General features: G+C 38.9%; 6 protein-coding genes and 3 long non-coding RNA genes across 12 annotated transcripts in view; 5 read left to right on the top strand and 4 right to left on the bottom strand.

The window, feature by feature from the left end:
• Window positions 1-8,384, top strand: part of Parp1 (Poly-(ADP-ribose) polymerase) — an 8,454-nt gene extending 70 nt beyond the window's left edge. The window contains exons 1-6 of the mRNA XM_033382714.1: window positions 1-144; window positions 209-350; window positions 644-977; window positions 4,195-4,725; window positions 5,050-5,619; window positions 7,032-8,384. The exon at window positions 1-144 is cut by the window's left edge and continues 70 nt beyond it. Of these exons, the coding sequence (XP_033238605.1) occupies window positions 31-144; window positions 209-350; window positions 644-977; window positions 4,195-4,725; window positions 5,050-5,619; window positions 7,032-8,322 (2,982 nt within the window). The 5' untranslated portion in view covers window positions 1-30 and the 3' untranslated portion in view covers window positions 8,323-8,384. The remainder of the gene's footprint in view (window positions 145-208; window positions 351-643; window positions 978-4,194; window positions 4,726-5,049; window positions 5,620-7,031) is intronic.
• Window positions 8,385-23,936: 15,552 nt separating this feature from the next.
• LOC117185622 (uncharacterized) lies at window positions 23,937-26,593 on the bottom strand. The gene is made up of 3 exons (XR_004471101.1): window positions 26,367-26,593; window positions 24,703-24,922; window positions 23,937-24,593 (listed from the first exon to the last, which is right to left on the bottom strand). It is a non-coding gene; the product is annotated as an uncharacterized lncRNA (long non-coding RNA).
• Window positions 26,594-26,861: 268 nt separating this feature from the next.
• Window positions 26,862-42,991, top strand: scro (scarecrow). 2 transcript variants are annotated; one of them, XM_033385762.1, is made up of 7 exons: window positions 26,867-27,175; window positions 30,082-30,553; window positions 31,770-31,981; window positions 34,080-34,231; window positions 35,503-35,598; window positions 40,876-40,962; window positions 42,460-42,991. In XM_033385762.1, the coding sequence occupies exons 2-7, from the start codon at window positions 30,129-30,131 to the stop codon at window positions 42,889-42,891; spliced, it is 1,404 nt and encodes a 467-aa protein (XP_033241653.1). In that variant the 5' UTR covers window positions 26,867-27,175; window positions 30,082-30,128; the 3' UTR covers window positions 42,892-42,991. The 2 variants fall into 2 exon arrangements, with proteins under 2 accessions (XP_033241654.1, XP_033241653.1); XM_033385763.1 differs by lacking the exon at window positions 40,876-40,962 and having other exon boundaries at window positions 26,862-27,175.
• A 7,275-nt stretch (window positions 42,992-50,266) lies between these two features.
• Window positions 50,267-74,748, top strand: Pzl (Piezo-like). 2 transcript variants are annotated; one of them, XM_033385906.1, is made up of 24 exons: window positions 50,267-50,400; window positions 50,453-50,714; window positions 50,767-50,990; window positions 51,050-51,176; window positions 51,236-51,355; window positions 51,407-51,773; window positions 53,073-53,270; window positions 55,431-55,978; window positions 56,035-56,590; window positions 56,644-57,127; window positions 57,185-57,995; window positions 60,795-60,925; window positions 69,773-70,083; window positions 70,146-70,438; window positions 70,499-71,010; window positions 71,061-71,121; window positions 71,168-71,329; window positions 71,381-71,528; window positions 72,122-72,498; window positions 72,556-72,604; window positions 72,665-73,109; window positions 73,161-73,397; window positions 74,007-74,208; window positions 74,262-74,748. In XM_033385906.1, exons 1-24 carry the CDS (start codon window positions 50,340-50,342, stop codon window positions 74,617-74,619), a joined length of 7,044 nt encoding a protein of 2,347 aa, XP_033241797.1. In that variant the 5' UTR covers window positions 50,267-50,339; the 3' UTR covers window positions 74,620-74,748. The 2 variants fall into 2 exon arrangements, with proteins under 2 accessions (XP_033241797.1, XP_033241796.1); XM_033385905.1 differs by having other exon boundaries at window positions 50,268-50,400; window positions 72,556-73,109.
• A 4,598-nt stretch (window positions 74,749-79,346) lies between these two features.
• Window positions 79,347-80,316, bottom strand: LOC26533191 (uncharacterized). Of its 2 annotated transcripts, XM_033376461.1 has the most exons (5): window positions 80,160-80,315; window positions 79,879-80,095; window positions 79,750-79,768; window positions 79,679-79,691; window positions 79,347-79,633 (listed from the first exon to the last, which is right to left on the bottom strand). In XM_033376461.1, the coding sequence occupies exons 1-5, from the start codon at window positions 80,248-80,250 to the stop codon at window positions 79,506-79,508; spliced, it is 468 nt and encodes a 155-aa protein (XP_033232352.1). In that variant the 5' UTR covers window positions 80,251-80,315; the 3' UTR covers window positions 79,347-79,505. The 2 variants fall into 2 exon arrangements, with proteins under 2 accessions (XP_033232352.1, XP_033232353.1); XM_033376462.1 differs by lacking the exon at window positions 79,750-79,768 and having other exon boundaries at window positions 79,360-79,633; window positions 80,160-80,316.
• A 2,371-nt stretch (window positions 80,317-82,687) lies between these two features.
• Tim17b (Translocase of the inner mitochondrial membrane 17b) lies at window positions 82,688-87,551 on the bottom strand. Its single transcript, XM_002137876.3, has 3 exons — window positions 87,328-87,551; window positions 83,154-83,331; window positions 82,688-82,935 (listed from the first exon to the last, which is right to left on the bottom strand). The coding sequence occupies exons 1-3, from the start codon at window positions 87,469-87,471 to the stop codon at window positions 82,736-82,738; spliced, it is 522 nt and encodes a 173-aa protein (XP_002137912.1). The 5' UTR covers window positions 87,472-87,551; the 3' UTR covers window positions 82,688-82,735.
• A 1,639-nt stretch (window positions 87,552-89,190) lies between these two features.
• On the top strand, window positions 89,191-103,724 carry vtd (RAD21 cohesin complex component verthandi). The gene is made up of 8 exons (XM_033380689.1): window positions 89,191-89,564; window positions 89,644-89,934; window positions 95,809-95,932; window positions 97,837-98,001; window positions 98,070-98,325; window positions 98,381-99,128; window positions 99,205-99,366; window positions 103,576-103,724. Exons 1-8 carry the CDS (start codon window positions 89,307-89,309, stop codon window positions 103,699-103,701), a joined length of 2,130 nt encoding a protein of 709 aa, XP_033236580.1. The 5' UTR covers window positions 89,191-89,306; the 3' UTR covers window positions 103,702-103,724.
• Window positions 103,725-107,836: 4,112 nt separating this feature from the next.
• Window positions 107,837-109,364, bottom strand: LOC26533458 (uncharacterized). Its single transcript, XR_001451923.2, has 2 exons — window positions 109,046-109,364; window positions 107,837-108,955 (listed from the first exon to the last, which is right to left on the bottom strand). It is a non-coding gene; the product is annotated as an uncharacterized lncRNA (long non-coding RNA).
• Window positions 109,365-110,021: 657 nt separating this feature from the next.
• On the top strand, window positions 110,022-111,435 carry LOC117185677 (uncharacterized). Its single transcript, XR_004471159.1, has 2 exons — window positions 110,022-110,163; window positions 110,247-111,435. It is a non-coding gene; the product is annotated as an uncharacterized lncRNA (long non-coding RNA).
• The last annotated feature ends 14,535 nt before the right edge of the window (window positions 111,436-125,970 follow it).

A 125,970-nucleotide genomic window follows, 5' to 3' on the forward strand; every position in this document is an offset into this window, starting at 1 on the left:
TTATTTGAAATTGATTAACGTTTATTCAATATGGATGTGGAATTGCCGTACATGGCAGAATATGCCAAATCTGGTCGTGCTTCTTGTAAAGGTTGTAAGTCTGCTATTCCGATGAAAGAGCTACGAATTGCAGTAATGGTCCAAGTAAGTCTGCAAAAAAAAAACATTTTCATCACAGATTTAATATTACATATATATACCTAAATAGTCTGCTTTTCACGATGCCAAAGTACCTAACTGGTTCCATAAGAGATGTTTTTTCGAGAAACAACGTCCAACATCTGTAGGGGACATACAGAATTTCGAAAACTTACGTTTTGATGATCAAAAGGAACTGGAGACGCTTATTGGTATGTGCTTTCTGAATATGTACTTTGTAATCCTAGAGTAACGTTCTATAGTGTCTAAAAGTCTAAATATATTTTATACATATGGAGAGATACCTCATGTGTATGTACATTATGTACATATGTACACTTCAGAGCCAAAGTTAAATTTAATACCTTTTTCTCGGTGGAAGATTTGTCCAGACTGTTCGCGATTTTCGATTAAATCTTCTTTAAAATGCAAAAAACCAACCTTTCGACTATCACGTTTATAAAATCACGTAATAAATTTGATTTTATACATTCTATTTTTTAAGGAGCTGTAGCAGGAAGCGTAATTGCTAATACCGGAAAGAAACGTTCTAAGGCAGAAACCACAGCGCTGAAAGACTTTGGTATCGAGTATGCAAAATCCAGCCGATCATCCTGCCGGGGCTGCGATCAAAAAATAAGCAAAGATCAAATTCGTATACGAAAAACTGTATTTGATACTGAAGTTGGTATGAAGTATGGTGGTCAACCACTGTGGCATCATTTAGAATGCTTTGCACAATTGAGATCCGAGCTTGGTTGGTTCGATACTGGCGAAAATATTCCAGGTTACAAAAGCTTAAAAGCCGAGGACAAAGCTGAAGTGATAAGAGTGCTTCCGTGAGTATTTTTTATGTCTGTTACTACTCAATTTTCTCAGTCGATTTGAGATCTTCAAAAATAAATTGCTTTATTACACAGTTATCACAACATTTATTCGGAAAACCGTCTATTTCAACTTTCTTTATAAATAACTTGAAAAATATTTTGGTTTAACAAAAACCTTGAAAACATAAACAAGGGTTGGCCAATATAATAAGTACAGCAATTCTACAAAGCGAAAAACTAAAAGCGTATCAACATTTTTCCACATTTTTCTTATTATTTATAATCTTATACTACTATCCTGTATAGCCACACTTATTTTGGATGACTTTGGCGATTATTCTTGGCATACTAGCAAAAAGTTTGCGGCAAGTCTCCACTGGAATCTCATACCACATTTGTTGTACAAATTCTCCACAATTCTTTGGCTTTTCGAAAAGTATTTTTACCAATTCGACGTTTTAAATCACCCCATAGGATTTCAATTGAGTTTAAGTCAGGAGGCTGACTTGGCCAAGTTATAGCGTTTAAATTTGTTTCCGTAAAACAAGCCTTGACTAGCTTTGAGGTGTGCTTTGAGTAATTTTCCTCAAGGGCATGTTTTCCCCAGCATAAGGTTGCATAATGTCTGTCAATATGTTTTTATATGCGATGTACCGGTTCAACGCCATCCCAAGAATAACAGCCTCAAATACCTATGCATCAACCTCCGTTCTTAACCATTTTCTTTGTATACCGGAAGTCGAATTCTTTTCCTTTTCGTCGTTGTATAAATCTTCTGAAGTCATAATCAAAAAGATTTATTTTTGTTTTGTCTCTCAATAATATATTATTCCACTTTTAAGACCCATCGAACCCAAACCATGCCGACGACTTCTTGCTGCATCTTCAAATTTTTTACTCGGAGTAAGGGAACGTTTCGGACTATATGTCCTGTTAATTCTGTATATTGAAGTCTCCGACGAACCATCAGACCTGATTTTTCTTTGCCAATTTGAGCGTGGCCTTGGAAGACATGAACTGATCCTTATTTGCAAGACTGATGATGCGGGTGTCCGTTGTTTCTAAAGATTTCTTATTCCATCCTCGATTTTCAATAAGCACCTTAGATTTTAAAGCATTCTGAACAAAAAATACCAAGCGTCCACGACTTTTCGCAATTTCACAAAGAATTTTCCGTACTTTTTGAAGATTTATGAAAGACTTCTTATCTTCAGCATTACGGCCTATTTAAGGGATTTTCTTAACTTTCATATACTTAAATATTAAAGAACTCAATAAAAACTAACAAGCCTTTGAACAAATCCTTATCAAATCATTTATGATTTATTTTTGCTAGACCAAAAATGCACATCCAGCAAAAATTTAAGCATAGAATTTTATAAAGTGGGTCCCCACTTTAATATTTGGCAAGACTGTAATCTTTCCAAATATAAACAATTGGCATCCGTACATTTACAAAAATTCTAGCTATTCCATAACAATTCCATATTCCGAGTACGTGTGGATACATGTTTATCACTTTTCACTTTAAGCGCCTGTAAAATCTTTAAAAATCAATCAATCCTTGTGATATTTTTTTTTAAAGATTCATTAATTTATTGAGAATGAAAAAAGACAACAATTTCAATTCAAAGAGATCCTTTTCCTTAAGAGATTTTAGTTTGTTAAAAAAATGAGCATGTATCCACTTTTGAACGTTTCAAATTTTTTTACTTTAATATTTTTTTAAAAATATTTGTTCCAAAGGGCCTTAGCTTTTATCATATTCCGAATAAGTATTGGCATAATCTCGACTAAATTTAGTAGGTGCTGGCAAGGTATCATGCGCCACTCCGACCTCACGCGCTCTCAAAGACTCACCCAATCCCTTTGGTGCAGACTCGTACTTTTCCAATGTTTTTTAAACAGAGCCCATCGATTTTCAATGGGATTTAGATCTGGACTATTCAGCAGGCTCGGATATGGGGAAGTCACATTTCTCTATAAAATTTGACAAAATGGGTTCCTAAATACTAAGATAATATTCTTTCTTCATTATTCCAACGATTTTAACCAATTGGAGAACGTTCCACCAAGTGTAGCAGCCCTACACCGTCAGGCTTCCTCGTCCATGCTTTATTGTTTCCTTGACCTGATAGTAGTTTTCATTTCGATCAGACTTAAAACGGTTTATTTTGTTATATCTGACCCAATTACCTTCTTAAAATTTTTCCTGGTCCAGTTCCTATGCTCCTCGGTAAATATAAGATGCGCAGCCACTTTTTATGAGAGAGGGCAGGTTTTTTCTGGCTATCTGCCGGTGTCAGGCCGATCGTACGCAGAGCGTCCACTCATGTGGACGGTCAAGGTCCGATATCTCAGGAGTGTGGATACCAAATTTGGTAGCTCTGGCTCTTATGGGTTCTGAGATCCTTGAACTCATATTTTGCAATTGGCAAAACCGACCATGAATCCTGTGTGTTAGAGAGAGACAGAGCAAGAAAGAATGAAATTGTTTTCTTGATTCTGGCTATAATAATTATACGATCTGGTTCAGCTTTTGCACTCTAGAAGATATAGTCTTCTACGATTCTGCGTTTTTAGTTTTCTCGTATCGTCGAAATTGTGGATGCCACAGATTTTCGCCCTTTTTGGGGGCGGAAGTGGGCGGGGCAAAGTTTTGAAATATTCTTGTAGCAGTGACATATCACAGAAGTCTGGATCCAAAACATCGTTGTTCTAGCTCTTATAGTCTTTGATCACTAGGCGCTGAAGAGGACGGACAGACGGACAGACGGACGGACGGACAGACAGAGATGGCTCAATCGACTCGGCTATTGATGCTGATCAACAATATATATACTTTATGGGGTCGGAAACGATTCCTTCTGGACGTTACACACATCCACTTTTACCACAAATCTAATATACCCCAATACTCATTTTGAGTATCGGGTATAAAAACCAATAGAGATTATTTATTGTTTAACTCGATATAAACCTACATTTATCCTGTTTTAAAATAATTTAACAGCTTTAGTATATTCCGTTTCGCAGATTTATTGCATTTTACTAGGTTAAGCCAAAGTCGACTTCTATTTCGCGTACGTTCGCGACCACATGTTTATTGCTATCATTATGAAAACTAAAAAATGTATGATCACCATCTTTTAATTTACAATAGTCTTACACGTATTAGTTTATATTTATTACTTTTTTCAACGTATCTAATTGAATCATTATATAACAGGACCATCAAGTGTGAAGACACTCCGGATGCCAAAAAACAAAAAATTGAGCAAACTGATGATAAGGAAGAAAAGGAGAAAATAAAACAAATTAAAAAACAGAACGACACGTTTTTTAAATTCCGCGATGAACTAAAAAGTCAAATGAAAAAACAAGACATTGAGGATCTCCTAATATCGAATGGACAGCAGCCGGTAACGGGCGACTCTGAAAAGTTTTTTGATCAAGTTGCAGATATGTTAACATTTGGCGCTATTACGCCCTGCTCTGAATGCAAAAGTTCTCAGTTTATTTTCAATAAATCTGGATACAAATGCAATGGAAATATTTCCGAGTGGACCAAATGCGATAAGATTTACACTGAACCAAAGCGCACGGCTTGTAAAGTACCTAAGGCTATAAAATCCTCCTATCATTTTTTAGATGGGGTTAAAAAAAAACCAATAACACGAATTATTCAATATATTCCTCCAAGCGCCTCCATAATTTCTAAAAATATATTGCTGAAAAAGAATCCTGAGGAGTTAAATGGGTTAGTATACAAACATGTTTTATACCCCGGACTATATTTATATTTATATATAAATATAATAAGGACAAATATATAATATTATATACAAATATAGTACATATAAAAAAGTATACACCTAATTCTGTTTTTAAACGAATTTCCCTATATTTTTGCTACCTACAATTGCTCTGACCACTAAATTTGCTTGCAAGTCTGTAAAAATCAGAACTAGGTGTATATTTGTATAAATATTATGTATTATTATAATAACCCGAAAGGTATACTATAAAAGTATATTCTTGATGACACATATTCAATATTTTAAATGATATAATTTTATTTCAGACCGAAAGTTGTTCGTAAGAAGCCACCATTATATAATTTGAGATTTTCCATTATTGGAATTAAAGAAAAAGAAAAAGAGTTGAAAAAACGAATTGAAAAATTGGGCGGAAAATGCGAAACCAAAATATCCGAAAGGACTATAGCAATTATATCTACTGAAGAAGAAACTAAAAAAAAAAGCAACAGAATGGAGTCGGCAAAAACATTTGGCATTCAAATTGTGCCTGTTGAATACATCGATTCTGTTGAATCTGATCCTGATGGCGCCATTAATTATATAAGCAGTATGAGCATTTGCGACTGGGGTACAGACCCATCAGCTCGTGTTCCCCAAGAAGAAGCTAAGAGCTCAAAGTCAAAGAGTATATATACAAAATCTGTTCCTTCGTCAAAAACTCTAAAAGTAAAGGATGGTCTTGCTGTGGATCCTGATAGTGGTCTTGAAGACATCGCCCATGTCTATGTTCAGGGAAAAGACAAATACAATATTGTGCTTGGTTTGACTGATATTCAACGCAACAAAAATTCATACTATAAGCTACAGCTATTGGAAGCTGATAAAGGTTCAAGGTAAGTAATTGCTTCAATTTCGAACGTGTTCTTATTGAGGTACAAAAAAAATATATCAGTATCATTTATTATACCCGATACTCAAAACGAGTATTGGGGTATATTAGATTTGTGGTAAAAGTGGATGTGTGTAACGTCCAGAAGGAATCGTTTTCGACCCCATAAAGTATATATATCCTTGATCAGCATCAATAGCCGAGTCGATTTAGCCCTGTCTGTCTGTCCGTCCGTCCGTCCGTCCGTCCGTCCGTCCGTCCGTCCGTCCGTCCGTCCGTCCGTCCGTCTGTCGGTCCCTATCAGAGCCTAGTGGTCAAAGACTAAGAGCTAGAGCAACAACATTTTATATCCGGACTTCTGTGATATGTCACTGTTACAAGAATATTTCAAAACTTTGCCCCGCCTCCACAAAGGGCGAAAATCTGTGGCATCCACAATTTCAAAGATACGAGAAAACAGAAAACGCAAAATCGTAGAGTGCAAAAACAATTTCATTCTCTCTCGCTCTGTCTCTCTCTAATACACAGGTTTCATGGTCGGTTTTACCAATTGCAAAATGTGAGTTCAAGGATCTCAAAGAATATGAGAGCTATAGAACCAAATTTGGTATCCACACTGCAGTGATATCGGACCTTGAACGTTTCGTGCAAAATTTCGCCACACTCCCGTCCGCCCATGCAAAGGACGAAAATCTATGGCATCCACAAATCTCAGAATTTATTAGGGATAGAGCAACCAAATTGGTTATCCGCACTCCCGTTTGATCTTACTATAAAACGTATATCTCAAAATTTCGCCCCACCCCCTTCCGCCCCCACGAAAATCTGTGGCATCCATAACTATGAAGATACGAGAAATCAAAAACGTATAATCATAGAGAAAGACCGTATCTATGTGAGTGCTGAACCTGGTTCAGATCAGGTAATTTTTATAGCCAAAAGGAACAAATCTATTTGCAGCGGACTGATTTTCTGTCTTTCTCGCACGCACTCTATGTCGTGTCGTTTAATATTCGAGGCGTCTGCCGGAGGAGAGCCATACTGACTTAGTATCGGGTATAAATGTAGAGTTGCGGTCTCCGCAATATTCTCTATTTCTCTATTTTTATTTTATGTATCAATTTACTATTTGATGGACACTGGGGTAAATTTACGAGTACGAGTTAGGAGTAGTTGTTAGTTAGTACCGATTAGTTTCATGTTGACCGCAGCTTTATGTGTACAGATAGACGGACGGAGATAGATGGCTAATCAGCTCTGCCTTTGATGATCAGCAGAAATACTTTTTATAAGTATTTCCAAAAATGTTAAACAATTTCGAATTTGGATTAATGGTCATTTAACAACCGTCTACTCTTTAAAACGAACTAATATATACAAATTATTTTATTTTTATTCCCTCGTTTACTATTACAGGTATTGGATTTTTCGTTCATGGGGACGGATCGGCACGACCATTGGGAATTCTAAGGTTGAAGAGTGTGATACCATTTTGGAAGCGAAAGAAATTTTTAAAAAAGTATATGCTGATAAGTCCGGAAATGAATTTAAAGATCGAGAACATTTTGTCAAAATCCCAGACCGTATGTATCCGATCGACATTCAGTACGATGACGATTCAAAAATGTTAACGGATAACAAAAATGTAATTAGTTCCAAGCTTGAACCTTCCGTACAAAATTTAATCAAACTTATTTTTGATGTCGATTTTATGAAAAAAACAATGATGGAATTTCACATTGACATGGAGAAAATGCCTTTAGGTAAACTAAGTTTAAAGCAAATTCAGTCTGCGTATAATGTGGTAAAAGAAATGTATGAATTGATCGAGTCCGGTTCTAAAAATGCAGGACTTATTGATGCTTCTAATAGATTTTACACGTTGATTCCCCACAACTTTGGAGTCCAATCTCCACCATTGATTGAAACTTCTAAGCAAGTCGAAGATTTGCGACAAATGCTTGATTCGCTGGCTGAAATCGAGGTCGCCTATAACTTAATAAAGAACGAAGATACAATTGATAACATAAACCCATTAGACAAACATTACGAGCAATTGAAGACTCAATTGGTAACGCTAGATAAAAATAGTGATGAATTTTCAATTTTAAATAAGTATGTAAAGAATACCCATGCTGCTACCCACAGTGCCTATGAGCTTGAGGTGGTGGATGTGTTTAAAGTAGCTCGTCAAGGGGAGGCTAGACGTTTTAAACCTTTTAAAAAGCTACATAATCGAAAATTATTATGGCACGGTTCCCGTATAACGAATTTCGCTGGTATCTTATCTCATGGTTTGAAAATTGCTCCCCCTGAAGCGCCACCAACTGGTTATATGTTTGGAAAAGGCATTTATTTTGCTGACATGGTTTCAAAATCTGCTAATTATTGTTGCACAAGCCAACAAAACTCAACCGGATTGCTGCTTCTTTCTGAAGTAGCATTAGGAGATATGATGGAATGTACCGCAGCGAAATACGTTACGAAACTACCGAACGATAAGCACAGCTGCTATGGCCACGGTCGCACCATGCCAGATCCTAAAGAGACCTATATGCGAAGTGATGGTGTGGAAATACCACTTGGAAGGCCAGTCACTGATGCAAATTTGAAATCTTCATTATTATACAATGAGTATATAGTTTACGATATTGCCCAGGTAAATGTTCAATACTTGCTTCGAATGGAATTTAAGTATAAGTATTAAGATGTGGAAATTTGTTATAAAAATCACTTTGAATAAAATTACATATTACATATTTGGTTATACATCAACTTATTTAATTGGGTACACTGAAGGCCTAATCGTAAATTTAAGGTGCTAAGCTGAAATGACCATCACAAGAAGCAATAGTAGTGTTCGTCTACGCCTCACTGCTATCTGATTTTGAGTAAATTTTCGGGTTGCAGATTTAAATCGGGTGGCAAACCAGCCTCAACTTGGAAAGGTCGAGTACATTTTTACTTTTTGAGGTTTTTTACAGGTAAAGTAACCTGCAGACTTGAGCTATGTCGTAACACTCACATGGTATTGCACATCGTCTTGGATTCCAGTTCTTCTATTTGACACCGTCTTGAACCGACCCCTCGCGTCTTCAATCGAATCGATCGCGTTTGAATCGATCTAAGCGATCTGCTCTCGTGTTATCACATCCGCACAATTTTCGCTTTTTTATATATACATATTACAAACACACGATAAACATTAAATTGAAAGAATAAGAAAAAAGGAAAAAAAAAACAAAAAACTGTAAAAAGTTTGGATCTATATTTTGATTCGCCCCTCGTTTAATACAATATTGAAGTACAAATAACATAATCAGCCAGGCTCCATTTTTCACATTCACAAAAGTTTTCCGATTTAATTTTGGGGCTCCCGTTTTTGTATTCCGCAAGACTTATTCGTTTTCATTTTCGTTGACGAAATGAAAAGTAAACGGCTTTTTATACAACGAAACGAACCTTAATTGCAAAAGGAAAAAATATATGACCTATTGATGAATTAACATAAACTTGACACCTACATATATCAGGGTAATTTTACTTTAGCTTTCTTTATAAATAATTTTATTTTAACCCAACCTCAAATTTGGCTCGGAAAAAATTGGCAAGGGCAACAACAATTTTCGTTTTGGTACAAACAGCAGAAATATGTGAAAACTGGAGAACCTTAAAACGAAACGTTTTGGCTGAGCCTGCTTGAATGTAATAATAGGCATTCCATGGGGCTATGGCTATAAACTAAGACTCCATTCATGCAGGCTTTTAAATGCTTATCAAATGTATATCCTATTAGGTTAGTTTAAGTTTAGGCGATAGCCTGGGGGGAGCGATAAAACCCCCAAGCTCACTTGAACTTGTAACAAGGTCCGTTGTGATGTCGCATGGGCGTGTGCCCCTTCTCACTGCCTAAAACAGTTGCAAATTAAGGGCAGTCCCATCCGGAGCCTTGGATGAATTTAGACAAGGTCCCAGGTTTGATTTCGGAAAGGTCCGAAATGTGCGAGGAAAGGGGCCCCGAGAAACCGAAGACGGCGATTTCCGAGGGCCGGGCAATGACAGAAGAAGTGGGAGACCGATTCATTGTGAGTGATTGCAGTAGACTCCGCCACCCACGCGGCCGTCTAACTTTGAGTCATCAGCGTAAAAGTGAACCGCGTTTGCAGGTACCGATTCGCCTCCCAGTCCTCCCTAGTTGGGATTGATACCTGGAAAGGTACAGTAATCTAGCCTCTTTGGTAATTGCGGTAGTCTTGTCAGGATTCCCGACTGATCAAACGCGGATGCTTTCCATAGTTTGGCTTCCCTCATACCGTGAGCGGAAAGTGTTGCAACCTTCTTTCCCATGAGGCCTACGGGAAGGAGGTCCAGCATTGTATCGAGGGTTTTACTTGTGGTAGTGCGTAGCCCGACAGTTATGCATAACTCTACCATGCGTTGAACTCTGCTGAGTTTATTGAGCCATGTTCTTTTGTCTAAGGCTCGACACCATACCACCACTCCATAGAGCATGATCGGTCGTTTGATGGCGGTGTAAAGCCACCGGACTATATAGGGGGTCATTTCCCATTTTAGTCCGATGGCTTTCCTGCAAGTATAGAGGGCCACTGTGGCTTTCTTTACTCTGTCCTCTATGCTCAATTTCCAGTCGAGCTTTCTGTCGAGGATTAGGCCAAGATACTTGGCGTTGTTGCTGAAAACTAGCGCTTCCCCACATAGTCTAGGGGGAATCAGTACCGGAACTTTGTACTTCCTAGTGAAAAGCACCAGTTCCATTTTAGACGGGTTGACGCCTAACCCGCATTTGTCTGCCCATTTCGACGTTTTCGTGAGAGTACTTGTCATGCACTCACACAACGTCTGCGGAAATTTTCCGGAGAGTGCTATAGCAAAATCGTCCGCATACGCCAGTGTAACTATCAATGAAAATTTCATGATCATTGATAGAAGAGTTAAGCCAGGTTTGGGTAAAAGCGATGGCATCGAAATCAAAAGACGCACTATTAGTATGAATTTGACGCAATTTGCCCAACAAACTGCGAACGTTCTGTTAGTGCATAAAAAAATGGTACGTCAGTTTTTTGGAGTAGCAGGTTCGGTATTTCTGGGACTCGAGTTCGAATCTTTGAGATGGAACTCATGCATAATTGTATGCTCAGGCCATATTGACGGTTCTAGAGAATTGAATAGTAAAGAATCAGGGAGAAGAATTTTAAAGGATGATATTTTGCGCTTATGTTTTAATGTAAATTTAGCCACAACTATATCATCAGGCGAAGCGTTAAGTTTAGAGGAAAGATGTTGTTTAACGTCCTCCGTTGTAGCCTTAGGAAGAAGACGAGAAACAAATATTTCTCACCGAGGGACCTAAGTTGACCTAAGTTGCTCTAAGTTGAAGTCCCGAGCGCGATCGAGATGGTGGAGCCTCTCCTAAAAGAGATCTCGGTCCTGGGGCAGAAGAATTGGTAGAAACGGCTGGAGCAGGAGTTAGCAAGACATCACCAACACACCCGCACTAGGAGCACTCACCACGTCAGAAGTGATGTCAGCAGAAACTGCCTGGATGGGATTGATGCTGTTGGGAACTTGGATGCTCGAAGGAAGCACATTGCTCAGTGTAAAGAACACCGGAGCCACCGTTGGCGGATTTACAGATAACGGCGAGGCATGATCACACGGAGGCAGGCGTACCAATCGGATTAGGTTGCAAGAGATTGGTATCATTATGCGGAATCTTCTGTCTTGGCGATTCGCTCAAGCGTTTGAGCCCAAGAAACTACGATTCAAGGACAAGAAATTTCTCGTTGAGAGCCACAAATTGTTTCCGGACATCCAGAAACCCAGTTCGAGTCTGTCTCATAAATGTGCGCATTTCGGCCTCAATCTCCCGACACGCCAGACATGACCAAGGCAGGCCCATGCGTTTCGAGGTCAGATCATTTAGTCGGCCAAAATTTCCGCCACCAGCACATTTTATGTGGGCAAAATTGTCGCACAGCCAGCAGCTAAGGAATGAATCACCAATGATTACACCACCGAATTCACATTTCTTTGTACTGCAAACAATTGCCATTATTGACAGCAGTAGAATCACTGTGCACGAATAATAAAAGTCAAGAGTGAGAGCGCAGGTAAAATGGGAGAGCAGACAGCAGAGAGAGCCCAACAATCAGCTGCAGCGGCAATAATTCAGAGCAGATGATCCAACGAAGTGCAGGAAACGATCAGTAAACTCACCAAAGCAGAGACACAAAAGAAAATCCAGAGAGAGTGAGAGCAAAAATGCGAGCAGCAGGCCCGCTTATGCTCACGAGAGAGTGTGGGCGATGCAAACGTTGATGCGCGAGAACAGTGCACACCGAAGAAGCGATAACGAAAAGCAGACTGGGCAAAAAACAATAACAAATTGCCTGCACGAGTCCGATGCGTAACGTTGCGAATATTAAATTTATATTAAACACTTGTTTACAAACGAAAAACTGGTGCTTAACACAAAGTAAAATCAAATTAAAAAGATGCGATGATGTATCAAAACAAAGCCACAACAATCTTGTATGATATTTAAGTAAAGGGCGGAGAATGCAGGAGCAAGAAAAAAATACAACCGGCTTAAGCAAGAGCTAGAAGCGAATGAAGCGATGTTTCTTTCGTTAGACCGCGATCTCTCTAACCTCTAATCTCGAAGCCTCCTCCATTGTGTATGTTCCTCACTGCCAGCGCTAGGCGGAACATTTCGTCTTCTGAGTCACAGCATTGCTGTGCATACCATCTACAAAGGTGTTGCGAAGTATGGCCTCTACTTCCTCTCATTGATGAATCTTTCTGCGTTCCTATCTCTCACGTAGGTCGCTGCCGTTGGGGAACAAGAAGCACCAAAGGTCATTACGCTCATTACGTACCTATCCGGTTCTCGACTGGTGTCACCATATCTCCAGAGAAACTGCTGTGAGCTTTGATCCTCCGAACGTATCCTGATCTGGTGAAATATTTTTCTAATATCTCCGCAGATGCCAATGGACTTCTCTCGAAAGCGCGATATTACTCCTACCAGCGATGGCAATTGGTCGGGGCCTTTTAGTAGCATTGAATTAAGAGCGATGCCTTCCACTTGGCTGCAGCGTCCCATACGAGTCTTAATTTGATTTTTTCTGTCACGAATACGGGCAGATACCAGGAGCGTTTGCCTTCGACCATTTCATCTTTTTTGAGTTTTCGGACGTAGCCCATGTCTTCGTACCTCTTAATCTGTTCATTAATAAACTCTCTAGCACCTTATCGCGTGTTATACGAGATTCTAGGCATCGAAGTCGCCGCATTGCCATCTATCTAGAAGAAGGAAGTTCCACGTTGTCGTACCGCCAGAGAAGTCCTGTCTCCAATCTCTTCATTTCGCTGCTAAACCTCGTGGAATTGTCCAGTATTGTTTTTGCTCTTTCATCCTCTTTGGACCTGAGTGTGCTCTTCGCAATATTTATGTCAATCGCGTCTAGTGAGAAACTCTCTTTTACAAGAGTGTTCAGCTGTGGGTGTTTATCATATTCGCATACGTGCATTACCCGCGGACTCGCCGGCCCATCGCTCTTTCTGCGGCTATAAACAGACCACCCCAACCTGGACTTGGCGGCGATAAATTCGGAATCCTCGTGTTCTTTGACAGTCAGTGGCACTCCAAGTTTCACGTTGTCCAATCCGATGATCAATAACGCTCTCACGTTCTTGTAGCTGACTATCGGATGCGTTTCCAGGTGGGATGTTAGGATTGAGTCGTACAGCGTCTGCTTCGGCAGATCCAAGTTTTTTACTGTTGTCACGTTTTGAAGCGTTAATCTGCGAGCCATATTGTCCCTTGGAGAGATCGCTAGGCTTATCCATTTGGATTGAGATTCTCTCTGCGTGATGTCTCCAGTCCAGCGTAGGCATAGCTCGTCCGAGGGGCCATCGATACCTAGTTTTTCCGTTATCTCCGTCTCGATTAGGGTACAGGCGGATCCTTCGTCTATCAGTGCGAACACTTACATTTGGCCGTTCGGTCCATACAATGTTAAGAGGACATATCTAAACAACGCAGGTTCGTTCTGCATCGTGTGAAGTACCGTAGTGCTTTCCTTCGGCCTATTCTCTACCCTAGAACTTTGCTGGTCACTGTTGTGGAGGAAATGGTGCTTTCTCGAGCATCCGTCGACGGAGCATACTCTTGTTGACTTACAGTGCCTTATAAAGTGTTTGCCAAGGCACCTGCAGCATAGCCTATTTTCTTTGACGAACTGCTTACAGTCCTTTAATTTGTGGGCCCATTGCACCTACGGCAGGGCGGTTGTGCACTGCTATCATTGTGCACCATAAGCCGGACTCTTGGATTCGTCTCCTTCGTGCAGATTTCTTTCTCGGATGCTACTGTCATCACAGTGCTTACGCGCGATGCGGCTCGCAATAGCCAGTCGTCGAAAACAGCAATATTTACCCTCGGAAGTCCAGCGCTTTGTCTGGCCCAGTCCAGTTTTAAGTCGAATGGGAGTTTCTCCACAGGCTTTACTAGGCTTTCGATACTGCTCGATTTCACGGATGGCTCCATTCTTAGCTTCGTTTGTAGGGTGTGATATATAGCCTCTGGTCGGCCATATAGCACTCGAAGAGTCTCGATGGCTAGTCGAACTGTTGCGAGCATCATTAATTTGCCTCGTACTGCTTCCAAAGCGACACCTTCCAGGCACTTTTGCAGCCTCATGAGATTCTCTTGATCGCTGAGACCGCAGCGTTCTGTAGATTGCTCGAAGTTTACTATGCACATGGGCCATTCCTCGGGGATTCCAGAAAAGCATGGTAGATCCTTGTTGATGACTTATCTGGGATGCTGTCAAGCATCTCTCCACCCCCGCTGGCGCGACCGCTTGATTCCTCCTGTACGCGTACGGGTCCGAAATATTTCGACTCGTAATTGGGTAATGTGCAGTCGGGGCGCGAATGAAAGGGTTTTTCCATGCAGGTTGGTACCCGGCGCCGGTGCGGCCATTGGATACCACATAGCGCCGACTAGCATTGTCTCCTTCGGATTCAGCCCAGTAGGCATTCCAATCCGCGTTGCTTCCGTGGGTCCTGACATATTGTCTCTGGTCCAGTTGGGAACTGCTCTGTCCCAGCCTCCGTTGGTTACCGTGGAGCTCATTAGGCCTACTACTTGAGGCAGTCTGGAATGCGTCGGGATGGAGCGCATTCCCTCGAAGGCCGTGGCATACGTCGGCCTTCCTAATGCATCCGCTCTCTGCTGAGCGAACGTTTCCCAGTTATCTAAAGGGGTCGTTCTTGGTGAAAAGGCTTGATCCACCCCTCCTCCCTGGTTGGTATGCTCTGGTACTTGATGACTTCTCGGGCTGTGGTGGACACGTTAGGTGCGGCCGTTGTTGCCGCCGAGATCACATCTATATACGTATCCCAAACGTGGAGGGTTTCCCTTGCACCTCACTCAGACTCAGAACACGCACCAGGCATCTTTTTCGGATCATATAGTTCTTCTAATCCACACGGGTTCTCACCGCCAGATTCCGACTGCTGACCATTGACGCCGTCCATTTTACTCCGGTGTCTTTTTTCGTACAGTCCTGGTTTGTGGTTATACACGAACCTCGTGTCGCTCCAATGTAAGAGATTAGCCTTTCTGTCCAACTGTATGAGGATATCTCACCTGCAAACTCGAATCCCTCGTGACGCAGCTGGCTACGTCGCACGCCGATCTTCTTTCTGTCGGTCGTAATTATTCGTTTTTTGGAATATTTCCGCGCCGGGCAACGCCTCCAAATCTGGAGCCGTACGTTTGATAAGCCTCCCGCTTTCAATAGGCCTCCCGTGGTTTGTTATTTAAGTTGGTTTTATTCAGGTGTTTCGTTTGCAAATATTGGGGCAGGTTATTAAACTATGGGGAGCTAGAGCTAAACAACTTGTACCGCTTCAGTAAACTTTTTCCGCTGCCTTTCTTTTCGTTCTTCTTCTTCCTTGGTTATAGCTGCCATTAGCCCTGATTAACCCTTTGCTCAGCGCTGTTAATGTCTGTGCTGTTAACGTCTGCGCTGTTAATGTCTGTACTGTTAGGCGCAGTGATATTTAGAGCTGCCACTGCGGTTTCTGCCGTAACACTGGTCGATTAAAGGTTTCCAAGAATGGTTTTGCATACATTTTTGACAGATATGTTTCGGAGTCACAATTTCCTTTGCAGTATGCAAGTCGAAAAGTACTGCTTGCACAATTCTCTTGAACTCGTGCAGCTTGGGGGTGCGTAGTTGCTGTTGAATATGATTGCTTCTACTTTGGCTCAAACAAAGCTTTCATTATTAAAGCAAGCATCCCTGATTGAATCAGTGCGCGATCAGACCCGTGTCCGCGTATTGACTTGTATGGTTCGCTGCACTAAGTGGTCTTGTGCGGCTTCAAAATGCTTAAGGTTGTTTTTGGTTACTTTTATAGCGATTGGTTTTGATGCTCCCAATGATCCATTTCGCAGATCAAGTTCCTGCTTGATACTCAAAGTAGTAGTTGAGTTTTTTAGTAGATTTTCCCTCTTTTGTGTTCTTCGGACTTCATTTATCGCCTTATCCAGGAAATGGAGCTTCCTATTCGTCTTCGTCGACCTGTATAAACTTACTAAAAGAACTAAGCATGAATTCAAAATACAATCCCAATTATTAAATATGAAGATTTTTGTGAATATTAGTGTTCCGCCGAGCCGCCGATAAATCATCGTAGCCTAAAAACATTATAATTGCTGTTTGTCAGCATAATTAGTTTAAAGATTTATAAGCCAATAATGAACCTATGTACTGCAAACGCTGACATTCGGCAGTACTTCTGATCTCTTTCGTTTAAAGGGCGCATCCGCTTTAGCTTTGATCGGCTGTCGCCCACATTTAGTTCTATGCTTATCTCGCACCGAAATGGTTGCATATCGATCTCACGTATTAACATTTGTCTGGCCGGAGAAAAAAGCAGCAATCGGCTTCAGATAAGCCGACGGTATAAATAAACATTAAAACATTTAACCAAAATCGATTCATTGTAATTTTGAAAGAAATACTTGAAATAATACTTGGTGACCCCGACGTAATATATATACATTTCTTAATCGCGTTTCGCTTAAAAACATTAGTTTAACAATACTTTCGTTTCTGTATAGTTTAACTACCAGCAAATACAATTGGTGCACAATAAAGAAAAGTTTAATATGTAAATTCAGTAAGAGTACGGCCGTTGTTGCCGTCACAGTTGCCATCAGGGGAGTATTCTGTTCGTCTGCCGCTAAATAATAATACAGATCGCTTAGGAGAATCTTATGCTCACGCGTATCGACGTATCGACGCTGTAGAGCAGCGGCCATAGCTGCGACTCACAACGCTCCTCGTCTTTTTGTTTTTTTTGCAAAACGTCAAATAGTGTCTTTGCGAACAACGATACCAAACGACATATAAAATATTGAATAAGTTACATAAACAAGCTCACATACATATACTGACTGAGTACCGGGAATAAAAGTAGAGCCGCATCCTTTGTCATGATTCACAACGTTTTCCGACATTTGTTGTCTCTGGGTGTACATTAGGCTTGCGCTTATTTGTATGGGCAAAAAAAAAATTGTCGGAATCAAAAGTCTCAGGGTCTAAAAATGTTTCTTTTTTTATAAAACAATAAAAAAAAAGGTTTTAGCCCGATTCGACAACGGTTATAGGTGCCGTTGAAAAATACGATATTTGGCCAATGGTTGATACATTTATCGCTGTTGTTGTGATCTAGAATATTAAAATATAATCCATCCCCCAAATTCCGCTTAATTGGTTAACATTTAAGACAATAAATAGTTAACACTCAACTTTTCAGGCTAATGTGCTAGGAGGGTGTCCAACTGTGTCCAATTCTGGACAACTTAACGGCGTTACAATCCGCCTAGAGAAACTATAATATGCCAATGTACAACAGGCATTAGTGGTATTTATCTGATAAAAATATCGCACTTACTTTCATGGAAAAACGACAAAATGGCGAACCAACTCTGGGCACTTTTGTTGACCATGATGATGTCGAAACTTCTGCAAAATTAATAATTTGTAAAGAAAATGATTTTTCAACGCTTGTTACAAAAAAAGAAACAATCTAATTTTATGACACCTAATTTTGCTAAATTGATCGGTTTAATATTTCCAAACGTGTTTTAACTGAAGATTCTTCAGAATGACATAGTAGTAAAGATTTTAAAATGCGTTAAATATACTAAAACATTAAAAAGTGGTTAGTGATACAGCCGAAAGCGCTGTTAAACTTATGCAAGACTATAAATATAAATACTAACCAGAAAATAGATAAGTTTCAGAAGGTGCTAAACGTCGTGAAAGAATATGATAGTCAATATCCCCTGAATAATAAACATGCCTTAATATAATAACAAAGCTGCCGGTTAACTATTTAGTGTCAAAATTTAATATTAGAAAAAAAAATAGTCCGATCAAAGCGATATACTATAGTGTAGCTGCCATAGGAACCATTGGCCAAATGCAACCCAATGCATTGTGATCCCATTTAAAAAATTTCGAGTCATTCTCGCTCTGTGCAAGCTCTTCAATGTCTAGGAGTACATTTGTACTCCAAATCCACAATACATTAAGGCAAACTCATTTAATTTATCTCCTGTAGTATACATACATTTTCCTGTATTTTCCATAGAAAATTAAGTGCTGAGAATGATAAGCTATAGTCAAAGTACTTATAGGAAAGTACACGCGGTAGAACAAAACAATGAATACTGTTTATAAAACAGGTAACTCTCAGGAATGAAAGTACATAGAAAACATTGCGATGTTTTGTGTATTATGTGCATAATACTGTATACGTACTTTTTTTTTTAATAAAAGAGTACCCGCTGATGGCCACGCAGTCAAAGCTATAGGGTAGGGGCGACGACTTGAGCTTGGCCTTTGCAGTGGTATCTAATATTCTAATAGTTCAAGCATACTACACTACGGCATTTATAAAAGAGAGAGTCCAAACTTTCTGTAAACATATATTGTTGTTATGAAACAACAAGTCTCAAATTATATAACTCTGAAACAGGATTAAGCGATATGATTCAACTCGACTAATATATACAGAAAAATATAGGTTGAAAATATGTATAGAAAGGCTTATACCTTATAAATACCCCGGGAAAATTAAATCTTGTGAACCTCTAGAACCGTTTGATATATAAATATTAGCCCCTTAAAGGCTTTATACTCCCGATGCTATAAAGTAAGCTCTCAAATCACGGAGCAATTGATAAACTCGGAGCCAAACACAGCTTTGCTAACCCTGTAACGAATAAGATTGCCTCAAGGCATTCAGAGGTAAACTTTAAGCTGATAGAGTGGTATATGTTACTTTAGAACATAGCATTTTGTCAGAATTCAACTTTTACACTTATGTACATATTTTGGTATGCCCCCTGTACTCAAAGAGTATTGGGGTATAAATATTAGGTTCATGTACGTACGTAGAAATATATGCGAATGTATATATGCGAATTAGATTACAGAATTTGGATCTGGTCGGATAATTATTTTAGCAAGAATAAAGAAAACGATTTACCGTGTCTGATTCATCTGCATCGCGTCGCTCAGTATCTCTGGTGTGTCAAAGGTATTGTTAGACTAACTTAACTTTTTTGGATAACACCCATTTCGCCAATTTACCTATCAGATTTGTATACTCATGTTATATGCGACGGTAGCGATTTGCCCCGACTTGCTCCAACTCCTATTTGAATGGAATGTAACCATTCGTAATAATAAGGATTGGCTTTTTCGCAACATTGGACTTCCAAATTGTGAGCAAAGTCTAAAGATAAAAATAGTTTTAAAAAAATACAACAATAGTTCTTTCATTTTGTGTTGACGAGTTTAGTTGATGGTGTTCTGAGAACAGTTTGTTTCTTAAAGCATTTAAAGGCGTCAAAGGCGTCGGCTACCGAGGCTATAACTTCTTTTTTGTTTCTCTGGTTTTCGTCAGAAAGGAAAAAAGCCGTCGCAAAACTATGTGTCGTAGCCAACATTTCGTGAGATGAGACTCTTAAAAAAGTCATTATAATGGTACAATGAATGGCGATCAAATGAAACGTGGTTCCAATTTTCATTTAATTTCGTGCTTGAGAGTTTTGAGATTTATCATTGGACGGTAAATTCCAGCTTAGTTGAAATACAACAGATTATTTGGTAGTAAACTTGATCTTTTAAAAATGAGTTTCGTTGTGGTTTTCCTAAAATTGTAGCAACTTCTAATTCTGTTGACCAAGATCAAGAAAATCATTTGTTTTTTTTTCGTATTAAATTTATACAGAAAATTAACTTCATTGGGAAAACGGGGTACAAATTTTTCATAAAATTAACTTCATACAACTAAGAGTTGTCTATCGAACGAAAAAATTACCTTTGCAATTAGAAGAAATTCACATATTTCCATGTAGCATATGACAGTGTAAGGTAAGTTAAAAATTTGTCAATTTCTTAGTTGCTTGTGTTTGTTTATTATATTGAGCATTTTATATTTCCTTTGTAATATTGTCCGTAACTAATCAGCGATTAATTTAATCGTGGGCTTAACCTGAATTGTGTGCACGTGTCTTTCGCCACGTGCATCAATTTGGGGGTAAGTATATTTATTTAAGCGTAGCGTTGCCAACGCTTCTGATTTTAATACATACATTGTTGTTGCTGCCCAATCATTTTACCTAATGCTTAACGACACCACCAGACATCGAGAATAAATTTTACTGCAGGGGATGATAATGTGTGAAAAAATATTTGCTTAATAACTCGAATCACAGTTCAGAGCAATAGTCAAGAAAATCGGAAAAATGCACGTGCGCGTAAATCAATCTTTTACTAAAGGTGTGACAGACTAGACTGCCAGACTGCTTATAAATCCCAATCTTTCTAGAGGTGTGATTATACACATTTTTATCTCAAAATATTTTCTAAATTTTAGACTAATATATACACATGTACAATATAATTTTAATTCAATGTCTTGACTATTTCGATTATAATTGTGTTTTTGTAACTTTAATGAGTTTTGTATGCCCAAGTTGTTTAGAGTCTCATCTCTTAAAATTTTGTCTTCCACAATAGGCGCTCACGCTAATTGCTTAAGAACAAACGGTAAAAGCCAACTAGAAAACGTTAGCTGCGTCTGTTGCGACGGCTTTTTGCTTTCTGACGAAAACCAGAGAAACAAAAAAGATGTTATAGCCTCGGTAGCCGACGCTACCTCAAACTGTTCTCAGAATACCATCAACTAAACTCAAATTTCAACAGAAAATGAAAGAACTATTGTTGTATTCTCTAAAACTATTTTTATCTTTAGACTATGCTCACAATTTGGAAGTCCACTGTTGCGAAAAAACCAATCCTTATGATTATGAAAGGTTACATTCCATTCAAATAGGAGTTGGAGCAAGTTGGGGCAAATCGCTACCGTCGCATGAGTATACAAATCTGATAGATAAATTGGCGAAATGGGTGTTATCCAAAAAAGTTAAGTTAGTCTAACAATACCTTTGACACATCAGAGATACTGAGCGACGCGATGCAGATGAATCAGACACGTTAAATCGTTTTCTTTATTCTTGCTAAAATAATTATCCGACCAGATCCAAATTCTGTAATCTAATTATATATACATTCGCATATATATCAACGTACATCTACACGAACCTCATATTTATACCCCAATACTCTTTGAGTACAAAGTTTTATTCTGACAAAATGCTATGTTCTAAAGAAACAGATACCACTCTATCAGCTTAAACTTTACCTCTGAATGCCTTGAGGCAATCTTATTCGTTACAGGGTTAGCAAAGCTGTGTTTGGCTCCGAGTTTATCAATTGCTCCGTGATTTGAGAGCTTACTTTATAGCATCGGGAGTATAAAGCCTTTAAGGGGCTAATATTTATATATCAAACGGTTATTTATAAAGTATAAGCCTTTCTATACATATTATCAACCTATATTTTTCTGTCTATATTAGTCGAGTTGAATCATATCGCTTAATCCTATTTCCGAGTGATATAATTTGAGACTTGTTGTTTCATAACAACAATATATGTTTACAGAAAGTTTGGACTCTCTCTTTTATAAATGCCGTAGTGTAGTATGCTTGAACTATTAGAATATTAGATACCACTGCAAAGGCCAAGCTCAAGTCGCCGCCCCTACCCTATAGGTTTGACTGCGGCCATCAGCGGGTACTCTCTTATTAAAAAAAAGTACGTATATATACAGTATACATAATACACATACACATAGCAATGTTTTCTATGTACACTGAACCAATTTTCATTGTCACTCGGCTCATTTCTGTAAGTTACCTGTTTTGTTCTACTGCGTATACTTTCCTATAAGTACTTTGACTATAGCTTATCATTCTCAGCACTTAATTTTCTATGGAAAATACAGGAAAAAGTATGTATACAACAGGAGATAAATTAAATGAGTTTGCCTTAATGTATTGTGGATTTTTTTATTTGTCTATCCGAAAGTGCTGTTGAGTGCTAACTCCATCTCGCAAGTAATAATGCTGCAATTGCCTGTATGATTGTTGTTTGCTTGTTTGTAAATTTTGGCTTTATTTTTTTTTTATTTCGCAGCTGTTGTTCAGCGATTAAGTAATGTAAAAAGAAAGATAATGATCAGAAAAGCTAGCAGTTTATATTTTTTAAATGGGCTGTTAAACCCGTCACACACTAAGCCATGTATGTATATTTCGTTAATAAATACGACAACTATGTGATATAGAGTCTGATTCGGCTACTTCTGACGAGCGTTCTGATTAGCGTTTGAATGAAAAAAGACATGTTGTTGGTTCATTCTGATAAAAAATACAGAGTATAATGACTATACCTTATGAGATCTGATATTTTTTCTTTTTTGCGTTACAAAATTTCTACCGATTTTATGATACCACTTTCAAGAGAATAAAAATGCAGCTTCATGAAATTCATTAAAAAGTTATGTTTTGAATATGCAAAAGATTTTTTTTTTTTAGATTTAAAAAAGAATTTCTTCATAAATGATAATACACATCGAGATGAAAATAGTCCTTAGAAAGTTCCACTGCACGTGCATATTGATATATGTACATACATACATACATCGCCGCTTTTAAAGAAATAAATCCCCATTTGGTAGAGTTGGAAGTAACCAAAATATACTGATTAGGAAACAAATTGTATTACAACTTTTTATTTTTAAATAATTTGATTCAATATATGTATACCATAAAAGTTTGTTGTGGGATTGGTAGATTCCTATTAACAGAAAAAAATCATATTTCAAATCAAAAAATCGTAATTCTTATTTATGAAAATTCGTACTATTGGTTTCTATGGGCTATAAAGGTGGACTTGGTAAGATTAATTCGGAATTTTCCGGATTTCAACGATTTCATTAAAGGACCAGAATAGTTTGAATAGAAACAGAAGAATATCGCTAGATGGACTATATTTCTGATTCAGATCATGAATCTTCATGAAATCATCTCCCTTCTTCTGCTCGTTACAGACTTGTGCTTTTTGAATTGAATGCCATAATATGAGTACTAAACAATAATTTTAAAGTTACATAAAAATTTACATATGTATGAACAGACATATACACACGAAGCTGATGTACATATGTACGTGGAAACATATATGCCAGTGAGACTTATCTACCCACAGCCACAGCCAAACAGAAAATCATAGAAATCTGACTTCTTGACCTCAGCTGGGCTTCTGGATGACAAAAACAATTTTAGCCCCTAAGTTGGTACTCATAGAATTCGTGTATATAAAGTATATACATATATATACTTAGTATTCTTTGAAATGTATGCAATATTTTATATTTTACATCCAAAAGAAAGTATTTCCGATTCTATCTACATTTTTGGTCAGCATCAATAAGTCGATAGATTATTTTCCAAAATAATTCAATAATGTTGGAAAATGTTGTTTCATGTTAAGCTTTTGTGACATTCTCGTACATATTTATGTTCGATGGATCAATAAGGTTATTAAAAGCCTTGGCCCAAGACTTAAGGCTATACCCTATCTATGAATTGTAACGTATAACGTTATTAAACAAAAACTTCAAATATTTATTTTAATTCAATTTTAAAGCAAAAAAACTTTGTGTCAATACAACAAAACTTGGTTTCCGATGGTACTTATTCGTAATAAGGGATGAGATCCAATTTATATGATAGCTCAAAGCACAGATAATTTGGTTACCTTGTTTATAGGAATATTAAATAACTTAGATAATTCAGAAATATCTTGTCTATTATTTAATTTATCACACAGTGCCTCTAGTATACAATATAGATTATAGAAACAAAATAACAAACAAATGTATGACTATTCTTATTGAGGAGACCATGCTCTTACTGAAGAGACTGAATAGAATGGTAATGGTTTTTTATGTCCATTAGAAATGTATGTAGAAGCAACGGATTTTTATTTTTGTTTTAAGGCTATTCACTTCCCTGTAAAAAATTTGTTTTTGGTTTATTCCATAAATACACATAAATAAAGACTTGCGCGTTTTTATGTTCCTTACTAATATCCATATTATATTCTGATTAGCACATTTCCATTTCAGACCATCTGCTTGGTTCAAATGTAATAAATCATAAGAGGGCGTTACCCTTCGATAACCAATAGCATGGCACATTTTAGTACTCCACCGTCTTGCTCCTCCCACGGGCACATGAGCGCAACGCCCACATTCACATGTATGAATGTGTGTATTCTATGTGTGTTTGTCTGTATGTATTGTGTCAGTAAAAGCAATGAATGTAAGAATCTTACTTTTATTAGATGATTGTGAATTAAATGGACATTTAAAGCACTATTTGGCTGTCATTACAGAATGACAGAATCTTGTTTTTAGCCTAATTAATCTATTTTTAATTTAAATTATAGATGTGGTCTGGAATGTAAAATAATATAATTCAAGTATTTAAGAATTAAAAAGTAATATTATAATAGTACATAAGTATCCAGTAATATTGAACTGATCTACCAAATTTTGTACTTACTTGTAAAAAAATCATTCATATGATTTCGACCACTGAAATAACGCCAGAGATTTTATTTGTCAGATTGTTTTGTTTTGTCTGGTTTCCTTTCAGATCGAAGAATCCTATGCGCCACTGATTTTGCATGTCATCCGATCTGTATAAAAATCTTGGGTTTTGGATGGAATATTTTCAGAACCAAGGAATTTCTCATAGCGACCTGCTCTTCGAGTCATTGTTCCTATGATAGATAGATATACCGAAAAATTTACATATGTATGTATGCTCACACGGTAATTCATATATTACTGTGTTCGTACTATCCTTAAGCATATTTATGTAGTAGGAAATATATTATTATAATTTAATCTATTTATAAGCACATTTATTAGCATAATGACCAGTCAACATAAATTGTAAAAATTGGATCAATATGCTCTTAATAAGATTTTATTTGAATTATTATTAAATAATTTTTTTTTCGTCTTATGAAGTCGTCACCTCTTACTACTGATTGAAAAGCTAACAAAATACGTATGTGATTTGTAGCGAGGGTCATAAGTACATATGTACTTGTATACATACATATGTAGATTTATTGACATTTACCGGTCAAAAGATACCGGCCTTAAAACAGTTAAATACATTTTAGTCACTACTTAAAGTAAAGATTTTTATTTAAGCAAATATAATATGATAAGTAGTCCTCTTCAATTATTAATAAAGGAATTTATTTAAACTTAAATGTATTCCCTTTTGTGCATAGTAATGTTTTTATCAGCAACACTTCTCACTGTTTAAAGGAACGAAAATATTCCATGAGAAACAAGAGTGTGGTTGAATTACCGCTGTGGTTGCTACCCCATTAATAGATGGAATGCTACATTCTGATCCTCAGTATGTACGCAGCCGTCGGGACCCTCTAAATTAATTTTTCCCAGACGAAAATTTTTACATTTGTATACTATGTCCCACAGGCACGATAAAAACATAGTGAAACACCTTAAGGAAAATGGTGAAGTGGAGTATTCTCCAGGTGTACATATTACATATATTTTAAAATTGGTCAGACTATTGAAATTCACAGATGTCAGTCTTTAACGGAACGTTTTTTTGCAATTATCGGTTAAAGTTTTTCATTTTGTACTTCTTTAAGTAAAAGCCAAGCATTGTCACATGTTATATTTTGATTAGGGAAATGGATGAATGGATAAGCTCAGGTCTGTGATTGGGCGTGACTATATTCTTTATTTGTATTTCTAGCGCATCCTCCTGATCTGCCTCCTACGCTATTTTCGAGGTAAGCAAAAGCTGTATTATAGCTGACACCTCCCGACTATGAAAATCCGGAACGTTATTGGGGATTAAACAAATATAATGGCGTGTAAAATATATTTTAGTTCAATGCATTCCGGTACGTTCATTATTCACAACTATTAGGTTAAACCGTATTTGTCCTGGGATTAAAAAGTACATATAACTTAATAGATAAACTGAATCTTTTTATAAACTGCATTCGCATGCTCGAGTGTTTATTAAAATTTTGATTAATATCTAGATAATGGATAAATAGATCAAACTGTTTTCATTTAAGATATGTGAATGGTGCAGAGCCCGTCGAAAATTTGAGGCTGCTTCTTGAGAGTAAGAGTACGGGTCGGCATTGTTATATTGTGTGAAAATACCGGCTTAGCAAGAAGTTCCATTGTTAGCAGCAAATTCAGCAATTTGAGAAGAAGGAAATCTGCAGCATTCCTGAACTATTTTGAAATCCATAGGCTCAACTGGGGTTGAAACAACGTCTTTGTTGCTATTGGTGGACTGCTTTTGTCAGAATAACCATTCAAATGTATATGTACATACATTTAACGATATATGTGCAGTAGCCATCTCTTTCTGGTGTACTTAAACTGACATGCCATTGTTGGTGCGAGCGAAACGAAACGAGTAACGCGAAACGAAGGCAGATGCAGTAGGTAGAGAGCTGTTACAACGAGCAGCAGTAACCTCACAGCGAATTTGCTTCCAGCCCAGCCCTCAATATTTCTCGAGCTGGTATTGGCTGGCTAAAGAAAAATGAATAAGCAATATTTCATGTTTGTTTTGTTCAACGAAGTGTATAGCCAGTACCAAACACAGCACAAAGTCATCGTTAATAGGAAAAACTTATTCGAGGGCTATCCAGAAGCCATCTGAGGAGTACTCGTCAGTACTGTTCAGACCTCTTATTTCATTTGACGGAATCGTGTCGAGTGGATATTCATAATAAATTCACTGACGTGGGCTTATATGTGTTGAAATTTACATACATACTTATATTGTGCTGAAGAAACAAAAATCAGGTGTAACATATTCTAAGTGATTTGGCAGTAAACATTTTATCTTCAAAATCAAGCTTAAAATCACCAGCTAAAATAGTTCAACATCAAGTCTCTGTTTATCACTTTAATACATTCTGATATATACTCTGCTATATGTATATATACAAAATTGAGTGAGTTCAATTCATTTAATTATATTTTATCCGTGAAAACTGTGAACCCAATTACAAAGTACAAGTGTCTTCAACTACAAAAGATTTATACATATTTAATTAAACGCGACTTTGATTTTTTGAATCAAAGTATCCACATTGAGACTGTTAAGCTTGTAATCATCCATATGTACATACATATGTGCATAGGTAGCTGGAAGTTGTAGAAAATTGTTTCTTGGCTCGTGCTATGCAATTGAAAGTGTAAATAATTGTTACTGGTGTAGTTTCTGCAACAGTAAAAATAAACCAAATACATAAACTAATGGGACATTTTTGGAACCTATGTACATCCGACATATTAAAGTGTACATTTGCGATTCAAATGAATTTCAAATGTGTATTCGGAGAAGAAATTACATTTCGACTATTCAGACCAAATTAACAAATCACATGTTCTTTATAAAAAAATGCGTTGAATACATGTTTTATTCAATTGTAACATTACAATTATGGAAAACTGAAACTCATGCTCGAATGGTAATTTTATCTATTGTTTAATGGTGTTGATATGGTTCCATATTGAGTTTCATCATTTTAATCAAACTGTATAAATGGTTATTATTTCGTACAATTCGTTGGCCGATAAACCCATTCTTGCATAGAGTCCGTTCCCGTTCGAAAGCAATCAATCTGAATACCCTTTGGGGCGTGTCGTGAGATGGAAGCCGTCTCTTTGGTTTCAGTGAACAGTCATACATATGTACATACATGTACATACACATGCATATCCTTATATGCATGCCTGTGGAGTTGATACAAAAGAGAAAATTTTAATTTTAGCTTAAATTGATCTTCGCCGTTTCACATTTTAGAAAGCATTACTCGGATACAGAAGAAATAATTACATTTTTTACACAGTTTTTGCAATAATAATAGTATCATCGTTTTTAAATACTTTTATAGTAGGGATACCACATACCACCCTATTAAGAATATGCTTATTAATGATAAAGTACGTTAATTGTACACGCGAAGTGTTATTTTAGTGTTCCCGAGCTAGAATGTATACTCTTATTGTTGATATATACAATGTAAACAATATACACCATACACATACCAATTTAGAATAATTAAATAGCTTTAATTATAATTAAAACATGATTTGAAAACCATAAGACATATTGACATTTGGAAAAGATTAGTTGTAATGCACTGATTAAAGCATCCCTGACCCGATTTACATAGAATGTACTTCTTTTCATAGTATGTACATATGTAAGTATGACTGGAGTTCTCGGTCAATAATGACTCAATGACCAGGTTTATGTATATGAATATATGAGGCAACCGCCATTATGAAATACTATATATATATATATTTATATATACTATTTCTGTCACGTTTAAAGCAAAGTATGAATACATTTTTTTTATTAAATGATACACGAGCTAAATACAAAAATTATATCATGAATATGATTTATCAATAAGTTTAGCAAAGTAGTGATTAAATACATACAAAGCCCAAATAATTATAGATAGCGCCTCCAGTAAAGTAAATTTGATAGCTGAGCCTCTGTACATACATACATCCGATCCTATTATTTCCTATTCATTAGTCGAAAGCGGTCTAGTCTGAGCAACGAATATTTAATTCAACATTTTGGGTCAATCTAAACATTCTGACTAACAAAATAGTTTAACGATTAAAATTTGATTCTGGTATAAGTATATTTGAACCAATATTGAGCATTATATTATGGCTTCATGTACTCAAAATAGTTTCAATTGGAAAAATACATTATTATAAATTATAGCATAATAAAAGACATTGCGAAGTTTAAGCCAGATAGCTAAGAGACTATTTTTAAAGTTTTCATTTTTCAGATGGACGTACGGACATGGCTATACTCAGCCGGTCATTATGATTAATATAGTATTATGTACATCGGTACATATGTATATATATTTTATGAGTTTGAAGATGCTCAAAAAGTCATGTGCATTTCCGTGGAAATGTCAACCGAGCCCAAAAACTTAAATGTCAATAAAAACTCTTTTCCATATACTTTTGTCCCGTTATTATTTTCTAAATTGATCAAAACTCAGCTAACTTAACCAATTGGCATATAGTTTACTAAACTTTGATCTGAAAACCTATTTAAATATGCAAAAGTGAACTTTTTCGGTATTTTTGGTGTTTTATAGTCATGTTCTCTTTTACTATTTTTGTTATATGTTAGGAAAATATGAAGTGATTTAAGTGAAGTGAAGTAAAAAGCATATGAAAAAATGGGACGTTTATGACTGGTATTTAATTCAATTTTGAAAAACCAATTGAGATTATTTATAGCGTAAACATCCGATATAAGCTTACATTTATAGGCTTTTAAAAAAATTACCCGCCCTAGAATATTCCGTTTCGCAGATTTATTGCATTTTACTAGGTTAAGCCAAAGTCGACTTCTACGTTTCTTCTGCGTACGTTTGTGACCACATGATTATTGCTAACATTATGAAAACTAAATCTCGATCAACCCCATCGTTTGTACTTAGCATAGAAATAAGAACTTGTTTTCTATCTTTTTGTACGCCAAAAGCGTACGAAAGTATTTTCACGAACCGCGGAAATGCCCATATTAGAGTATAACAAGGTTACGATGTCAATAAATAGTTATTATAACTGAAAGAATGCTATGAAAAACTCGTTAACTTCGACGAATATTTAAAAAACATTTTTGTGCTAAGATTTTGCTTGGGAAAATGAAATAAGCTGTTTTATTCTGAATTTTGAAGCGTAAAAAATTGTGTTGTACATGCTAAAATAATAATAATAGGTACGCGTACTTTAATATGAGATACTATAATCAGAAATGTCTATTACAATTATTAGGAAATAATAACAATTTAAATTCTAATTCTAGAGTTATAAAATTACGTGGATTTGCAAGCTGGTGATAAATAAGTTCGTATGTCAGCCTCAAACCTTATTGATATATCAATAAATGAAAAAAAATGCTATAGAGAAATATCTATTAATGGAGAGCCAAATTTAACTGCATTAAATGAATCGGATTTGGTTATGAGTTTATCTCCAAAAGACATACTTATACCTTTAGCCATTTCCCAGCATCACCAACTGGAGCCTCCTAACAAATTAAATACAAACGAAACATCGGCACAGAACCCGATTTCAACAGCAGCCGCTGTAGCGGTTGCACATCACCATCAGAATATCTCAAATATTCACCACCTCCAGAGCCTGCACAGTCAGCATCAGAGTTCGTTATTTAATAATAATCACTCAACACCATTTAGTGTCACCGATATTTTAAGTCCAATAGAGGAATCATATCGCAAACTGGAACTAAACGGAAATCCCCCATCTCCGTTTCGGTAAATATAATAAGCTAATCTGAAATTAGTACCCTTTGGTAGATTGTATACTAAATTTACTAGTGTACTTGCATAAAGTTAAAGATGAGCCTTACAAAATATAGTCTAATAATTAAGAAACTTAACATCTTCTAATATAAATTATCTCCAATGATCTTAATTTATAAGTAGAAGAAATATTTATCGGAATCCTTAAAGTTTATATAAAATATTTTAATTTAATTTAAAAAAAGACAAAGTCGATATTCCGAACATTTGAAAATATACATTAAAGTATGTAATGAAAAATATATGATTTATGGGTCGAAGATGCTTTACAAATAATATTAGAATTAAAAGCAAAGTCGATAAAGGCAGGTCTATATAAAGGTCTATTGCACGTCTATTTCGCTTCAGTCTAGTCTCATTTTGAAGCTCTTTGTTTATTGCTGTGCACACCCCTCTCTTAAGCTTACATTCATAGAAACTGAAATGACGATTATCAAGCGTGGTATACCGAATACTGTATACAAAATGGTATACTTAGTTGCTTTTGGATTTCTTCTTGATATGAAAGGGTACTACTAATAGATTACGGTCGATATGCGAATTCGATCAATACATTTTCTCTGCCATTCAGTTTTTTGCCTGCCTTCATGCAATTTTTTCCTCAGAACAGAAAGTATTTGCTGTGCAGGGAAATATCATAGAACGTTTGGTTGCTGACGGTCTCCAAAATGCAGCTGCTCTTACAAAAGAACATGGCCAGACCTAGGTTTGGAAATATTTTTTTTAATGCGATATTCTCTTTTAATGCGAGCACTAGTTCCATCAGCCATGGATAAAAAGTTTCCTCGTGGGAATCACAAATCTATAACAAATTAATTTATCTATGGTACTCTGGTTGTACTCTAGGCGATATTAGAATTATTTTATACCTATCTCTCATAATTAAGTAAAATATTTATTGCAGCCAGAATAAAGAAATTGCCGAGGTGCAACAAAAAATTCCCTTCGGTAGCTTCCTATTTACAGATTTTCGAGTTATTAGAAATGTGATGCTTAGAAACGTATTAGTTCCTGGTTAGCGCGTATCTTGTGATCGGAATGTCGACTCTAACAGTAACAGTAACAGTAAATTCTACACAATGTTATATATATCAAATCAAAAATTAAATTAAGACAATTGAAGGCATAATTTCATAGTCATTAATTTCATATGAATATATCTTTATAGATCCAATTCAAGTGGTAGTAGCATAAATTCCCCCGGAACATTAAGTGCTTCAACTATGGCTAATCCATACGCTATGGGATCCTTATATCATAGTCCGGGAGTGCAAAGCTATTGCGGACCAACAGATAATTTATCTCTAGCCGGCCACTACACAGACATGAGAAGTTCTGCATCATGGTACGGTTCAACGGCCAATGATCCAAGATTTGCAAGTAAGTATAAAATGATTTATCCTTTTATCCTTTTATTGGCATCTGATATGTGATTACAAGTATCAAATTTATCCCATAACCAATAAAGAAGCTAACTTTGTCGCGACGGTATTGATATACCAATTAATCCAAATATATGTTACGTACTTATAAGCTATTACGCATCTATGTACATACATATGTTTGAATTTAAATTTAAAATTATTTTCACCATATGGTACACATGATATAGAAAATAGATCCGGTAAATTCCGTCGAATGATCTGTTTAGTTACAAAGGGGACTGCAAATTTTCGTTGAAATAGAATAATAGAGGATATACGAGGTATATCGCAAAGATGGATTGGATCGAAGATGATTCCCATATGTTAGATAGATTATTTTAATTCATGTCGAATATTTTTATCTTTACCTTGCATGTGACAGATTTAAGCTGATTAGCTGTATTCTGGTTGTTGAAAGTTTCTAGTGAACAAAATTATATTTGACAGAATGAAACAATCGGGATAATCACCGCAACTTTAAAAAATTTGCCTTTGTGACTATGCATTTCAGAAAAATATCAATATACGCACCTACCAACGTGCATATGGACGAGTATGTACATATATACATATATACATACATACATATATGTAGATATTTAAAAAAAAACTGTTCCCAAAACATTCTTTCAAAGAAAAATAAAGAAACCAACAAAAGTTCCCAGAAAGTACTTGACATTTTTTTTGGATTTATTTTTCACTTGTAGATATTCATAACTGCTTAGTCATGCAATCAATGTAGATTCTTATTAATTCTATGTTTATTCAAAAATAATTAAGTACTAATGCTGGTGTGCGTAATGCTCGACCACGATTTACCCTATGGTATCCTACATATGTCTGCATATGTACATAGCTACAATCTGTGCAGATAGTCCGTTTATTTCGATGCTGAATAATGATTTCTGAATACTTACTCAACTTACATAAGTTGATACGAACCGCAAATGTGCGGTTGAAATGCAAAACCTGCAACGACCATACAAAATGTAAACTAAAATACCCAGCAACTACCCTATGTATTTCAGGTATGAAAGGGCATGTGTGAAAATAATTGATTTTTAAATTATTTGGTTGTCATTGTTTATTTTAGAAATGGAAAGATGATTGTGGACTTTTCAATTTACGGCCCTTCAATTTTTTGAATGTTTTTCTTGTATGTATGTATCTATGTATGTATGTATGTACATGTGTATGTTTCTGTATGCATATGCGTTCAGCACACATACACTAATGCACATTAATTGTACATATACATATGCATATGGTCCTGCATGAATGTGCATGATCGAATATTGGTAGGTATCTGCTCGGCCTATTCTAATGGGAGTTTTATCGACACAGAAAGATGGTCCAAATATATACATATGTATGTAGTTTTTCCAAGCTTTGCAAATATACATACTCATCATTTGGGCCTGCTCTATACCGTCTGACACTTTGAATTTGTCGTTTAAGATTTAGGGCAATTGTTCAAATTATAATTGTCAACATTCCAGTACAGCTGGCATAACAGGCAAACCCGCAGGCAAAATTTCGTCAACAAAACCCATTTATTAACATATATGTAGTTCCTATATCCGTTTCTGATGTGGTCCTTACATTTCAAATCATTTCGATCGAGTTAATACAAAATCTCAAGCAAGAATTCAATTATTTGCAGCTCCGCGATAATTCGTATAATTCGTTTATGTATGTAAATAAGTATGTACAATGTATACTGTAGATTAATCCATACTTGTTTGAGTCTTAATTTTTTAATTTTATTAAATACTCTTGTATATGTACATATGTATGTACTATGTGCTGTATTTCTTAACCATTCGTAGTATGAATCTATCGAAGGACCTCAATAGAAGGGTTTTTGGTATAGAGGATGGTTCTTACAGAGATAGATCGGTTGGCTAGAAATCAATACATTCCTAAATACATATACATTTGAATGTGGATTTTGATGTGGACATTCAAGATTGTTATGATCAAAGCTAGTAGAATAGAAATTGAATTAATCTCACAAGCAGGTGCATTTATATGCTTTTAATTTTTGTTTTCAGTATCCCGTCTAATGAGTACGACAGCCAGTGGATCAATGAGTCACATGGGAAATATGAGTGGATTAGCAGCATGCAGTGTTAGTGATACCAAACCACTGCAGTTTCCTTTGGCGCAGAGGAGAAAACGAAGAGTCTTATTTACTCAAGCTCAGGTTAGTACAACGTTATCACAATCTAAATAATCTTTCCCATGGCCACTGTAGTTCTATGATTTAACTTGAATAATCCTCAGCACGAAGTGTTTGCTGGTTCAAATGCCCGTACATTGCACCGCATGTCTTTCACACTTCCTGCCAATTGGGAGACATCTCAAAGTCGATCTATGCAACATAATTGTTTTTCAAGATTTATTACATTTCCGATAGTGCCTTTAGTAGTTTCATAATAGACTGATTCAGTTTTAAAAGATTGAAGGAGAGGCCTGGTTTTGAGTATTGCAGATATGTACATAATGGTTTCATTTCATTTTTGTACCAACATAATAATACTTTGAATACTAATAGTACCATTGGTCCACATTATAAATTATTTATTGAACGTTTTTTTGTCGAAAGTTGGTTTTATTTCTTCATTTTTCCAATAACTAATAGAAAAAATCGGTAGTTTCTGATTTGTTTTTAAGCTTACCAAGACAAAAAGATAACAAAAATGCAAGTATCAGTTTAAGATGTCGAACAATTGGTATATATTTTTTTGTACTTTTTCCGATTGCCCGATTAAGAATTTTGATGAGTGATTAGCAATAAATATTGAACTAGAGGACAGTTTATTAGAAACTCTTAGCTCTAAGAAAATTGTGTCATTTCCCATTAGTCCCTTTTTGTTTAAATGTAAGGATGTTCATATGTAAGCGTATGGGGATGCTTGCATGGACTATGTTGCGTAGGAACACTTACATACATAAGAGAATGTACATACATACATATGTATGTGAGTATATCCACACATACACACTTACGTATGTATGTATGTATATCCAACGGTAGTAAGTAACGTACGGCATGAGCAAACAGGCATTTGCACAAAGTAAACATAAACTCATAAAAATATTTGTATTTATTTAAGACTTCAAGACTTCAAGTGTACGGTAAATATAAAATTCGTTTTTCATTATAACATTCACAATATTCGAAATGGATTTTACTTGGCAACCAATCCACAACAACAACAGCAAAAACAACATAAAAGAAAGAATAAACGGGTCAATAAAGTAGCCAGGGTATTAATGGGGGATTTTCAAGGTCCAGTTCCATTCAAAATCATGGCAGCGCATCACTTTTCTCTGTAATATGTACATTAAAATAAGGAACCTAGCGAACTTTTATTTTTACTTAAAGTATCGACGATATACATACTTATACTTATGTATAATACACAAATAATATGTATGTATTTATTTCTATTGTTTGTAAATATATTATAGGTCTATGAACTTGAAAGAAGATTCAAACAGCAGCGCTATCTATCTGCACCAGAACGAGAACACTTGGCCAGTCTTATTCACTTAACACCAACACAGGTAAGCTGATACATTTTTTGATTTTTTGGTATCTTGTTGGGTGTTTTCTACTGTAAAACCAAATATTCATGCATCATTAGAATACTCGGGGTCTTGTTTTATTTAATGCGTTTTGGTAACGAAATATCAAGTGACTTACTTACACACATAAATAGGTATATAAAATTTAATAATGGATTCCTGCATATTTGATCAGAAGAAACAGCCGAAAACTTTTCCCATTAGCGCGGCTCTTACATACTACGTTGTATGTTGCTTTCATTATATTCATCAGTACAAATACGAAAAGCAACAAGTAGAACCAAGTTAACCTAATGTTACATCGGGTTCTTTCAAACAGGCCGCGAACATAACCTCCTTCGAAACCAAAACTATACCATACATAGTCAGATTTTAACCCAATTCTCGTGAGCTATGTGAAACTATTTTAATAAATAAAAAACCATTTTCGGACTGATCAAAACACTATATCATATATGTACATATGTAGCTGTTATAAGAACGAAGTTTTAAAGCTATCTCGAAATTTGGTGGAATCTTGTTTCAAAAATCATTCGTTGAAATAGGCCGGATCTCACTACTCTGTATATGTGCATGTGTATGTACATACATACCAATGAGTGTATGTTTATAGGAATATATGTACAATCGGTTGAAAACAAATTTTGTTTAATCTTAAACCTTGTTTAATTTAATGTGTTTGTCTTGACTCAATTAGTGAGAATATGTACATATTTATGTACATATGTATATATCTTTTCTCAGCTCTCTTCAATTTGTAATTGTTCAACTCCGAGGGCTATTTTTAAGAGAATATGAGAATAAGAGAATACACAATATGAGTATGGGGGTATATAAGATTCAAGGAGAAAGTGGATGTGTGTAAGGCCCAGAACGAAGTGTTTCCGACCTCCGATATAGCGATGTCTGTCTGTCCGTTGTTCCGTCCGTCTTGCTTGACGCCTAGTTCTCAGAAACTTAAAGAGTTCGAACAACCAAAAGTGTTTATCAAAATTCTATAATTTTTTATTATTTATATAGTTCGAAAATATTGATCACAGATCAACGAACTCAAACTTTCATTTTCACTATGATATTAACAAGAACTCAGTCATACAAAATTAGAAGTAAATAAAAAGATCAATTCTTGCTTGCTGTACCATATGTATATACATATATACATAAATATATATTTTTTTGGCTGTTGAATGTAATCAAAGAAGAATGTACAATAAATTTAAACCAATAAATTTGTACGCTGCTTCATTCATAGTAGTACAATTTATGTTTTATCCCCCACCATGGGGGGAAAATTGAAAAATCTAGAGTATGTAATAGAAACGGAAAAAATGTTGTTGTTCTTCGCCGATAGAATGCGTAATCCAGGTATTTAGACAGACGGGCATTGCTAGATCGACTGATCTATTTTTTTTATCAATAATAATATTCGCAAAATATAAGTAAAAGTGCAAAGATTAAATATTGTTTAAGCACCGTATATTACTTATATTCGTAATTCTTGACGATGCCGTTCTTACTTACATTAGAATCTTACATTATAACCTATTGTTTTTAATGAATGGGCGTTATGTTAATGGGCGAATGCACATCAAATTGTAGGTATACAAAAATGTTCAGGGTTTTCTGCTTAGGTATGCGCACATATGTATACACATACATACATATGTACGACGTATAGTTTAATAATTTAGATGCTTTACTACCTTTTTATAAACACAATGGCCATGCCCTTTAATTGTAAAGAACATGATCAAACAATGACCACTTTCAATACACTTTAAGGGTGAGTTTAAAATGTATTATTTCCTCATTGTTCCTTAATGCACTTTTATCTTTCAAAAACAGCCACTGTTGAGAGCACATACAATTTTATTTGCTCTGGATCTGCTTTATTCAAAGGTAATCAGCATCCATCTTTATGTGGGTAGGCATTGTAGAAAATTTTCAAAAAACTCAACTGAAGGGTGACAATACAATTCAAATGTTTTTATTGTTATAACACGTCGCATCCTAAACCTATTGTGCGGACCGCAAAAGTAATTGCTTAACCTAATGACAATTATGTGTTAAGTGGTGGACATTGTTGTTATCACGCCCTTATATTTGTTCACTGATGTAAATATTAGTTAGTGCCTGCGTTCCTCAACGGCTCTATATCAATAACTTGGGCGTTATTGTACTCGGTTGATCACAAATTTGCTATGTCTCATGCTTATTGGAAGAATCAGACGGTAATGGATAATCTTATTGTATTATATTTAAGATAAATGAAATAGGGTTCATCTCATTCCAGAGTTAGGAAGTTCTAATTCTAGGAGATGAGGAAAAAAAAAACTATAAATTGTAGTTTGTTTGGGTTTCGCTTTTTATTCGACCGATCAGATAGCTGAGAAACGTGAATTTTTTGCTTTCTCTGATCATTGCAGGGAAATTATATAGTGACGTACAAACCGAAATATATGCCAATTGCGTTCTAAAAGAAGACTGAAGACTTGTACACAAATTTCATGAGCGGCACTCAAATGTAACAGTATTAGATAAGACAGAAAGATAGAAACAGCCCTAAACTATTACATATGTACACACATACATATATGTATTTATCATAAACAATTATCTAGTTGCGATCATTATTATAGCAACAATGTAGAAAACAATTTCCCGAGGTTGTCTCCTCTGCTTAGCTCACACTCTCCCTCTCCCACATACACACAGTAGCAGCTAGAAGTAAGCGGTGAATTGTCATGTTTAGCATGTACATACATACATATGTACATACATGTGTGTACTTAAAGAGAGCGCATTAAAAGTCCTTCTTTCTTCTCTCTTTGCTCTAGTTCTATCATAGTACGAGTCAAGCCCCCTATTCCTATTTTCTATTTTCATAGAAATAAATAAATTTATAGAAAAAAATTAATATTGGTCTTATAGAATGGCTACTCCGAACATCCAACATCCACTTTACATCCAAAAGTGTGGAATAATTACCTAATAATCACAATTCATGGGCAGTAGAACTTTAAAAAAATTTTGATCGAAACTAAAAGTGTTATCAGCCAACAAATTGATAAGTTAAGGCTGTCAGAGCGGAGGGTTGGTAATAAGGGTATTTGTAGCAAGGTGCATTCACACGGTAAGGTTTGTCCAATTCCCTTTGTTGTGGCATATTGAAATAACACGGTTTAAAAATCAAAAATTTTAAACTTTTTTATACGATTTTATTCTGTTTGGCACGGTTCAAAATAACACAACACAAAAAGATAAAATCACACACAGCTCACAAACAGCTAGAAACCAAACGAAAACAAGAAAGATCATAAAGAGATTATGCACGTGTTTGTTTCTCTTTCGTTTTTTTTTGTGTGTTCATATGTACATAATACATACAAGCAAATTACTGGTCAGAGCAATTGTAGATATATTTACATAGAACTATCAGTGCAATCAGACGTGTTTGGTAAATACATTTTTTATACGCAAATTTGTTTTTCCAAAGTTTTAGATATAAGGATCCAATCACCTATTTTTTCTCGGTTTTTTTTTACACTGTTTTTTCAGGGACCAATCACCTTGTAAGAACAGAATTAGGTGTAGTCGTATTTTTCCTCCTCTTTTGGTGCCATGGCCAAGGTAGTATGTATTATTCTTAATTGATGGGCAACTTTCTTCTTTCTTTCATAATTTCTGCGTTCAGTAGTTAAGTTAAGTTGCGTTAATGTTTTCAATTATTGCGCTGAGCTATTATTACGTGTACCAAAACGATATTCAGCTTTTCAGCACCAAATCTAGATAAATTATAATTCTGCCGCTTCTTTGCTGATCATGTATTTACATATCTCCCTCACAGTGGCTGCTTTTCCGATAAGGCTTATAAACTCGCGGCTGTTATTGTTCTTTTATAGGTTCAATAAGCGTCGTTTAAGACATCGTTTGTAAAAATAAACAGCTAAAGTGGACTCGAATGACGAAACCTCCTAATGCCGCATTTTACATTTAAATACGGTTCGGTACCCACAAAACATACAGTTTTACTGTTTGTGCACAGTGCTGTTAAGTCGGTGCTACAATGACACTAGTGAAGTGTATTGAAATATGTACGACGCCTTTTCGACCTAATAAAGTATATATGTACATATATTCTTGATAAGCATTAATAGCCGAGTCGATATAGCCATAACTGTCTGTCCGTGTTGCTTGACGCCTAGCTCTCACGGACTATATGAGATAGAGCAACCAAATTGTGTATGCCGACTACTGGGAAATCACACTGAATCCCACGCCCATTTCCGCACGCACAAAGACGGAAATCTGTGGCACGTACACTTTTAAGGACACGAAAAAAACAAAAAAAAAAACAGAATATAGATATTGAGCATATCTAGTAGATTGCTGAATTTGGATCAGATTAAATCAATCAAGCCAGACCAGGACCAAATGAAATTACAGTGGCTGCGCAACTCCTTCCTACTCATTCCGCTCTTTCCTTCTCTCGTTCGCCCTCTGGCGGAGGGCTACCATACTGACTGAGTATCGGGTAAAATTATAGAGTCGCGGCCGTAGCTGCGACTCACAACGTTCCCGATCAGTTCTAAGTTCACTTATTAAGGGCAGGCGGACTGAAGTACCCATGCCCATGCAAACGGGTGCCTTAAAGAAAGCGTTAAAAGAAGAGCGGGTTGCTCCAACGCCAAATTCGAGCGATAGATAAAGAGATAGAGCGCGAGAAAACAGCTAGATGTAGCTGTAGAAACGAAACGAACGTACATATGTATGTATATGCGATAAAACAATGACAATAACTGGCTACACTTTAAAGAATTTGTTGACTAATATCGGTCAGGGAAGCCCGACAACCTACATGTTAAATAGAATTATTTCACGAAGCCGTAAGACAGATGGACTAAATATTATCACAGAAGCGACGCAATAATAATTTTTTACAGACTTTTTTTTTTACCGATTTTACGCCACTGCTGCAACTTGACTGAGATAGCTTTCAACCTAAAAGAATAAATTGCATAGTCTGGTTTGTATTTCAGATGAGAAATAAAGTATGTACTTTATGAGGTCCGTTTGTTATTTATTTGATTATTTGTAATACCATCGGCAAAAGTGTAGAAACTACAATCTTTATATCCATTTTCCATTGTAATATCAGCAATAAGTGTCAATCCTATTGGAGTGCTAATCAAATTTCCTTGTTTTTATATGCATTAAAGTTATTGACTAATGGGCGTATTACTATTGCTATTCTAGGTAAAAATTTGGTTCCAGAACCACAGGTATAAATGTAAAAGGCAAGCGAAAGAAAAGGCAATGGCGGAACAAAACCAACACAATCAGGTAAATGATCATATTTTGATAATACTGTTACGTTTATACAGTTCGTATTTTCCGAGTACAGAATACAAAAATAGAGTATTTTAACTATACAGAAAGACTTTATTTTCTGGTGATTTTAACTCCGAGCCAAGACTACATTTTTTTGGTATAATCCCGCATGACAACCATAGTCAGACTTAATCTCCCATTCGCTAATATACTTACTGGCTGTAATTTCAAATGGTTTTGTATCCGCTTATGTAAATTTTTTTTAATATGTAGTATGAGTATACATACATATGTATAAGTCTATGCCTGTATTCGTGACTAAAATCAAGAGATCAACAACGGAGTCTAAACAGAGATAGAGTAACAAAATTTGTCGCATCATCCGCTAAATAGTCCCATTTACTAAAAAACGGCTGTTCGTTGATGTGGAAAGTATAAAAGTAACTCGTGATAATCTTAGTTAACAAAAATACCTGCTTTTATAAGGTAATGGAGGAAAAAAAGACAAACAGCAAAAGAAAGTGTTTCCAACACCGTAACTGATACATATACTTAATCCGCATCAACAACCGATTTGATACTACCGACTGTCCAAGTTAACGAGCAGATTTAGAAACTATACCAACTAGATCAACAATACTTTGCGTATCATCAGACTATATCAAATTTATCTACAATTTTTTCCGGACCTCTTTCAGCACCTTAAATAGCAAAATCTTTTAGCATCCACATTTTTATGTATATCGTTAGACGTCTAATGCAGAATCGTAAATAATCTAGGGGTCTCATAAACTAATTATGAATCAATAAAAACAGTAAAGGTAGTATTTTTAAAGAATGGCTAGCCTATACACAAAAAGTAATCATAGAATAATAAATAGGTAGCAAAAACTTTAAATGTACAGATTCTAAATCACAAAATTTAAACAAAAAGCAGACCGTAGTAAAGCTTTCATACTGCAGTATGTTCCAATAAATTATCTATAGGAAATGAGTAGGCAGTTTTGCTTTGGATTGGATTCGTTTTACAATACATTCCTTAACGATTTTGAGCACCTTCTAAGTGATAGTTCTCTATCAAAAGCCGACACACAAATTTTAAATTTAATGATCATCTGCATGAGAAATTATATCTAAAGGTAATTGGATCGGATTGTGTGTGTGCCATGCAAATGCTGATCAACTAGTATGTTTTAAATTTTTGAAAATCTTGAAATCTTTTATGACTCACACATTAAAGATATGATAATATTTTTATTATAGCGGGATTATAATGAATAAGATTAATAAAAACTGTCTCAGCGTGAACTTGAATTTTATTTATGAGACTTGTTAGGTAGAAAACTCTTAATTTAAATAAGAATCGTAGAATTTACTGCGATATTCATACATTTACATTATTAATCATTATTAAATATTATAGATATATTGAGAAATTTGAATAAGATTAATGACCTGCATATTCTGTTAATTTGACTAATCTGATTTTATATTTATTTATTCTTTTAGTCAGCAAGTTCACCAAGACGGGTTGCGGTTCCAGTCTTAGTTAAGGATGGAAAACCGTGTTCCGGAAGTAACAATACAACTCAGTCACAAACACATGGTAATAGCTCGACACCTTCGGGCAATAATAGCAGTGCTAGTAATAGCGGAAATGCCAATAGTGGAGCAGTAGCAGTATCTTCCAATGTAACGAGTGGCCTCAATCTTATATCAGGAGATGCACCTAATTCACACTCACCTGATACTTCTTCATCTCTACTTGCAAGTTACGGAACTGTTGGAGGTTCCAATGTTGCTATGTTACAGCAGCCCTGCAATAATACTCTCATGTCAAATAGTTTAGCTATGGCATATAGAAACCAAAATAATTTTATTTCGAATGGTCATCAGCAGCAGTGTGGAGGATATTTGCCATTACAAGGTAGAGCATGGTAAATCTTTATACATAAGTATTCGATTCTTTCGGTAGTGTATTTCATTCGGTTATACTGTATGTATGTATGTATGAAATAATGAAAAAATGTTTAGACATGAAGTTGAAAGTGTTATATTGGATATCAATTTCATGAAATGAAATATACATATGTTTAAATTATACCTAACTGTAACAGCAATAGTAAAAATATTTTAATATAATGTCTCCAAAAATCTCAATAACATAATGGCTTAAAATAAGTGTAAATAAATAGGCCAATGTATACAATAAACCAACAAAAATGAGCAATTTATTTTTACTAATTGTATAATTTAAAAAGATTTTTAAAATGTACCTTTTTTTGCAATCCCACAAATTTAATTAACATCTTCGAATGCTGTCCATCGTCAATTAATCAAATCTAGCGGCACAACTATAAAATTTAGAAATGGAATGCATGTTATATGCATACTTCTAATATCACTGTTGTAACTAAATTATTGGTATTTAAACCAGAGACTAAACGGAAACTGCAATCAGGCAGATAGTTTAAAATTATGACATGCACTATCACTACTAGCAATATTTTGCTTAAAATATCGGGGTATTAAAGCTATAGTAACCAGATAGTGTGTGCAGACTCCTGCGATTTCATAATAGATTTATAAATAATGAACTCATCTGATTGATTAATTTCGGGACTTAGGAATGAAAGTTTCGGGTGCGGTTGACTTTCTCTCTCTCTTCCCCACTTAGATTTGGTAGTTAAAGGTAAGTTTTCTCTCTCTCCCTTTGCCGCTCGTCACACACTCGCACTCGTAAAGATACCCCACTGATCCTTTTCTGTGATTTTAAATTCTGAAATATAATAATATTTTCTGCATATTTTCTTTACAGTTTTGAATTAGTTTGTATGAACATGTGATCACGTAGTTACATTTTATTTATTACATTGTAAACTATGAGTAGAAAGGGGAATTGGCTCATGCAACCTTGAAACAATTTCCACTGAGCTTCGGTAGTGCTAAGTCGAGAGATCTTAGAATAGTATAATATTCAATACCAATGAATACTATAATCGTGGGATTTTAAAATCTATTTGTTGACATCAGGAGTAACTATATGCTGTGAAAGTGCGAAAAATAGTCGTGGGTTAATGATCGACCCGATTCAACATAAGGTGCAATTAAAGTGTACAAAAGATAGTTACGGAAAAATGCCAGTTTTTGATCATTGGTATGATCCTTACATAAACTCCTCAAAGTATGCATTCAATCATCTGAGAATATGTCCGGAATCCATTTCAGATGTTTTTCCTTCGAAGCAGCGGCTGCTTTTTCTGAGGGTCGTTTTCGTAATAGAAGGATCCGCAATATTCTTCTCATGGGACCATTAATAACGAGGGAGGAAGTTGTGAGTTGCTGCGGACACCGCAACTCTACAGTTATACCCGATACTAAGTCAGTATGGCTCTCCTCCGGCAGACGGCGCTAATATTAAACGAAACGACAAAGAGTGCGTGCGAGAGAGACAGAAAATCAGTCTGAGCGTGACGTCGGGCGCTGCGTAGCCACTGCAAATTGATTTGTTTCCTTTGGCTATAAAAATGATCTGATCTGATCCAGATTCAGCAGCCGGATAGATATGGTCATTATCTATGATTCTGCGTTTTTAGTTTTCTTAAATCTGCAATATTGTGGATGCAACAGATTTTCGTTCTTTCTGGGGGCGGAAGGGGGTGTGGCGAAATTTTTACACAAGACGGTCAAGGTCCGATATCACAGGAGTGTGGATACCAAATTTGGTTGCTCTAGCTCTTATAAATTTATTTTTTCAATTACTGGCTTTGAAGATCAAGACAGTGAAGATCAACACCAGTGTATTTAACATGTCTGACGAACTGTGAGTAACAGCAGCCATATTGAAAATTAAATTTCTAATGGTAAAATAATTATTTTGTTTCACCAACATTTTGAATAAAATGTGGCTGGAAATTTCTATCCTAACCCCGCTCTTCTGTTACGCTCATGGTACGATCACAGTCTTTGCTGTTATTCGTTGTTTTGTATAAGGAACCGTTTACTTTTAATTTCGTCGAGGAAAACGTTTTCGTTTGAAAACGCAGAAATCTGGCGGATTGTGAGAACGGGAGCATCAATTTATGATTTCAAAAGAAAATCGGAAAACTTTTGTGAAATTAAGACTGGAGCCTGGCTGAATATCTTTGAATCTCTCTCTCTTTCAGTCTTTTTGCATCGATGTTCCTAAATGTTTCGAAATGATTGGTTAGTTTATTCAAAGATCAAGATCTCTCATCGATCTGCTTCAATTTAGCTTACACTTGTCATGAGATGTGGGAAAAACATAGGGAGAAAGACAGAAACAGGAACGACGACTGCGAGTTATGTGCTAATGGTAATTCTTGCACTTTGTTTATCCCCTTTCCACCTATTTGATGCGAATTTTAAAATATTTTAGCTGTGTCAATTTTTTTGCTACTTTTTTTCCGCTACATCTGTCTTTCTTCTCACACCAACACCAACCGCTATAATTCGCTCGCCAGAAGGCGCACACTGGACGAGTTAGAGTGTGTGAGAAAGTGAGAGAGATAGAGTAAGCTTGTGGAATAGGGGGAAGGTTAGCTACTGCTTACCGGGTAAACGAAAATTAAATAAACGAAGATAACCATTACACAAAATTATTTTTGAAATACAGCACCTCAGGTCTATATTCTCATTATTTCACGCTAAAGACTAGTACTCCGAAAAACTTGAGGAACTTGTTTAAAATCTGGGATAATTTCGTAAGAAACTGATAAGAAATTTGTTGCTGCAAAATTTTCGCCGAGCAGTACTCAGAGCAACAAAATTGAATACCGATTAATACTAGAAAAGCAGCCGATTGTAAAATATAGAAATATTCTATATTCCGATGCGGAACAGGCGGCACAACCAAATCGAAGAAAAGCAAGCCAGCAAGGTGGATACAAAAATTAAATAATTAACAAAAATATAATCTGATTAAGGCAAATGAAGGACGAAAGACGGCAATTATAATTGATTTCCTTTATTAATTTATATAAAGATAAAAAAGATTTCGATTTATAAAATATTGACAATGCTTTCTTCTAATATTGTAATCCTCGGCATTGAAAGATTTTTAAAAAATTCAATCTATCTGTGCTTTTTATACCCAATTATATTATATTATATTAGATGTATGCACTAATGAATGTGTTTAACGCACAGAAGGAAACGATTCCGTTACCCCATAAAGAATAAATATTTTTGATTAGCATCAACAGCCGAGTCGATATAGCCATGTCTGTTTGTTTGTTGCCTAGTTCTCAGAGACAATAAGAGCTAGAGCAACCAAATTTTGTATCCAAACTGCTTTAATATTGCACAAAAGTCAAAAATCTATATCATCCACAATTTTACAAATACGAGAAAACCAAAAACGCAGAGCTATAGAGAATGAGCATATCATATCTTATTATTATAGCCAGAAATAACAAATCGCAAATTGATTACTTACTTACTCACTCTCTCTCTCTCCCACATAAACCCTCATCGGGCTGTGTGCGCCTTTTAGTGGAGGGAAGACATACTGTCTGAGTACCTCATATAAAGAAGAGCCGCGGCTCAAAACGTTCGTCCTCGTTTAATATTATGTTACTTTCGTTCATATCCATATTAGCCTGGCCATGCTTAATATTAATTAATTTTGTTAACTTTAAGCTAATTTATAAAAAACAGAACTGACTGAGCTGTTTTCTGTGTCACCGACATATAAATAAGTAGTATGTCGTTTATAAGGGCCAAGGTAGCTTGTTACATATATATGACACGAATTTAATATAGCCCGTACTATTTGATTACGATTCTTTTTTGGATAGACTTGGAAAATAGTTGCATTAACCAAAACAGTCTGACGAAAGCGAGAGACGCCTCAACGAAACGCAACTTTAGATAGGAATGGCTTCTAACTAGGCATCAAGGCTAAATATTATACTTTGAGCAAAAGTCAACGGAATATAGTAAGTGAACCATCTTTTGGTTTCATCAGGTTGGATGTCAATTAATCTTCTCAGTCAGGGCCTTGACAATCGATTCAGACGTACTTTCTAACTCTCAAAAACGACGTATTGAAAACCGATATCATGTTAATATTTCAGATTGATATATTGTATATGGTTACGTTTCTACTGTTCGTATTTTCCGGGTTGAGAATATGAAAACAGAGAGTATTTATACTATACAGAGAGACTTTAATTTGGAAAGGATTTGTGTGTTGTTCCAAACAACTCTGAGCTAAGACTGGATATTTCTAGTACAACCCAACCTATCAAAAATAGTCTGCCTACTTAAGCTCCATTCGTTACAATATGACTAATTATATAAGCTTATTACGGTAGTGGTTAGAAACATGACATTAGTACTGAGAATATGGGTTCAAAGCGATACGATCTCGATATCTTGGAATCAAGTACGGTACGGAGTCTATATCCACATACATCCGTCGATTTATCCGATTTGTGGTTAAAAATTGTATTTTGCGAAAACCAAAAAGGAATTCATGTCCATGGTCTAAGTCGAGTAATCGAGTAAGTCATGTGAATTTATTGGACAAACTTTAAAAATACTACAAAAAAAATTTTAAATTATTTCAAAACCTATACGCTTTTGATTGATTAATTTTTAAAATTTCTTAGTACTAAAATCTATAGTTTTTATACATGCTAAGGCATGTTCTAGATTTATAAATTATTTTGTTGAAGCCGTTCTTCAGTTTGTATTTTAATTTTTGTATGGGTTGGTAGCGCAAATATATTTTCAAGTATCGTGCAACGATCACAAAAGGTCCGAGGTCTTTCGCATCACTGAATACCCAAACGCAAAACCTTTGAGGAGACGATACAATAAGTTCCCACCCAGTCGCATGAAAGAAATTCATTTTGTGATCTCAGCAGGGTTTTAGTTTTCAGTTGAACGGTTACGTAAGTTCGATCCTAATAAAAAATTAAATTACATTATAAAAGACGTTTGCAAATTAAAGTGAGCAGAAAGAGCAATCAGCAGCATAAATAATCATCCCCTTTAAGAAGTGAACAATACGATGAAATAAATATGTGGAATTGAAGGCATAATCTGCGACAATAAGGGCGAATTATTATTTTCTTGAGTTTTTTGAACTCCAAATTATTTAAAAATAATACTAATGATCATTTAATAATTATTATTAAACCAACATTTTCAAAAAATTGTCCGATCTATCAGCGCTACTACATAGACTATATATATATATAGATCAAAGAAATAGCCGGGACAATATTTGTAAATATTTTATATCCCAGAAGTGGATACTATTATTTGACCACGTGTTTGAAACTGAATAACCTACACCATAAAGCATAGTGTTCTTTATTTTTGGAAAGTAAAATTTGAACACGCATACGCTCTATTTTTGTTACTTCTGTATCCTAATAGCAAAAAAAAATTATTTTGACTTTTTTAAATTACATTAAACCGTGCAGAATCGTGTTGGAAGTTGTGATTTTCACCACGCATACATTTTACATTTGGTAGCTACAATAAAGGCAATTCGTTATAGTTTTGATGGGCTTAGTATTAAAAATTAACGAAAAAGTCGGAAGAAACGGGCGATAGCGATAAAAGAGGATTTCAACAATAATATCCCAGAAGTTGTCAGTCTGCACTGGGATGGAAAGCTTTTACCAGCTCTAGATGGTGTGTTTGAAGTAAATGTTTCGCAAATAGCAAGAAGTCCAGATATTTAACTTTTTAAAAAGCTTAAAGATACTTGGAAAAATCTGGAACTTTCAAAAATACAATCCGGTCTAGAAAATGTGGAAGCGCACTTTAACCGTTCTAAATATAATGAGTGGTTAGACTTTTTTTAAGCGAAACTACAAGAAAATTATGCTAGAGGAGAATTTCGGGAGTTATTTGAACTCTCCATGGCGAAATTCTGACAGAAATCGGTCAAGGTCCGATATCACAGGAGTGTGGATTGGTTGCTCTGGCTTGCTCCAATTTGGTTGCTCTGGCTCTTATAGGTTCTGAGATTCTTGAACTCCTATTTTGCAATTGGCAAAACCGACCATGAAACCTGTGTGTTAGAGAGAGACAGAGCGAGAAAGAATGAAATTGTTTTCTTGATTCTAGCTATAATAATTATATGATCTGGTTCAGATTTTACACTCTAGAACATATCCTCAACATATCCTAGAACATCCTCTACGATGCTGCGTTTTCAGTTTTCTCGTATCTTTGAATTTGTGGATGCCACAGATTTTTGAACTTTGTGGGGCGGAAGTGGGCGGGGCGAAGTTTTGAAATATTTTAGTAGCAGTGACATATTACCGAAGTCCAGATACAAAATGTCGTTGCTCTTACTCTTATAGTCTTTGAGCACAAGACGCTCATAGGGACGGACAGACAGACAGGGTTCAATCGATTCGGCTATTGATGCTGATAAAGAATATATATACTTTATGGGGTCGGAAACATCCCTTTTCACTACAAATCAATTATATAAATAATATATAAAATTATATAAATCATTTTGAGTTTCGGGTATAAAAAGTTTGCTTAAAATTTTTGGCACGTAATTAATATAAATTAGGTGTAGTATTTTTAGAGGGACGGAAAAACAAAAAACCAAAAACCACAACGAATTACATATATTATATAACAGATTGTAAAAGTAATTAATCCGATCGTTAATGTAAGCCGGATTGAAGAAAATAATTTTCCGTGGCTGACTTCACTTTCCCAGTGTGTCGCTTCGTGGAGGAGTGAGGGAGATAAAGCGTCTAAATTATACTTCTTTAGTGAAAAGAGAGAAAGAGACTTAACAGATGGTGCGGTACAGAAGCAGCTATTAAACATTAACCGGGAAGAGGATAGACGGAGCTCAGAATGTATTGTATAAGTTACAAAAAATGTTGAAGCTGAATAGTTTTTGTTGTAAAAAGGAACCTATAACGAAGTAAAAAACGTTGTACTATTGCACGTATTTAATTCTGGCTCGCATCACTACTGTGGATGATATATATAGGAGAATACCTGCCTGCACAATTAACCAACTCTCGCACTCTCGTGTACATCACTCTCGTGATGATATTTGGACATCTCATGGCATTTGTGCATGCAAATATGTTCAACTTGAATTCATCAAAATGAACGTTGATGAGATTCCATCGTATTAACCGTCGATGTCTTGTTCGCGCTTACTTTTAGTTACTATCTTCTTTAACGATATATTTTTTTTCGTCTTCAGTCTTCAGCACACTCCCTTAATCATTTCTACTTATGTATGTATATGTTTCTACTTGTTGTATTACCAAGAGATGAAATTAAATTAAAGATGACTATTCAAAAACTGTCAATCAATTTGACTTTTATTTAATTCTGCTCCGGAATAATTTTACTAAGTCTAGAAAATGGCGGAGTTTGTATTACTAATGCTAGTACGCATTTTGTTACCGGTGACTTTAATCATTGGTAAGTTAGATAAGTTTATAAAAGAATAAAACTGATAACCCTTTCAAAATAGTATCCCTGGTTCGCCCAGTTGGTTTGTCATTTGTCTACCTTTTCATGTTCTTTATGTCGCCGTGGCTATTGCAAACCAAGAGTCGTACACAACGTACAATGTTACATGCATATCTAATAGTTCTGTGTGTGTTAAGTGTTTTGTTTATAATTGGGCATATTATAATTAATTTGGTCAATTTATTTCATTTTCGCTTGGCCTTGAGCATAGAACAAGTTTTCATTTTGCGTCAAGTTGGCTTTATCTATTTTAAGCGACTTCGGTAAGATTGTATCTACTTTTTTTTCATATTTAAGCTAAATGATACTCCATAGACTGATCACCGTTATGCAGTGGATACTTCCAGATATATTTATATTTATATGTACTCTGGCTTTATTTATTTTTGCAAAAATTTCTGCTAAGAAACAGAGAATGCATTTTCAAGATGAAGAAGAGGAAATTATTCGGAAGAATAGGGAAACCAGCGGTAGTTTAAAAATGGCCGAAATGAATCGACTTTTAATTATTGTTTATATTCGATCCATACTCAAAACATGTAAATATAGTGATCTCTCTTTTATTAGCATACAAATAATAATGTATATAATCTGACAGCTCCAATTTTTTCTCTCATTGTACTCTACTTCGCTGCTACTTTAAGACCATCCCTACCCGGAAGCCTATATTTTCTGATGTTCATTATAGCTGGGACCTATTGGGCGATTTACCGTCAATTGCACCGGTACATTTATATCGAAACAATTTTTTTGTTAATATATTTCTTGACTCTTTAACATATAGCGGAATGCATTACCCTCTTATATTTATGGTCATTGCTCTGTCACTTCATATAACATTTATTATTGGCTGTCAATTGCCAGTAGTACAAAAATTAATCAACACCGATACAATTTGGTCTCGGTAAGAGGTAAAAGGGGAAAGATGATCTTAATATTAATTTTAAGCCAACAGCATTATGGGAATGGAGATTTTACTTCGGCTTTCCGAGCATAACAATAATGGAAAAATAATCGAGTTTAATCAGGAATTGAATGTGGATTCATATCTAAGCCCAGTAGCTTTGATGCTGGCCTATTTTGTAACAACCCTCAACCTTATTCACCGTGCACAATATGAGCTTACTTTTAACAGTATACGTATGAACTTAGGACCGAAGCCCAATGATATACCATCTCAAAAGCAAACCGTACATGAAAGTAATGAATTAATATCGCCTAACGCGCAACCATCAATGCTGGAACAATTTTTTTATATGCTTTTTGATATCACGTCCGTTATCTATAAGAATAGCTACATTTTGATGAATACAATTATGATGGTAAGTGTTACTTACTTAGTTACTTTCGGCATTGCTTGCGTTGCGGTCTAATGTAAAAATATTAGTTCTGTTATATTTGAATGTAATCACATATATGTACATATGTATATATTTGCATATTTACCGAAGTACAATTTTAAAAACTGACTAGTCCTATTTTTTTGATCGGTGAGAAAGATTTCAATCATAACTTGTTGGACAGTAAACGAATTTTAGCACAGTAAGGTTAAGATATTTCATTGTTTTGAACACACCCGATGAAAGTAAATGAACGAAAATTAATTTCGTCGACCGCATCATGTAGATTGATATTGGTCTAATATGTTTTGGTAGGTATTGGTCCAGTGGTGTGGTTTGTAATAAAAGAATTCACCTTTTTCCTACCTATTTCCGACATATGTGTATACTCTATACTCGGTCTCAAAGAGTATATGCGTCAAATTAAAAAGTTAAAATCGTGTAAGTTAACGAGGGGGAACGTTGTGAGTTGCTGCGGAGACCGCAACTCTAGCTTTATACCCGATACTTAGTCAGTATGGCTCTCCTCCCGCAGACGCCGCTAATATTGAACGACACGACAAACAGTGCGTGCGAGGGAGTGGACGGGGCGAAGTTTTGAAATATTCTTGTAGCATTGACATATCACAAAAGTCTGGATCCAAAACATCGGTGATCTAGCTCTTATAGTCTTTGAGCAGTAGGCGCTGATAGAGACGGACAGACGGACGGACGGACAGGGCTCAATCGACTCGGCTATTGATGCTGATCAAGAATATATGTATATACTTTATGGGGTCGGAAACAATTCCTTCTGGACGTTATACACATCCACTTTTACCACAAATCTAATACACCGCAATAATCATTTTGAGTATCGGGTATAAAATTAAAAAAACAAAATGTAAACATAACTATAAAAATACTGAAAAAGGGTTTTCACATCAAATTTATTAAAATTGTATGTCAAATGGATAAATTTGGATAATACCATTTCATAAATTTAGAAAATAATAACTAAGAAAAAAATAACTAAGAAAATCAGTTTAGTATTGACTTGTAATATTTTTTGACATGGTGTACTATTTGGTGGAAATGCCTACACATATATTATTGATCATCATTATAGTTTATAGATTCCGTCGATGCCGCCTTGTCTCCTATAACATATACATAAGCACCTCATAAGCAACTCATAAGGATTTAATAAACGAAATCTTAATCTGCTTTTATTTGATAATTTTAACCACCGTATTGTAGATATGCACAGCAATAAGTTAAACTCCCATTTTATCATTACAGATTTGGTCAATTGTTTATCATAGTTGGCTGACATTTGTGTTACTCATTTGGGCAAATATTCTTTGGATGATACCAAATCAACGGCGTTCAATGATGCGTTCCAGCTTTTTTGTCGTACTTTTTGCCGAGTTCCTAGTGGTTACTCAGTATATATATGGAATGAATATTTATGAGGAGGAGTTGCCCACTAAAGTGACGGTATGTTTCACGAATATTTCACCGTGTTTTCGTAAAGAACCATGGTCCGGGTATTTTAAGGATTGTTCTACAACTCAGTATCACCAGGTATATTCTGCCATTGATGTCTGCCCTTTCGGCAGATAATTTCGATACCTGACTATCGGCGTCCATGACCATGGCCAGTCGAGCTTAACCTTTATCTCTCAGTGCCCACGTGAGGTATAACAGAGCGTGCCAATGGGTGTTTCCATTAATTTATTATAACCCGTCTTCTTAGCTTAGCTACATTCCCTCCTAGATTCATAGCATGGTTGGCGCACCATCGGCATGTATATCCAGTGAATTAGAGCAGGAAAGAGACCACATGGTTTTTTATACCCGATACTCAAAGAGTATAGGTGTATATTAGATTTATGGTGAGAGTAGATGTGTGTCACACCCAGATGTAAGCATTTGCGACGATAATAAAGTATATATATTTTTGACCCTTAAAGACTCCTGTAATATCACACGGAGTGCTGAGTTTGAATCTATATTTGAAAAAAGATGTTTCAGTGAGAGGAATAATTTTTCCTTTTCGCCATATTATATATAGTCAATAAAATAAATAAAGAATAAAAGATAGAGGCCCCAAGGAATCGTATTAGCCGGAAGACATTATTTCTAATTTTCTAATTCTAAGTTCTAATTGCAGTGGACTCTTACTTCACGTCGGAACGCTTCACAGTCCAAGTTCAACAGGAGCTGGAATTCCTGTGTGTAAAACCGATTCTTTCCGCTTTCGCTATATTCATTACTTGCTCGTATATCCCACCTTCTTCGGATATTTCAATTTATGAGCAGCACTTGTCCGCTTTAACCTCTGTTTCTTCCTCGCTATCTGATAAAGATCGTATGATAGTTCTTGGTGACTTCAACTTGCCAGGAACTGTTTGGTGTTCGGTAGACGAATCTAGTATCCTAGTGCCCATGTCACGACATGACTTCGTTGACGTCTTGCTTGACCTGTCCCTGTCTCAAGTCAATCATGCAAAAAATTCCTTGGTTCGATTGCTTGATCTATGCTTTGTATCGGATCCGACCATAGTGTTGTTAACCCGAGCCCTTCCGCTCACTATACCTGAAGACGCCTACCACCCTACCACCCATGGCTAGGAGCCGATCGTACTGCTTGTTAAAGCCAACGGTCAGCTCCTTAAAGCCCTTCCACGTCTGCCTCATAAATATGACCATGCCTCACAGCTGTAGTGCAAGCCATTATGTTTTGATATGGCATCGCCGACGAAGCCCGTAAACCCAGCGCATTTTGCGGGCAATACGCTATCGCAGAGCCATCAGGGGATACTCGGCTGAACATGGGTGATCTCTTTCCGACAGGATTTTTTTGGCACATACAACAGAAAACTCCATAATAAAAAATTTGAACAAAATAACAATATTTCATAACAAATGGCTATCAAACAAGTGTGCCAGACATACGCTACTATGAGAAGAGGAGAACAGTTGCAGAAGTAGCTAATGAGAGAGAGAGAGCTACTGAACAGAATGTTACGAGAGCGAGAGAGAAAGAACAGTTATTAAAGTTGAGGTACAAGACTACAAGACGAGATCTGTAATGCAATGTAATGCGTACTCACGGCAACAACAAAAACACGACAAGCCGAAGTTATATAAATAATGTTTTAAAACAAATCAAAAGGCATGCACTCGCAAAACAAAAGGAAAATATGCGGAGCGCAAAACAAAAACAGGTCTGATATACGAAAGACATCGAACGATTTTTGCGATTGTGATTCACGTAACTCCACCATCTTCTGTATTGTTTTCATGGATTTGTTCACCTGAAATTATATACCTATCCTTATATCTCGTATGGTTCTGGACTTGATCGTTTTTCGACTCAAATTGGCCCCACTGCCTCTTATTGGCATTGCTCAAATATATAAAGTTCTCAGATTACATTTGAATGAATTTCATGACGCCACATTTACAGTAAATGCTATCGGCTCAGATTAGCGAGATTACCTTGGTAATCGTAGTAACAATATTCTGGGCTTTACAGGTGCTGCACGATGCTATGCCTTAAAACTAATTAATCTGAATTAATTTTAATAATTTGTGACACGAGAATTTTGTATATTAGAAGATATTAAATAAATTCCTTCTGTTGTTTTTTAGAGTTGTGGCTTTAATCTGGAACAAATTGGCTTTGTTCATCCGCAAAATAAAGGCAGTCAACCGTGGATTCCTTTAACAGTGAAGACTGGATTTCTATTTACTTTTTGGATAACATCTCGTCAGTATTTCAAGGAAAAAGCTGAGGATAGGACGCAAAGTGATCTCCTTCAGCAAATCTTTGGACCTCATCACTCACGTTCTGAGCACTTGCTTTTTGAAAAATCACAAGCACCACGACTCATCGTATTTATTTTCAAAAGTGTTACAAATTTTATAACGCGGATATGGATGTGGCTGTTGATATTTTTAATATTCTTATGTGCAATGATTGATCGTGTCATGACTGGTTTTCGGATTTGCTACATGTCACTCTTTCTTCTCTTTTTGATGGTCTTCCAGATGTCTCTTCAACTTTGGATTAAATTTCTCTATGGATATTGGATGTTTCTTATTTTCTATGCGATGTCAATACTGACAGTTATTTATACATATCAATTCGACAATTTTGATTACTATTGGCACCAGTTTTTAAATGTGCAGCCAACATTGTGAGTCAAACACGGTTTTCTTTTTTAATTTTTGTTCACTCTTGGTTTAAAAATAGGCAAAATGATATTGGCCTGCGCCGCTATCAGACGAAAGAACTGTTTTTACATCTCCTTATACCCACATTAACGGTTATATTTACTGTGGTTCAGCTACATTATTTTCACCGTCTTTTTATGGATTCAGTTCGACGGCCAAAACCAACTGATCAAAAGATCCGTGGTTCAATCATGACGTTTAACGTAGGAAGTAATACTCCACAAAAGGTCTTTGATACATACAAGCAGTCATGGAAAGTATTTTTTTCCGCCGGATATAGAAAGCTGCGCTCCAAAGGTCGACGATGGTTTAGGCCAGGCAAACTGATTACTTGGGGATTTTTGGAAATGCATATGATAAAAGCGGTGATACTGACGTCATTCTATTGTGCTATTTCCGAAGTTTGCTTTTTTAATTTCTTTTTAGTTTTACTTTCATTAATAAGCGTATGTGTTAATCGCTTCTTAAGACGTGTAATTTTCAGAGTTGTGACATTTTGGGTTTCGGTGTTGGTTCTCATGAAAATGATTTATCAAATAAAGTACCTGGATCAGAGCCAATACGATTACAAATGTGTAATAATGTAAGTGTAACGCATTTGAACTGAACTTATTTAACTTATTTATAGAAAAACAACACTGTAAATTTTGCGGAATGGATGGGCTTAAGCAAAATGGATCCAACATTTAGTTCGCTTTTGCGGTACATATCGCCGTATATCGTTTATATGATCGTTACTTCATTGCATGCAGTTGTTAAGCTCAGGGATCATCTTATACGATACTCAATGTTCAAACGCAAAGAGCGCAAAGTATTGTTTCCAAAAATAAGTAGACAAGATGCTGAGCGTGATTTTGCAGGCCTTATAAAATATCTGTTAAACTATGGTTATTTTAAATTTGGACTAGAGATTACACTCATTGGAATAGTCTCCACTATTGCTCTTAGGCGCGATTTGCTTGCACTGACTTATGCAGTTTGGCTTATATTATTACTTAGCCTGAATCGAATGCAATGTGCACGAATATGGGAAATTTTGCAGCTGTACTTTGTGCTTTCTATATTTGTGCAGTACTTATATCTTCTTAATTTTCCACCAAATCTCTGTGCTGGTAAGAACATTAATGAATTAGTTTAAATAAATACAGATTTATCAATTGTCTTTGTAGTGTCATCGAAAGATTCCCCGTATGCAAATTCTACAAATACTATTTGGAAAATGTTGGATAACTCAACAAAACTTTTCTACAAATCAAAACTTATGCTCGATTTTATTGTTCTTTTGCTAATTTCACGGCAGCGTAAATCGTTTAAGGCCGAAATTCATCATATTGATGGCTCATACCGTGGAGGTGATAACAAAAACGTAGTATATAATATAGCAAAGCTTGGACATGTGTATTTTGAAAATCCAACACATGATTTTTGTTCATATGTGCGAAACTATGCAGATGTTTTAAAAACTGCTGTATTTTGCGGTTTTTTTTGGATAACACTTGCTATAGTTTTCATGGGAGGCGTATGCAGTATGGATATTCTTTCATTGGGCTACATTATATTTGCTTTGGTATTTCTATTGCAGGGATCGGAAGTGTACTTGCAAAATATTCATTATATTATCTGTCGCTGGAACTGTCTCATTGCATTTAATATTTTAAATATTGTTGTTAAAGTCAGCATTATTGTACTAGAAAATACAATCAAGGCAATAGATAAGCCATTTCTAAATGCCCTTTTTACAGTATTGCACCATGATAGATCATTCGCCCTGCAAAAGTCCGATCAATATAACGTATCTAATGAGTTTAATTCAAGAGATGAAGACTTCCACTATGGTCCAAAAAAACTTATCTTCAAGAATACTTTGGTCTGGCATGCGATTATTTTTGCATTTATTATATTTCAACATCGAATTTTCCGGTCATACTACTTTTGTCATATTATAATGGATACACAAGCTAATACTATACTTGCTTCGAGGTAAGTGTCCTCTAAAAGTTGTTAAGCTATTTCTTCCCATTTGCTTCTTTACACTTTCACATGCGCATGAGAAAGCTCATTGTCGATCGCCGACTTAAATATATAATTTAAGCAGCACAGTTACCATTATTTTTAATACGATTCTAAAACGTATTCGCATAAATAAATTCCCTAAAAAGCGATAGAGAGACGATTTAAGGCAATCAGTCAGCTATACGCAATACATACAATAGAATTGACTGCCTGTATAAGTATGGTTCGCTGAATCCGATCTGTAACTCTCTGTGCGATCTGTAGGAGGCATTAACGAAGGCAAAATCGTCACGCCGAAGCGTCTTTTCCTTGCCGATGAAAGGGTTCCTAAAATTTGCTGTAGCTGCTGACTTTTATAAGGCTTACTCAGCTACCCGTGAGTATTCTCACTAACGGTTGTGACTCTCAGCACCACAGAATAAATCTTCTTTATATATATACATGTCGTGTGGCGGTGGTTTTTGTTGAATATAATTAGAAAGGTGCTAAGGTGCAGCCATTGGACCAAAACTTCTGCCGCATTTTGCGTTATAAAAAAATATAATTTCACGTGTCGTGAACTCCTATAACACGGCTTTACGTATTTTTATAATTTTTTATACCCGATACTCAAAATTAATATAGGGGTGTATTAGATTTGTGGTGAAAATAAATGTGTGTAACGTCCAGAATGAAGCGTTTCTGACCCCACAAAGTATATATATTCTTGATCAGCATCAATACCCGAGTCGATTAAGTCATGTCTGTCCGTCCGTCACTATAAGCGCCGAGTGCTCAGAGACTATAAGAGCTAGAGCAACGACATTTGGTATCCAGACTTCTGTAATATGTTTCTGTAACAAGTACATTTCAACATTTCGCCCCTCCCCCTTCTGCCCCCACAAAGGACGAAAATCTGTGCCATCCCAACTAGGGAGGACTGGGAGATGGACGGTAGCATATTCCAGGCAGAGGCTTTTGCCATCAGGAAAGAAGCAGAGGTCGCTCTTTTCACTGAAAGAGCACACGATGCGGTCAACCTATTCGTCGACAGCCAAGCGGCGATAAGATCCATGCAGTCGTCCGCAGTCAGTTCCAGAAATGTGTTGGCGAGCAGGGAGGCACTAGATACCCTAAGCACGACAAAGTCAGTGCGGATATACTGGATTTCCAGCCACCAGGGCATTGAAGGAAACGAGACGGCGGACGTACTAGCTAAGGAAGGCGTCGGGCTGGCAAATACGAGAACCGAGAACGTGCCTGTCTCCCTTAGAACGCTGCAAAGCGATCAAGACTCTAGAGGAGTACCACCGCCTGCAGAACCTCGAAAATCATGTGCAAGGACTGCAATGACAAACTCAGCCACTACCTGCTGCACCTACCACTTTTACCACAAATCTAATATACCCCAATACTCATTTTAGTATCGGGTTTAAAAAGCGGAGCGCAAAGCAAAATCACGTCTGGTCACTACGAAAGAGAACCTACTTGGTCAGAAATTTTACTCGGTGGAAGGCAATTCCAATAAGGAAATTCAATATTGGTCTGCAGCCATCAGGTGCTACAGGCGATTAGCGGATTCCACCGGTGTGTGCAGTTACGGCGAGTGACGGTTCTCTCGTGTCGCCCTGTATCCTAGGACATGTAATAAGGTGGCATTGTATTCACCAGCTGCTATAAAGCGGTCCCCTAATAGGTTGACGAATTCTAAAAATGTTGCTCCGGAAACGGACGAGCGTAGTGCCCAACGCAGCGGGTGGGTTTAATTTACCACTTTGAGTTTCGAAATGAATTAATGTTGCATGTAGATAGGTTGTAGCAACTGATGGTAACAGATAATGCCTGAGGCGACGCTTGATCAGAATTCCAGTACCTTCATGAGCCCTACCATCGGGATGATTTGCCGCATAGAGTTGTAGGCAGAGTTTTCAGACCATACTAGGGGTAACTGAATACGATCTTATAGTATCGGAGGTTTGGGTTTTCAAGGATACAATATTTTTATGGGCGGATGATGGCGGATTGACTTCCATCGGTGAGGGATGACAACTTAGAGTAGAAAAATATTCCAATATTTGCTTATGGCTTATGCGAAGAAAGTTTTGGAAAGCGTAAATGAAACGAACCAAATCGAAAAATTTTTGGCTGAGTCAACATGCTGCAGTCTTTTTCCAAATACGGATGTTTCAGTATATTTTCGATATAATTGGGCTTAATTAAATATAAATATTTAATTAATTAATTATGTTATTTATACTGGACTTACTTTATTAAACGTATGCGTCTTCAATGGAGTCGATAGCTGCAGGGCAAGAAATAAATCCAATTAACCGTGTTCAGGCCAGCAGCTGTTAAAGGGCAACCGCCCTGTTAGTACCCCAGGTTAACAGCCTGTTATCGCTGCTGGGAACCGCTCAGTTAATTGCCAGCTACATCGCCCTCTGCCTCGCCCTAGCTCTCCCGGTTCTCTGCTCTCTTACGATCCGCACGTCGCTCACCATAGTCTTTGCATGTAAGCGAGAACCAGTTACGTTTCCACCCCCGCTACAAGCTGCCGTCTTTCACTTATTCTCGCTAATTCTCAAATGCATGGAACATATTTATTGGAACCACACTCTGACTTCTTCATTTGGATACATACTGCCATTCGACGCCGGATAGCAGCTTCTCGATCCGCCCCCCTACAAACAAACCGGTAGTGATAAGGCAAAGATAAACCATCCGACCGTTTCATAACCTTTCGCTTAACATAATTTCAACTTTATTTATAAAAATTTGCAATTACAGGGGGGCTTCTATAATTGAAAACTTGCACTACAAGCAGATTTATGACCGTCGTGAATATGAGAAGAACGTTTTGGAGAGCGTAAAGGCTAAAATGGAACGAATTCGTGCAAGTAATCGAAAGAATTTTACAAGTAAGTTTATTATTTCTTAATTATACCTGATACTCAAAATGAGTATTGGGGTATATTAGATTTGTGGTAAAAGTGGATGTGTGTAACGTCCAGAAGGAATCGTTTCCGACCCCAAATAGTACATATATTCTTGATCAGCATCAATAGCCGAGTCGATTGAGCCATGTCTGTCTGTCCGTCCGTCTGTCCGTCCCCTTCATCGCCTAGTGCTCAAAGACTCTAAGAGCTAGAGCATCGATGTTTTGGATCCAGATTTCTGTGATATGTCACTGCTACAAAAATATTTCAAAACTTCGCCCCGCCCACTTCCGCCCCCACAAAAGACGAAAATCTGTGGCATCCACAATTTTAAAGATACGAGAAACCCAAAACGCAGAATCGTAGAGAATGACTATATCTTTTAGACTGCAGAATCTGAATTGGATCGTATTATTATTAAAGCCAGCATCAAGAAAACAATTTCATTTTTTCTCGCCCTGTCTCTCTCTGACACACACGTAGCATAGGCGGCTTTAGGTAAGGTTAGGTTAGGTTAACCCGGACGGCCCTCAGCGGGGCCACGCATAGGGCAATCTGGCCCTTAGTTATCCGGATAGGGGGGTGTATGAACCGTCGCGGGAGTGTTTAAGGGTTTTAAAGTCCCCGAGAATCGAGGTGTTTTTAGCATAGGCCAGCAGTTCCTGTGGCGCCCACAGGAGGCATCTTCCAGTGATGCCAGCACTGGGGCGCCCAGGTATCTCCTCCTTGCCCTTGAGAGAGCCGGACAGTAGCAGATGAGATGTTCCAGGTTTTCGATAGCCCCAGGCTCATCACATTTCCTACAACTGTCTCTGTTGGTGATGCCTAGCTTTGCTGCATGTGCAGCAGCCAGACAGTGACCTGTAAGTATTCCCACTAACAATCTTCAGTCCTTTCGTGGTAGGTGCAGTAGGTAGTGGCTAAGTTTCTCGTTGCGTTCCTTGCACATTATCTTCGAGGTTCTGCAGGTGGTGTTACTACTCCACCTGCTATCAGTCTGTGTTCTAACCTACTTCTCTAGATCGCATTGCAGCGTTCTAAGGGAGACAGGCACGTTCTCGGTTCTCCTATTCTCCAGCCCGACGCCTTCCTTAGCTAGTACGTCCGCCGCTTTGTTTCCTTCGATGCCCTGGTGGCTGGGAACCCAATAGAACCCCAAGATGTCTTTGTCGTGCTTAGGATGTCTAATGCCTCCCTGCTCGCAAAGACACTTCTGGAACTGACCGCGGACGACTGCATGGATCTTATCGCCGCTTGGCTGTTGACGAATAGGTTAACCGCATCGTGTGCTCGTTCTGTGCGGAGAGCGACCTCCGCTGCTTTCCCGATGGCAAAAACTTCTGCCTGGAATATGCTGCATTGGTCCGGTAGCTTATACGACAGCCTTATCTCAGGGTCTGTATAGTATAGGCCCGCTCCTACTCCTCCGTCCGTCTAGGAGCCGTCTGTGTATATATTGAGGTGCTCAGTTTGGTCCCTTCCTATTTTCCAGTCTTCAGGTCCCAAAGATGTGGTTGTTTTGACGACAAGGCAAGTTTGGGGGGTCATGTAATCAGTTGATCTGGTCATGCCCCTGCCAATTGAACTGTGCCCGTATCCTTGTGGCGATAGATTTCCTGATGCTATAAGGCGTTGTGCTGCCTTTCCTGCAATCAGGCGAGCGTGAATGTCCACCGGGTCGATTCCGAGTACAGTTTCGAGTGCTTTTGTTGGTCTTTTCCATAAGCTTATGGTATGTTCTTCTTTTCAGTAGCCTGCCACTACACTAAGGCTCCATACAGCAGAGTTGGTCGCACCACCGAGATGTAGATCCAGTGCATTAGAGCAGGTGACAGGCCCCATGTGCTGCTGAGCATCTTCTTGGATGCATAGCCTTCTTCACCCTTTCCACTACATTTGGGCCTTCATGCCAGCTTGCTGTCCAGTACTGTGCCTAGGTACTTCACCTGTGATTTTGGAGTCAGCCTAGTTTGGTCAATTTCCGGGGGTTCCATATCGGTACCTTGTACCTCTTGATAAAGAGGATGAGGTTATGAGGATACTGAGTCCTACCTCTTCCGACCACTCACGTATCTCCGTGAGTATACGTTCCATTATGTCGATGGACATAAGCCCGTCCATATGTTGATTGCAGGGTGTATGTTATTCGCTTCTAGGCGACTTGTTATTGCGGTTGTGGCCACGTTGTTGAATGCTCCTGAGATGTCTACAAATGCTCCCAAAGCATACCTTTTGTTGTGAAGGGCGCTCTCAATGGTGGCTACTAGCGAGTGTAGTGCCGTCTCCACTGATTTCTCCTTGGTGTAGGCGTGTTGGTTTGTTGACATCAGTCCCCCTACCTCATTCCTGATGTGTAAATCCAACAGCTTTTCTAGTGTTTTTAGTATAAAGGAGGTAAGGCTTATCGGTCTGTAATTTTTGGGACTCACGTGGCTGCACATTCCTGTCTTAGGGAGGAAGACAACTCTCGAGGTTCTCCATTGGATAACATTGGATAGCATGCCCGTACTTAGGCATGCTGAGTATATTACGAAGAGCCATGGGGTAATAACCTCTTTGGTCAACTGCATCATGGCTGGGAATATCCCGTCCAGTCCTGGTGCTTTTATGCCCACGAAGGAGTCTATGGCCCAGTGGATTCTCTTAGTGGATAACAGACCTATTGGGGGGTGCTGTTCCTCAGTTGCTAGGTCCTGATGCTCCTTGGCGTCAGTGACCTCGGTGCATCCAGGGAAATGCGCCTCCATTAGTGCTGTTAGGGCTTCTTTACTGCCCTCTGTCCACTGTCCGTTGTCTAGTTTTAGTTGGCTCTGTACTGTGGGCTGCTGTGAAAGCAGCTTCCGGAGCCTAGCGGTTTCGGGCACTTTTTCGATGTTGGAGCAGAAGTTTCTCCACGAGTTCCTTTGTGCCTTACGTATTTCCTTCTTGTAGCTCCTAAGTAGGATCTTATATTCCTCATTAACAATCTCTTCTTTCGCTTTTTTGTCGATCTTGAAGAATTCCTTGAGGTTGTTCTTTGGAGAGATAGATCTCGGTTGCACCAGAGTGGCTTGGACCTCCTCTTCGTTCTCGAGGGTTTGCACGATGCATGGTAGGCGTTCAGTAACTCGTTGGATAGGGTCTTTAGGGACTTCTCTATATCCTCCGCGGATTTCACTGAACCCGGATTCGCGAGCTTCGAAGTAACTGTCTTTTTAAACTTTACCCAGTTTGTGTTCCGGGGGTTTCCATAGACTGTTATCTTCGAAGAGTGTTTGAATTCGCACTTGAACTGAATGTAATTATGGTCTGAGAAGGATGGTCTTTCGAGGACTCTCCAGTCAAAAAACCAAGCTAGTCTTTCCCGTGACAAGAGTTAGGTCTTGCACGTTTGACGAGGTGGGATACACGAAGGTGTGTTCCTCCCCCACGTTTGCTACGTCTAAGTTAGTGGATAAGATAAAGTCTAGGAGTGACTCACCTCTATCGTTGATGTCAGGGCTTCCCCACATATTGTGATGGGCGTTGGCGTCTGCACCGATGAGGAGTTGGAGATTTTTGGAGCCGGCTTCTGTCACCAGACTCCTAAGTTCTTCCGGTGGGGCGGGTCTGTCGTGTGCCATGTAGCAGGAAGCTGCAATTAGGCGTTTTTCCTCGCTCTCCAGCATCAGCATCGTCAGGTCATCCGTGTTGTAATGAGACATAAGATGAGCATGGATTCCCTTCCGTACGAGTACGGCGGTTCTGTTCCTGCTCACCGATGTTGAGTAGAGAAGGCTGTAATTTGTGACTTTCGTCCGACGCAATCCACGGCTCCTGGACTAAAGCTATGTCGGCGGGCCCTTGCTACATGGCAATGAGGAGCTCCGCCGACGCTACCTTGCTTTTATGAAGATTGAGTTGCAGCACCCTTAGTGTCATAGATGGCTAACTCAACCTCACATGACGGGTTGACTATGATTGTCAGGTCAGCGTCCTCCTCCACCTCCGAGTCGTCCAGCGCAAGACCCTGGGCGGCCTCCACTATGGTCTCCAGACCTAGGTCCTTCTCGACCTCACCTGCCTGGAGGGTGTGCGCATCTTTGTCCTCGGGGTGGCGCTTTTTCAGCCGTAGGTATACGCTACCTCCGCCCCACGCCATCTTCCCGAACTTGGGATACAAGATGTCCACCGCCTCTTTGCTGATCTGGAGGATCACGTGATGGCCCCCCTCGTTGGGTAGTAGGCTACCGGCGTGCAGAACCTTCCAGTCAGCCGTTGGCACGTCTTGATTTTGCCTCTGCAGCAGCTTCAGTGCTCGCTCCCCCTGGACAGCAATGGGGAAGACCTTCGCCTTTGGTATGGACGGGATCAGCTCCCTGTCTGCCACCTCCAGCTTGGCCCCCTCCCACAGAGCTTCCAGTAGGGGCACCTTCTGCACCAGCCACTGCCGCGTTGGGTCGTCATTACACTTGAGGATTTTGACCCCGTTCAGCCATCCCGCTCCATCGAACGTGGGCATCGGAGCGTTAGGGTCCTCCTCCATTCGCGAGAATAGTGCCTCGACGAGCTGCGCGTGGACTAACTTCCACTGCGCCGCCGTCATCTTCCCGTTCTCGTCGCTGCGGTCGATCAAGGCCACAATGAGATGTCTCTTGGACACCTCGCTCATGGCCTTCTGTCTCTGCTTCCTCGTCTTCGGCTGGGGGGTGGCCACCTTGGGACCGCGTTGCCGCTTGCTCGCCGGAGTGTCTTTGGCAGCACTCTCGATCGAGCGTTGCCTCTTGGTGGCCAACATCTCCTCCATCTTGTTGGCGAATCCACCGTTTGTTGTCTTCATCTGGGGCAACTGCGCGTAGTGCTCGCGGCCCTGCTGTACCCGTTGCTCAGCCCAGGCTAGCTTGGACTTCTCCTCTTGGGAGATATCCGCCTTGCCCTGGAGCCGGCTCAGTAACTTGAGGGCCGCCTTATACTGAGCTTTTGCCTTCATCCCCTCCCTACCCTACGCAGGGAGCTGGTACCTGGTTCCGGCGAGCGGCTTTCCTCTTCGGTCTTGCTAATGGATAGCACGCTCTCCGTGTCCGAGTCTGCGTCGACAACGGCACCCGCGCGGCTCACCCTGCAATGCGTCGTTTTTGCGGCAGTAGTATTACAACTGACATGACCTGCTCCCGCCATGCCCGAGGTGTGACCGCTGGCGACACGCAGAGAGGATTGCTCCTCCCCGTGCCCGCCGGTGGTAGCAGTCACGCTTTCCACCGACGTTTGGGTTGACATCCCAACCCGTGTTTGCTCCTTATCAGCCGCCATATTTGGCCCGAAGGTCCATACCAGTTAATGTTTTTCGGGGGGACCACCCCCTAGCGTTTTATGCCTGGCCGGCAGGCACCTCTAGCTATGGCTTGGTTCAGCTCCCCCGACTTTAGATCGGGAAGACGATGGACCATAGCCTTAGCTAGACACTGCATTACACCGGGCAGGGCAAGCGACAGTGCATTATCCTCGCCCGGAATAATGCAGTGTCCATTGCCCAGCCGGCACCCTCGTGGAGGGATCAGCTAGAGGGTTTTTGCCAGCCCATAGGCAGCTTTGCTTAGAGTAAAACATTAGCTCCTAGATCTCAGAGACTATAAAAGCTAGAGCAACCTCACCCCCTTCCACCCACGCAAAGGATGCAAATCTGGGGATATTCACAAATCTCAGAGACTATTATGGCTAGAGTAACCAAATTTAGTATCCGCACTCCTGTTAGATCTCACTATAAAACGTATATCTCAAAATTTCGACCAACCCCCTTCTGCCCCCACAAAGAACGAACAACTGTTGCATACACAATAATGCAGATGCTAGAAAACTAAAAACGCAGAATCATAGATAACGATTATATATATCAGGTTGTGATACCCAACGTCACGCTCAGACTGATTTTCTGTCTCTCTCGCACGCACTCTTTGTCGTGTCATTTAATATTAGCGGCGTCTGCTGGAGGAGAGCCATACTGACTTAGTATCGGGTATAACTGTAGAGTTGAGGTTTCCGCAGCAACTCACAACGTTCCCAGATCGTTTTTTCGCATCGATCATAAGTCCTACTCCTTTATCCGTCAAAAGAAAAGTCGATGGGTGCATTTGAACATTAGGCAATCATTTTTACCGTATTTTTTTCATGGCACTGAGTATAAGTGCGACTCTATTGTGATGAGTGTTTGTAGTGAGGCTGACGATGCTCAATTCTCCAACGTCGAAATTGTTGATCCAGTGAAAGTCCTAGAAGCCGTTGCATGAAATGAAAGGTTGTTGTGATTCGTGGTATATGAATATATGTAGGTATGTATTTGGTTCGGGGGTCGCACGATAGATCGGCCTTTTGAATCGGGGTGTGGAAACATAACTAACTCTATGCTTTATGATTTAATTTGCGGTGAGCGCCGTGTGGATCGTGTATCGTAGAGGTCTTCCGAGCGCCCCTCTGAGCTCGCGAGAGCGAGTTGGGACCGGAGCGCACGGAGTTGACACAGTACGCGGCAATCATATGCTGCTGGCCTGAACAGTGAGAGAGATTACAGCATTTCCCAGGTCGGGAAATGGCAGAAAATGTAAAAAGCGGACTTCTCCTCTTTCTCGTCCCGGCAACATCTACGGAAGTCATTGTGGGGGATCGACAGTCTGGAGTCGCTTGTGACAATCTGCCAGTGTCCAGGAATGACTCGAGTACCTGCAAAGCACTGTACTCTGCTGAGTCCGTAAGGCTCTGCCGAGCGTTTCTACGATCGACGTGGCCAAATCTAACGCCAGATTTTGCAGGTGATGGTTTGCTGTCATCGCCTGCTTGCATTTTGCACAAAATTCTCGCGCGTCCCTCTCCGGTCGTTAATTTTCATGATATGCACACTAATCCGGAAATATGCACACTGAGTATTTGACTAGGGAGAGTTTGGAGGCAATAGAAAGGTCCTCATTGATTGCTTCAACGTCTGCCTGGAACATACTACAACGATCCGGGAGCCTAAGGCAATATGTTGATGTTGAGCCATCAGCGTAAGTTTGGACCGAATTTGCAGGTCCTGGTTCGCCCATCTCCCAGTCCTTCCTAAGTGGGATTGATATCTGGAAAGGCGTCGAGAGGTGATCATTAGGTTAACAGTCATCTGTCGAAGATTCCAGAGTGTCCATTCTCTCTCATTCTGAGAGTGGAAAGTTTTTCCACCTTCTTTCTCAATCCAATCGAATCGTCAAAAACATCAGACGTGTTTTCCGCCAGATGATACAAATATAATGCTATTTACCGCAAATTAATTCGCATGGCCATGAATATGATCACTTTGTGCTATGGATACCAATAAAAATCGATTAAATATTAAATCTTGAACAACCAAATCCCAACATATAAGAGCACAAGCTCTGTAAGCAATACAGAAATAATGAGACAACAGAAATTCTCTCGGCAGCAACAACACGACGAACGTCGAATGTCGTCACTCAGGAACAACGCTTACTTCTCTATACGTTCACCCGAGGTAACCGTACCAACAACAACTGCACTGCAAGCGACAAGAACTGACTCCTGATAGTATGCCTATAGGTAAAAATTAAGTTCACCCAATCTACAAGCACCAACATCTACAGCACCGTTGACTCACCGTTGAGGAACCATACAAACGAAATGGACCCGTCCAATAAAAAACTGTCAAATTGATTATTGTTTAGAGTTTATAGTTAAATTATGATCAGCTAAACTGTGTAGAAATAAGAATGAACAAATCTTAAAATTATCTACTACTTGAAAGTAAACTATAGTTATACTAAAAGGTCTTCACGACCTCAGTGATCGCATTTTTGTCCGTAAAATATATTATATGGCGCGTTTTTCCCCGAAAAGAATATACATCTGCTTTAGAGAAAAACGGGGCAATTCTAGGACGATTTGATTCCTAAAACAATTGACGCGAAATCTTTCACGAAGCATCTGTCGTTACTTGCCAGGCCCAAGAACGATCTTAGGCCGAACAGCGTTGTTGGCTCTCAGGGTCTCGAGGTATTCCCCGCATGTCTTAAAAAAATTGGACATCTCTCGAGCGACTCTCATGTTGGCGTCCTAGAGGCTTTTCAACACCCAGTCGACGTGGCTAACATAGTCGTCTTGAGACTTAAAGAAAATAAATTGTGCATCGACATGTTAGCATGTTTTGCCGAATTGTTCGGGCAAAGCATCATCGATTGCTCTCTGGAAAATGCTACCTGCATTTCGTAGACCAAAGGGCAGTCAACAAAACTCCTACTTTCCTCCATTTACGGAAAATACGTATTTTCTCGGTCGCGCTCCGCCAAGTTTTTTTGGTGGTATCCAGACTTCAAGTCCACTGTTGTGAAGTATTTGGCAATACCCAAGTTTTCTAAGATCATTGAGATGCTTGCCATCGGGTATATGTCGATTTTTTGATTAAGCTTCCGAAAGTCCATTACGAGACGTTTCTTATTATTGCCCGCATCAGTGGGGAGGAGCTGGTTGTAACCAGCTGTAGTGTGTTCTATCCTCTGCTGCCAATTTATCGTGGTGCGCTATGACGTGTTTGTCTTCCACGCAAAATTGTGATTCCGCCCACCCAAATAAATTCTATTGAAGTGGTTACGCTAAGTCACGCGTGAAAGTCACGCGGCTACTTATTCTTTCCCTCTTTCACACACTCTTCTTTTTGTCGTGCCTCCGACGGTGGGGACGAGATATAACGACTATTGTTTGAGAAGAGAGATGTAGCTGACGGTGCGGTATGGAAGGGTGGTTTTTTACTTCCAATACAACACCTGCCAGCTAAAGCAATGATGTAATAGTACCTGGGCATTACGAGATTAAAATCCTTTCCTTTTTCAACAGAAATTAGCTCCTTAGATGCACATAACTTTTCGCCACGTACATCGATGCATGTTCAGTATAGTGCAGAAGTAAGGAGCGTTTTACAGGACTATACTGCAAAGCCAGCCAAGCCCAACACCCATGTTACGGATATGTATTTTACGCGTTCTCCACAGCCTAAGCGCAGGGACTTACGCCTTCATCCACACGCAGTTCGTACTGGTGATTACTATATGTTCGAAGAGTTTGATGATGATGATGATATGGATGTATATGAAGAATACGATTTTCTAGAGAAAGAAGATTTGCGTGCTCGACAAATGCGACTACCAGTAATATTAAAGAAAAATATATACTTAAATTTCCTTTACTTTACATTAGATAATTATTTTAGTCAAAATCCAAAACAAATCCTTTTCGTGAGACTCGTGGGAGTCAAGAATATAGCTATGAAGAAAGCTCAGACTCCGATTACGAAGACTTTGATACGCATCCTGTGATTAAGCTTACATCAGAACTAATTGTCTTATTGACATTCAGATTAAATCGTCTTTCAAGAAATTATCGTTTTGTGCACAAGGTATTATCTGCCGAAAAAAAGACACTGCAAGAGATAAGCACTATGAATCGCCTGGGACTGTCAAACACTGCAGCAATGTTTGATTTTTTAAATCAATCATTGAATGAGTAAGTTTTTAATTGTAACTTTGGCGCTGAATACTATTAAAAAAACAATTCAATTCAAAGAAAAATTAGCGCATCCGGAAAGGATTCTGGAATAAATTTAGTCTCTAAAGGAGATGATTTTACCACACTTGACCATAATGATTTTGTGCGAATGCTAATTTCTATGTGGTATGCTCTTATAGCTAATACCCAGGCGATTTGCTATTTGGCAGTATTTATTAACCAAGCAGCCAATTCGTCAATAATTTCCTTACCGATGCCATTTTTGGTTCTTTGCTGGGGTTCTCTTACATTGCCACGACCAACCAAAACTTTCTGGGTTACTCTTATTACTTATACACTGGCTATGATATTTTTTAAATCCATAATGCACCAAAAGATTGTGCTTGATCAACAATTTATAAATCGAAAAAAAAACACAGTGAATTTTGAACTAGTTATGAAACATGGAAATGCTGTTTACGATCTGCTTCTACTTGTGGTACTCTTCTGGCATCGATATATGCTGAAAAAGCAAGGCATTTGGACTATGCTACGAACAAATTCAGAAGTCTTATTGCTTGAAAGAAATCGTACGTCTATTCAAGTATATCATTCACATATTAATATTCAACTATTTCAGCCAGCAAAATAAAACGCACCTATAGCAAAGAAAAACCGGCAGATATATTGGAGCGTTTACGGTAAGAACGAAAAGTTTACTGTCTCAATCTAAATGTGTTCTTTAAGGCAAGAGGCAGGGGGTGAGCCAAAAGATCCTCACCGCAGCAGTGGTTCACCAAGTGAATTCGATCGAGACATCGATGATGTGCTTCGCCCGAGTATGGAAAACAAATATGTTTATCAGAACATTGAATCAGAGTATTATCGCAGAACAATGCAGCGTTTAGCGTAGGTATATTTTTAAAAAGAGTCCGTAATGTAATCAAAATTTTCTTGTAGGCACAAAGGAGGATTCTTGTCCGCCTTTTATAAGTTTTTTTCAGGTCTGCGTTACAAAGCCCGTTTATCAACAGATGTATATACATTAATATTTCTTTGTGATTTTGTTAACTTTTTTGTGTTGCTTTTTGGTTTTCCGAAGTTTGCGGTAAGTAATTTATAAGGTATTTAACGTTCACCTAACTTTACGCAATAAGTCAGCTAGTAAAAAAAAGGAGCATAGTTTTGGTAAACCGAATTATCCTTTATTCTATACCCTCCAATAGAGTATATGATTAAATGTTCCGATTTTGATAAAACGTATCATTGCTGTGAAGAAAACTTAGAAACTAAGAGCAGCTAAGTTTGAATAGAAAAAAAATATTTTTCCCACTAAGAGGTCATTCTATAACTATGATAATTTTCTCATTCGGGAATTTACAGTATGATCACGGCCGTTCCGCGTAGCGATCCTATTGCGTGTGGCACTCGTTGATGCACTTAATGTACGTCAACATTATAATAATATAATATATATAATATATAATATATAATATATAATATAATATAATATATAATATAATAAAATCACAAATTTGTTATAAATAGATAGAAATTCTTTGTAGGGATCAAGAAGTAAAGGTATTTTAAGCGTATTAAGATCTTAGTTATTTAACTTCTTTTTATTTATTTTAGTGTATGCATTGACAATTTAATATGTTTTATTAATATTTTATTTGTAATTAATTTATATTTTTACAGTATCGACATAAATATACCACCAGTGTTTTGCAGACATATATTCAGGGAAACAAAGTTCCATTCAGTTTTCTGCTTATGCTGGTCGTTCAATTCCTTACAATCGTAACAGAACGTGCAATATATTTACGAAAGGCACTTATATACAAAATAGTATTTCATTTTGTTACTGTTGTTGGGATACATATTTGGATGTTCTTTTTAGTTCCTTACGTTACAGGACACAGTTTTGGAGAGACAGCCCCTGTTATATTTTATTTGGTAAAATGTCTTCATATGTTATTATCTGCCTACCAAATACGATGTGGATACCCTAAGCGCATATTGGGCAACGTATTTACAAAGGGTTATTCGCTGGTTAACTACGTCGCTTTTAAAATGTATGCTTAATTATTATGTTAAAGAAGCACGATATATTAATTTTCTTTATAACATAGCTATATGGAGATACCATTTCTTTACATCCTACGAACAATGTTGGACTGGGTATGCATTGACACGACTCTCACAGTAATGGAATGGATAAAAATGGAAGACATCTTCCAGTCGGTTTTTATTGTTCGCTGCTATAGACAAATGGATACAGACTTTCCCGTGTTACGGGGCGAGCCCAAGGCATTATATGTCAAACTTTTAGTAGGCGGAACAATTATATTAATACTTATAGCCCTTATATGGAGTCCCTTGTTTATTTTTGCACTTATTGGGACGGTGGGCAAGCCCAATATCCCTCGAAGGGCTGACATAACCGTTAAAATTGGCCACTATGAACCAATATATGTATCTCAAAGCTATTCTGGCATACATCAATTTTCAGACGCAAATTATAAAGAGCTAACCAACAGTTTTTACTTGGATAATTATGCCACTGATCATATAAGGGTGTATGATGCAGTCGATATAACAGCAATAAAGTTCGATGCCAACTCCTTAACTTTGTGGAATATGTCCCCCCCCGATAAAAAACGTTTGTTAAGTGATTTAAAAAATGGTAAGTTAAATTAAAATTGTTCTTAGTCACGATTACAGCCAAATATTTTAGGTAAAAAACTGGAGATTCGCTTAAATCTCTCATTAAAGACTTCAGTTACGACAGAAACTATTACTACTGAAATGGCATATACCCTAACAAGGGGCAATAAAAAAATCAGAGAAATGCTAATTAAAATGATGTATGCTACAAACAGCAACGCGAGAGTGATTATACCAGATATTCTACCAAAGTTCATTACTGTACAAAAACAGGACGTAAAAATAAAATTTATCAAGGATTACAATGGTATGAGTTTGTTAAACTATGTAACTGCCAATTCTGAGACTCAAAACTAATTGTACTCAGTACTCATAGGTTACAAGAGTATATTTAATTGAATCCAGACCCCATAAACTATGCATACTCTTTCATAAGATATAATTTACATGATCGAATCTTTATACCGATGCACCTTTTAATGTATCCGTTTAATGTCCTTTGCAATTCTTAAGAACTAAATAATATTACGCTTTAAATAACAAAAACAATGCCAATTTGACGGCTAGTACGGTTTATGAAAAATCTGAAAAAATTGTTTTTGATTTTTTATTTATTTATTTTTTTATAAGGTCGTTTTTTATAAATAATAAAAATTAACACAAATAGCAATATACGATAGCATTATATACTGTAATTATTTAAACTACTTTTATAATGACTTGTTGTTTATGATGACCATAATAATATGTACATATTTATATTACATGTACATATGTACATATTATATTATATGTATGTATGTATATTTATATACATACATATGTCCAATGTACATATATTCATATACATTTTCAGGTATTATTAAAGTTTATTAATGCATCATTAAAATAAATCAATAAACTTTTTATTTTTTAGGAAAATATGCGCGGCCAATTATTTTAGAAAAAAAAGAAGATGATGGAAAAGTCTGGTGGAATATGTACGATTATTGCAACGATAAGTTTTATACGGAAATTTTATCTAGTTTACCACGAAGTGATTGTGAAGGTGGTGTAGTCTTTTATATTTTTAATGATAAATCGTTTCCGAGTACCATGAGCTTTTTAGAAAAAACTGGGTATGCTGTGATATTATCCAAACAGACACCTACATCTACTGCTTACTTTTTAGGATTATTGGACTCTATACAACATTTGTGTATGTAGTTTCCAGAGTTATACGCTCTCTAATCGCCAACAATCACAGACGAATCATGTTTGAAGATTTACCGTACGTTGACCGAGTACTTAAGCTGTGTAACGATATATACCTAGTTCGAGAAACACAGGAGTATCGGCTTGAAGAAGATTTGTATGGAAAATTGTTATTTTTGTACCGATCTCCAGAAACACTCATAAAATGGACGCGATTTAAGGAAGATTTACCAGATGATATATCGACGTCCCAGCTAAGTATGGGAAAGAGTAAATCCTCCATTAATGATGATGATTCGGTACAAACTTCTACGTCAACTCAGAAACGTCCGTAAATGCATTATTGTCAAACAAGTTTAAACAGGAGCACAGTTTTTAATTCTGGAAAAACACGCAATATACATATATTTTCTTTTGGACATGAGTCTTTAATTTTAAATACAGTTGTTGGTTATAATAATTTACTTTGTGGATAACCTTTTAATTTTTTATTTTTAAAGCCATTCAAAATGTATTTATGGTTCACGAAACAAAAACGAATGCCTCCTAAAACAGTGTGGCCAGTCTATCGATGGATTTGATTAGTTGCAACTCCAAAATGTTAAGACTTTAAGAAAAGTCTAGACATTTGCGAGTTGAGTTGTAAATTCAAACTAAATTTTATTCTTAAAATCAGAGCCTTATATGTGATTTGACAATGAGGTAGGAGGTACAATTTGGTAATCTCTAATTATCGTTAGACCTACGCAGAGGATACACTTTACTGAGGGTGTCTATTTGAGTACATGCTTACACTAGTTTTATTTTAGGACCGCATTTGTTAAGTTTTTTCCCCACTTGTGTTTTTTTGTCGTATTAACAGATCTCTGTTTACATCCGTGCTTTCACAACTTGTCTTTAGAGATCGGTTTTGTTACATGAGTGAATATGTACAATAATATATTTATGTTTGAACATTCTGCAAGGGGCCGAAGGTGACGTTGTATTGACGATAATATGTTCATGTTTTGAACAGAGTGTATTCTTGTAAGCTACAACAAATTTGACAAAGAAACCGAAAATAGATTGTTGAAAAACAGCAAAAGGGACATTAAAGAAGAATCGAAAAATAGAAGCAGTAAAAAAGAGAGAACGGAAAAAACTGAAAATTGCAACGGCATCATTTACTCATTATTGCGCTCTTTGCTTCTCTCCCTTTTTAGTCGAATTCACTTTTTCTAAGCGACGAGTACGTGGAGTTGAAAAAGTAAGATAAACAAGTTTATTAATATATAAATTAACAAAGCCTTGTTATTTGGAACATTAGTTTGCCTACTGCAATAATCTAATATAGACAAAGATTTAAGAAGTACATCATAGTGGCCTTCCTCGAGATAGAAGGCTCTTGTAACAACACTGAAGGACCTGGAAGTTGATTCTCCGACAGTAAGCCTAATCAATCAGATACAACTACATTGAAGGACGGTTGAGGCATCACTGGTAAAGCCAACGTCCACCCGATTTGTCAGCAGAGGTACAAGTACTCTCATGAAGATGTAAAAATGTGCAGACAAATCCGGGCTAGGCATTAGCCCGTCTAAACCGAAACTTGTGCTTTTCACTAGGAAATAAGAAATTCCGGCACTGACTCCCCAAAATCTCTGTGGGGATTTGTCTGGGCCTTATCCTCGATAAGTAAAGATCTGATCAGCAATGAGCCTTCGATCCTCGAGAGAAGAGAGGTGCACGAGGCGACATCTGCACTCATAAGACGGCAACGAAATGGAAAAGTGGAAAATGCATCGAGATATCGATGATATATCGATGCCATGTTTCGAATGGCTTAAAATTTAAGCTAAAGAAGCAAGAAGGTTTGCTATGCCGCTATTCGTATGGCAAAACGACCTGGGATTGATTTTAAGTCCCCTTCCAACGTCGGGATTATACTGGTTATGTGGGTAAAAAAGCAAACTCACGCTTATGCTTCACATACCTCGCCCAGTCCACAGAGTCACGGGTCTTACCAAATCTTTTAAAGTACTAGTTACGTAGATTCTTATTTTTCACAAAACTCTTCGTATACCTCGGTAGCCTATAGGAGCCATGCACTCTTTTGAAAGAATTGTTATTAATAGTACGGCAAACCGTATGCAAGAAAACACTATAGGAAGAGAGAGCAGAAGCCCAGCTAATGTTTAACATACTATCCCGAATAGTATTCAGGCTTACATCAGAAAAGAAGAATTCATTATGTGGTTCCGTCCAGGGCGAATACAAATTAAAATTGGCTTAAAATAACAACGGCATATGATGCATTTCATGTTCTGCAATAGACGGTTCGAAACATATAACATGACAATCTCCATATATCCGAAATAACAAAAATCTAGTCTATGATTTTATTTAGCCTATTAAAAAAATTATTTAATACAATACTCGGCATCATAGCCAACGACTGCAGTTCGGCGGTTGACATCAGAAACGAACATTGTCGAGAAAGAGCGCCAGAAAAGCGCTGGGCGACGAAACCATGTTTGGTTGTTGTCTCGTTGAAGATTGCAAAAATTAAACAACGGGCTGTTGTTCAAAGCAAAAAGTCGAAGAAGTGCAAGCAGAATATGTTGTGGAGAGCGGCGATCATAAAACCAGAGGCACCGCTCACTGGGAGTTTTTTAACGTGGATAGAACTGGAGCTTCCTGAGTCGGCGTAGACGTCCGCAATGGCACAGCTGCACGCAGATTAATTACCGTCAAATCAGTTTTCGACCTCTGTCTGTGCAAAAGGGCAAACTTTTACTGATACTGGCCAGAATTTGTCCTGTTTTGTCGTCCTGACCGTGAAGACACTCGGTTCTTTCTTTGGAGCAATAGGCTTCACCCGCTCATGAGAATTGATCGAAAGGGCAGACTGAAAACCAAACTTAAGACCCCGATAAAGGCTTTCAAACTTCAGAACCTTATCATTAAGTTCATCTATTTTCGAATGCGAGTCAGGTATCTCACTGCCATAACAAATTACGCAGATTTGTTAAGAGTTTAAAAGCATCTGCATGCAATTCAATGCACGGCACAAAGAACAGCGGACAGCATCAAAGCAACGAAGCTGATCAGCAGTGTCGTCCGAATTACATTCAGAGCAGTGATAAGAAGATATAGCGAAAACACGACCGAACACAGTGTGTTCAGGGCGGCAGCTGTAACAGGGTAATCGCACTTTTAGCGCTCCAGGCTAACATCCTGTTATCGCTGCTGGGTACAGTTACGATTCCACCGCTACAAGCTGCCGTCGAGCCAATTCTCATTAAAACACTCAAATACATGGAACATATTTATTGGAACCACTCTGACTTCTTAATTTGGATGTAATACTGCCATTCGACGCCGCATAGCAACGTCTTGATCCGCCCTCCTACAAAAACAGTGAGAGCTCACTTATAACTTTCTTTGCCTGGCTAATCACTAATAACTTTGTTTCTTGCCAACGTTCCGGCTACCAAATCAGAATGCGTGAGCTGTTTGCACGAAAACGAAATGTGTTGTTGTCCTGACCAATTATTTCCGAGATCAATTTGGGGTTGGGCTAAGAAAAAATTATTTATAAAGAATGCTCAGATATAGGAGTCAAATTTATGTTAATACATCAATAAGCCATATATTTTATTCCTTTTTGAATTAAAATTCGGGGCCAGCAAAAACACTATAGCTGAACCCTCCACGAGGGTGCCGGCTAAGCAATGGAGACTGCACTATCCCGAGAATGGGTAATGCACTGTCGCTTGCTTTATCAGGGGTAATGCAGTGTCTAGCTAAGGCAATGTTCCAAGTCTTCCCGATCTAAAATCGGCTCTAAAAGGGCTGAAGCGTTCCAGGGAGGGGATGAAGGCAAAAGCTCAGTATAAGGTCAAGTTTCTGACCCCTGCAAGCCGCATATCTCCCAATAGGAGAAATCCAAGCTAGCCCGGTGAGCAAGCGGCAACGCGGGCCCAAGGTGTCCACTCACCAGCCGAAGGCGAGGAAACCTAGACAGAAGGCCATCAAAGAGGTGTCCAAGGGACATCTCATTGTGGCGCATTGTGGACAGTGGCGCAGTGGAAGCTAGTCCACGCGCAGCTCGTCGAGTCGCTCTTCTCGCGAATGGCGCTCCCATGCCTACGTTTGATGGAGCGGGAGGGCTGAACAGGGTCAAGATCCTCAAATGCAATGACGACCCAACGCGGTAGTGACTGGTGCAGAAGGTGCCCCAACTAGAAGCTCTGTGGATGGAGGCCAAGCTGGAGGTGGCAGACAGGGAGTTGATCCCGTCTATACCAAAGGCGAAGGTGCTCTTCCATATTGCTGTCCAAGTAGAGCGAGCACTGAAGCTGCTGCAGAGAGAGAATCCCGACGTGCCAACGGCAGGCTGGAGAGTTCTACATGCCGGTAACCCATTACCCAACGAGGAGGCCAGCATATGATCCTCCAGATCAGCGAGGAGGCGGAGGACTTCCAAGTTCGGGAAGATGGCGTGGAGCGTAGGTAGCGTCTACCTACGGCTGACAAAGCGCCACCCCGAAGATAAATTTGCGCACAACCTTCGGGCAGGAGAGGTCAAGAAAGAGCTAGGTCTGGAAACCATAGTGAAGGTCTCATAGCTCAAGGTCTTGCGCTGGACGACTCGGAGGAAGAGGAGGACGGTGACCTGACAATTTTAGTCAATGCGTCGTCTGAGGTTGAGTTATCCACCCATGACACTAAGGGTGCTGTAGCTCAACCTTCATAAAAACAAGATGGCGTCGGCTGAACTCCTACTTGCAATGGAGCAAGGGCCCGCTGACATCACTTTAGTCCAGAAGCCGTGGATTGCGTCAGGCAATTCTGTGGCCGGACTAAAGTCCTCAAAATACAACGTTCTCTACTCAACATCGGGAAGCAGGAATAGAACCGCCGTACTCGTACGGAAGGGAAGCCATGCTCATCTTATGTCTCTAATAGGCTCTGCACACTGAGCCTCTCCCGGGGGAATGGTGGGATTTTTTTACAGATGTGAAACTCCGATTCACACTGCCACCATCCACCATCCGTCAAAAACAGCTGATGCCAATAACAAGTTCATTAAATTTGCGCGGAAGATTTATTAATTCTTGGTTCTTATAATGGATTATGAAGATATAGCAATTATTTTGGCTGTGGTTTAGCACTTCCAACAGATCATTTTGAAATTTCGTTTGTGTGCTGATTAGGTCCTGCACCATCTTCTCCTGCCTCACGTCGTGCTCTTCCTTCTTTCTGTGGTGGTCCTTCTGTTCTTCGAGACGTTCCCGGGCGATCTCTGCCAGCCACGAAATGTCGGTCTTTTTCTTTTTCTTTGGCGGACGCCCAGACAAGGTGCTGGAGCTACAAGATCCGTCCAAGTCCATCTCAATAATATCCGAAAAGTACTCATCAGGATCTGCAATGAACACCTCAAATGAAATATACTTTTTTAGCAATAAATTAATAAAACTTACTGTCGTTGTCCAAAGTGCTCTGCTCCATGTTGTTTATCCGGTAGCACCCCAGAAATGAGTTTAATTTATCGTAATGTTGCCACCCAGGTGGAGCACAATCTTTTATTTGGCAGAGTCAATAATATTTACCTGTATTTTTTGGTCATGTTCTCGAGCTTTGTCCTTATCTCGCCCCATCCAAGCTCAAGCCCAGCCTCCTTCATGGACTCGGCTATCTCCATGTACACATGTGAATTTTTGCGTGGTCCGCGCAAATCTTCAATTTTGTCCTGCCATATGTCAGTCAGCAGGCTCTCAAGCGCGGCACTCCATTTCACCCTGCCGCCTGCTGTTGTTTTCTTGTTTGCTGCATTGTGTAATAATATTATATATTATAAACAATAAAAGACAAATATATCTATTCAACGTACCACTGGAGGAGTTTTCTGGCACTAAATCCATTTTATTAATAAGTTTTTCGAAAATTTGGTCTGCTGTCCTTCCTTTCGCAGTGAATACCATTTTTCCATTGTGAGTGACAATTATTCAGAGTTGCATTTGAAAACCATCGGCTAACTATTGCATAGAAACGTGCGGTTTAGGAACATCCAAAATGGATGGTGGACTAACTGCGAAATTTTCGGAACGGCAAAACCTTACGGACCATCCCCGAAATGGATGGTGGATGGTGGAAGGTCGTCAGTGTGAATAGCCTATTAGGTGTCTGGTGACAGAAACCGGCTCCAAAAATCTCCAACTTCTCATTGGCACAGACGCCAACGATTATCCATTAACCTAGATGTAGCAAACGTGGGGGAGGAATACACCTTCGTAGGTCCCACCTCGTCAAACGTCACCTCTCGTAATGGGAAAGAGCATCTGGCTGGAGAGTCCTCGAAAGACCATCCTTCTCAGACCATAAGTACATTCAGTTCAAGTGCGAATTCGAACATTCTTCAAAGATAACAGTCTATAGAAACCCCCGGAATACAAACTGGGTAAAGTTCAAAAAGACAGTTAATTCGAAATGCGCGAATCCGGGCTCAGTGAAATCTGCGGAGCATATAAAGAAGTCCCTAGAGACCCTATCCAAGGAGTTACTGGATGCCTACCATACAGATACAAATTTAAATGAGCATTTATGACAAAAAAAAAACCCACGGTTACTGGGCTTGCTCTCTCTTCCGGCGTGTGGGATCTGCCCAACTGTTTTACCTCTCCCCTTCTTTCTTATATCTATCCTTCTCTCACGCTCATACATGCATTCTATGTAGAGTAAAGCAATAATTATTTCAATTACGTTTCATCCATCTCCAAAAGCGCTTTTGTCGAAGGCGATCCGCTATAATTGCTGTAAATTTCATTTTATTGGAAGAGCACAAAAAAAAAAGAGAAAAGAACAAGGCGCGCAGAACGCTTTCGGGGGTCTGCTTTTTTCTTTGCTTTCGTGCATTGGTTTTGTTTTTCTTTTCCCTTATGCCTTTCTTTGCTTGGGGCTCCACATAGGGCTAGCCCTTACGGTTTAAGGGGAAAGAAAACCACGACTCAGTTAACGGGGCTGCACTGCCGAAAAGGGAGCAAGGTTTTCGTTCTGCTTTAGCACATAGTGTCGCTGATCGAACTCACTAAAACTTTGTCTATTTTTTCTTTTTCTTTTCTACTTTTCCCACTAAGCCAGGTCGGCAAAGGGTGAGATATTTACGCAAAATATAAAAAAAATGGGCAAAACGAAAATTTAGGTTATTCCGCTTAATTTAGCAGCTTCCCGGCGCCGACGATGCTGCTGATGCACTAAGTCGGACCCACAGTTGGAGCGACGATCTCTTCTCTGCCTTGGGTGCTTCTCTGCGCCAGCGGCGAATTCGTTAGGTTCTTGTGCTTTTTCGGGAGCGCAATCTCTTTTATTCTCTTTCTATGCCTTTGGACAGCTGGTTGTTGCTGTGGCTCGCTCGGTCATTGATCCCAATTATCTGTTTCTTCTTTTCGCCCTTGGAAATTTCCTCTTTAACGAAAAACACCTTCGTCTGGAGTGGGGCTCAGAATCGAAAAGAAAGACAGCCGTTGTACTTGTCCACTCACCCTCCTAACAGCGAAAGTGACCCAACTGCCATTTCACCCGAAGTAACTTTACAGCGGCTTACTCTACGTGTGCCAAAAAAAAGTCGTTACCCCCTGGACATTCACGCTCGCCTGATTGCGGGAAAGGCAGCACAGCGCTTTATCGCTTCAGGAAAGCTGTCGCCGCAAGGATACGGGCACAGTTCAATTGGGAAGGAAATGACCAGATCAACTGATTACATGACCCCCCAAACTTGCCTCGACGTCAAAACAACCGCATCTTTGGGACCTGAAGACTGGAAAATCGGTAGAGAGCAAACTGAGCACCTCAATATACATACAGACGGCTCCAAGATGTACGGAGGAGTCAACCTATTCGTCGACAGCCAAGATCCATGCAGTCGTCCGCGGCTAGTTCCAGAAGTGTCTTGGCGAGCAGGGAGGCATTAGATACCCTAAGCACGACAAAGTCAGTGCGGATCTATAGGGTTCCCAGCCGCCAAGGAATCGAAGGAAAAGAGGCGGCGGACGTATTAGCGAAGGAAGGCGTCGGGCTGGCTAATATGAGAACCGAGAACGTGCCTGTCTCCCTCAGAACACTGCAAAGCGATCTCTAAAAGTAGGCCAGATCACAAGCCGGAAGTAGATGGAACACCTCGATTCTCGAGGCCTTTAAACCACAAAACACTCCTGCGATGATTTTTTCAGTTTCCATTTTGGAAAATTCTCCATTCGCATATTATCAAAAGCGCACACTCTGAAAATTACTTTTGCCACCACTTTTCCGCAGAGGACCCTCTGTGCGTCGGTACCGTCGATCCAATTTATTTAGAGTGTGAAATTCCTTATTCAATGGAGGACCATAGCAAACCATAATACCCTCTGAAGGTTCACATTAATTTTATGGAATTTTGTGTATTTTATTTATGAGCTATGAAATAAACCAATTTTATTGATATTGCTTTTGGTTAGTAGGGGTGCCAAACGTAAAATTGCTTGCTGGGTCGCCAAGAGCGGCTGGATCTTCCGTTGGTGGAGGTGGATTTCTGAACTGATCAGCAGATATTCTCGTGAATAATATTCCAACACCTTCAATTAGAGCCAAGAGAACTCCGCCTATTATCGCACTTCCGGCCATAGCAGGAACACCTACAAATATTTAATAATTATATTTCATTAAAAAGGTAAAAATTTAAGGATTAAGGCATCACATCTGTACGTTGCTAGCATCTCTTAAAATACAATATACCTTCAAGGCCATAATGTACATCATTCACATTTACAAATAAAATAAAAGTAAAGTAAAATAAAAGTCAAAGTCAGGTTATTCTATTCTATTATAGGAAACCGTTTTAGAAAATTCATACCATTTCTTGCAGCTAATATTCCTCCAGTTGCAGCTCCGCTTATTATTGAGTTCCATGGGTCTTCCTTTTTTCGAAAGTGAACGAGCGTGCAATCAATAGTACTAAACATACCACCCCAAACTGCGAAATTTCCAGCTATTACAGGCGAGCGGGTTTTTATGGCAGTCATACTTCCGATCTAAAATAATACATTTTTTTAATGTAGGCAGCATAAGTACAACAATAATATAGAAGTAAGTTTGGACTTTGAGCCAAACCTAAGTAACGAAGATCAGCTGAATAAAAAAATAATAATAAGTTATATAAGGCAACCAAAGTATGGTTTCCTTTTTTTTTTTTTTTTGGTCGTTTATTAATAACAATTAACTTATCTGTGTTAATTTTACGATAACATTATGCACTAAAACTGTTAAAGCTACTTTTACAATGGATTGGGATTAAATACAATGACTACGATTACAATATAATCAGCGGTACAGGGTCAGCAGAATTTGGTATTAGCCTCGGCGTCTCATGAGAATTAGTTTGGGTAGCTGCTGACCTTTGAAGCATGCCTTTCAGCTTGCTTCAGTCCCCCACGAGAGGGATGCATAGGGATCTAGCGATGCATCGGTGGCCCTGCGCAGCAGTTTAATCTGAAATGAACAGATTCTCACTGCCTGCGCTGCTGAACGAGCTCCCCGTGCAGGAAGACACCAGGGATAGTCTCCTTTCTTTGGGTGTGTGTTACCACTGCACACTTTTCTGGGTCTATGGACATATTAGGGCAGGGCCAATTTTCGAATAGCTTGAGCTATTGTTACATGATGTCTGTGAATTGACTGCTCAAAACACAGAGAGCCCTCGAAAGCAGTGCTGTGTCGTCGGCAAACGTTGCCACCTTGAGGGTCTGCCCCGTTTGCCTGCGGACCATGGTGGGCTTTGGCATGTTGTAGGTGAAAAGGGAGTAAGGGAGTAAGGAGACCCAAGCACACTGCGTTGTGGTATTCCTGCCTTGATGTATGTTTTCGAGTATGCTGCACCATCCTGGGCGACGCAGATAGTCCTCTCCGCAAGGAAGTATTGTAGTATTGTAAAATTGTAGTATTTCAAGGTTTATACACCTCTTTTACCCTGTGTACATTGATTTGGCGAGGGAAAGTTACAATATCGCTCTCCTGGTGGGTTCACTAGTTACCAATGGATATTGTTGGAGTGCAGACAATTTGCATCTAAACTCAATTTTTTTGGACGCATCTGGTATGTTTGGCAAAGCCCGAATAGTTATGAAACATGGACGGACTGAACCGAGAAGACCCTAAGAATACAGCTTCATCACTTTCGAAGTAGAAAAACTATCGAGCCAGTCTATTCACCCACTGACGGGTCGATTCACTTTTTGGAACTCCTCTGTACCCTAAATAACAAAATCCGGACAACAAGCCGTTTCATACTAGCCTAACTACAAAGCATTTTCATAAATTTAAACATTCTACACGGGTGTCGAAAACCTAAAGCAAAGAAATACTCCGACCGTCCGTCTCGTCTTAACTTAAGAGCATTCGCTTAAGTTATCTGTTGACGTCCTCTCAATGCATAGACGCAGAAATATGCTTCATTCGTTTCTTTAGGCTATCATATTTATCATCGAGCGCTGAGTAGAACGGAATTCAAATTTAAAACATAAATAGAAGAACAGTTAGTGAAGTACTGCAATTCATTTGAAACTTATGTTTTAGTAAAAAAGAAAGAAAGAAACCCCGAGAAAACGACTGCTTAGGCTGGTGCCGTGCGGGAGTCTGAAGTGCCCTTGTATTTAGTCTTGATCTAGCACTTACTGACACAATCTTGAACGAATCCCACGTCCTTAATCCGACCCCGTCTGCTGAAAAAGTTCAGTAGCTCAACAGCTATTTTTAAATTGAGTTATTCCAACTGATGAAACTGTTTTTCTTTCAGTTTGAATATCATTATTTTGTAGTCAATATTAACTTTGCGCAGAAAAGGTGGTCATCTATAGTGTATTTTTAATATTGGCCTTAACTCAGACACAACGTACATACATACATAGCCCTAGAGTAAATACAAGATATAGTAGCGGGGACCGACTTCAATCCAGACGGGTAAGAAAAGTCTTCGTAGCCTTACACCTGTCATCGTTTACTTTACTTGTTATTTTTAGAGCCATCTATGCAGATGTGCCAAAGACGACACATGTGCTAAAACTAACCTAGCTAACTATCCCTTTAAAAACTTTTATGAGTTTGACTTCGTCTACTATGTATACTCCGAAAAATCGAAAAGAGGTTATTCAGGGTAATATTACATACATTTAAATGGTTACCTATATTTAGATGGTTATTAACTTGCACTTTCTTGAAAGCTGGACTTGTCATGGAATTCTCTTTTTTCATAAACTTCTCCTAAAAAAACAAACTTAATTCGGTGTGATATCACAAAGGTCTGGATACAAAATTTCTAGCTCTTATTTCTCTAGTTTTTATAGTCTCTGAGGGTTATGCGTCAAACTACATAACAAACGAGAAGGAGCGTTGTGAGTTGCTGCGGCGATCGCAACTCTAAATTTATACCCGATACATAGTCAATATGGCTACATTGAGCATTGAACATGTAGTCGGGCGCTGCGTAGCCACTGCAAATTAATTTATTCCTTTTGGCTATAAAAATGATCCGATCTGATCCAGATTCAGAAATCTCATAGATATGATTCTCATGCTCTATGATTGTGCGTTTTAAGTTTACTCGTATCTTCAATATTGTAGATGAAACAGATTTTCGTCCTTTCTGTGGGCGGAAGGGGGTGGGGCGAAATTTTGAAATATACGTTTTATATTGAGATCTAACTATGTTCAACGATTCGATGTTTTCTGTTTTCTCGTATATTTGAAATTGTGGATGCCACAGATGTTCGCTCTTTGTGGGGGCGGAAGTGGGCGGGGCAATGTTTTGAAATATACTTGTAACAGTGACATATCACTGAAGTCCGGATATAAAATTTCGTTGCTCTAGTTCTTATAGTCTTTGAGCACTAGGCGCTAATGGGGACGGACAGACAGACAGGGCTCAACCGACTCGGCTATTGATGCTGATCAAGAATATATGTATATACTTAATGGGGTCGGAACCACAAATCTAATATATAGTATTTATATTAGTATTTTAGTAGTATTTTGTTTCTTTTGAGTATCGGGTATACAAACTCAAAACGCTGAGATTCGCGATACTATTCTATCCGGTACTCAGTTTGCATTGAGTGGACCGCAATAGCTGATGCACCTATTTTTCAAATAAATCAAAATATAGCTTAAATGTTCGTATATATTATAGTATCTCATTAGTTAAACATTTTTAATGTTTCCCCGTTAACGCCTTGTAACAGACTTACGCGATTTACAAGTCAAATGAAAGAGCCACGACAGACCTCATCGGGAATATCGATTGCGGATAAACTGTTTTTTGTAACCTTTTATCCTAAGCTAGTTTTGAATTAAGTTTTTAATGGTGGTACGGCTGACAAATTGCAAATTTCGAAAAAAGGCTAGTTTTGCTTCCACCGCTTAAAAACGTTCTATCTGTTAATTGTTTGAAATTAAATCTACGTGAAAACACAATAAACCTAAGATTTTGTAAAGTGCGAAGGTGCACAGTTTGTTGGAAAAGTGCGAAAGCTGTTACAAGTCACCCTGTATCATATGTATGTATAATGCAATCTTCTGATTTCCAAAAACTTCCTTCTGTTGCATATGTACATGAATACAAATCTATTATACCCTGTACTCTTTGTGTACCGGGTATGATAAGGAATACATTATTTGTTCACTATATCTACACACATATGAATGTATAAAGAAAAACAACAACAAACACGTGCTGCTTAATTACGAATTACGTAATTGACCTTTGGAAAGGCAAATGCAAATGCTTCACATAAAACATTAAATTGTGAACTAAATATACTAAAAGTGTAATAATCGGATACAGACATGTGTACATTTGCAGGTACACGCGCCAAAAATAACAGCTTATGCACATGTACGTAGATATGTAAGTACAGAAGATAAAAATTATCCGTAAAAATAACGTGAGCGAACAGTATTATAAAAATTTGTATGCCAATAAGTGAAAAGGCATGTTTCATTACTTCAATTCAGAGTAGAACTCTACTTATACTTACCAATCTTCTACTCATACCAGACGGGGCATTACGAAATCCCTTAATAGCCTGGAAGACTCCGCCTCCTATACATCCCATGGCGAAAGCACCTCCACAATCATCCACAATCCTATAAGGACATGGTTCTCGAGCATATTCTTCCATTTCTTGTTTAAATTCGCAGAATTTGGATTCTTAGGGCAACTATGTAATACAAGTAAAAGAATACTTTCAAATTATCGATGGTACTTTCAATACTATCGATGGTACTTTCAATACTATCGATAGCATTTTGTCCACTATCGAGCTGTTAGAAATGTGTAGAATCGGAATAATATTTGGCTCTTAAATTCATTGCAAAATATTTTTAGCTTAAGCATCATTTACATTTATAACCCCATCACACTGGACTCCATTCATTACTGGGATTGTCCGCAAAAGTCTATTCCCACAGGCAACCATCCAAAATCCATTTCTGGGATGTTTCGTAAGGTTTTGACGCTACGAGCATTTCAACTTATTTATTTTCTTTACGGTCTACACAATATTCTGCGATTGCAGATCGTATCTGTTCACTGATTAAAGTCAGCAGAACTCTAGCTGTTAGCGGGCTGTTCACGCACCTCGTTTCTTGCTAGCTACAAATTTTCATTAATAGAGCTGTTGTGCATATTTAATATATTGTGTAAAATACAATAGCACAATTTTATATTATTTTTGTGGTGGGGGTATCAAGACCTTTTCCGATTATTGCTGTATGCTAAAATACTTTCTATATCTTCCTCATCCATTAAGAAAAAGAATTGAATAAATAATCCACGCAATTTTAATGTACTTGTTATTGGAATTAGCTGTTTTTGACGCATGGTGCCTGTGTGAATCGGAGTTTCACATCTGTCAAAAAATCCCACCATTCCCCCGGGATGGGCTCAGTGTGCAGAGCCTATTAATGTACTTGTTATTGGCATTAGCTGTTTTTGACGGTGGTGGATGGTGGATGCTACCAGTGCGAGTCGGAATTTCACATCTGTCAAAAATGCCACCATTCCCCCGTAATGGACTCAGTGTGCAGAGCCTATAAGCCGCACGTTTCTATGCGAATATTAGCCAATGGTTTTCAAATGCAACCCAAAATAACAGTAGCTGGCAATAAAAAATAGTTCGCGCCTAGACATATTTCAGATCCTATTTTAAAATTCAAATTTTAAATAACCAAAAATAGACAGATACACCAGAAACAATACAAAACGGAGACTGCAGAAAATTATGGTGGTATGTTTAATAAATAATCATCTGTATGCATATATGAGTTCTTATGATTAGTATTTAGTATCAGTATTTACGAAAAACCACAAGTGCTCTAACAATAACATCAGACTTTGCTAAATTTGCTGAAAAACGGAAGATTACATGATGGACATCTATGAATTAGTGCTGGTAAACGTCACGCAGCAGTTCTAAAGTTATTTTACGTTCTGGCTGGATGCATTTGTATATGATGTGCATTTTTCTGTGGACTGATGAGAATACAAACTTTTTGTATCTTGTAAAGAACTCTCCGCGCTTTTGGTATTCTTCTCGAACTATTATTTTCTGTCAAATAATAGACAGCAACTTTATTTTATTGTACTTGTCTTCCAAATCGCGTTTTAATAGACATTTTGCTGATCAACTCGTTCTCTTTATTTAGTTCTGCTGCTGCAATATGTGGCACGTCATAATATTATTACGCTCGCTCTCACTGTATGGTTTTCCCTGACTCTGTCTCTGAGTCTGTATCTACATACGTAGCTAGTCCGTTGGAAAAGTCTAATATTATTACGTATTTCGTTTCCATCGTTTCAAATCTATGCCCAAGTAATTACGATAACATATTATGTTTTGTCATCACTATCATATGGCCTATTGTATGTTTGCTGCAAATACATCCCTGTTGTATGGAAAGGTTTTAATGTGAATGTATTTTTTATAAATAAAGCCGTCGCCACTGTGAGAGTAAAATGTTCTATGAACACATTATTTTGGCCAAAAAAGGTCCGCTGGCCAAGATTTGGTTAGCAGCTCATTGGGATAAAAAAATTACAAAAGCCCATGTGTTTGAAACTAATATAGAAAAATCAGTGGAAGGCATATTACAGCCAAAAGTAAAATTGGCGTTAAGGACATCTGGCCATTTGTTGCTGGGTGTTGTGCGCATTTATTCAAGAAAAGCTAAATATTTGCTGGCCGATTGCAATGAAGCATTTGTTAAAATTAAGGTAAAGTATTTCAAATTTGATTCATCTGTCAGTCAAATGTATACATGTATACAAATTTTCAATCTTGTCTATTGTATAGATGGCATTTAGACCTGGCATGGTCGACTTACCAGAAGGCCACAGAGAAGCGAATGTTAACGCCATAACTTTACCTGAAGTGTTTCACGACTTTGATACTGCCTTACCCGAGTTGAATGACATAGACATTGAAGCTCAGTTCTCTATAAATCAGTCTAGAGCTGACGAAATAACAATGAGGGAGGATTACGGTAGCCTGTCAATTTCACTGCACGACGATGGATTTGGTGATATTGGATTTGAAGCTGAAACGCCTGAAATTATGCGGGGATCCTTGTCTACAAATATCAACGTAAGTAAAATATACATATATAGAATATAAATAACATCCATTCAAAGTAGGCTATAAAAAAACATAAAATAATAGTTTTCGATTTTAATACAATTTCTCATTGTATACGCATGTATGTTGACGCGTAAAACACAATCTGGAACTTTTGGTTGGAATTTCAGTTAAAATTAGAGGTACATATGTTTCTGAGTTCTGAGTTTCTACTTTCACTACAAAAAAAAACTCTGTCAGGACCTCGCAGCCTTAATTACAAACATTGAAATCATTAAAAGTTTTATGTTGAAAAAATCGTATACTGTTCCATCAGTATATCTCGAGAACTTATATAGTTATATATAGATACTAGCTGACTCGGCAGAGGTCGTTCTGCCGCGCGCAAAAAAAAAATGTTCTTAATTAAATGTTGCTAATTTATAGCGAAATATTTTTCTTCTCGAGTTGTCAACTTAAACTTCTCTCAAAAAATATATATTTTAAAGGTATAAATCGCCTTATACATCCAGCGTGGATGGTGCATTCGTCCAGGGAGTCGGAAAAATTACCAATCCTAAATAGATTTGAGTTAACTCTAACAATTTAATGTAATCAGTACGCGCATGAGGTTTCTCAATTCAATTTGACAGAATTTAATTATTGCATTTTTCTGTCATTTAAATAAGTTGCAACGATATTTATACCCGATACTCAAAATGAGAATTCGGGTGTATTAGATTTGTGGTGAATATGGATGTGTGTAACGTCCAGAAGGAATCGTTTCCTATCCCATAAAGTATATATATTCTTGATCAGCATCAATAACCGATTCGATTGTGCCCTGTCTGTCTGTCAGAAAGACATGAGAAAACAGAAAACCCAGAATCGTAGGGGATGACTATATCTTCTAGAGTGCCAAATCTGAACCAGATCGTATAATTATTATAGCCAGAATAAAAAAAAAAACAATTTCATTCTCTCTCGCTCGGTGTCTCTCTAACACACAGGTTTTATGGTCGGTTTTGCCAATTGCAAAATATTATTTCTCAGAACCCATAAGAGCTAGTGCAACCAAATTTGCTATCCACACTCCTGTGATATCGGACCTTGACCGTTTTATGTCAAAATTTCGCCACACCCCATTCCATCCAACAAATCTCAGAAACTATTTAGTCTAGAGCAACCAAATTTGGTATCCACACTCCTGTTAGATCTCACTATAAAACGTATATATCTAAATTTTGAAATTTTTGAAATTTTGGGGGCTGGATTATATTTTAACATCCTAAATAACAAAAAAAATGCAATCTGATCGAGAGATATAAAGTATAGCTCCCATAGCACAGTGGGCGAAATGCCCAACGGTGGCTACCAAGAAGTCTATTTCGGTTGAAAATTACATATTTTCAAATTTGTATAATAATAATGATTATTCACAAGAACAACACAAAGAAATGCAAGAAGGATAAGAACATTTTTAAGCACGTTGCTGCAAAAATGGAAAAAAATGTAATGGTAAAGTTTCACATTTGGGAGAAATGTTTCTAAAGCTATATCATTGAAGCAGAGGTCGTGGCAAAACAATTAAATGAGCTAGCAGTGATCCCAAACTTCCTATTTAATTCAGTAATGAGGAAGCTTTGGCGATTAATGTAGATGGGCAATTCACGAAAATTGCATATAAGCTAGTCAAAACGAAAACTAAATCTTAAAACGCAAATATTTTTCCAAGCTACGATTTATTGAGAAACGCAAAAGTAAAATGCTCACACCCGAAAGTTTTTACGTAAAAATACGATGGAAGATATTAAAGCTGCTCTTCTATTTACATCTGTTCCTTTAATTTCAAAGTTATCAAAATTGTCATTGAGGCTTTCCAAAAAAAATATAGAGTTGGATAAAAAAGTTAGAGATTTTCTATTTTTTGGTCCGATAGTTTTGATATTTGCATTTAAATATATTTAAAATTACACAAGTTGCACTAGTAAACTATCTTTGGAATGGTATTTTAAAATATTTTGAAGGATCAGAACTATCGTATCTATTTGATATGGTTGACCGATTCTACTGAAATTTGGTACTGTTAATAGCTAAACTACAAATTTAATTAAGATATCTCTTAAATTACGCTTGTTATTAATTTAATGCCACTAGATTGGCCGTTTCGCCCACTGTGCATAGGAGCCATTGGCCAAAGATCGTATTTTTGAACTGTAACCTTAAGTCAGCACCTCTAAACGCTGTCGAATCGGGCTGAATCCTCATATTTTATTGTTTTATTACAAAAGGAACCATTTTAAACCCTAAGACTTTTGATTCCGACTAATTTGTTTTGCCTTTATTTGCTGAGTATTTATATATTTATTCTATTTATGCTTATTAAAGAAAATAGCTATTAAAAATGAATTTGTTTAAATTTTTTATTATTCTACCCCATTTTGGCAAGCTTATTTCGATTTAAATGACTAAGAAAATTATTTTTTGTTATTTCATCGTTTTTCTCCGTGCTTGAGTTAAATTAATATCTTCAGTTATTTAAGTATCAATCTCGACATGGTGGAAACATGTATATTGCTATTAATCCAATTAGTCAGCAACTGAATACCTGAATTGGGACAGGATCAGATATGCAATGTACCGGCTCAACACCATGCCAAGAAAAACAGTCCCAGACACCTGTACACCGGCCTCCGTTCTTAACCATTTTCGTTGTGTATTATTCCACATTTAAGACCCATCTGGCCCAGACCATGCCAAATTATTTACGAACAATTTTTTGCCCTATCTTCAAATATTTTACTCGGAGTAAAAAAACTTTTCGGGCTATACGTTCTAGTATGTCTGTATATTGAAGTCTCCGACGAACCATTAAAGCTGGTATTTCTTTGTCAATTTGAGTGGCTATGGCCTTGGAAGACACGAAAGGATTCTTTTTTGCAAGAATTATAATGCAGTTGTCCGTTGTTTGTAATGATTTCTTCCATCCTCGATTTTCAGTAAGCACTTTTGATTTTAACAAAATAACATTCTGAACACTTCCAACACTTTTCGCAACTTCCCGGAGACTTTTCCTTTCTTTTGAAGTCTTCTTTTCTTCAGCAGTACCGCCAACTTTTTTTTAATCCTTTAAAATTTATAAATATCACCAGTGTACTTATTATTTTGACCTGACCGAAAATGCCCATCAAGCTAAAATGTAAGGATAGAATTAAATAAAGACTAACCTTTCAAAATATAAACAATTGGCATGCATTCATTTACAAAAATTCGAGCTATTCTATAACAAACTAGCACGACACCGATGTACTTTCTTTTTTGGCCAGTAGTGTATATTAGTTAATATACACTTTCTACATTAATTTAACATAGTTAGCCTGTGGCACAAGATGGAACGAAAAAAGTTGTTGTCCACAATAGACAATAGACACAATAGGATATTTTTAGAGGTGTGAATGCTGCAGGGACGACTGGTATTAGAGCAGGTTCGGGTTGGGTCTGCATTGGGAAGTAAATTCGAACATCAAATTCTTTAAGGCTTCCCTAATTGGTCTTTTTAATTTTGCAATAGTTTTTATATTCTATATTGTTTTAATTGTGTATATCCCGTTTGAGCTTCTTCCTTTTGTCGACTTTGCCTCTTTAGAGGAGTTCGAGATCTTTGGTCAATTAGGGAAAGGTACGAGGCAGGGTAAAGGTGGTGTTTTGTGGAATAGATAGATGGGAACTCTGAGCTACTATTTTTGTAAATTAAAGCGCCTTCTCAGTTGACATTGTTGTTTGGTTGAATTTTGGAAGTGTAATTGATTATGTTTATCCTAAAGAGATCCCAGTTCGCATTTTTGAGTTTAAAGGCTGGTTTGAGGCGGATGGGTTGTTGAATAAAGATAATAAAATAGGAAAGTGGTCGCTTCCGTGTAGATAGTCTATTACTTCCAATAGATAGATCAATAGATCGATGTGTGTAAATTCTTTGTGTGTTATGAATGGGGTGGGGGATTTGTCGTTAGGCATGATATAATTTGAGCGGTCTAAAAATGCAGCTATTGTTTTACCTTTGAAGTTGACCATAGATGAGCCCCAGTAAGGGTACCTGTTGTTGAAGTCACCCAGCACTAAAGTTTGATTTTTTAAGGAGATGTAGACGGAAATTATGTTGAGCTTTTTTTTATACTTTATGGTAGCATTGGGGAATTGGAATTGGTGTATGCGAGATGGAGTTGCTTATCAGGGGAGCTGTGCCCCCAAATGCGTTAATGATGTTGTTGTTGCAATATAGGGTGTTAACCGGAATTGGGAGCGAGTTGTAATTAGTTATAATTTTAATTAGTTTCCTGTAGGGCTATAATTTGAGGGTTGTATGCTGTTCCGAGTGTTTTGTAATTGTTTATAGTTATTCCTATATCCGCGTATGTTCCATTGTATTATTTTTGGTGACATGACTTTTGTAATATACTATAAGTTTTTGTCGGAGTTGACATATAAGGTTATATATGTAAATCTACGATTTTTAATTTGTGTTTAATTTTTTTTAAAATCTAGTGGAATTGCTGTTGGTGCTAAAATTTATGTCGTTTGAGGTCTTCGCTCATTACTTCTATTTTCTCTTGTGTTTCCTATGTTTTTATACCCGATACTCAAAATGAGTAAAGTGGTATATTAGATGTGAGATTGTTTAACGCCTAGTTCTCAGAGACTATATGATCTAGAGCGACGAAATGTATCCAGACTCCTGTGATATCACACTGTATCAAGTTTGTTACACGTTTAATGGTCGGCTTTGCCTGTCGCCTAAGATGAGCACCTAGATCTCAAAGACTATAAAAGCTAGAGCAACCAAGTTTGGTATCCACACGCCCGTGATATCGCACCTGCTCAAGTGTATTTCGAAATTCCACCCCGCTTCCTTCGGGCCCTGCATATCATACCATTTCTGGTGTTGCTGCATCTCTGGCCCGTACTGCCTTCGTCAAAAGTGCTTTTCCGGTCCCGCCTAAATTCAGCAGTCCAATATGTAATGGTTGAAATCGATGGTGCATATTCCCCATAATCTTCGTTCAACTGGCATTTTATGAGTCCAATTTCCCCCGCACGTAAAGACAATTAGTTTTTTGTTCGTGAATGGTGAAAGCTAAAATTTTTTCCTTAATATCGTTCCGGGAGATAATTGGTTATTTTGGCACGGGCGATAGTAAGTTTTTTATTTGGTTTTGGGACAACAATGTTGTCCGTGCGCATCGGCCAACATCTATTTTTCATCCCAATCAGACCACTCTTCGGGCACCTATGTACATATGTCATCTTTTTTGGGAGGTCTTTGTTGCTAAACTCCTCCCAAATGGCTCTACCGATTTTCGTGAAATTTTCCGTGCTTATAGGCTAGGTGTGCGCATCGCCCGACATCTATTTTTTATCCCGATCACACCACTGTTCGGGTACTTTTTTTGGAATGTCCGGAAAACATGTAGTCATATCTATAGAAAATAGTAGAGGAATTTGTGTTCCTGTGCAGTTTAATGCTGCATACTTCAGCAGGCATACTGTCCCAATGATTGTCGTCTTCTAGCAAGCCTAGTGCAAGGCATGCATCTTTATACGTTGGATACTGTTGTCCATCTACGTTACGTATATCTTGAAATGATAATGGTCCGGTGATAAAAGCACTCAGTCTGCCTTGGATTGACTGTATATACACGACCCAAAACACAGACCCAAAAAATAGATGTTGGACGATGCGCACACCTAACCGATAAGCACGCAAAATTTTACAAAAATTCATCGAGCCATTTCGGAGGAATTTAGCAAAAAAGCTTGTGACACGAGATATATTATTTATTTATATATATATATTTATATATTAGATCATATAAACAAGTAATACTAATTAAAATGTATTCTTTAAAGGATAAGCTTTTCGATAGTGACGTCTTAGCAGATATAGAGTCAGATGATCCAAATGCAAGAGGAACCCAGGCAGAAATATCCGGAGATCGACTAGACGGCGATGGCTTTGGAGATTCGTTTGGCCGTAAGTTCATAAAATATTTACAATCTGTTTTAGAATTAAAAACCAAAAAGTTGTCCTTCGGAAACGAACGTAATTTTTAAACTGTTGTACAACTTTGGTCCACTCAAATGTTAAACACGCTAAAACCAAAACGCTAAAATTAAGTGTATTAACAACGAGCCCATGGTAGCGTACAACTGTCTTTCGTGAAGTATAACTTATCATATTCACCAGGATTATACTACTTGCTACTCTTCAAATAATTTCATTTATTAGGCACAATATCAGTATCAAAACGGAGCCTTTTTTTTATGATGGTACGACTAAGCGATCCGAACAAAGAATTTTTTGCCATTGAAAATTGTGTGTTTTGACTCTGCTCTAAATAGACTTATATAAATTTTGCTTGTAGGTTTACACAAAAGTGGAAAAAATGTGGTAGAAACAAGAAAACAGTTAATAGTGGCTAGATATACACGAGTATTAATGGAAAAATCAACTTCTAAAAATGTTGGCCGTTTAGAAATATAACTTTTGGAGTGTTGCAAAAAGTAAACGCAAAGCAACAGATTGCCAAGAAATTTGTTGAAGAACTCTCATCCGAAGCATTGTTGGTATCTACAAGCTGCAGTTTGTGTTAAGCTGGAAAGTTCAGTAATGGTAGCGGAAAGGGATCGAAAGGAATACCCCACAGCGGCTAACGTCAACATTTTCTGAAGAAAAGTAACTTTCGCTATTTGTAAACGCTGGACATGCCAGATAATCGGGGAATTTATACAGAATTTTAAATGACCATTTCCCTTCTTATTGGTATGATGCCCGAGAAAGCTCTTGAACCTAGAAACAAGGAGAGAACAACACAAGAACAAATTCCAGGAGAAATACTATGGATAGTATTTGATATCTTCATTGTCCAAAGGGTCTTCAATTTCATCAGAGAAAACAATTTGTATGTACGAAGATGCTTGCTTTTAATAAAGCATCTGGATGTGCCTGACACTTATTTCGAATATTGGTTCTTCTTCTAAATATGATTAATTTATACAAGTTTTATTCAAATATAAAATCAAAGCCATTACACAAAAATTTTAATTTAAAAAAAAAACCCGACTAAAGATATCTCTATTGCTTTGGAAGTTAATAATTAACTGCCGCTACCGAGGCCCAATTGGCCACTGTAGTTTTTTGTTTGTGTTTTGATCAAAGCGGGTTTTTTTTATGTTTGCAATCTGTCCTATAGAACAGTCAGCCAATTATAATTAGTTGATATTAATATTTACATTGTATTTTGTGTATATCTGAAGGGAAGGATAGTTAAAGAGAGGGTTTAGGACAGTTTGGGGGATTCAGTCATAGCGATAAGGAAGGTCCAGCGGGTGATATCTTCTTGGACGGCGGGTGATGGTGCTGTTATCAAGCAGGTTTCACGGCAAGGCGGTTGGTGTGTCTGTCTAGGCGCACCATGGGTTCTTTGGACACAAGGGACTCCGTGTTCTTCGTGGATTACCATGGAGTGGTGTAGATGTGCTTTGGAGACGCTGGAATAGCTGGCAGAGCCACATTGGAATCCAACAGGTCCACATGGGTTTCATTATGGTCTTATAGATTAGTAGCTTGACATGAAGACTCAGGTTATACAGAGATGTTTTGTTCAACCTTTCATGGAATTGATTTGGTTCGTGGCTTAAAACTATACAGCCAAGTAATATGCTCCGTATTTGATAAATTCGATGCCTGAGAGCGAGGATAATTTGATTTGGTCTTTAAAAATCGTAATGGATAAGTTCTTAGCAGAAAACTCAAAATTACTTGCTCTGGCAATACTCAAGTTTGACTTTGTACATTCGTTTATGTGAACTTAGCCAAAAACCGAAGATCATTTATTTCATAATCAATATATTTCCCCTGTATTTTCTTTTATTTAGAACCAGAACTCTTTGAAGACGACCTATTTGGGGAGCCAACCCAACCAGCAGAGCAAACTAAAACCGATACAGCTGTAGTAAACATGCCCGATGACTCAGATGATGATGGTATTGATAACTTTAACAATCTTCCTTCTCCGAGCTCAGTTGCTGACGACAATGGCGGTTAGTATACATGAATCTATAAATCTAATATTGTTATTCAGCTTTCAAAACTATTTTATTATTTAAAGATAATAACTTAATTGAAGAGGCCAACGTGTCTGATAGTGCGGCGTTAAATGACTTGACGCTTGTTCCAAATGAAGATGAAGGCTTTGCACTGGCACCCATTGATGCAACTGTTTATAAAGGCGTAACAAAGGCCAAGCGCAAGAGAAAACTTATTATAGACGAAATCAAAAATATTTCAGGAGAAGAGATGAAGGCTCAATTAGCCGATACATCTGATATATTGACCACTCTCGATCTTGCTCCGCCTACAAAAAGGTATAACTTAAATTGTATTCGTGTTGAATTTTAAAACGTATTCCATTTTGCTTAGACTTATGTATTGGAAGGAAACTGGAGGCGTTGAGAAGCTGTTTTCGTTGCCATCCAGATCCATACCTGCCCGTGCCCTGTTGAATAATTACAATCGACAATTATTATCACATTCAACGTCGTTAGAAGATTTCACAAGTGTAGCGCCTATGGAAATCCTAGCACTGGAGTTTTATGCTCATGAAAACGATACTTCGCTTATTATTATAAATAAAAAAGGGCGAAAGAGAAAGAATGAGTTTTCTTCACTTCAATCATCTGACCATATTGCAGATGCACTTATCCAAAGTTTAGAAGCGCCCGAAGCTATGAGGGAGCACCAAAAACTGTTAGGAATATCTGCTGTGTCGCTGGACATTGCCACAAAAGAGCAAGAGAGCCATGCAGGTCAAAGTGAATCAGCCCTGTTTGATAATATGAGAAGTCCAACATTATTATCTCTGAATGGCATGGAACCAATTTCATCAATTAATGAGTTGCCATTAACTCCAAGAAACACAAGCCATGACATGGGGGACGACTTTAACCACGGGGACTCGACGCCGGCTGGCCTGGATCATGGAGATATGACTCCACAGCACCATAGCATGGAAGAAATTGATAATATTTCGAATCTTCCAAGCGATAAAATAAGCTCGCTAATTAATGAGGCCGAAACAGGACACAATACGGATGAAAACTGCTTTCAAAAGCCCAGCGATATTTCAACGGATTGGAACAACTACGATTTTCCCCCGTCTGAGGGTCAAGTACGTATAACTAAATTTTTTTTAAATTTACATTAGAATCAAATTGTTTCACATACACTATTATTTGCATGAACAGAATCATAGTGAAGAACAGATGGAGAATGAAACGGATGAACAATTTGAGGAACGAGTATTGAATAAGAGAGCAGCTCAACTTTTTATTGATGTTAGATCACAGTTCAATAATAAAGAGAACCTGGCGCTGTCTCATCTAACTATAGGGAACTCAAGGAAGCAGGTAAGAGTACATGCCTTCAAGCGGTTATAAATGTGATGTTCACTCTTTATGAATTTAATCTCTATTGTTCGCTACGAGCGACGTCTCCTTAAGAGGGTGAGGTTAGTCGGATATGTCTATAATGCTCTTGCTTTTTTATGTAATTCATCATGAGCAGTTCCCGTTATGCTTCAAAGTTTTAGATTGTAGAATTTTTTTTATTTTGAAGGGGCTTAATTGAGCGGCAATGTGGCAACATTCCAAAGCCAGGTGCGCAAACAGAAAAACGACTGCTCGACGTAGAACTGTTTTTTTATTCTGCCTGTTATATATATGAGATCGAAACTGCAATCATAGACGACCAATTAGATAGCGTCCTGGTGTAAGGATACCGAAAAGAGAATTGATTACAGCTTGGATTTGGCAGAACAATGTCCGCAGATCGTCAAGACAACGAGTGACGATCCCACGGAGCAATACAAATTCTGTATGGACTCCTTTACTGCTGCCTCCCATAAACACTCGAGCGAGCGATGCGGTATGAGTCGATAAACGAAGCAATAATTATGAACTGCTCCTCGCTAATGAATAGCTGCCGAAGGTCCTCCAACTCGGTCCTTGCGCGCACAAAAATGGTAGAAATGTCCGCCCAAATGCATCGGGAAATTGCGCGCGTGGCAACGAATCGTTTAAGGGCCCTCAAAAAAGAACCAGTTGTTGGCTCCTATTGGTGCAGATGGCCACACGGCCGTTGTTCCAAAACAGATGAAAACGTTTTATTCAGGTGAATCCTGCACGAGGATCTTCGGTAAGTCAGCCATTATGCGATCCATCAGACGAGGTCTGGATCTGCAGCAGCAGATGACGCATTACTCCAAGGTTCGAGAAACAGTATTAAAGAATCGTTGGTCCGGAAATGTAAGCAAATCGATCGAATCGAAGTAACGGCTGCGGATGTGGATGTGGTCGCGAACGTACGCGAAACAGAAGTTGAATTTGGCTTAATCTAGTAATATGGTAAAATCTACGAAATGGAACAGAATATCGTAAAGCAGCTAATTTGTTTTAAAAGAGGATTTATGTAGGTTTCTATACCTATTTTTTTGTTTTTCCATGTTTCTTTTTACTTATTAATTCACATTCTTCCATAAATAACTTTATATTTCCTTAACAAACAACTAAGATGGCTTTTAAGAGAGACTTTGAGGAAATACTTTTATCAAGAATCATCTTTCTTATTGGAAAAAATAGTAAAACAAAACATGACTATCAGCCAGGCTCCGGTTTTCACTTTCGCAAAACTTTTCCCATTTTTTTTTGTGCTCCCGTTTTTATTTCCTCGACGAAATTTAAAACAGTTCGGTTTTTTAAAAAAAAAATGTATCACAATTGCAAAAGGATAAAACAAATATGCCACCATTACCAGGGCAATTTAGCTTGTACATTCTTTTTACACAATTTTTAATTTACATAATTCTTAACCGAACCTCAAATCTGGCTCGAAAATAACAGCACTACAACAACACTTCAGAGTATCTCTATCATATCCCTATGTATTTTGGGGCCCTGAACACGAATCAAAAAACCAATATGACGAAACATGGTGGAAACTTATCACTTGTCACTCGGTGGTTTTCGGGGTCAATAATTACGAATTTGAAGTCAGTTTTAGTCAATAGGGTCGGATTCACTTAAAACGAATAACTCCCCGACCATGCTACATCTACATTTTCCCCCTTGAAATAGAGCTTTTGAAAAGAAAAGAACTCGATACATCTCGAAACAAAAACTGACATCAAATTCGCAATCAGTTACCTCAAAAGCCCCAAACGACGAGTTTCAAGCAAATCCGATGAATTTTTGAACTGAGTTTCCACCATGTTTCGATGAAAACCGCTTACGCAGTTCGACTTTGTTATTGGAACGTTGTGGTTCATATAGGTGCACCAATTAATTTGTTAACCATTAGAAATTTAATTTTCTATTACATGCTGTTACTCTGAGCTCGTCAAATATGTTTAATACAGAATTGTATCTAAGATTTGTTGATCTTCTTAAATCGCGAACTTTCTGAAGTTAGCTTCAAAACAATCAATAAAGTAATTTTTAAGACGCTGTTTATTTACGTATTTAAGTATTCAGATCAGCTGTTTTTCGTTGCCAGAATCGATGAGAAAATTAAAACCAAACGTTTTGGTTAAAAACGTAATTAAACATTAGAAAATTAAAAATTTCAATACAAAATATTTGTGAAAACGGGAGCACCTAAAAACGAAACTTTTTGTAATCCATAAAAGTAAGTGAAAACCCGAGCATGGCTGTATAAAAATACCGGAAAAGTGAACTTTGGACGTTTTCAGAACAAAGCTAATGAAATTATATGCCAACTAGATAAATTAGCTGAGTTTCAATCAATTTAGAAAATAATTTGAGAACAAAAGTATATGGAAATGTGTTTTGATTGACTTTTAATTTTTTGGGCTCGTCGAACGATTTTACACAACAAACTTAATCCCTTACGAAGTTCCTCAGACGAGATGTCAAGCGACTTCGTTCTACACATGAACTTCTGAAGTCCTGCGCTACAGTAGACGTAGTAGTAGACGACGACGGTAGCCAATAGCTCAGCATCAGACGGACTGTGGGAGATAAGGGCGGTAGGACTTGGGAGTAATGGTCAGGAGCCATTTATTGAACTATCTCTGTTGGACGAATAAAATGCAATAGAGTGTATTGCTTTGATTGGCAATTGTATAAACGTAACAATAGATACAGTATACAAAAATACCCTCTATGGACCACGATTTACCAAGATTTACATCAAATCACATCAAATTTCAAGAAAATCGTTCGAGCCATTTCGGAGAAGTTCAATAACAAACATTGTAACCCGAGAATTTAATATATTTGAGCAATGCCAATAAGACGCAGAGAGGCCAATTTGAGTTCAAATCTAGAACCATTCGAGATACATATATAAATAAACCAACAAAAAAATGTAGACGAGCGTTTAAGTTGGCGCAGTTACGTGAATCACAGTCGAGATGAACTAAATCTACAAAGGCAACTAGAACGGAGAGTAACTCGCAGATACATAGTCGACAGACGTAGAATTAACCAACAACGCAAAAAGCGTAGAGGAATTTACCAAAAACGCAACAAACGCAGAGGATTCGACCAAAAACGACAACAATTTCATCGAGCATTTTAGTCATTTTTAGCATTCCCGTTATTCCACGTTTGACGTACGCCGATGAAATCAACGCTTGTGGTCGCGACTGTGGTGTTATGTTGAAAAAGTACAGCTGACGGTGAACATGCGCGTTAAAATAATTGAGGATCCATCCGCCGAAACTTTTTCTAAACATCTGTTAGATATTGGCTATGGGAATGTTGCTGTATATGAAAATACTGGATGCATAAAATTACAGACGGACTAGCAAAATACTCTCATCGGTAACATATTTCCCGATGTACATACACAATATGAAAATAATTGGCTGGCAGAAAGAGCGATTTTGGCAACAAAAAATGTGGACGTCAATGGTTAAATTTAAAGATACAACAGTTGTTGCCTGGGTACTTGGTGTGATACAAATCTATCGATGCAGTTTGCGATACCAACGAAACTTTGAATTATCTAATTGAGTTTTTAAATTCTTTGGATTTGCCAGGACACCATTTAAAATTTAAGTTTGGATCTCCAACCATTCTGCTTCGCAATTTGAGCCCACCACGGCTGTGTAATGGCACACGATTAGTCGTTAAAAAACTAATAAGAGACGTTATTGAAGCCAAGAATCCCTATGATTAATACAGATGTGTCAACTGAATTCAAATGCAATCAATTCTCAATTAGATTGGCATTCGCTATGACAATTAATAAGTCACAAGGCCAGACATTGCCTGTATGCGGCTTAGATTTGGAAACACCATGCATTTGAACTGAAAGAATGTTTTCTAGAAATAATATACACGGCACGTTTGCCGGGTCACCTAGTTACTATATAATAGATAATGCGTGACCACTCAGAATTACCCCAATTTTATATTTGTCGGTGATATTGTTTATGAAGATTGTTTGGTGTATTCCTAACAGCCTGTTTAAAAACAGAAAACCAGTAGTATCAATGATGTATTAACCTTGGCGCGCGACGACACTGTTTTTTTCAGCATTTTCTACAAAAAGTTTAATTTTTTAACCAATTATTGTATTTTTGCTTTTTTCAGGCCGCTCAAAAGTTTTACTCCCTGCTTGTATTGAAGAAATTTAGGGTGCTCCATATTACCCAATCCGCTCCCTATGCAGATATTGCCATCACAAGAGGACCAACATTTGAGAATCCAAAAATGTAATAAAATTATTTTAAGAATGCAAATAGTATAAGTGTATTTGTTACCATATATTTTGGGTTGCACATATATATACATAGATCACCTATAATTTATTTTAAATAGTAAATAAATCTGAATTAATTAATCCCGACTATTGTATTTTATTTCACGTATCCAACTCATGGAGTCGATGAGTATCGGGTAAACATTATTCAAGTTACTGAATAAGTTCGTTCGCTCATTTTTATTCATCGTTCAATTTTAAAAATAATGTACTACCATTTCTGGATAAAGGTAACTTCGCAAATTTATTTTAATTTGTACTAGGCAACTGATATCATTGAGGTACAACCAATAGTTTCAATAATCTAATATTGAACGATACGACAAAGAGTGCGTGTGAGAGAGACAGAAAATCAGTCTGAGTGTGTCGTCGTGCGCTGCGTAGCCACTGCAAATTGATTTCCTTTTGGCTATAAAAATGATCCGATCTGATTCAGATTCGGCAATCTGGTAGATATGGCTATTCTCTATGTTTGTGCGTTTTTAGTTTTCTCGTATCCTCAATATTGTTGTATGCACAGATTTTGGTCGTTAGTGGGGGCGGAAGGGGATGGGGCGAAATTTTGAAATACACGTTTTATAGTGAGATCTAACAGGAGTATTGGGGTGTGGCGAAATGTTAAAACAAACTTGTCAATTTTTTTTTTTGGCTCGGCGGCAGCAATTTGCCTATACCGTCTTCTGGCTTCCACAGCATTCGCAACGGGACCAGGTGGCGTAATCCCGCCGTCTCCTCTGCCTCTCTCATGTCTTCCTCTCCGAGAGCGGGGAGCCCTTGGAGCCTCCTGGGAGCCCTGGGCCCCTTCGCCGCATCCGGATATCCGCGGGTATCCGGACTGACGTTCGCCTTATCCGGCCGTTCCTCAGCCTTATCCGGCTCTGCTTCGGCCGAATTCGGTCTGCGGTCCGCGGTTCCCGTAGCGGAATACTTCTGTTTTCCGCGACCGTTCGTCGGAGTGCGCGTTCCCAATTCAAACGGCACCGTTTAGAGCGCGCTCTTTATCGTTTCTACGATCAGGGCCACCCTGGCGCCCTCTGGCGTCTTTGGTCATGGCGGTGCTGCCAGACCTTCCGGGTTGATTCCCTCCATATCGATATAGCGTAGGGACGTCTGTGCGATCTACTCGATATTGCGCAAATCGGATATTGCCTATATTTCAAGCTATATAGATTTGCCCACTTAGCTTTATCATAGATAAATGCATTTTCTACAAGTTTGCATTTTTTAATTACCTTAACCCTCTAACACGTAAGAGTGCCTTGAGACACTTATTATATTATTCACATTAGTAAAAAAACTAAGAGCTTTTACATCATTTGAATATTTTTTGGCTGTTACTAACAAACACACCAATTACGTGAAGAAGCTTTGAAAGCTCTCAGAAGCTTTTAACGGTACTTTTTATTTCCATATGCACAGAACATGTGTTTTTTCCCGCGTCAAATTCGACCTGCGGCATTTTGTGTTTTGTTCTGCTTATAAAAGTTAATACATAAAACCAATCCAGTCCATAATTTTTTTCCAGAAAGGTAAGTTTATTTACTATCAAAATCAAGTTGCAGATATGCAAGTATTAGAAAAATGTGCGTTGTAGCAGAAAAATAGTGATAAGTGTCTTGAGACACTTTTGGGGTTCCACGCTATATTTTGTTGCTAGTAGCTTTTTCTCAACTACTTGCAGTTGTTGTGTTTTTTTTGTGTTTATTGTGTGATTTTTCTTAATAGAAATTGAAATATTAGAATAAATGGCAAAGCGGGTTCGTTACAAGTTGTCTGACTTGACTGATGAACAGTTGTTGGATTTGCTTGAGTCAGTACCGTCGGATGAGGAAGTGTCAAATGTATCAAGTGACGACGAGGACGACGACCTTAATGTGGCAGAAGCTCTGACCACCGCTTTAGAGGATGCTAATACCGTTTCATTTATGGACACTAATGTTGACGATGTGCAAAATATAACACAATCTAAGTCTACCCGGGAAACCGTAAAAAGGCCTAGATCGCCATTGACAACTATTGAAGATTCTGGTGGCTTCAATGGTTTTGGTAAGCAAACATAATTGCGATATGTTAAACAAAAGAGTAATAATTTATGTATAGGTATTGAATCAATAACAAAGGAGCCGACTAAAATGATATGGCGAAAGCAATGTATGCAGTTGAATGTCAATGACATAGCCTTTCGAGGAGACTCTACGCTGCCAGCTGAAATAATGGAGCTCAAGACTCCATTACAGCTATTTTTCTATTTTTTCGATTCAGAAATCTTGAATATGATCGTCGAGGAACAATGCGTGCGAATCGATTGCTGCTGGTCTGCTGGTATTTCAAACCAAAAACTATCCATGTCGTCCAATCAGTGGTTTCAATAATCGATCTTCACGAACAATCCAGTCACCATCCTGTCTGACAGAGCGGAGAATGCAGACTCTACTCTCTCAGCGACCTTCAAAGCTAGTGCTCAAACTAGGTGAAAAATCGAAGCATCCAATATCGGACTTGCGGTTTGACCAGCTAAATCATTTTCCGGATTGGTTGGGTCGAGAAAGTGAAAGAAGATGGTGCAAGTACTGTAAAACTTCACAAACGCAGTGCGTTTGCACTAAATGCAATCTGCATTTATGTTGCTCAGCCAACAAAAATTGTTTTTCGGAGTATCATAAAAATAAATAAAATTAAACTTCGCTATTGGGAAATGACTTTTTTATACTCAGAGCCCCAAGAGTGCCTACAGGCACTTATTCACTTTTTCTCACCTTACAGGTAAACGAAAGCTTGTACACTCTTTTTAAGTACATATTTGAGTTCAGGAGCCGCAATTCACTATAGAAAAAATTATTTGAATTATTTTCTTCTATTATTTTAGAAAATAGTCTTAGAGGGTTAAGTTTTCAAGTAAATGTTACCGCAACAGTGTGTATGGAATGCGCAACATTTCCCAGCCGGAAAAATACCGAATACATTACCATTACTGTAACAAGTGTTACCATCCCATTGTTCAGCCAAAAACACTGCAACTACATGTAAAATGTAAAATATGGCATGTATTATTTGAATTTAGTACATATACAAAAAAGTAGATGGCGTATTATAGTTCCAAAAAGAAAAGTCAGTGCAGATAAGCTGAAATTTGAATTTATTGAATTTATGTTTTTCTTTTTAAAATTGATTTATTTGAGGATTTAAAACATTTCCAGACAACTAAGAACCATTTTGAGTCTTGGTTCCTCCAAAAACACTGCAACTACATCTAAAATGTAAAATATGGCATGTATTATTTGAATTTAGTACATATACAAAAAAGTAGATGGCGTATTGTAGTTCCAAAAAGAAAAGTCACTACAGATGAGCTGAAATTTGAATTTATGAATTTATGTTTTTCTTTTTAAAATTGATTTATCTAAGGACCATTTTGAGTCTTGGTTCCTTAAAGTAAAATCTGTTCAAAATTTTTTAATTTTAATGATATTTTTACTTATACCAATAGATAATCGGCTCCAAAACAGGATGTACTTAACATTAGCTCCTGGAAATTACTTCAATTGCCGCCAACGTAAGTAAAGTTCATTACATCATTAAAATAAAGAATAGATAGTCGGCTTTGTTGAAGAACACAAAACGAGTGTCCGTTAGACGAGTGTTAATGAAAAGCTGAGCACCGACATCGGGACGCCGACATCCGTTGCATCCACATCCACGAAACGGAAAAACAGAATGACCATTTTTAGTATACTTTCATTGCCTCTGTGTGTTGCCACTGCAGCTGCACCAGCAATGAGCCGACCGCCGCCGGCTCTCCAATGACTCTTCGTCTTTGCATTCAAATCGAGCAATGGGCGATAGCGATGGCGATGACGATGACGACAGAACCGCATCGTATGCATGTTGGTGCCCCAAGTCCCAATGCCAACTGACCAGCCAAAGTCTCCAAGCTATTTCCAATGTGCAGCACTCTGGCAGAGAGCTTGGCCACCACCAGTCCATCCAGTTATCCACTTGTTCAGCAAACATTTTGAGAGTATATACATTCCATCCATTTTGCGTCCCTGAGGACTATTATTATATGGAATAGTAGATATTAAAATATAGAAAATGCTGTAGAATATGACGAATTTAAGTTTTAATTATTTCCAGAATATCTTTTAAAGAGTAAAGAATATAACCAAATACTCGACCAAATTGACCATCATCCATATCAACTTAACATTATCTTTCTTGAGAGATAACTTTCAGTATTAGTTCAATTGTTCCAATCTGTCCCTCAAAATAATTCCATGATCCATTATTTAAGATCTTTCTAACAACTACAAGGTTTTCAAAACCTAAATTTCATTTGTTTTTAAACAAATAATTCTCAATATTCTTTCTTAAATTTAGGAATCCCCTTAGATTTTGGTGGTAAATATTATGAAATTGAAGAGTCTAATTAGTTTGGCTTCCAGAAACCTCCCTCCATGGCAGTTATCCCCTAAAGATCTTTCGTTTTCACCTTCCCTATAAGCCACATCCAACCATCCCCCATTATCAGCCCCCGACGCGACGCGGTCCTATCTATCTATATCTATAGAGCATTTCGTCCGTCGTTGCTTCCAGTGCGCCTGTATCGGTGACTATATATAAATTTGTATGTGTACGTACGGTTGTTGCACGACTGTATACGAGAATAGTATGCGTGTGTTGGTGCTTTCGTTCGTATTTGTACATACATATCTGCTGTGCGAGGCTCTGGCTCTGGCGATACTAACGAACGAACGAACTTCCCAAATGTCGGCGGCGTTTTTGTTGCTTTTTCTATATTTTCAGATTGTATGGCCAACGAGCGAATGGTGGTGCCAGGGACGGGTGCCAGGGTGGAGCGGTGGAGGGGCCAAAGTGGATGACGGCCTGACGACTGTTGGACTGGGGCTTGTCGAGGACGTTAGTTGTTGTGTTGGCCTGGCCTGCTAGCTGGGTTGGTTGGCTGGTTGGTCGGTGCGTTTGCGTGCCAAAAACCGAGCGATGGCAAAATTCATATACGGTTTATAGTGGAAACTATAAACAGCATGCAGGCAGCCAGCATTCCGTCCGGCAATGTTGAATTTTGGTTTCCTCACATTAGAGCTTGCTGCGAGACTGCGCAAAGGATTAAAGCCTATCGATATACCCAATAAAATTATGAGTTTAGTATCTAATTAGGATTAAAAAAATATATTTTAGAGCTTGTTTAGTTTCCTAAAAAAAAGTCAATAGGTTAATTACTTTTATCCAATGAATCTTTAGAAAGAGATCTGCTTCTAAGGATTTTCTAGGTGATTTCCTTACCTGACCAACTGTATCGCCAGAGATCCAAAATATCAATAGATATTCCCCTAAAGAAAAACTGATTTCTAATAAATGCCCAAACCCTTGCGTAACCCAATCCATATTCAACCCATTTAAGCGATCCTTAACCAACCCAACCCAACCCACCCGTCTACCACATTTCAAGCTCCAACCCCGTTTGAGTGGCCGCCTCGAACTGCATCGCGAGCTGACTGCGCACAAAATTTAACCAGAAATTTAACAGAGCAGCAGAAACAGCGGACGGAGCCCACAACCAAACGAATGGTTCGCATTAAAGTTTATTTCGGTGGAGAAAAGGCAGAGACAGAGGCAGAGGCAGAGGCAGAAGCAGAAAGCAGCGGCACAGAAGGGAAAAAGCACACAGGCACACACACGAACAGAGCGAAAAGAAAAAGAAAACGAACAGAGATCCAGTAAAATTACGACAAGCAGAGCGGCAGTCGGATGAAGCGGGGAGGAAGAGGAGCCAGAGCCAGCAGAAACGACGGCAACGACAAAGCAAAAAGAAAACAAGAAACTCCGCAGCAGCAGCAGCGGCAGCAGTAGTAGTGGAAGAGAGGAGAAGTGAGAGAAGAGGAAGAATGAGGACTGTTTGAGAAGGGGAGAGCTAGGGCAGAGGAAAGAAGCAGCCACACAGTGTCTGTATGTACGACTGTTATATCTGTATACATGTCGTATACCAGTATGCCCTCGCGTGTGTGTGTGCGGTGGGGCGAAGGTGAATACGATGGCGTTCGTTGGCGTTGGTTGGCGCTGGTATAACAGCAGGCAAGACGGCGACGGCAACGACTGCAACGACGACGATGATGGAGGAAAAAATACGTATCAAATCAACGACAGACCAACGAACCAGCGGAGTCCCACCAAAAATGCATAACGAAAAGCAAAAACAACTACAAAAACGAGGACGATGGCGACTGGCGACTCTTGCAACTGCAACCAAGCACCGGCAACATCAGCAGAAACACTAGCAACAACGCAGGCACCAGACCAAGCCAAGAACAAGAAATGGAAATGGCAGAGGGCAAACCGAATAACCGATACCTTATGAAAGCGATCGATCTACGAGGAACTAAGATGAGGCTGCCAAAGTTTTGGTGCGTACTCCACAATTATCTCTCCTATTCCACACTCACCACCTAAGCAGCATGGAACATTTTGAATACCTTCTCACTTGTAGAGTATTCCACATGAAACAGCGAATATCGCTAAAGTCGGAGTCAGAGTCAGAGACGCCTGACATCGTCGCACCGACTACTCTGAAAACACACACATGGAGAACTCAGAGCAACGTCCAACGAACAGGCAGCCAACCGACCCGACCCAACATTAAAGTTAAAGTAAAGTTGGAATTTGTGCCTCAACAGCCGCACTGTCCTCCGCTTCCCTACCCGGCCCATGGGCAATCTTCCTGCTTTTCGTATCCTCCCTCCAAGCCGCTTGTAGTAATCAGAATAAACGAAAATTCGCTTAAGCGTCGAACAGTGGTGCGAAATGCAATGGCCATGGCAAATGGAAAAAGTTCTAACCAAATGGGGAGTTTTTAAGAAACTATGTGGATGATGTTAGGATAATAGATATGAGTATGAGTAAAATTCTTATAGATCCTTTTTAAATCTCTAATTATAAGCTCTATTTATTTTGCATATGTATATATATTTAAGAATTCATACAAAAATGATTCCCATTACTTCGATTTCGCAGAGATATATGGTTGGTCTCAACCTCCAACCCGTTAACCACATCGTACCCTCAATTTGCCGACAATCTTTATCCGAAACCACACAACCAAAAGCTCGACCCACTGTCTCCTCTTCAAGCACTTCGTCAGCACTTCGGCAGTGGAGACGGTGCAGGGGAAAAGGCAAAGCGCAAATGTCAAGACAAACGAATGAACAGGCGAACCGAGCAACGAACGAACGTAAGAGCGAACGCAACGGAACGAACGCCAAGGAGTGGGTGGTTGGCAGTGGCAGGCACAGCATTGAGTGCTAAGAGGGATAGGAATGGAGTTGGAGTGTAGTAGAGTGTGCGATGACCCCCTACACACCAGTTCTCCTCTCTATCCATACGTTTTCTACCATTCATTTTGTTGCGATAAAAGACCACACCACTGTGACAACAACACATTTGCCGCTGCAGTAAGATCCAATGAGGGTTTCTCCCATTTGGAAGAACCAAAGCTGCTACTTCTTCTGTTGCTGCTGTCTCTATTAGACCGAAAGCTCAGTTGGTTCCAAAAGACAGACACAACCTGCAAAACAACAGCAACTATGGTCCAAAGGTGTACTTAGGCAAGGGGAGGAATTCCCAAAAGCGATGCCATATTACTTGCCATGTTTAAGTTTTGAATGAGAGAGTACAGGCGTGACGTAGATGCAACAACACCTGGATACCTGGTTCTTATATGATGTACTTATACAAGGTGGTTTTATTTGTCAATGTCTCTTTTCTTCGGATTAATTTGTTTTCTACGCCGATCACCACTGGCCTATAATAGTGAAGGAGAGAGTCCTTTTGCTTATGTCCATTCTTGTTCATTCCGTTTTGTGACTCAGAGTTTTTCTTGGCTTCCACTTGGGGTGTTGTTGTGGGTCTCAAGCCAGACAGCGCATGGCCATCAGCGATGATGACGACCAGTTGCCATTTGCGCAACGCAACCGAAATAACACAAGCAGCAACAACTACAGGACACACTTGTACTCAACATTTCCTATCGATCCGATGTGTGTGCGGACGAAAATAGCAGCTACCGTGGCTAAGGGGTGTGAGAGTGGGCGGACTTAAGAAGGAGCTATGCCAGAGGTAGAGAGTACTCTATGTAGATTGTTTGGGATTTCAGGTGGGTTAAGTCTTTTGGTGATGGGATTTCAGATGCATTAAGTCTAGAGGGATCTCTTGTGTATCTTTTGGTTCCCTTAGAGGTAGCTCTATAAAGAATAGATTTACGATTGGTATACCAATTTTCTATAATATTAAGAATATTGTCTTGTGAGACCAAGTGATCCTTAAAATTAATTCTGTCTTAAACACATTTAAAAGTCTTATGGAATAATTTAATTTAGTTTATCGATTTTACAAATAAAAAACCGATATTCCATCAAAATATCATTAGAGATGGTTCTAACTTGACATTTCAATCAACAAACAATCGCACAATCAATAACTTTGATTATTGGATTGCCATCTGCTCGTAGACCGTTTAACGAGCCATTTTGATCGATTTCAAAATCGATAAATCATCGGAGTACAAGTACCCATGAATTACAGCTATCTGTGTGTCTGTGGTGTGCCCCACTTAGAGTTGGTTCAATGGGGCCTAGCCCCTCCGTGGGATTGCCGTTTGGTTGAACCAATGCCAAGTCAACTGCGTGTAGTAGTACGAGTACTGCCATGAGATATGTATTTTTTGGGACGTTCCCAGACCCGACCTGAGTTGAGGCTCGGTTCGCTTTCGGTGGTTCGTCATCAGCCAAACAGCAGAGCGCAGAAAAAACATAGTAGTTTTTTCGGGTTTCTTTTCTCCTTTTTTTCTGATGAAAGCGAAACAAGCGATAAAGGCAGAAAAAGTGTTGCCGATGCGTCACTGCGGACCGAAACGATTTCGGTAGACAAAAAGAAGTTATCGATGGCCATCGGCGTGGGTCTCAATCACGGCGCCACAGGACTCAAGGCTGCGCAGTGGGTGTGATCTTTGGGGACCCCATCAATGCGCCGCCGTCGCTGCTGGGTATATCCTTCCAGAAGCCGATGGCGCATAAACAGTCATCCCCCACTCACACACCCTTCCTCAAAAACACATCTGTGAAGCCCATCCTCATCTACAGTCCCCTTCCTCCATTCATTTAGGTTTCGTGGAGTCAAAGCAACAATAGTTTCTGTGGGTGGTTTTGGGTCGAAGAGAGTCCTTGCCTTGCTGTTGGGTAGATTGTGACCCCCCCACAGCTACGGCCGAATGCCTAAAAAGCCAAGGACCATATAGGGTGTCTAACCCTTAAAGGGGACCAGTTAAAGCGAAACTTTCGCGTAGAGTACCCTATATAGCGGCACACATTTTGCAGGCCCGGTTCGCCTGTCAGTCGGTCGCGCACTTTGCCATTCCACGGCCCAAAAGGGGGAGAGGCACACAGCACTCGTTGAGGGTGAATGCTACTCGCTTGTCCTCCCCCAACCAGCCTCCCTCGCCCCCTCCCCATCTCCGTTGTCGTTTGTTTGTCACAATAGGGCAAAAGTTTCACTGTAGCCGTTATGCGACCCACAGACACTACCACCTAGCCACTCCACCCCACCCCACGCCCATGGCCGGCTAAGGGCAAGAGCCCAAATATCTAACAGGCGGCAATCCACCACCCAGACACCCATCCTGCCACCACTGCCACAGCCATCACCCAGTCGCCATCGCCAGTGCCTCCCAATCAAGCCAACCACCCACTCTCAACCATCCGCCTACCCCGCCGTCAGCCAGCCACCCACCACACGAGCTACGTTGTCGGCATAACGAACACCACACCAACACACATACAGCAACCAACAAAGATTGGATTGACAAGGCACGGGGCATAGGCGAACAGAAGATGCCCTAGCCAAAGAGATTGGGAGGTAAAGATTGGAAAGGTAAAGCAGACAACTAGAAGGGATTTAAAAATATACGGAATATAACTTTTGATGGTGAAAAGCAAGAACAGTCTCATTCCAGATATAGAATGCTATAGCTTCAGAATATATTAAGCTCTAGAACTCGATAGAACTTAATATAATGAAAAGAATAGATAAACCCGCATAAATACATATTTTAATATACGTTAATAGATTTTAGATTACTCAGATAGAATTAATAACTGCGCTAATATTGACTGCGCTATAAGACTGAAATAAATAAATACGAATTATCTGAAAGTATTAGATCAACCTATGGCCCTTAAATCTTTTCCTTCACAATTCCAGCAAAAGAATTCCTTAGATTAAATCTACAATATCTTTTATTCCCATGTCATGGTTATATAGGGTATTACAAGAACTTCCACTGAAATGCGATGAGTCTATACATACACAAACGAATACAAATACAGTATATGTACACACACATATACACATGAAAGCTTAATGCTTTCTCGTTGTATGTTTCGCTGTATGTGTATACGAAACTTTTATTGTCAGCACAAACAGACATACACACATACGCACATACAACCACAGATACATAGAGCCAGAGCCCTGCTTGAGAGAAGGATAAAATGCTGCAAATTCACGGCAACAGCAGCAGAAGCAGCAGCAGAACGGGAGGATAGTGAGTGAGAGGGTGGGGCACACGGTACGTATACGTATCCATCAGATAGAAAAGGCATCGCGCAACAACGGCAGGCAGAAGCAGCCGCATGCTGAAATAATGAAGCAGCAAGGACTCGAAGCGACTCGGCACAGCACAGCCAAGGCAGCCAAGGCAGCCAAGGCGAAGAGGCATGGTACGGCAAGGATAGGATAGGATACGATGGATGTGGCAAGGATGGTAAGGATGGTAAGGATAGCAAAAGACAGCGGCAGTGGCAGGCAGCAGCCGTCGACTTGGCCTGGCCAGAATGAAAACGAAAATGGAAAATGCTGTGTACCGGGGGGTGGGGGGGGTGGTCTGGGGGTTTGGTCTGGGGCTGGGTCGTCGCATGTCTCTTTGTCTGTGTCGCCTCCTACCGCCCCCTGTCCCTGTCTCTCTGTGTGTGTGTCCTTCTCTCTTTCCCTCGTTTGCTGTGTGAAAGGACGACAAGGATATTGCGCACGAGGACAGGATGGCTGCCTGACTGCCTTGCCGTTGCCGTTGCCGTTGCCTTTCTACGACGTTGCCTCTCCCCAGCTACTTGCCTTGCCCTGCCTTGGTGTTGATGATGATTATAGAGATGCGCACAGATAGAACGAAGCTGAACCATGAGGACCAAGAGCCAGGACCCAACGCCAGTGCTTTTCGTTCGTTCGTTCGTTCATTTCATTTCCCAGTGAATTTCTTGTTCTTGTTGTTGTTGGGGAAAAGTCTAACACGCCAAGAATGTACGTTGTTGTTGCTATTGCCGTAACGCTGCTGCTGCTGCCGCTCTATCCTGCTGCCTGCGCCATGTCCTGGCTGCCCCTTGTTTTTATACAAACAGCAGTGTGGAAGCAGTAGAAGCAGCAGCAGCATCTCTGAAGCTTCTATCAAAACTCCTGGTGGATGGGGCATTAAGTAGAAGAAGGAATTGATGTTGGGTTGGATGGGTAGCAGGAAGGAGGAGGGAATGAGAATGGGAGTTGGGTTTTTGGAGCTTTTTTTTTGCCGGTAGCAACGACAGAGAATACGAAAAAAATATATTCCACTAGAAATGTTTATTAAATTTCTTGCATTTAAGCTGCCGGACCGTCAAGCGCACAAACCCACGCAATTCATGCAAACAATCGAATGGGAGATCTAGCGGAAATATAGAGTATTATTTTCCAGAATTATGAGAGGATATTAGAGGGGGTAAGAGAGTTTTCGGATGATCTGCAAATGGAGTGCAGTATTTCAAGATTCGAACGATCATTGCGTTCCGTACGTTTTTTGTTGAGGCATATGACTTATTCTTTCATCTCTTTAACAAGTAAATGCAGAGGCTTTTCTATATTTTCCAACAGCTGTATGCCCAAAGGATCACGATAGCAATTGATAATTATCATATGAAGTGTGTCCCTGCGGACAGGGGCATTTGTTTGTTGCAACAACCCTCTTTACGAGGTGCTCTTTATGATGACTGCGATATGATTTGGCAAAAATGTTTGAAACATTTGAAAGTCGGAAACCTGGTTATTTTTGGGAACAGATTGCTACAGCGATTTGATATTTAAACGGAGATAGATTATAAAAACTTTGGCGGTTGTAGGGCATTGATTTTAAAGATCTTTGATTAAGTTCCTGGAGATCCCTTTGGAAATGGGAAACATTAATGGAAATACCCTTATGTTCCATTGAATTTCACCAGATCTTCAGGGTACTCTTCCTTTTCCCTTACTTTAGTCATCATAGAGATATCTTAACCCTTATATTTCTCTACATTTCTCTCCAAGTGGTAGTGTTGCATCCCACTCGCGCGCATCAATATTTATTGTCCGATTCTGGGGGCACAGGGGGCGCACGTTTAACATTCGGTAACATGACCCAATAATTGGTTTGGCTGTCCGGAAAACAAAGACTTGACCTGGTAAAAAGTTCTTTTTTGGGAGCACACGAATGCAGCAGCGCCCAGCAGGTGGCATGTGGTGGCATGTGTGCGGGTGATGCGACATGCAGTGCGGATGACACCTCTCGGAAGGTGGGGATTACTTGGAATACCTATACCTCACCTCTCGAAAGGAGTCCTGAATCTTCATTCTACTCTCATCACACTCTTTACTTATCCTTCCCCTCTCTCCCGATGCTTTACTCCAATTCTCAACGCTCCACGCACTCCTTAATCTCCCCCCTCTCATCCTACCACTAATTTTCCATTCTTCCCGCTTTCTCTATTAACATCCTTGCCCTCTCTCCATCTCGTAGTCGACCGCCCACCGTGCGAAAGGTCAGCCATAGAAACCGCAATTTGGTTGAGCCTGGTCCTGCCTCTTTGCTCCTGCCTTTGTTTGGAGGCCCGCCTCCTGGCTGACGTTTTGGAGGCTGTCTGTGGCCCCCAGTGCGTGCGTTGCATGTGACCCATATACATAGACACAAACATGGACAAACAAACATGAACATACATCCACACACAGATGCGCCCACAGACATGGACACATGGACAGAATGGACAGAATGGCTGTGTTCATTCATATAAGCCAAAACACTTCAACCTGCCCCCAAGCCACACTACCACCCAGTGCTGGCCCCCGTGCTTCATCGCCTGCCACATGTCAAAGTGCGTTGAGGAGTTATGCAAATGTATGAAGGGTAGGAGAGGCATGCCACGAGGCTAGGTGTCGGCATATCCATTCCCCTCCCTCCCCATCCTCCCTCTCGAATCAGATTCCCCTCTGTCCTGTTGCCGTCTAGCAAACCGCAGCGGGGGTAGGAGCTGTGGCAGAGGACAACAATGCCATGCCACAAAGAGACTGCAGACAGGCGAGAAGGCGGCTCGACTCGACTCCACTCGTCTCCTTGCCGCGCTTTAATCAGCGCTGCCTCTGTCTCTGCCGCTCCCAAGCGAAAGTTTCTGCTTCTGCTTCTGCTGCTGCAACTTCTTGGCAGGCAGCAATTTTGGTTTTTATTATTTCTTTTTATATATGCGGCGCCGCCGTGAAAAGTGAAAAACTTTGCCAACCTCCCTCCTCCAGAACCCCTTCGCTTTGTTGCAAACTGCAGCGCCCGGAGAGAGAAGCAGCGCAGCGCGGGCAGCGAAGCTGGCAGAGCGGAGTGTAGTGCAATTGAGAAAAGCAAGCAGTGAAGTGACTTTAGCAAGCAGTAAAGAGAAGGCAGCACCGATTGCATTCAACAGCAGCCAGGCAGCGACGTTGACGTCAGCATCAAAAGCACCAAGCATCGCATCGGAGGAGCAGTGCCGTGGCGTATTTTCAATTTATGGTTTTGTATGCAGGCTTCAGACTCTCCCAAAACACGCATGTGTGAGAGCCAAAGCCAATGCACCCCGTTCATACATGTATATGTGCGAGGGCGAGTGGTGGTGTGGGTGCGTCGTCGTCTGGTGCTGCCTGCTGCTTCGTACGTTTGCTTTTAATACATTTTTCCAGCTGTTTTGACGCTGTTTCTAAACTAAAACCTCCCTCTGTCTAAGGAAGAGGAGGAGAGAGCGTGGCTAGGCTGAGATGCTGCTAGAACTGGAGTGGGAGAGGGTGAGAGCCGACCACTTCTCGCATGTGAATTATGACAGACTTTTGTTGTCGCTGCAGCAGACGGACGCCCTGCCGAAAGCTGCGCTGCTAAGCTCTACGCTAACTGCGCTGCCTCTGTCCGGAGCAAGCCCGCTGTCGCAGTCGGCGTTTGTTTTGCATTTTTCATGCTCGAAAAGCAGCGAAGCAGCAGACAAGCGGCGACCTTGAACAGTTTACTGTTGCGAGGGGGGGGCAGGCACTCTTCTGTGATCCCCTCCTCCTCCTTTTACTACACCTCTCAACTCTGCTGCCGCTTTTTATTTATTTATTTATGGGTATTTTTGTTGTTGGTGCCCTGTTCCTATATCGCTGCTTCTGTAATGCATGCAAAAGGGGTATCTGCTAGCGGGAGAGGGGAGAGCAGGGCCACAGTGGGGCACAGCGGAACAACGGGGAAAACCTGTCACTCAAAGCCGTCAACATTGAAAACCACTAAAAAGCAGCAAGCGCCACACAGCCTCCATAATCCAACCTCTTTCGTCTCTGTTCATCTATCCATCCATCCGACCATTCATTCATCCATCCATCTATCATTATACTCTTTTTGCAGAGATATTATGATTTTGAGGAGGTTTCTGTAGTGGAGAGCTAGAATCCTGGATCTTATAGTGTTGGTAGCCATATCTACGCCATATCCATCTATTATTTTGTATTTTATTTCAAAAATCTGCCAGATACTTTGGGCTCAGAAAGTACTGACAAAAAGAACCATCAAGATTTCATGGAAATAATCAATCACAAATAAAGTTTTTGTGTGCGTTATCGTCTGTATCTAAAAAGAGTATCTATCTAAAGAGTATCTAAAACTTCGGCACCCGCATATGGTCCGTTCCTTTCTTTTTAGTCAATGTTGCTGCCACTTTGACTACGTCATCGGGAGGCAGACAGAAGGCAGTAGGCGGCGGCAGTCAGCGAAAGTGTTACGTTCAATGCTCTTTCGGTCACTTTGACTTTGGCGTTTTCCCAAAAAAGAACCAACAAAAAAAAAAGAAACAGAGCCAGTAACAAGTGGTTATCCCTTAAAGAAAGCCCCATCCACCCCAACCCATCCTAACCTCTATTGAACGCCCACTTTGCAACGCTTCTCTGCCACCTTTTTGGTGAGAATTGTAATCAGGTTTAGTTTTAGTTTCTGCGTCTATGCAACAAGAGGCAGCAACGAGAACCATGAATCCTTTTATTTCTCGTAATTAGGCGTGAAAATCCCCTCAATGGAGTGCTGAATGCGAATGCGGAATGGATGTGGCAGGCAGGGGGCAGGCCCCATATATGGAGGGTTGGACTAATTGTGAATGAATTTGGGTTGAAGAGCAGGGGAAGCATAGGTACTTGAGGAATACTTATGCTAACCATAAAACAGCAATTGAAGAGGAAACAAGAGGAAATTTGATTCCGTACCAATATTGGATCTTATGACCATTAACTATTCCTAAGGTCGTTTTTCCAGGTTATAAATTAAACCAACATTTTATTCGCCTTTGGCATGCAGAAACGATCTGGCAGCCCGGAACTCTTACACGTTTTAGTGTTGGAAAATCTAGTATATTACCTGTATTATACCAAACTTTTAAGTAAGATAATTTTATAAATAAAATACCCTCATTTATCTTCCAAGTTTAAAGTCATTCTTTTTGTTCATTCCCACACTGAAATCTTAAGAGTACTTGTAGGATTTCAGTGCAGTATTCGCAAACATTTCTGGTTTCTAAATGCATATTCCTGGAATTATCCTGAAAAACATTACACTTCCCCTTGAAGGCCAAAGGAAAGTATCTTTACATTCGCAATACCTAATTTCTTTGGAGGCAATCTTTGGCTGCCTTTGTACTTCCACTTCTTCGCCAAACAATAGCCAGGGTTGCCAGGGCAACGTACACTTCACTTCAGTCTTTGATCCGGGACCCAAGCCAAGCCAGCACACACAACACACACGACTTGGCCCAAACCCGAAAGCCGAAACCTGGATGCCAAAACCAAGCCACAAACTTAATGTCCGAATTCTCTTATGCAGCGGTCAATATTTCATATGCACGTGGCCCATGTTCCATGTTTATGAGTGTATCTGTATCTGTGCGTGTGGCTGTGCACATATCTGCATATGTATCTGTATCTCTGTATTTGCATTTGTGTCTGCCATTACACACAGAGCAACACATGATACTACAGTGCGTATACGTAACATGCAACTATTCCATCGCACTCTAGCGCTTACCCCCAAAATCCCAGAAACAAAATAGTTCCATCCTTTTAGTCATCATCGTCATTTCAGTGGCAGTCTGTTCCTCATTTCTATCCCTATTCGTGGTCCTGCCTCTTTCCACTGTGTGACTAGTGGACAACTATCCAAAGCTTCTGGCATTCTATTTAGTTCGTTGCACAGTCTGGGGTTTAGGGTCTGCTCAACCCACATTTCCAGCTCAACGCTCGCTGGCCCTGGCAATCAGTGACTCCTTCTGTGGCTCCATCTCCGACTCTCAAACTCTCCCAGCTCCCTTCCTGAGTCCAACTTCTGCCCTCAGCTCTCGATTTTTTGCCGTCCAGCAGCCTTGTGGCAGCCAGCTACAACGGGAGTTCCGACGCCGCCTCTGGTCGCGGGCCAGGGGCGTATTTTGCTGCTTCATTGTAGCCGTGGCAAAAGTCTACACAGAGAGAAAAAAAAGAGAGCTTTCCAAGCTGAGATAAAGGATTTCCGAATCATTTTTTTTAGTGGAAATAAATTTAGCAATCTTTTAGATTGTTTTTTTAAATACTTTTCGATCTTAAACAGGTTGTTATTGAACGCAAAAACCAGCGGAAGGATGCTGCTGCATGACATAGAGACGACTTAGGGAATCTATGATCTCTAAGACATATACGAAGGGATATATCTACACCTTACGATCGATAATAAAAAAGAAAGAGAGACTGTTCTACCCCGTTTTTCATCCATTCGTGCCAGATAAAATGTTTTCATACTTTCTACCATTCCAGGGAGCAGTCGAATGCATTTTTGTAGGAAACAGCCTGGCAACCCTAACCTATTGAAGCCTCTCCCAAAGAAAAAAGGAGGAGAATCCGTTAAAGTTTCATCATAAATTTATTTGGTTTTCTGCGCAGAATTCCTTCGTAATTTTCCAACACTGTCGGGCAACGGTATAACAGCGGTATGCGTTACACTCAGCCCGGCCCCTATTATAGTTACCCCTCGTTCGCCCTTACCCCACCCTCTTCTATATCTCATAGCTTCCCCTCTGATTCCCCGCCATCTAGCGACTCGGCTTACTGACAGTTCAATTGTGGCGCCGTTGACGTCGTCCTCGTCCTGGTAGTAGTCGCTGTATTCGTAGTCGGTATGGCATACACAACTAGACTCGAAAACGAAACGAGACGAGCGAAATTTATGCGGCACCAACTCGGTCCCAAAAAGCAGCCAGCAATCCCAATCGCAATCCAAGAGCCGGAGACCGAGAACAGGAGCCAGAGCCAGAGCCAGAGCCAGGGCCCATAGCTAGAGCCAAAAAGCAATGCGAACCCCATTCCCATTTTCATTTACCAAAAAACCCAAACCCTAGGATACACGGACCCACTGTGCAATAGCATCATGACATTGCTCATGCCGCCATGAAGTAGCAACCACCCAAAGGCAGCAATACCACTAGCAGCACAGCACCCATTCCCATTCCCATTCCCATCCCGAAACTCCCAATTCCTACTCCCAGTCGGCAGAACCATTCCCCCAGTCCCAGTCGTAGGTCTCAGGCGAAGCTACCATCTGACGGAGTGGCATTCGTACTCGCCAACCCGCTCTCTGGCAGGCTCTCTGACGATTTTCCTCCTCCTTGCTCTTCACGTTCTTTTGGGTGGGTTTTCAGCCTCCTCTTTCTCTCTCTCTCTCTCTCTCTCTCTCGTTGTGTGTGTGTGTATATGCTTGGCTGATGTCGTAGTCAGATAGATTAAATCGATGGAAATGTAGGACTGCATACACACACACACACACACACTACATGGAACTTGAACACACTCACAGATACAGATACATATATCCACTGACACACGAACATTCAGGCAGAGATACAGATGCACACATACACAGTGGCACTCGTCTAACGAACAAAATGTTTTTGTTGCTGTGCGGCAAAATACAACAACGACAACAACAACAGCAATCCCAGGCAACGCATCACAGCAGCGGCCATTGCCAGGGGCTTACTACATATATTCAAAGAGGGGCCACACGTTTGTGTGCGACTCGACAAAATCATTTTCAGAATTCTTAGCAGTTTTTATGAAGATCTCTTCTAATTTCGTTTTAAAATCACCAAGAATCAAACCGCAATAGATCTCTAGAGAACCTGACAATGAGGAACTCTAATGAAAGTTATCATAGATGTTGCAGGAACTTCAAATCTTATAGAAAGCCAAGTTAATTGAATTATAATTATAAATGTATGGAATTATAGATGATTAGTCTAATAAGATGTCCAGAGATAGTGTTTTGCTCTGAAATTATAGCTGATAAATGTTTTTAGGCTTTAAAGATACGGAATGTTCAAACGACCGCAAAACGTGTAGTACATGTATATTCAGGAAGGAATATAGAAATTTTAACAGACTTATCCCCCACCTGAGAGCCTATATATTCAAAGCCCCTTTTTTTGTGGTGACTTCACTACGCCACTGCCTTACCGCATTTTCAGTTTTGTTTGCCTTCATATGCTGCTTGCTTTAGACATGCATGTATGTGTGTACCATGTGTATATGCCTGGAGTGTGTGTGGATGCATATGTATCCGAGAGTACAGCATGTATGCAGGCGTGAGTATATATGTGCCTGCGAGCGAGTGCCAGGGTTTGTGTGTGTGTGCTTTAGCGTTGTCATATACAGTGAAAGCTCTCACTAATGGCTGAGGCTCCTCTGAATCGTAAGGTAACATTTTCCCCAGATCGCCCGAAAATCATAAGATAAGATGATGCTTCTACGATCATCCCCACAGGAGGGGATTAAGGAGAGTGGTTTATCCAGAGGCAATACACACTGTGAATGTATTGGGATGGATGGTGGGGGGGTGGATAAGCCTCGAAAACAAAATCATCAAAGCGAGCACTCAAACCATGCCCCCGACCGACCCACACAAAAGAAAGAGAGAGAGATAGTTAGCCAGAGAGAAAGAGTGGGTGGGAAAGAGTCGTGCTATATGGGCAGTCGGGGGCATGAGAGGCGCGTAGAAAGGCCTGTGGCAGAAATGAAATATCAATAAATGATTAACATTTCGGGCAATCAAGAGAATTTTATTAGAAACACAGAATTATTAAAGTTGCATATTTTTCATTGTTAAAGATGGATTTAATACCAAACGGGGAGTTTGAGAGAGTTACCAGAGGTTTGGGCTGGGAACTCATGGATTTCCCAGACGTTGAGCGATCTCTGGGGGAAATCTTCTCTGGTTATTCCTCGCAGAAGTTTTCTACGATCTAGGATGGGGTTTTTGGGATTTTTATACCCGATACTCAAAGTGAGTATAGGGGTATATTAGACTTGTGGAGGAGGCCTTTTTGGACCTTATAAAGCATATCTATTGTTGATCAGAATCAAGAGCCAAGTCAATATAGCAATGTCTGAGCGTCTGTCCTGATATGCGCCTTAATCTCATAGACTATAAAAGCTAGAGCAACAAAATTAAGTACTCCTGTGATATTCAGACTTCTGTGATATCACCCTATTTCCAGTGTATTTACAAATTTCACCCCATCCCTTTTCGGCACCACAAAAATCGAAAATCTGTGAACTTTTCAGTTTTGAAGATACGATCAGACTATAAACGCAGAATTATAGAGCATGAGCATGTCTACCAGATTATTAAATCTAGTAAGAATGGATTATTATAATAGCAAAAAAGAACAAAGGAAACTGCTGTGGCTACGAAATTCATTCCCTCTGCTTAACGAACAGTGTACGCCCTCTGGCGGAGGGAACCCATACTGACTGAGTATCGTGTATAAATATAGAGACGCGGCCTTAGCCGCGACTCACAGCGTTCCCCCTCGTTCTATATACAATTTCGCCATCTATCTATATATCCATCTATTTATCTATCTCCTAACCATAATGATATGAGGTTGATCAGATATCAACGGGTTCTAACTCTAGCTAGTGCCTCTCCGTCTCCCCAAATTGATGGATAAGTTCCAGTTTTCAAAAGTCGCCGCCATCTAATAGAACTCTAGCCCACTATCCTTTCCCCCCAATGGCAATGAACATTTGAAATCCAATTTTTTTTGGACAATGCCAAAGGCGACTGCAGAGGAACCTGCAACTCCCTTTGCTGGTATCCCCCTTAGGCCTTGAGCCAGACTCCCGACTGGAGACAGACCAGACCACAGACTCCGTCTTCGACCTTTCCGTAGACAAAGCAGAGCCCCAACTGGCGGCAACTGGCCCCAACTGCGATGGCGATGGCGATGGCGATGTGGCGGCGGTGACGGTGACGGTGACGCCGCTGTCGCTGCCGAGTCTCGTTAATGTGGCCTGAATCCCACATCGTTGTTGTTGCTGCCTCTGATTCTGCTTGGGATGCTGCTTTCGACGATGCTCTGTGCGGCTCCTCTGCCGCTTCTACGCGATGTTGTAAAGTTTTGCGCACAAATCAGCAAGGCAGCACGCACGCACACACACGTCAAAAGAATACGCAACCATAAGAGCAAAGGAAGGAGATGGAGATTGGGTTTGTGGAGGAAACGAAGGCTTGGATACCCTAGAGCAGGCATTGCCTCATACGATTTTGATGCAATTTTTTACAAATCTTAAGGCGCAATATTCAGAAAGACTTGATTTGAAGGATGCCTCCAATGAAATGGTACAAATTTAAAGGGAGTCGGTAGGCTATAAGCATAGGCAGCTATTGGGACTATCTTGAATATACTACTACTCTCCAAGGCTTCTTAAACTGTTCACCTTTCAAGCATCTGCAGTTCGGCATGCTCCACTCTGTTTAGAGTATCCACAAACTGGTATTTTCAAAGCTTGGCGCTCGAAGGCGAACAATGAATGCCGCCACAGAGCGGGGCAACATCGTTAGAGCTTTAACAGAGCCTCTTTCAGCAATGCTCCCCCCCCTGGCACCCCCCTGGCACCCCCTTTAGGGTACAGCACCCCTGCAACCATTTGCGACGCTGCGCTGCGTCGCACAATTTTCAATGCGCTCTTTGCCTCGAAATGGTGGAAAATGCGCGTCCGTTGTTAGTCGGAAAACGTCGTCATCCGTCGACGGTTGTTTGGCCTGGCCTGGCCTGGGCTTTGGACCAGGTTTGCCTGCCCCAAAAAGAGTCGCCGCCGCAGCAGAAGCAGCAGCAGAAGAGGCTAAAGTATTGGCAGCATTGGGAGCGGCAGAGCCAGGCCGGACTCTAGCTTTTGGCCACCATCGCCGTCGCCGTTGCCGTTGCCTTGGCTGACAACAACAACAACAACAACAACAGCGAACAAGTCCCAACTCAAACACGAAGCTCTCAGTAACTTCGGCTTTCGGTGTTCGGTTGTGGTGTGGGAGTCGTGTGCAAAACAAAGAGCCACCCAGCAGTCTTTCTCTCACTCTCTCGCTCATTCTATCTCTATAGTAGTACATAGACACATACACACGCAAAGACATACATATATATATATATATATATATATACTTCGGTGGAGTGTGTGTGCAATGCCATCAAGCAAGCAAAGCAATCAGCAGTCATTCCAGGGGTCAGGGGAGGGCATGTGGGGTAAAGCTTTATGTATGCGTGCGAAAGTGTGTGTGTGTGTGTGTGTGTTTGTGTGTACATGGAGGATGCCTAAGCCGACGACGGCGCCAGCCGCAAACTCCACTCCAATCTACAGCCCAACAGCCACCCACCTGCCACCCCAATTTTATCAGTCAGCAAAAGGTCGTTCGGCCATGTGGTGCCTCTGCCCCAGCGGATGAATGCACCTGCCACTGCTGCCTCTGTGTATAATTGCTCGTATTCGCAAGATCAGGTGTGCTGAGGACGAGTTGGGTGGGTGCTTTATCTGGCAGCCCTGGGGAACCAAAAGGCATGATC

The sequence above is a fragment of the Drosophila pseudoobscura genome, chromosome 2 (genome assembly GCF_009870125.1).
Source record: "Drosophila pseudoobscura strain MV-25-SWS-2005 chromosome 2, UCI_Dpse_MV25, whole genome shotgun sequence".
NCBI classification, from domain to species: Eukaryota; Metazoa; Arthropoda; class Insecta; order Diptera; family Drosophilidae; genus Drosophila; species Drosophila pseudoobscura.

Bases quoted from the DNA above. Each gene is read 5' to 3' on its own strand.
- scro (XM_033385762.1), top strand. From the start codon at position 30,129: ATGTCAGCCTCAAACCTTATTGATATATCAATAAATGAAAAAAAATGC. The intron at 34,232-35,502 runs GTTAGTACAACG...AATATATTATAG, and splicing joins TCTTATTTACTCAAGCTCAG to GTCTATGAACTTGAAAGAAG. The intron at 40,963-42,459 runs GTAAATGATCAT...TTATTCTTTTAG, and splicing joins AACAAAACCAACACAATCAG to TCAGCAAGTTCACCAAGACG.
- Pzl (XM_033385905.1), top strand. From the start codon at position 50,340: ATGGCGGAGTTTGTATTACTAATGCTAGTACGCATTTTGTTACCGGTG. The intron at 50,715-50,766 runs GTAAGATTGTAT...GATACTCCATAG, and splicing joins ATCTATTTTAAGCGACTTCG to ACTGATCACCGTTATGCAGT. The intron at 73,110-73,160 runs GTAAGTTAAATT...CAAATATTTTAG, and splicing joins GTTAAGTGATTTAAAAAATG to GTAAAAAACTGGAGATTCGC.
- LOC26533191 (XM_033376461.1), bottom strand. From the start codon at position 80,250: ATGGTATTCACTGCGAAAGGAAGGACAGCAGACCAAATTTTCGAAAAA. The intron at 80,096-80,159 runs GTACGTTGAATA...TACACAATGCAG, and splicing joins GCCAGAAAACTCCTCCAGTG to CAAACAAGAAAACAACAGCA.
- Tim17b (XM_002137876.3), bottom strand. From the start codon at position 87,471: ATGGAAGAATATGCTCGAGAACCATGTCCTTATAGGATTGTGGATGAT. The intron at 83,332-87,327 runs GTAAGTATAAGT...GTATTATTTTAG, and splicing joins CTGGTATGAGTAGAAGATTG to ATCGGAAGTATGACTGCCAT. The intron at 82,936-83,153 runs GTATGAATTTTC...AAATATTTGTAG, and splicing joins AATATTAGCTGCAAGAAATG to GTGTTCCTGCTATGGCCGGA.
- vtd (XM_033380689.1), top strand. From the start codon at position 89,307: ATGTTCTATGAACACATTATTTTGGCCAAAAAAGGTCCGCTGGCCAAG. The intron at 98,002-98,069 runs GTTAGTATACAT...TATTATTTAAAG, and splicing joins AGTTGCTGACGACAATGGCG to ATAATAACTTAATTGAAGAG. The intron at 99,367-103,575 runs GTAAGAGTACAT...TGCTTTTTTCAG, and splicing joins TAGGGAACTCAAGGAAGCAG to GCCGCTCAAAAGTTTTACTC.